At 45.0% G+C, this 144,179-nt stretch overlaps 3 protein-coding genes across 6 annotated transcripts in view; 1 reads left to right on the plus strand and 2 right to left on the minus strand.

The window, feature by feature from the left end:
- Window positions 1-24,365, plus strand: part of LOC122548516 (mechanosensitive cation channel TMEM63B-like) — a 223,309-nt gene extending 198,944 nt beyond the window's left edge. For 2 of the 3 annotated variants that reach the window (XM_087984150.1, XM_043687273.2), the window contains 8 exons: window positions 3,323-3,388; window positions 6,914-7,076; window positions 11,656-11,761; window positions 14,339-14,506; window positions 16,115-16,230; window positions 17,911-17,970; window positions 20,809-20,886; window positions 22,120-24,365. In XM_087984150.1, coding sequence (XP_087840276.1) covers window positions 3,323-3,388; window positions 6,914-7,076; window positions 11,656-11,761; window positions 14,339-14,506; window positions 16,115-16,230; window positions 17,911-17,970; window positions 20,809-20,886; window positions 22,120-22,272 — 910 coding nt within the window. In that variant the 3' untranslated portion in view covers window positions 22,273-24,365. The remainder of the gene's footprint in view (window positions 1-3,322; window positions 3,389-6,913; window positions 7,077-11,655; window positions 11,762-14,338; window positions 14,507-16,114; window positions 16,231-17,910; window positions 17,971-20,808; window positions 20,887-22,119) is intronic. The other variant, XM_087984143.1, reaches the window with a different exon arrangement.
- Window positions 24,366-35,778: 11,413 nt separating this feature from the next.
- On the minus strand, window positions 35,779-104,403 carry LOC122548519 (mechanosensitive cation channel TMEM63B-like). Of its 2 annotated transcripts, none has more exons than XM_087984157.1 (23): window positions 104,281-104,403; window positions 94,675-94,858; window positions 86,023-86,102; window positions 81,882-81,951; window positions 80,953-80,990; window positions 78,411-78,553; window positions 76,962-77,013; window positions 73,780-73,888; window positions 71,371-71,441; window positions 67,503-67,583; window positions 64,865-64,988; window positions 63,714-63,847; window positions 61,092-61,229; window positions 58,647-58,800; window positions 55,314-55,420; window positions 50,874-50,960; window positions 48,327-48,392; window positions 46,269-46,431; window positions 43,574-43,679; window positions 42,265-42,432; window positions 41,640-41,752; window positions 40,492-40,554; window positions 35,779-36,050 (listed from the first exon to the last, which is right to left on the minus strand). In XM_087984157.1, the coding sequence occupies exons 2-23, from the start codon at window positions 94,810-94,812 to the stop codon at window positions 35,865-35,867; spliced, it is 2,391 nt and encodes a 796-aa protein (XP_087840283.1). In that variant the 5' UTR covers window positions 94,813-94,858; window positions 104,281-104,403; the 3' UTR covers window positions 35,779-35,864. The 2 variants fall into 2 exon arrangements, with proteins under 2 accessions (XP_087840283.1, XP_087840290.1); XM_087984164.1 differs by lacking the exon at window positions 104,281-104,403 and adding an exon at window positions 90,978-91,567 and having other exon boundaries at window positions 94,675-94,790.
- Window positions 104,404-118,774: 14,371 nt separating this feature from the next.
- Window positions 118,775-127,453, minus strand: LOC122540117 (left-right determination factor 2-like). Its single transcript, XM_043675429.2, has 4 exons — window positions 127,171-127,453; window positions 123,399-123,642; window positions 122,211-122,447; window positions 118,775-119,105 (listed from the first exon to the last, which is right to left on the minus strand). Exons 1-4 carry the CDS (start codon window positions 127,451-127,453, stop codon window positions 118,775-118,777), a joined length of 1,095 nt encoding a protein of 364 aa, XP_043531364.2.
- Window positions 127,454-144,179: the final 16,726 nt, after the last annotated feature.

Below are 144,179 nucleotides of genomic sequence, written 5' to 3' on the forward strand. Positions count from 1 at the left end.
AACACTAGCTCGTTCCATAATAATGATTATTCCCAGGTGCTCACCCAGGTTTCTTTGTCAATTACTGACATATCAGCAGTGTCCTCCACTGTGAAGACCAATACAAAGTACCTGTTCAGTGCCTCGGCGATTTCATCATATCCCATAACTAAACTCCCCTCCTCATCCTCTAAAGGACCAATGTTTACTTTAGCCACTCTTTTTTTCATTTTATATATTTATAGGAACTTTTGCTATCTGTCTTTATGTTCTGTGCTGGTTTTTTCTCATGTTCTATCTTGTCTTTATGGCTCTTTTTGTGGCTTTCTCTTGATCTTTAAAGTTTTCCCAGTCTTCTAGTTTCGTGTTTTTTTTTTGGCCGCTTTGTATGCCTTGTCTTTCAATTTGATAGCCTCCCTTATTTCCTTAGACACCCATGGCAGGTTACCCCTTTTCTTATAGTCCTTCCTTTTCACTAGAATATTATTTTGCTTAGCACTTTTTGAAAAATTACTTTGAAAATCCTCCACTGCTCATCAACTGCCCCACCATAAAATCTTTGTTTCCAGTCTACTTCAGCCAAGTCCTCCCTCATTCTATTGTAGTCCCCCTTGTTCAAGCATAGGACCTGAGTATTGGATTTTATCTTCACACTCTCCATCTGTATTCTAAATGCAACCAAACTGTGATTACTCCTTCCAAGAGGATCCCTAACTATGAGGTAATTAATTAATTCCTGTCTCATTACACAGGACGAGTTTTAGGATAGCTTGCTCCATTACATACTGTTCAAGAAAACAATCACAGATACTTTCAGCGAACAACCCCTCAAGGTTACCTTGACCAAGCCGGTTCGACCAATTGACATGTAGGTTAAAATCCCCATGATAATTGCCATGCCACTTTTATAGGCATTAGTTAGTTTTTTGTTTATTGCCCGCCCCAATGTGATATTATTTGGTGGCCTATTGACTATGCCTATCAGTGACTTTTTCCTCTTAGGATTTCTACTTTCCACCCAAATGGATTCAACCTCATTCTCCATCGAACCTATACCATCTCTCAACAACACCCTGATGTCATCCTTGAATATCAGAACTGCATCACATCCTTTACCTTCCTGCCTGTCCTTCTGAATAGTCTGATACCCCTGGATGTTTACCTCCCAGTCATGACTGTCCTGTAACTGTGTCCGTAATAGTTACCAAGTCATATTCATTCACGATGATTTGTGCCGTTAAGTCATCAACCTTGTTACGAATCCTGCGAACATTCAGTTAAAGTGCCTTTATGCTAGCTTTCTTACCCTCCTGATTTTCAATTAATGACCTATATTTTGCTATGCAGGATGCAATTTCAAAATTTATAGATAGTTAACAATACTTCCAAGTTTTGCACTGTGAGGAGGCTATTTCTCATAAGGCCATAATATATAAGGACAGAATTGGGCCATTTGAGTCTACTGTCATTTGATTTAACATTTCTCAACCCCATTCTTCTGCCTTCTCCTGTTAAGTCTTGATCCTCTCTCTAAACAGGAACCTATCTATTTCTGTCTTAATTACACTCTAACTTTGCTTCCATAGCCTTCTATGGCAATGAGTTCCACAGATTCATCACTCTTTGGCTGAAGAAATTCCTCCTCAGCTCAGTTCTAAAGGATCATTGCTTCACTCGGAGAATTTGTCCTTGGGCATTAGTGTCTCCTACTAGTGGAAGCATAATCTCTGTATTCTGTAAGTTTCAGTCTGATTCTCCCATCACCTTTCTAAACTCCAAGTACAGACCCAGAGTCTTCAACCACTCCTTATATGACAAGCCGTTCATTTCCAGAATCGTTCTTATAAATCTCCTATGGACCGCATCCAACACCAGCACATTCTGCCTTAGATACAGGGCCCAAAACTATTCTCAATATTTCAAATGCTGTCTGACCAGAGCCTATTACAGCCTCAACAGTACGTTCTGCTCTTGTGTTCTCACTCTCTCTAAATGAATGCTAACATTGTGTTTGCCTCCCTAACTGACAACTGAACTTTCACGTTAACCTTGAACCCCCAAGTCCCTTTTTTACTTCAGATTTCTGTAGCCTTTCCCATTTTAGAAAATAATTTACACCTGTTCTTCCCACAAAAGTGCATAACATCTCACTTTCCCACGTTGTATTCCATCTGCCAGTTCTTTGCCCACTCTTCCAAAGTGTCCAATCCCTTCTGCAACTTCCTGCTGCCTCAACACTACCCATCACCCCTCCTGTCCTTGTTTTATCTGCAAGCTTAGCAACAGTCCTTTGTCCAGTTGATTAATGTATAAAGTGAATAATTGTAGTCCCAGCACTGACCCCTATGGAACTCTGTTAGTCACCAGCTACCATCCTGACATCTTGCTTTAAAAGGGCACAAGTTGATGGAATGGTTGGGTAGGTAGCAGGTGAAATTATTCATTTTGGCAGAAAGGGTGCAGAGAAGCAATATGAAATAGAAGGTTAAAATCTAAAGGACAGAAGAACCAAGGTCTGTGGGTGCATAAGTTATTGAAGGTGGCAGAGCAAGTTGAGAGCAGCTGTTTTTAAAAAAAAAAGCATAGAGTATCCTGGATAAGTCTAGAGTACGAAAACAATGCGTAAAATACTAATTGGAGTATCACGTTCAGTTCTGGTCACCTCACCACCTGAAGGTTGTTATGGTGTTAAAGTGGATGCAGATGAGGTTCATGATGTTCTCGGGAATAAAGAACTTCAGTTACAAAGATAAATTGGAGAAATTTGGACTTTCTTTTCTTGAAGAGGAGATTTGAATGAGGCACTCAAAATTACGAGGTCTGCACAGGGTAGATATGGTGATACTTTTTCCATTGGTAGAAGGGTTAAGATCTAGAAGGCACTGATTTTAAAGTAATTCACAAAAGCAATGGCAACATAGTCTTTCATGCAGCGATTAGAATCTGAAATTCAGTGCTTAGAAAATGATGTTTCAAATGAGGTATTCAAGGAGTGAATGGATTATTATCATACTCTCTGAAAGGGAAGAATGTACAGAGCTATTGGGCAAAAGTGTTGAGTGGTTGTAGACAAATTCCATGTTGTGAGGTTAAAATCCTGGAACTCCCCCCTCGATAGCATTTTGGTCTCCCTAACACAAATGGACTGCTGTAGTTCAAGAAGGCAGCTCACCACTGTCTTCTCGGACAACTAGGTAAAGGCACATTCCATGAATGAATTTTAAAAGTGAACTTGAGAGCCAGCACAGACATGACAGATCGAATGGTCGCATTCTATGCTGTAACCATTCTATGATTCTATATTGAAAGCTGTATCACTCAATGGGGCTTATTTCTATTCCAGTCTGGACCTGTTTTTCCGTTGGCTATTTGACAAGAAATTTCTGGAAGAAGCTAAAGTTCGATTTGAGTGAGTACCTAATGAGAGAGCCTTCCAATATTAACAAGTTGATTCACTCCTTCACCCTATCTATTAAAGTGTTCAGTGTTGCATGCACAGATGCTCTTGGAGAATTTGAGAGATAAGTGACTGCAGAATCAGGGGACTCATCTATGATGGAGACAAATCAGAATTAATGTTTCAGGGTCAATGACCCTTCCTTGGAACTGAGGAAGGATCTCCTGACCCGAAACGCTAACTGTGATTTCTGTTCACAGATGCTGCCTGACCTGCTGAGCTTTTTCAGCAATTTGTTTTCATTCGATTTACAGCATCTGCGGTTCTTCCGGTTCTCATGACCTACGCTGGTCAGCATGTGGGTGGAAATCTGAAGAGCCATCATCTCTAGATGTTAAGAGTGGGAACCTTTTATCGAAAATGTGAACTGAAGTATAAATGTTAATTTTTTTAAAAAACAAGTTCACAGCTGTATTTCAATTGACCAAGTGCATTTTGAAATAGATATATGGCAAAAGCCAAGTTCTGTGGATGCGAGAAATCTGAAATAAAACAATGTTGGAAACACTGAACAGGGCTGGCAGCATTTGTTGAGAACAAAACTGAATTAATGTTTCAGATCAATAGCTCTTTATTTAAGAAGGTTGATCCTCTTCCTGTTTCCACAGATCTTTGTTGCATCTATTTCTAGCCTTTTCTTAGATTTATTCCTGAAATTAGATTAGATTAGATTCCCTACAGTGTGGAAACAGGCCCTTCGGCCCAACATGTCCACACCTACCCTCCAAAGAGCAACCCACCCTCCTCTGACTAATGTACCTAACACTATGGGCAATTTAACATGGCCAATTCACCTGATCTGCACATCTTTGATGATGTGGGAGGAAACCGGAGCACCCAGAGGAAACCCACGCAGACGCGGGGAGAATGTGCAAATTCCACACACAGGCTGGAATTGAACCTGGGACCCTGGTGCTGTGAGGCAGCCATGCTAACCACCGAGTCACCGTTCTATTAACTGTTTTCCAAAGGTGTTTTGAGTAGGCTGTCTGTGCCAGTGCAATTGAAATAATTTGTATTTCTTTGGCACCTTGCAACTTTAATGTTTCCAAATCTCTCTATTTCAGGCCATTGAAGATGTTGCTAGAAGGTGCATCATTGGCCCTTTCTCCCTTCCTCCTCTTTTAATTTTTAATGCATTTTGTGTTTCTCTGCCAAGTCTTGCAGCTCTCCCAATGTTTTGAGAAGGAGGTGTGGCATGTTGCCTAAAGCCTAATCTCCACCCCTCGCCCACAGTCCAGTGGCACTGATCACCTGCTCAGCTGCCCATTTGATGGAACAGTGCTTGCAGATTCCAGAATAAGAATATGTTCAAAGGGGTCTTGTGAAATTCTAGGTGCAGCAGTTATAAAGCATAGAACTGCAAACCCTTCCCTGAAGAGATGGATATGTTTGCACATGTTGCATGTTCCAATGAGCTTGAAGTGTCAAAAATTCATACTCTTCTCCATTTCGATTATTAAATAATTTACTTAGTAAAGTAATTGCATTTCTTTAATAAAGCTGATCAAAATGCTATGGCTTCTCTTGGATTTATGGCCTTAGCTGTGTTTTGCAAGTAGTAAGATGCCTGTTTTACAGGTAGTACAGGGACAGGTAGTGTTGAGGAAATGGGGAAGCTACAGAAGTACTTGAACAGGCTAGGAGAGTGCGCAAAGACCTGGCAGATGGAATACAATGTGGGCAAGTGTTTGGTTACAGGAAGAGGCATAGATTATTTTCTAAACAGGGAAAGAATTTGGAAATTTGAACCACAAAGAGACTTGGGAGTCCTAGTTCAGGATTCTGTTAAGGTTAACACGCTGGTTTATTTGGCAGTTTGAAAGGCAAATGCAATGTCAGCATTTATTTCAAGAGGACTAGAATGCAAGAGCAAACCTACACTGCTGAGGCTGTATAAGGTTCTGGTTAGACCACATTTGGAGTATTGAAAGTAGTTTTGGACCTTGTATCGAAGAACAGGTGTGCTGGCATTAGAGAGGTTTTTGAAGAGGTTTACAAGAATAATCTGGGGATAAAAGGCTTGTCCTATGTTGAACCCTGGAGTTCAGAAGGATGGGGAGTATCCGATTGAAACTTGCAGAATACCGAGGCCTGAATAGAATGAACTTTGGAGAAAATGTTTCCATTGGTAGGAGAGACTAGCACCTGAGAGCACAGCCTCGGAACGAAGGGGTGACCCTTTAAAACAGAGATGTGGAGGAATTCCTTCAGGCAGAGGGTGGTGTATATATGGAATTTGTTGCTGCAGAGGGTTGTGGAAGAAAAGTCATTGAGTTTATTTAAGAGCAAGATAGATTCTTGATTGGTAAGAGTTACAGGGGGAAGGCAGGAGAATAGGGTTGAGAAACTTAACAGCCATGATCAAATAATGAAGCAGATTCAACAGGTCAAATGCCCTAATTCTGCTCCAATGTCTAAGATCTTATAAATATCAGAGAGTTAAGAGCTTTGATGGGCTAGTGCAAAAGAGGGTTTGCAGTAGTGACTGGCTTGAGACACTAAATTGGCCTGGTCCTGCTTCTGTTTCTTGTGTTCTTATGAAACTCTGAAGTGCAACAGCATTGATACAATGACTGGCAGGAGTTTACTGCCAGTCATTAAACTTTTTAACATGTCGCTGCTCAATCTACATCGTGCTTTGAGCTGCAGTGTTTAATGAGGCCGGACAGTGGCAGAGAAGGGAACAAAAGGAAGCAAAGCCTGCATTTCAGGTCCCACTACCTTGTAGGTAAGCCTGATTAATATGCCAAAAAAATCTGCAGGTAAGAATCGGCTCATTGAGTCACACTAAGACCTATGGCAGAAACTGTCAATGCAGTGCAGGTATTGTCCTCCAATTGTGACCCAGCCACCCTGTAAACAGCTGACCTAAACCAATAATGTCAGTGACATTATTGATTTAGATCAACTGTTGACAAGAAAAGTATTTTTAAATAACTACCATTTAATGCATCCCTACATTAGTGTGCAAGTTAATAGCCAGCATTTAAGAGTTAGTTGTAAGAGTAAATCACATCTTACAATTGTGTTTCCTTGTTTGATATGCAATTGGCTTTCTGAAAGTTTATTTTGTCAAAGTCGCAGCTAAGAATTTGAATTGACTCTTTGTAAATCAATGCAGATTAATAAAATCCAGAGTTATTTAAGTACCTAAATCTGAGATTAGTGACCATCCATCTTAAATGTTACCCATAAAACTTAGGTCGATACCGGAGTGTTTGACCAAGTGGTTTAAGAACTAATGAATAATTTCTGCCTTTTACATGAACTTTACTCAATTCCTTTAGTCCATTTCCTCTAGTCTACAGGGTTCCAGTTTAAACAGGTTATTTGTCACCGATATACCTGACTAATGTTGTTTTGGGTGTGGAAGTTTATTCTAATATCAAAAGAGCCACTCATCATCATTGTATGTCTATTCATTAGCTCTGTATAATTTTTTTTTCCTCAGTTTGTCCTTGCTTTCTATTTTAGGTGTGTCTTTCTCCCTGATAATGGCGCTTTCTTTGTAAACTATGTGATTGCTTCGGCATTCATTGGGAATGCCATGGATCTACTGCGCATTCCAGGCCTATTAATGTACATGATCCGCCTCTCCTTGGCCAAGTCAGCAGCAGAGAGGAAAAACGTCAAACGTGTAGGTGTCTTTGATCCATCTTTCTCCTTTTTTATTTTGTCATGGGATGTGGGCCTCTGTAATGAGGCCAGTATTTATTGCTCATCACTAACATCCTTTCAACTGAGTGGCTTGTTGGGCTTTTACAGAGAAAAGTTGTGTGGATCTGGAGTCGCATGTAGGCCAGAAGTACGCAAAAATGCAAGATTTCCTTCTCTAAAAGGCATTAGTAAACCAGATGTTTATCCTGGTCACCATTGCTGATTTATTATTTGAACTTAAATTCCATTAGCTGTCATGATGGGATTTTAATTTATGTCCCAAGATTGTAAGCCTGGGCCTCTGCCTGTGCAATAATATTACCACTAAGCCACCATCCCCCTCTGTATCAAGCAAGTTGGTTCCAAGGTTCAAATCTATTTGAAAATAATTTAGAAATTATACCCCTGCTCAAGTTTAAGGCAATTTTCTCTCTTCCATGGTTCCCCACCTACCCTGTGCCACCACCACCACAGGCACATCATACACCCAGTCATCCTGTAGGTGAATACCCGAAGGCTGGAATTCCTTGTATGAGTCTACAGATAACTCTTGCAGAACTGATGGCTCAAGTGAATCCTGACTGGGCAGGCAGCCGGAAGCTTGTTGGTGAGCGGTGTTCTTTTAGCTGATTCACTGACTTCCAGTCAACCCCTGTGCACGTGCTTGGGATTCCTTGTGCTTGGATCTTTCCCAACATGCACCTAAGCTCTGAACTTAGTGACACGTTTCCATTCAAGGGGAATGTGCATGTAGTTTATTTCGGGTAAATGTGATCTTCCCCATATTCTCATCTGTTTGATTTTAAGAAGTATTTTATAATAACGCAACTCTGCTAGACAAGGAAAAACTAATAAAACTTTTTGGGGGTGGCTTTTTTCTTTATTCCCCCAAATTATTGCATTTGACTGAAATTATGAAGTCTACTTGGATGAAGTCTTTGAATGCTCATCATGCCATGTTTCTTAATATCTACTCTGCCCAATATTTTGAGATTTGAAGTGACAATTTACTGAAGCTGTTTAGTAGTTTTAACCAATCTGGTAACCAATGTGGAGCTGACACTTCTGAAACAAAGTGTTGCACATCTGAGAGCTATGTGGGCTTTTGTCAGTGCTGAACATACATATATAAAAATCCATTTGCAAGTGCGCTTACACTTTAAAAGTCAACTCTGTACTCCAGTTTAAATTGGGAGTTTTGTAGCTTACATCGTAAGCCCAAGGTATAGCTGAAAACTGCATGTACCAGGGAATTTCTGAAATAAAAGCAAAATGCTGGAGAAACTCCTTCATCTGACTGCATTTTCTGAAAGAGAGCTAACGTTTTAAGTCCATTTTGAGTCTCTTGAAGTTGGTTTGCTTATTCCAGACTGAGTTAACTGATGTTGACTAAGGCAAGATTTGGATTGCTACAGTTTACCTAATTGCCCCTTTGGTAAGTAGAGTTCAGAGTTGATTTGGTTCTTATTCCTAATAACTCTTCTGATGTAAAGGGTGCAAGTACTAATGAGCTTATGAGAATAGGGCTTGCAGGAACAAGTCATTGAGCACGCAAACAAATCCTTCAGTCCCACTAGTTCATGCTGGCCATTATCCCTAACTAAACTAGTCCTGCTTGGCCCATATCCCTCCAAACATTTCTCGTTCAGGTACTTATCCAAATGTTTTTTAACTGTTACCGCATCCACCACTTCCTCTGGATGTTCATTCCGCACGCGAACCACTCTCTAAAAGAGTTGCCCCTCGTGTCTTTTTAAAATCTTTCTCCTCTCACCTTAAAAACATACCCCCAATGTTGAAATTTTCCCCACCCGAGAGAAAAGATATCTATAACCCTAATGATTTTATAAACCTCTATAAGGTCACCTGTCAATCTTCTATGCTCCAGTGAAAAACGTCACAGACTATCCAGCCTCCTCTTCTAACCCAAGCCCTCATTCTGAACTTTCTGGTAAATCTCTTCTGACCCCTCTCCAACTTAAGATCTTTCCTATGACAGGGCAACCAGAACTGCACACAGTATTTCAGAAGAGGCTCACCAATGCTGTGTACAACCTCAACATGACATCCCAACTCCTGTATTCAAAAGGTCTGAGCAAGGAAGGCAAGCATGCGAAACAGTTTCATAGCCACCCTGTCTATATGTGACGCAAACTTCAAAGAATTATGAATCTGAACCCTTCGGTCTCTCTATTCTACAACGGTTGACTCTTGCCTTTGTTTGTTTTACCAAAATGCAATACCTCACCTTTGTCTGAATTAAACTCCACCTGCTGCTCTTCAATGAGTCACTAATTGACACTCCTTGATATCTTTCCCATTCCTTCATGGGTGTGTCAGAGCATGTCTAGTAACTTGAATTTTAAAACAAGAATTGAGAAGACTTTGGAAATAAAGGTATTGTCAAAAGATTTAAGCAGACAAGGAAATGGCTATTCAAATATTTATTAATATAGAGACAGTCTTAAAAATGCTTTTTTATTTGATTAATTGATGTTTACTGCCGCCATTCTCAAATATAAGCTAAATCTGATATTCTGTAGGCTGCCTTCAATAAGCTTCTGACTATTGCTTAGTAGTTTGTGGTTTAAATTTACTCAAACCATTCAGGGACCCCAAAATGCCCTTGCTATTACCTCATTGTGTTCATTGCCTCTAATCCTTAGGGAGTGAGAAAGGAAGGAAATGGAAAGCAAACAAGAAATGCAAGTGAAAGAGAGGCAAAGAAAAAAGTTGAGTAAAAAGAAGGAAAAGTTAAGAACAGGTGAGAGTAAGGGAAAAAGAAGATATTGGGACATATTTTTGAACTCAAAAAAAGTTGGAAGAGGCAGAAACAGGTAAAGTGATGACTGTCCACAGTAATTGGTCATGTTATGCAATTTGCACCAACTCAAATACGCTAACTCTACAAAGTTAGTAATCTTGGTCTAATATTAGAATAACACTCCAGTTTACATTCTTTAACCATGAATAGATGCTGCACAGCTCTTTCTGAAAACTTATTTTTGACGAGCTGTTTAATGAATCTTGTTCCATTTCGATTAGGAATAGAATACTTTTTTTATATATTGGGACCAGGAATGGAGTGTGTTAGATACAATTAAAATTTTCTATTTTCCCCCTCACCACATCAGTGTCTCACTGATTTTCAATTTTGTTCTGTAGTGGACCATCTTAAAATACATAGTGAAGGATAGAAACTGACACCAGAAATTAGATTCACAAAACCCTTGAATTTCCCACTCCCTCCAACTAGCCCTTCTGCATAGTCCATGAATTGCAGTGTGTAAGTCTATACTTTAATCCATTTGTTTTCTCTTATATGATAGCCCTCCCCTGCCACACTGTTAAGCTCTTGATCAGTGCTTTTTTGACTTCCTCTGAAAAATATTCTCCAGGTCCATGCATATCTCTGAAATCTGAAATGGAAGGTCCATTTCAAACACAACCATGTTTTGCAGCTCACATTCACACAATATTTTATTATAATCAACTGCAAGGCAGTGTTTGAAAGAACAGCGATGTTATGTTTCGACTTCAGGCATCCAGCACTAGTATCAATAATGCCAGATGATTTATAGAAGTTTTTATTTTATTGTTATCTTAGCAGTCTGCTTCTGACACACAAATTCCCATACACGTCATTGAGGTATTTTTGTATTTCCATGTCAGGGTTACTTGATGCTGCTGAGCAGTTATAGAATCATAGAGATGTACTGCATGGAAACAGACCCTTCGGTCCAACCCGTCCATGCTGACCAGATATCCCAACCCAATTTAGTCCCACCTGCCAGCACCCGGCCCATATCCCTCCAAACCCTTCCTATTCATATACCCATCTAAATGTCTCTTAAATGTTGCAATTGTATCAGCCACCTCCACTTCCTGTGGCAGCTCATTCCATACACATATCATCCTCTGTGAAAAGGTTGCCCCTTAGGTCTCTTTTATATCTTTCCCCTCTCACCCTAAACCTATGCCCTCTAGTTCTGGACTCCCTGACCCCAGGGAAAAGACTTTGTCTATTTACCCTATCCATGCCCCTCATAATTTTATAAACCTCTATAAGGTCACCCCTCAGCCTCTGATGCTCCAGGGGAAACAGCCCCAGTCTGTTCAGCCTCTCCCTATAGCTCAAATCCTCCAACCCTGGCAACATCCTTGTAAATCCTTTCTGAACCCTTTCAAGTTTGCTCGTTAAGATCCTTTTGAGGTAATCAAGAGCACAAACCCTAGCTCTCTGTAACTGAGCCAAGGTTCTAGATGTGAAAGACCACATATAACTTATTACATTCATCCTGTTCTCTTTCTAGTTTGTTTTTAATGTGAAATAATGTTGACATTGTTCATTTGCTTGGAGCTCAAAGTTGTGAGCTAGCTGAATTCCGATGTATATGTGCAGAAGTGATAAAAATGAAGCCTGCTCTTTATTGATGCCATTGATTTACCAGCCTCTTCCCAGCATTAAACTAATCTCTTCAGTTCGTTATCAGCAATATTCCTGCTAATATTTGTAGTTAGTTTGACTTGTCTCTCTCGGTTGCGTTTTCGTTTTCTAGCATCAAGCATATGAGTTTCAGTTTGGAGCTGCCTATGGGTGGATGATGTGCGTCTTCACTGTTGTCATGACCTACAGCATCACATGTCCCATTATAGTCCCATTTGGTGAGTATTTGACTTGGTCACATGTTAAAGGCGTTGATGTATCCAAGATGCACAACCTCTTCCACTGTGCTGAATTAACCAAGATATAGCAGCGCCATCTCTTCAATGGGTTATCCCATCACTCCCTCTTAGAATGAATTTGCTGCTGTCACCTTTGGATGGTTTATCTCTGATGCAGTGCCTCTCTGCCTTGATTTTAAGGGGTTGATTTATCCAAGATGCTCACTAATAGCTGAGTTCTCAGAAGATGAAAAATATTGTTTGTTTTAATGCAGCTATGAAATAACAAAAGTATAATTGGGAATAGATAGCAATGTATCTTCCCCTTGTGTTTGAGTAATCCTGATTATCATTTTCAGCTAAATACAGCATTTATTTTCAAATAGAGCAACAGTGACCTCTCCTGGAAATTTAAAATCCTAATGCAATAACAGTTTAAGATACAACATAATGGTCCTTAGTGTGTTCCACGGTATTCGTTTTAGATCATGTACAACAATAAATTAAATTACTTTTCAGTTATTAGTTTACAGCTAATCAAAACATCCTTTTAATGGAGTGAAATATGAGCCATAATAAATGTATTGGTTACAGTGCATGAATGCTCTTTTTAATTAAAATCCTTTTTATAATGAGAGCAAAGGATTAAACAGCAATGGTTGCTTAGCAAAGTGTTATCCTTGTATAATTGATTTTTTTTGTGATATGGTGAACATGTGAGCTCCCTTGAAGGCTTAGTGGTTATGTGCACCATCTAGTCTGATACTGAGTCATAAAGATGAGGAAAAGTCCAGGCTTCCCTTCAATTGAAGAAGCCAACCGCAGCCCAGGTGACTTTCAGGATTGGCAAGTATTGTCTGTCAGTTGGCAAGTAACCAGTTTACATTTTCAAGGTTTGAATTTTGATTTGGTTGCAGAAGCTTAATTCCGAAAACTTTCCACTTGTCTTTTTCTGTTTCATACTCTCCTTGTCAATGTTGAGCCTCCATAGTGAAGCTGTATACAACTACAATAGTGTAGACTGTCAGGATCAGTTTTAGTGATGCATAAGCGATAGCTCCTTGAGCCTTTACTCACAATTCTTTCAGAGCAAACTGATCTATACCTCAACAAGTAAAGTCACCATTGTCCTTGAGAGCCATTGGGCTGCTGTCTCACTGGACAGACAACTGGTGGGGAGTTTAACCTGAGGGTCACCATGCCTTAGGCAAGAGATGAGGTTGAAAAGGTAGGAGCTTCATGGTGACCTCAGCAGATACAGGAATTAATCCCTTGGCGTTGCATTAGTTCCATTTCCTTGCAGAATGATATAGGAGACGAAAGAGCTGAGTAAGCACAAGCTTGCATGGTTAACTGGCTCAGTCCTACAATGAAATGGAGACTTTAGACCTTAAAACATACCAGAAGTAGGCTATTCAGCCCATCTAGTCTGGTGTGCCATTCAATGAGATCGTGGCTGATCAGATCATCCTCACTCTTTCCTGCCTTATTCCCACCACCCTTGATTGCCTCATGATTTTAAAAATATATCTTAATATACTTTAATATACTTAATGACCCAGTCAAAACAGTTTTCTGCAGTGTAGAAGTCTACTGATACACTACCCTCTGAGAGAACAAAATCCTCTTCTTTTCTGCCTTAAATGGACGACACCTTTTTTATGCATTTATTTTTATACCACCTCTTCAGAAGGGCCTGATTAGTGTGATTTTACATCATGATGTATTTCACCCACATGGCAACCCTTTTGAAATTCTGCAAAGTGTCAAAAATTACTTTTTATTTGTTCCTCTGTTTTCAAGTCTGGAAAAACTATATATTTTCAGGACAAAAGGGAAGAATAAATTCTGCATGGTTTTCATCAAATCCACTATTCCAGCTGAGTTCAGATGATGGCTTTCTCACCACCTAAGATTGAACTGTGGGATCAAGATGTACATCCTCTCAGCCAACAGAGTAGCTGGGAGATCTAACCACAAATCTCCATTTATATCATCAATTCCATTCAAGATGCTTGAGAGTGGCCTTTACTCCTGTCTCTCGGCAGCAATTGTCTATTTCATCTTTGAACACTCTTGCATGTGATAAGATGATTTTCTCCCCATTTTAATTGACTCCTGACATGGTGTTTTATAAATGACGGACAGGCTTTGGGGAGTCAGGAGATGAATTACTATTGCAGGATTTCCAGCCTCCGACCTGCCCTCTGACGTAGCTAGTCCAGTTCAGTTTCTTGTCAGTGACAACTGTGACTACACTTCAAAAATACCACTTTGGTTATAAAATGCATGTGCTATGCTAAAGTCACGAAAGATTCTATATACAGGCTTTTTTTTTAAACTTTGATTCTGCTCTGATGAACTCTTCTCCTTGCCTCACCATCACCTTCAGCTACCATGGTCCTGCATCCCAGTGCATGCTTTTGAGCAGCAAACTGCCTCTCCAATTTCATGTTGTATCTTTCGCCATCAAAACGCAGCTCAAAACCCAACAAAAAAAACTCAGTTGTTTGTTTTTTTTTTAATTGTCTGCTTTTTTTTTCTTTAGAACTTTTCTAAACAAGGTTCTTTTATTAGGTTTGATGTACATGCTTTTGAAGCATTTGGTGGATCGCTACAATCTGTACTATGCCTACCTGCCTGCCAAACTGGACAAGAAGATCCACTCAGGAGCAGTGAATCAGGTGGTGGCGGCACCAATATTGTGTCTGTTATGTCTGCTTTTCTTCTCTACTGTAAGAACAGGTAAGGTGACAATCCTGTGTGTGTTTCTCTTGTTTTTCTACTGCATCAGCTGTTTCATCCAATCCTTCTGTCAACCTCCGTGGTTCACACACTTGCGTCCAAATCCCAAGGCAGTGCATTGAAGTTTAACCATATGCTCGTTGAATGCTCCATTGTCCGTTTTCAGATGAAGCATCAAGTTGAGGCCCAATCTGCCCTTTCAGGTGGCCTTGCAAGACCCAATTTGAAAGTTCTTGCCGCATCAATACCTCGCCCACCCCTACCTATGACCACCATCTGCCGCAAGTATAGCAGAGCCCCCAGTAGCTGTATCAGTCTGTACAGCCACCTACGGACTCACCCTAAGAGTGAAAATCATCCTTGTCTGCGAGGGACTGCCGATGATGATTTTACAGTCCAATATTTATCCCTCAACCATCATATAAGCAGCTATGCAGGATACTCTGAATCTGTTAGTAAAATCAAACAATAGGCTGGAAATACTCAGGAGTCCTGGTAATATCAGAGGATAACGAAACAACTTCATTAGAATGCTCCATCCCTTCAGAGATCTGAAGTAATAAACAAAGAGCGTGGATTCAAAATCCATCATGGCATGTTGAGGATTTTAATTTTTTTCAAAATATGGAACAATTTTTTGTAAAATTAACATGAATCCTTCAGAACTGTAGTCAAAAACTAAACTATTTCATTGTATTTTTTTTGGAGAATGAAACTTGCCCTCCTTTTGAGTCTTCATGTGACCAATATGAGGAACTTAGCTGTGCAGCACAAGTCACATTCTTGATTGTACATCTGATGTTGTGCTTCCTCACTGACTGCATCTTGCTGCACATCTCCTACTCAGTGCTGCCCTTCTGCTACTGTGACAAAGACTTGTTCAACAATCTTATGCTTGTACAGGTTGTTTGTTTTTAAAAAGAAGTACTGATAATATTGAACAAAGCCACTCTACTGTGACAAAGACTTGTTCAACAATCTTATGCTTGTACAGGTTGTGTTTGTTTTTAAAAAGAAGTACTGATAATATTGAACAAAGCCACTCACCATAAATATAATGTAATTCAGTATAGCAAAGACTCCTAACCCCCACATCATCCACTATTGAGAGACTACAGCATACTTGATCATATCCTTGATGTCTCCTGCCAGAATCCTAAATCACCCCTTACACTACTTATCCATCAATCCTATGTCTAGCTTTCACTTTGGCATTCATGTCATTCTTCTGTTCACACCTCTTCAAGGCTCTAATCCCCTTTCCATCTCCCAGGCTGACAGTTCTCCAAAATTTCTGCATTCCTCTTGGGAATCCTAGATATTCATTGCTATATTATTGCAGCCTTGCCCTCAGCAAATTAGGACTTGAACTCTGAAATTCCCTTGCTAAACCTCTCTGCCTCCCTTCCTCAAAACCTGACCAAGCTTTTGTTTGTCCTGGTATCTATTTATGTAGCTTCGTAACAACTTCTGTCTGAGAACACTCCCATGAAGTGTCTCAGGACATATACTATGTTAAGCACCCTTTTTAAGTGAAAGTTCTTTGTTGAGGATGGAGATTAATTTGTTCATTAACCAGTCTTCAAAGTAAAACTCTTTTATATGCAGGGTTCTTAGCTGCTACGTCCATGTTTACATTTGTTGTGCTGGTGGTCACTATCGTTATCTGCCTGTCTCATGTCTGTTTTGGCCACTTCAAATACCTCAGTGCTCATAACTATAAGGTAAGTCACGTTTTGTTATCTGAACATTGCTGTATGTTTTTTTGGAACCTCGTGGCAGGGTATACGGTTGTGATGTTGTTTGGTTTGTCTTTTTAAGACTACTGCATAAACACTCTCAAATTACAGTTTGCTCTGATATAATGCAATAGTTTCATTTTTGCATTTCTCGCGTTAAAGGGAATCACGCAGCAGCCACGCCATTTAAAGAAATGGGGCCAGAATTGAGTTATAACCAGATAAAAGTAAGGAAAGTTCATGTTCTAGAAATAATGGTCGAAGTTCTTTGATCACATTAACACCGATTTAGGTTAAAGAAACTGGCTTTATAGCAGAGCACACTAAACGTGGCGAGTTGGGTAATTGTAGCTATGAATGAATTTGGATATTGTAACTGTTTATAACATTCTTGGTCTTTATAAGTTTGGATGCAAACATGTGTATTTACTTCCACACTTCATTCGCCAACAGCAGTCCCAAATTGAGCTCCAGATTCACAGGTCACATTCACAACTTTGAATCCTTAAAGGCATAGCAGAATAATACGTGGTGCGTTGCATGTATGGTCTGCTTGTTACTGTAAGGCAGATTTTTTTCAAGTTACTGAACGTACAAAGTAAGGCTTGATGTTTATTGTGGAAAATAGAAAGCTCATGGTGTAGGGTGTGATATTTAAGCATGGATAGAAAATTTGTTGGCCAACCAGAGGCAGATGTAAGAATAAATGGCTAAATAAAAAACAAAAGAACTGTGGATGCTGTAAATCAGAAACAATGACAAAAATTGCTGGAAAAGCTCAGCGAGTTTGGCACCATCTGTGAAGAGAAATCAAAGTTAATGTTTGGGTCCAGTGACCCTTCCTCAGAGCTGGCCGAATGTCAAGAATAATGTTAGTTACCAAGGGAGTGAAAGATTATCCTGGATATGCAGGAATGTAGAGTTGTGGTTAAAGTCCGATCTGCCAAGATCTTATTGAATAGTGGAGCGGGCTCAAAGTGCCAAGTGTCAAGAGTGTGGTGCTGGAAAAGCACAGCAGGTCAGGCAGCTTCCGAGGAGCAGGAGAATCGACGCTGTGGACATAAGCCCTTCATCAGGAATGAGGCCATGTGGCCTATCCATATTCTTTATTCGTGTTTCTTTCCCTCTGCCCCAATCTTCCTTCTGCCAAAAGAGCTATTTCTCACTGGGGTAAAGTTCCGTTTGCTCTGGCAGCCTTCCGGTGTTTCACCCCAGCGACCGTGTATCATGTCTGAACTTGATCAGTACAGCTGCCTGTGCAAACTGTTTGAAAAACAAAGGTATTCCTGTGAAACATCCTGTAATTCCTTATACCAGCAGTGGGTCTCTAAACAGCAATCAAGTACAGGCATACAGCTTTATTTATCTTTTGGTTATACGTTCTTCAAGTCCTGGAGTCTGGTGATTAATTGTGAAGCATTATTAGGTTCCATTAATACCATGGGCTTTAATGGAGGAGAAACTGTCTCCCAGTTCTGATATTGGAAAGATGAATCTTGGCAATTTTCTGGGGTTTATTGTAGAGCCAGTACTGGGATCTGATAACATTATGCATTATAAAAGAGAAGGACTTTAGTCTTCTGGTTTCATTATTAGTAAGGTGATCCTTGCCAGGTTTTTTTTCCGCATGTAGATAATATAACTGTTGAAAATGTTGATTTTCAGCAACCCTCCACTCCAGCAGATGCTATAAGTACAGAGGACGAATCCTGTTACAGGACACTGGTAATTTTCACCATGTGGTTTTTGGGAATTAACTTTGACTAATTTTTACCATTCTTACTTGACGATCATGGTAATCCATAATAATCAAATTGAAAACCTTGATAACTTAATCTGCATGCTGGGATCTTTCTCTTTTTATCATTTCATTTCATGCTTCTCTAGGTGAAGGATATCAATTCGGGCAATGATTTGCTCTCTGTCATTATTAGGATTTGATCTAAATGCATTTAGATGTGTGAGGTATACAGCATTCAATCACTGGTAATATAAATTACAAATGCTAAGCTTATTTTATATTCACTGCTTTGTCATTAAATATTTAGTCCCAGAGATTTGCGGGGGGAAAGCCTCTCTTTAGCAGTTGATACATTGATGGGGACATGCAAAGTTGGAAATTGTGCCTAAATTGTTAATGTGCTTGGCTCAGTAGCACGAGGACAAAAAAAATGGAAATATTCTTAACCCCACGAACAGTCAGACTCCAGCATCATGCTTTAACTCCAGGAGTGTTTCCTCCTGCATTGCTGCAACTTCCTCTCTTCACACCAGCCATTCAGAGCAATGTCATATCCCACAGAATTTTGATGGATTGTTTTTAAGGAGAGGGGACTCGGTGACAGAACCAAGTTAGACAAATGGAAACAAAATACAGGTCACCTGTGATCTCACTATCGATAAACAGACTCGAGCTTGAATGTTTTTGGATCTGGCACACAGGAAAATGATAATTGCAGGCCTGTCACAACAGCCCAGAATAGCATTGTTTTCCTAAGGAGCCCCTGCATTCTCAGCCCAAACTGGTGACCTGATAGTTCCAGGATCAGGAATGGAGTGTTTTGTTCTCTATCATCTGCTCAAGTCAGCAGTGCACTTCTCACCTATGTTGTTAAGGTTATAGCAGCACTCTGAAAGCTCAACCGTAACCAGGATGCAGCAATTCCCTTGATCAGTAACCCTCCATTTCTCAAAGCATCACACCACAGTGGCTGCAATGTATACTGCACAGGGGATAAATTGAAGTACCTCACCAAGACTGCTTTGATAGCATCTTGCATTCACAGTTTTTTTAACCACAACTGGGTCAGAAACTGAATTCCCCACCTAACATTGTTCTGGAAGCGCCACTGTCACCAGAGCATCCAGCTGAATAGGAGTGTCCACCACTATCACCACGTGTTCAGGCCAGCTAATCAATGGGGAATATTGAACCATTAAAGAGGTCCAATGCCAAAGAAATAATAGTGTTTAATGGGGAAAAATTACAAATTTAAGAGTCCCCGTTTCCATTTTCACAGTGATGAAAACAGGCAACACGCTTGTGATACATGGGAAGTTGGAAATGTGCTAGCAAGGAGAGTAGAACATTCATTAAAATGTAATGAAAATATAATGGGTTGGAGATGAACAAGCCTCCAGGACCAGGTGATTCCCAAGGTGTGAAAAAAAACGTGCAAACTACAGATGTATCAGTCCCAATTTTCCAAAAATTCCTATATTTAGATTTTGTGCCTTGGGAACTGAAAAGCTCCAAATGTATTTCTTTCTTATGGTGGGGGGGAGGGAGCAGAGATAAGTCATTAGTCAATGTGACAAATTGTATGGGAATTGTTGGAATCTTATCAGAGACAAAATGACTAAGGTATCAATTAATTAAAAACAATTGGTGTGGCTTGGAATGAGTGAGATGTCCAGCTAAACTAGTTAAATGTACAGAGGAGACCATCACTACCGATGTTATCTATATGGGCTTCCAGCAGAAACTTGGTGAGATTCCGCAAGGAGTTATTGACACCTTTTTTTTAAAATCTTTATTCATGGATGTGGCTGTCAGAGGTTAGTCCAGCATTACCATCATGAATTGCTGCAATACAGATGAAGTAGGTATGCTCAGCACAGTAGGGAGGCAGTGAGAGTGAAGGAACAGTAATACAATTCTAAATCAGGATGTTGTGTGGTAAATGGTGGCATTCATCCGCTGGTGGTAGAAATTGGGAGGTGCAATCAAAGGAGGCTTGGTGAGTTACTGCAGCGTATCTTGTAGAAGGTACACATTGTAGCTACCGTGCTTCATTAGTAGGGGAAGTGGGTGGGATGCCAGAAATATGGACTGCTTTGTTCTGGTTGATGTCGAGCTTCTTGTGTTGTTGAAGTTGTACTCATCTTGCCAAGCCACGTTCTCTTTACATTTCTTTCTTTCTTCTGCAATGACCTCCAAGGTCCCTGTGCAGCTGTGACTTGCGCAAAATGATATCAGTATGTTTTCCTGCCATCAGCATGCATGCAGCTGCATGAGCCAGAGAGAACATTGCTGGCAAGTGCATCACACTCCTGACTTGTGGCTTGCAGATGGTGGACAGACTTTGGGGAGGCAGGAGGTGGGTTATTGCAGAATTCCCAACCTCTACTTGGTCTTGTAGCCACACTTGTAACTGGGAGGTTCAGTTCAGTTTCCAGTCAATGGCAACCCTCACAATGTTCACAGTGAGGCATTCAGCAATGGCAAACCATTGAACAGCAAGGGGCAGTGGTTAGATTCTCTTCTGCGATGTTCACTGCCTGGTACTTGTGTCATGCAAATGTTACTTGGCACCCGTCAGCTCAAGTGTGGATGTTGTCTAGGTCTTGCTGCTTCTCAACAGGGACTGCTTAGTTTGATTCAATTATCTTTGGAGGATCAAGGAACATTCATGAAAACGATTCACAGATCAGTGAGATAAGAGAAAGCTTCTGTGTTTAATTGGCACAGTGACCTTTGTGCTGAGAGATTTCTGGGTTTGGAGTTGCATATGTTAATATGCTGTAATGCACATGTGTAATGAATGTTTATCTGACTTTCAGATTGATCGTAGTGAAGTGGACGGTACTGTTGAAACAAATGGACAAGGGGAAGGTACTTCATCCCCACCAAAGGTTACAGTAAGTTACCCTTTAATCTCTCACTGTACATGGGCAGAAAGTGTAGTTAATTGCTGCTGGTTTATTAATGAATGGCTGAGTGTTTCATCTTGTTCTAGTTCTTCAATTATAAACATGCCAATAACTAAGTTCAGCTCAGGACGAGGAGATTATGGCTTCATTCTCCACATCAAGGCTTGAGCACATACTGTCAGGAACTCCAGTGCTTTGTGAGCCACTAAATATTTTTTGTTTTTTGTTCTACAAGCAAGCTAGTTGACCCTGACAGTGGAACAATATTGTATTCTCTTGGACATTTGATATTACAGCGAGTTAACTGCTTTTGCTACAGTGCTCTAGAAGTTCCAACAAACATTTCAAGGTGTTCCTTTAACTGAGCAGAGTGAGATTTGTGCTTTTTGTTTTCTTTTTGCAGAATTTGTTTGTACCGAGTGTAAATTGTTGTTCCTGTCATTTCAAGGCAAAACTTAAGTTTCAAAGTTTAGGCCTTGACTATTTCCATCCAACTAGCTTTCTTAACAACTTCATAAGTCCTCATTACTGTCAAGCAGTGCCTCTGTTGCTGAAAGTCTTCTGAAGAAGTGGAGTCTCATTCCTTCAGTTTTTAGTTGACTCTTTAATTTTTTTTTTCTATGTTACTTTTTCTTTTGACTAAGTGAGGGAGCAAAGATGACTATCCATTTGCCCCTCTATTTCATTTTCTGAGTCTAATTTAACATTGAATGAAATAATCTAACTTGCACTTCTTGGTTCAGACTTCACTAATTATGGACAACTTTTTAAACTGTTTGAGATGCAGTTATTTGCCATTTTCCCATAGGTCATGTAGAGGATGCCAGGCTGTTTCCGACCCCTTGTATCAACATACATGCAAAATACTGCAGATGCTTAAAATCTGCAATAAAATAAGAAAATGTTGATAATAATACTCAGCTGTTAATGTTTCTCCTCCATAGATCTTCCAAAACTGGAGATTAGCATCTCCAAAACTGTTAATTTCTATTCTCCCATGAAAAGAAATGTCAAACAAAGACCAGTCTAACCATTCCATTGTCAGATGCAGCAAATTCTGTTGTAGTGAATCTTCCAAGAAACTTGAAATCAAGAATGGCCATGAATGCAAAATGTCATTTTTGTACAGTGGTGTGCAAAAGACCTAGACTGCTTCTGTGCTCTCTAACAAACTACTTGGAAAACAATGCAATACTAACCTGTGCTCATTTTCATATACAGAGATACATTGCGCAGGTACTGCAAGATCCTCAGTCAGAACCCACAGGAGATGATGATGAGCCAGCAGCGCAGAAGAGCTCCAGAGATGTGAATAATGAAGGAGAGTTCCAGTCCTGCGAAGACAGTCTTATTGAAAATGAAGTTCACCATTAGTGGAAATTGACAGTTTTTAAAACAAATTAATCAGACTGCACGGTTTAGGACCTGGGAACTATGGCACCACTGGGTCATTGAAACTTCAGACTGTAATTATTAGCCTCTGGTACTGTTTGTACCAGTTCGACGCAATTTGCTAAACCTTTCCTGTCTTTGTTTGCCGATTGAAGGAACACAGCAGAAATGGGATATGATGTGGTGTGCTGGAGTTGTAGAGAAAATAGCTACGCATTTTTACCTGCCCGACTATAAATGCTCAGCCATCATATCCATTGATATTAGTGGTAGGAAATTTGACAGCATAACATCATTCCCAGGAAAGCCTTCTGCTGATCTGCCACCAAAAGTAGGGAACAAATAAGTCAGCCTGATTTTGTAAGCACACATACCCTAACAGGAAGAGAGGGTTTGGTGGATGACAGAGGGGGAAAAGGATTGATATTTAATATACTTTACTGTGTGAGACGAAAGAGCATCAGTGTTACAGAATCCTGGTGAAATTGATCCTTTTCCAATTCAAATCACGTAAGCATCTAAGGATGGTCAAATTGATCCAGCATGTTGGAATATTTATGAGTATACAATTTAATTTAAGAGTTTATAAAGGGATTAGCAGCATTGATCTATCAGGACCAATTTAAATGTGTCCTTGGCGCCAGGTATCATCTGTGTGATGTCAGTTTTGTAGGTGGAAGTGATCTGTAGAAATCCTGCATTTTCAAGTGTTGAGATGTATGCTTTCTGAAGCACCATTCTGCTGGACATTTTCTTATTTATTTTTAAAAGCGCACTTGTACACAACTGCAGTTGAAATATATATTTAAAAGAATGTAAAGTTTTCTGCAGAAAGTAACAGTCCTGGCTGTTGGATCTGTGGCTTACTATGTAGTTCAAACAGTTGCTAATAGGACTGTTAAATTGAGCAATGTGGTGCTCTTGATGATCCCATGTTGAAATTGCAGGTGACCTGATGTTTTTGTACTTCATTTTTCTCTTTCTCCCCCCCCCACCCCCCTTGAAGTTTTCAGATGTACTATGTAAAGAGTAGGTCATTTTCATTATGGACTCATTTCCTGTTCAATAGCTTGGCTCTCATTTGGGGTGTTTGGGACAGGGGTTAGAAGTTGAACTTCTACCTGCAGTCAAAGCATTTAAAATTATTTCTGAATTATACATTTAAGATTTACTGAAGATCATACAGCATTTCTAAGTTGACCATTTAATAGATTTTTTAAATCTAATTTTGGGGGCAGCACGGTCAACAGCTGATCCATTTTTAAAAATCTCAAGCAAGGTTGTAGCGACCGAAAGGGAAGTTGTCCGAAAAGAACCAGGACTGAAGCTCAAGTCTTTTCAATTCTGTTTCTGAAAATTGCTTGACAGAACCTTTTCATATGTTGAAAAGAAACTCTGGACAAAGGTGCCTGACATACTTAAATTTATTGAAACAGAACCAGCATTATCTACCGACTATAACCACTACAGGCTCAGGTGCAACTGTAGCTTGTCTTGGCAAGGATATTCTCGATCAAGGCTGAGCGAATGGCAAGGAGCCACTTGCAAATCAGGTTTTTATTGGCAATGATCAAGCTGCAACTTAAGAACAATGAGGATTGAAGTAAATTATTCCTCTTCCTCTTCCCCCTCTTTGTAGTGTCTGAAATGATTACAGACCTAAATACAGTAGTATTTGACTCCTTCCACCTAGCAGCCTGTAAACGACATCATCCATCTGATTTATATTTGGCTGAATTCTCAGTTTGCTAACATTACTACACCCAGACTCCATTCAATCTTAAAACAGGTTACAGAAAGGTAAAAACAAATTGATACTTAGTCTATCTTGGTGAGAAATGATCCTTTTATAGCAGGAACTGTAACATTCCTTTCTAGCCAGGCCCTAACCCATTCACTAATTTGTATTACTGTTCCTTTCCTTCCTGTCAAAATGTCATTTGCAATTTGATCAGATGGAAGTGCACATTATTGTTGAACAAAGTTTGCATTCTTGAATTTATATAAACTACTGTTTGGCCTAAGGGTCTTTTTAAAGTGAATTGGATGAAAATTAAACCCTATCCTCCATTCAACTCAAGCAAATTTCTATATACTTAGGATCAAGGAGGGTTTGTTGTCTTTACTATCTTCAGAATTAACAGAACAAGCTATATGTGAGTCATTAGGATTTATGTTTGTTCCAGCCTCTCTGTTTTTGCAGTTCACTGAAAGATAGTGGTTCCCGTGATACCTTCCTGCTGAGTGCTTTACATTGAATTTTAGCAAAGTATGATCCAAATTAATTTCAGTACCCGCATTACCAAGACCTGGTACTTTCAGACTTCCACGCATTAAAATGACAAGTTAATTTGTTATCCTTCATGTGTCTTTCCACTCTGTTAAACATTCAACTGGACATTTTTATTTGGAAAACATGAGGGACTCAAAAGTCCATTTTATACAAGCCATCAGATTTAAATATATACCATTGTCCATGAAGGACGTTTAACAGTGCATTTTCTGGATCCAGCACGTAACATTTGGGAAAATATTTTAATGCAATTATGAGTGCTATTATAATGGGAGTAACTGGACATTCATTTATCCAAAGTGACTTCACAGATCTGAGAACTACTGCCTAGGTGGCATGACGTGACAATTACAGACTTTCACAGATGCCTATAATGAGAGTATATCATGGGTTCATTATTACATTTGATTGAAATAATGTTGCGTTGGGGTAGGGTTATATGTACATAGCTAACTGTACTAAAGTTCAAGTATTGTGTATATAATGTAATTAATAGAGATCAGCGAGTTACTTTACATCCGTCCTGTGGTACTGGTGACCTCATCTGCAGTAACATCATATGCTATTAATCGTTCATACCATTGAAGCAGTCTATCAATGTTCTAGATATTCACTTTGAAGTAGAGGCTTCGTGGACACAGCATTCTTTACATACTTAACAGCCAAGGGACTGGAACAGAAATCTAAGCTACTGATTTTTTCCCTTTCCAGAAGGGCCCAGTATAATCACCTGCAATTTGTTTTGTCTGAGATAAAACAAATCCAGCCTGGTAAAATGAGCAGGCAAGGAATATGTGACTCATCCTGAGGTTGATGCTAATACACTAAGGAATTTTCCTTCAATTCCAATTAAAAACTATTCAGAATGAGGTAGACACACCTTTACCTAATTTATACTGTGTGTAACTTGGAAATGCTTAATGATGTGTCTGGATGCAAAAGTTCAATTCTCCACTGACATCTCTTGGCAATATGATTATTCATAATAACAACAAAGGCACAGTGAGTTTACTGCTGTTTGCTAATTGCCATTTCAACTGTTGCACATTATTGTAGATGAATTGTTTTCTTATAAGAAACATAACTTAGTATTGCACTTTATAGAAGGTGTCTGACTTTCATGGTCAAGAAAGAAGTGAGTGATTTCCTGGTTGGCACTGGTCCATTTGTGAATTAAAATGATGTTTCCTATTCCATGAAAAGAATGATGACTCCTTTGTCAAAATCTGATCTTGTTTGACTAGTTCTCAATTCCCATTTAGCTTCTGACATATCCGATTCCAATCTATGAAATGAAACAAATAACCATATTGCAACCTTCAAAATGCCTGAGATATGTTTTTGAGCATTTGTTATGCTTTTAGAAAAGTGTAGGGTTGAATAGGCCAAGTTATGAGCCAGTATATGCACATTTGACATGGTGTCATGTTTGTTCAGAAATGTATCTATTGAAAATACATCTGTACTACTATTGCAGCACAGCATATTTTTATAATAACTGCAAACATTGTTAACAGATTCTGCTGCACTTTGTAATCCATTGCCTCCATGTAATGTGCATTATAGTTTTGGCTAATAGACAGGCCACAAAACCCTATCTCATACCTTATTTGCTGAGTGCACAAATGTTGTGTTACATGGTCCACACTCTCTACAGTTTCAACTCTGATGCATGTGTTACCTCTTGTCTTAAAGCAAAGAGTCAATGATATAAGGCCATTTGTGTAAAATCTAGCTTTTAAATATCATACAGCACAGGACGTAATCATCAGATGCCTGTTTTGCCCAAGTCTTCATTTATTTTGCCTCTCCCATTTCTCCTTTTCCTCCTCTCCACCTCTTTCTATTTAATGGTTCTGATCAAAATGTATAGTGTGGCATTTGTCTGAGACTGCATTTGCAAGTAGCCTGATCCTAGCCAAGAGTTTTGCTCTGAGATCAATGTGATACTCTCCATGCAGTGCACACAGGCATGAGGACACAATCAAATGGAATTCTGCAAATGCCTCTATCCCAAATTGCTCTATTTCAGAAATAGATCAATGAAGCTGGTGCCACATTAGATTAACACAAGTCTTTTCATCTCTGACTGACCAATCACATTTCTAGATTTTGTATTTTTCTCTCACTTATTAACTGACCACCTCTTTACTCTATAAAGATTCCCAATTTAAATAATTTTGGGCAGCTTCATAATCCAGTTCTTAATCATCTCTGGGTGACATTAACTTGGCATTCTATTTAGGGAAGATATAAAAACAAAATTCCAAGAATGGAATGAAATGTTGATTTAACAAAGGGATGTCCTTCATGGGTGCACTGAGACATATTTGTCAGGTTTTCTGTACACCAAGTGCCACTTATTAAAAGTAGCAAATCTGCCCTCACCCTCCCATCACCTTCTGAATCCATCCTGAACCAAACATAGGGCCATATTTTTAACCCCTCCAATAAGGGGAATCAATGGCCTAGTGGTATTTATGCTAAATATTAATCCCGAAACTCTGAATGAGCACCTGGGTTCAAATCCCACCACTGCAATTAGTGGAATTTTGAATTTAAGTTTTTTTTAAAAAAAAGCCTGGAATTAAGAATCTACTGATGACCATTAAACCATTGTAGGAAAAGCCTATCTGGCTCAATGTCCTTTAGGGAAGAAAATCTACCATGCTAACCTGGTTTGGCCTACATGTGATTCCAGACCCAAAGCAATGTTGTTAACTCTCTACTGCACTCTGAAGTCACTCAGTTCAAAGCCAACTCGGGATGGGCAATAAATGCTGGCCAGCCAGCGACGCCCATGTCCCACATGTGACTTGAAGTGCAAAATTGTATAAATGTAAAACTAGGCTTCCTGTATTAGAAAGTTAAAAATATTGTATTATATCACCACTTTTTAAACCTGCCAAATAGAAGACAACCTGACACTGATAGCATTTGCTTTTTGGCCAGTGTTTCGCTCGCCCCCTTAAAAACTTTTTGACTTTGTGTTAATAAGCCAATTTAAGAGGAGGGTGAAAAGTCATAAGGAGGAATGGTGGGGTACAGTGGATCTTTCAGAGAACTTGGTGTGTGACCCATGTGCATCAGACATCTGACCTTGTGAATTTTGACCTATCCCCTCCACCCTCCCCACCGAACTATCACAATTACTTCCCACCCCTACCTTTGCTCCCAGCCCCACCCCTACTTACCTATTTCTCTCTCCTCCTCGGATGCTGCCTGATCTGTGATTCATACTTTTTGACTCATCTTGAAATTACTGTCAACGTATTGGCTACTAGAGGTTAATGTGGCTAAAAATCCGAAAGATAGATTCAGAAGTGTATTGAACTTCTTTAATGTGTAAACCTATATATTAAATTCCATTGCATTTTTGTATTGCCTCACTTGTTTCCTCGTGCTCTAGTGTACAACAATTGAAAGCTGCATTTGGTGATTGTACACTCCTGATCTGAATGAGTCTTTTGACTGTCAATAACATGTTAGTTCATATACCTCCTTCACCTTAGATTTTCCAAACCTTCTATAAGACTATTTTGACCAGTTAAAATGCATGCTTTGCTGATGGTAAGAAGAGTAAAAAAGGGGGCAAAACAAAGTGATTTAAAATATCAGTACCACAGTACAGCAGCATGAATGCAAACTTAAATTCACCCAAACTGACTTAAGTTGATGTTTGTGTAGGAGTCCATCTCTTCTGTTTCTCTCTCTGTCCTTTTGGTTAAAGGTTCAAATGTTAACCAAAGGTTATCCTTTCTAAAAACTGAAATTATATTAAATCTGGGTATTCAGGCTCATAAAAGCCTGTAATTTTGTCTATCTAGCCTTAACTACTTAATTCACTACTCTGTGCACATAACTTCATAAATGAGTCAGTGTGGGCAAATTTTGTTTGTCTTTTTTTTGAGCAGCTCATTATGAAGTCCTCGTCGTTCTCCAGATCAGTCTACTTGAAATTAGAAGCCTTGCCAACTTGAGTGGAGAGAGAAAATTAAATGAGATATAGGAGCAACAGGTTCTAAAATGTAGAAGGTAAAAATAACTGGGGCTAAATTATTATTTTTAAAATGCACCATGCAATTTTGCATGTTTGTCAAAAATAATGCATCTTTTGTGAATCCTTCCCATCTCCTGAAGCTCTGTTATGTGCAATATGATAGAAGATTTTGTCAGCTTCAAAGAAAACCAGCATCTCCTGTCAGTCTCTATAGAACTTAATGTATAAAATATTTGCTGATGGTGTAAAAGCATGCAAATTGATAACAAGTGAAAATTGCAGACTTCTATCTCTGTCCTGTGCCCATTATATGGAAGACCAAACGTAAATAATAGCTGTTCCCAGAGTAGTGTTATTTGTGTATATATGGACGTGCATAAGTCTAATTTGTGGTGAGCTGTGGTGTGTGCTGTCCATTTATTTTGTAGTGTGTTCTTGAGAGAATTATCATTTTAGGCCAGCAAACTGGTTGGGGTTCCTAATGAAATAACTTTAATACAAGAGACAAAAATTTAGTTTGCTTTGAATGCAATATATGTCTTGACTCTGGATTAGAATGTAATTATAAAAACAAATATTGCAGTTATAGAAGTTGTGCTTGCATCTTTTGGTACAGTAGATCTGGTTCAGTGTACTTAAAACAGCTCAAGTATTGGAACTGAATGAACCTTGTATTATGATTTCCAATCAATCTGGGAAACTAGTTCTTGAGAGTGGAGTTGCCTTATTCCAATATACAACAATGTCAACTTCTAGTCAAAGTTCATCACTATCTTGTAAGTTTTCAAATTGGTAGGTTGTGGTGTGTGCCTTGCACAGTACCTGGATTATGTTAGCATAACTTTAGATCAATAGGGAGACAGACTGCTTACACCACCAATCTACACTCAAGAAACCATTCCGAGAACTACTATGGTTCATTCGTGAAGCATTATTTTTGAAATCACAGGTTGGACTACTTTCCATAGCACCTTGATAATCAAGTAGGTGCAGGAATGGTGGATGCACGTGCCATTAATCTCCTTGGACTTTTCAATGAACTGCGATTAAGAAAATGCTGAGGACTTTCCCTGGGTTGAGAAGGATCATTCATCTCTAATGGTGGACCAGATCTTTGTCAATTGCAAATGTCCTCAGAAAGTGATCTTTGCGGAGGTGTTATGTGATGTTTCTCTTTGCTTACCGTCTTCAGATGCACATCTTGGTATCCTTATTCAATACCTAGTGTACAGTAAGATTTGTGCTTGCTTGGCTTACCTATAGCGCAGTGCCTCCTGCATACAAATCAAATCTGGATTTCTTGAAAGGTCTTTTTAGAACTGAGCTCAAACCCCACATTTAAATCATAACTTTAAAAGGATGGGACAGATTCAATCTTGGCATTATAATGGACAATCTCTTTTTTTGGTTGACAGATATTGTCACCCATTAACTTATAGAGTCAGATGTACAGCAGACCATTCCGTCCAACTCGTCCATGCTGACTAGACACCCTAATCTCGTCCCATTTGGCCCGTATCCCTTTAAACCCTTCTTATTCATATACCTATTTAGATACCTTTTAAAAGCTGTAATTGTACCAGCCTCCTCCACTTCCTCTGGCAGCTCATTCCATGCATGCACCATCCTCTGGGTGAAAACATTGCCCTTTAGGTCCCTTTTTAAATCTTTCCCCTCTTGCCATAAACCTATGCCCTCTCGTTTGTTTTTCTTGTTTTTTATTCCAGCTCACTTCCTTTGCAAGAGTTACAACTGAACAGCAGGACTGTCCATTAGCAGAAAACTGACCTGACTGCATTTATAAACTCAACAGTCCTGTTCAGAGGGACTGCAAAGTACACCAAGTGAAAGTAATGTTGGAAATTCTTTGCTTGAGGGGCTTTGAGGTAATATAAAGGGAACACTATTTGTTCTCAAAACAGCCAGAGATTCAAATGCTTCCACCTTTTTGCCAAGTGAGCTGTTGAATCACAGAATCTAAGCAAGGAGTTTAGCAAATTCTCTAGATTCATTTATATTTAGCGTTGGGCTGGGAAAAAAAAACTGAAACAACCCCAGGCTAAAACTTGATTTTTGGCTCTGTCATGACAAATGGGACAGATTTTCTTTTGCAGTTACAGTCTACACAGACTGGCAAGAGTGTGGTAAGTCAGAACATTTTGTTGGAGTTGTATCTCCAGTGCTGGATAGCAGACTTCCAATGACACGTGACACTCAGAACTATTTGAACAATCCATAGCCGTAAATATTCTGATTGTATAAATCTTTATATGGAACACACTATGCTTGTATGTGTGTATTGGTTAATGTTAATGGTTAATGTGTGTAAATTTGCTTTCATTTACCATTGCTTTTCCCAATTCTTTTCTATAAGCTTCTAGAAGTAGAAGGTCTCCTGTGGAGCTGCTTATGAGAAGTCTTTGCTGTGGCTACTAATTGTCCATTTGAGCCTACAGCTAATAATAACCAAACCAAATTTGTAGTTTAAAATACCTGAGATCAAAGCGCACTGCTTGTAAACTTCAGGCTCAACAGTTGTGAAAATCTATATATTTTCATATAAAAGACTTTTACACATCTTCCAATTTGGTACGTGATAAATATGTGCTGGCCAGGAGACTGTTTAATGTACTGGAAAAACTTGCCAGAATATGCAAAACCTTTTTGATCAACTTTCCAAGACATTTAGGGAAATTGCAAAAGATGCTTCTGTCACCACTGTCAGGTTTCTTGTTTTGGCACAGATGCAGTATTGTTTTGCCATCTTAGAGAATTTACAAAGCGTTTAACAAGGTTCAATAAATAACAAAAGTTATCAAAACCTGGGCAAAACTTTGTGCAGAAACCACCAATATCACTGGATGTTTGTGCTACCTAACAAGATTGAATTCAAATTTCTCCAAGTTATTATTCTTAATCTTTATCTGTGCACCTACGATTTCAATAAGTGATTGCAATCACCTTTAGACATGAAAAATCAGATTTTGACCTGGTGGGTTGGATAGGTGGGAGTTGAGAGACTTGGCACCATGAGCTCAAGCCTCACCCACACAAACCCTGGTTTCTCGCTAAAAGGCCAAGATGCAGCAAATTACCACCTTTTGAGGACTTAATTTACAGATCCTGGCACTACACTGAGTCTCATGGGTAATTCTTTCCCTACAGTCAGGGTGTAGGGAATGATTGCTACCTAAGCTTTCCTGTGAGAATCCAAAGTTTTCCTTGGCTGGGGGAAATGCTACCAGTTCAAATAACAGACATCAGAACCTATCTGCATATGCACCAATCCAGTAGGAAAGTGGTGAGGCAATGGCATAGTGGTATTATCGCTAGACTGTTAATCCAGTGACCCAGGTAATGTTGTGAGGATCTGGATGTGAATCCCGCCATGGTAGATGCTGGATTTTGAATTCAATTAAATATCTGGAATTAAGCATCTAAAGATCCTGTATCCATTGTAGATTGTCAGGAAAACCCTATCTGGTTCACTAATGTCCCTTAGAGAAGGAAACTGCCATCCTTACCCAGTCTGGTCTACATGTGACTCCAGACCCACAATGTGGTTGACTCTTAACTGCTCTCTGGGCAATGAGAGATGGGCAATAAATACTGCCTAGCTAACGATGCCCTCATGAATGAGAAAAGAAAAATTAGAGTAATTTCTTCATCTAGGGTTGTTAAAATCTGGATCATATTAAGATTCCAAAGAATCTCAAGGCAGTTGGAGTGGATGAAGTTGCAGAGTTAATTTCTGTACTCAAAAAGGAAGGAGACAAAGCATGAAGCTACAGACTTTCTCTTGACCTCTGCCATAGAGAAGATGTTGAAAGTTATTATTAAAGATGTAACAGGGCATTTATGTTTCAAGGTAATCAGGCAACACCAGCATAGTATTGTGAAAGGAAAATAATGCATAACCATCTTAGTTTGGTTCTCCTTTATTCACAGCATTTTATTCAATGAATGTACCACACTTACATTTCCAAAATGCATTTCAAAGAGTGCCACATGTTAGGTTATTGTGTGAAAATAACTGTTCATGATGTAGTTGGTAACACCATGACATGGATAAACGATTTGCTAGTTAATAGGAAAGTGTAGGTACATGGGTTATTTTCTTGTGAACATGTATTGAATGATGTGTCACAGTATTACAATTTATATAAATAATTTGGATGAAGGGTTAAAAGGTGGTGTTGCTAAATTTGCTGTTGACACAAAATAAGTTGTAAAGTAAGTTTGTGAAGACTGAAGGAATCTATAAAATGATATAGATAGGACAAGTGAATCAGTAAAACAGTGGAAAATAGTATCGTTTGGGAAAATTTGAACCTGTCTATGTTGGCATGAGAATTTTTTTAAAAAGTTATCTAAATGGTGAGAAATTGCAGAGGGATCTGGGTGTCCTAATGCAGGGATTACAAAAGTTTGTATGCTGGTTCAGCAAGCAATTAGGAAAGCTAATTACAATCTCTATATTGTCATGGAAATTGAATGCAAAAATTGCACTTCAACCAAAAAGGCATTTGTGAGACCACATCTGGAATAGGTCTGTATCTGTATCTTGAAAGATGTAGTTTCGAGAAGGTTTATTAGTCTAATCCTGAGTGTTGGCAGCTTGTCTTGTTTGGGGAGGTTGGACAGGCTAGTCATATATCCACCAGACTTTAAAAAGCGTATGTAGTGAATTGATTGAAGCATACAAAATTCTGAGAAGTTTTGACAAGATGGATGTGGAAAGGATGTGCTCTGTTTTGAGAATCTAGAATGAGGAGTGGCTGCTTTAACAACAAAGTATTACCCATTTAAAACAGAAATGAGGCAATAAAAAGTATTGACAGGACCAAGTGTCCTTGGAATACCTCTTGAAAAGGTGTTGGAAGGAGAGCCCTTCAGTGTTTTTAAGGATAAGTAGTTTCTTGTTAAGCAACAGGATGATAGGTTATCATGGGTAGGCAGCACTGCAGGTAATTGTTTTGTTCACTCAAATGTGGATATCGCTGGCTGGGCCTGCATTTAGTGCCTGTCCCTAGTTGCCCTTGAGAAGTTGGTGGTGAGCTGCCGACTTGTACCGCTGCAACCCACTAAGCTGAAGGTTAAACCCCACTGATGTTGAGGAGTTAATTCCAGGATTTTGATACATGATAGTGAAGGAACAGCAATATATTTCTCAGTCAGAGTGGTGAGTGGCTTGGAGGGAAATTTGAAGGTGGTGGTGTTCCCATGTATCTGCTGCCTTTGTCCTTCCAGGTGGAAGTGGTCATAATTTTGGTAAGTGCTGTCTAAGAATCTTTGGTGAATTTCTATAGTGCATCTTGTTAGTATCAGAGAATTCCCTACAGTATGGAAGCAGGCCATTTGGCCCATTGAATTCGCACTGACCCTCTAAACAGCATCCCACCCAGAACCCCCCCACCCCCCTCCCCAATTCCTGTAACCCTGTATTTCCCATCACTAATCCACCTGGCCTGCACATCCCTGAAAACCATGGGTAATTTACCACTGACAATCCACCTAACCTACACATCTTCGGAATAGGAAAGGAAATAGAGCACCCGGAGGAAACCCACACAGACGCTGGCAAAATGTGTAAACTCCATACAGTCACCAGAGGCTGGAATAGAACCCAGGTCCCTGGTGCTGTGAGGCAGCACTGCTAACCACTAAGCCACCGTGCTGTCCACCTGGCAGTGTACACTGTTGCTACTGAGTGTCAGTGGTGGAGGGGTGGATGTTTGTGGATATGGTGTCATTCAACCTCCAACCATAACCCACTTCCTATGTGCCAGGTATGACTCGAACCACTGGAGAGGTTGTGCCCTGATAGCCACTAACTCCAGTTTTGCCCAGGTTCCTTGATGCCACACTGTCGAGTGCAATCTTAAGGTGAGAATGACAGCTCTTGACATTACCTGTCATCGTATCAGCCACTATCTTATTGAATGACAGAGCAGGCTCAAGGGGCTGAATGGCCTACTCCTCTTGCTCTGAATTTGCATGTTATAATGGGTAAAGGTAGATTGTGAGACTAAACTTACCAGCTCAAGCATGATTGAATGGCAGTCCTCCTGTGATATAGGGCTTATGCCTGAAATATCGATTCTCCTGCTCCTTGGATGCTGCCTGACTTTGTGCTTTTCCAGCACCCCACACTCTACTCTGATCTCCAGTCCTCACTTCCTCCTATACTATTATACCCATATAGTGGGTGTTGATGGATTTTGGTGTCTCAGCTGATTAAGCTGCTGCTTGGAGGACAGGGCTGAAATCACCACAAAGGTATTCAAATTGTAAAGCAACATCTTTTGCTTTGAAACATCGCCTTTGTTTCTATCTTGCTTCTTGTGCTGATGCCACTGCAATAGCCTTAGTCTGTTTTACCATTGGCAATATCCATATAATTTTTCAGTCTTGGCCTCACCTCAGCACATAATAATGTGCTATTCATGATTTTAGCACCGAGGAGCTTTAAAAATGTCAGTATGCCATTTTCTCCTCTTGCTGTGTCTTGTAACCACTTTTCCATTTTATGTACGTCAGTGACAGCCTTTATGTTGAGCTGACAACAGCTTCATAGTTTTTCAAAGAAGAGTAGCCTGTGAGGTAATGTTCCATTCCTTTCCTCAGCCCAAGTAAAAGTAGGTTACCTGCAGGAGAGGTGGAGAAACCTGTTCTAATGCATAGCACGTGTCATTACCTACCAGAGTATAGAATGAAAAGGCAAGGTGCTCAATAAACTTTTGAGCTTCATTTGAGTGTATAGAAAGTGTAAATTCAACTAGTAAAATTCTTTTTCAAGTACAATTTTAGAATAAAAATCTAGACTCAAAGGCTGTTAGTTCGAAGCTTGAGTCTTAAGTTAAACTAGACCACATCATGATTGTGGCAATTATCTGTCAAACACCCTTTCGTGCAGAAGGCGGTGGTTACTGTACTGTAAAGCTCAAGTGCCTCAAAGCTCAACAAGAAAGGTGTTCTAAAACCACAATCAAAGTGCAGACTGAGAACTGAAAAGAAATTGCTGGAGAAAGAGTTAACAGCTCCGATCGAGATCAGTCGTCAAGACAATCCATTCCTATGTTGCCACATGAAGATCTGATGTAACCAAACATCTCTTCCAAAAAAAACACTCAAATTAGCAAAATCAAAATTCCCTATTCAGAAGGGCTATTAAGAGGTCGAATGCAAGTAAATGAGCTGTTAAACAATATTCATTCCTCTTGTGCTCCCATAGAACTGTAACAGTACCACATGGTGACTAGTTCAAAATCATCTAGATTTCTAGATCTCAGTAGCTCCTGTATCCACTAAATATACTTGATCATTATCTTGACCGTTGTCTGGAAGAGGAGATCTGTCCTCTTTTAGCTGATTGCTATCTTCCAAGGCACCATAGGATGGCTGGTCGTGGTACTCCAGCTGGCTGTTTTCAGACCTGGGTTCATGTAGGACTCTTGGGAGATAAGCCTGTAATGATTCAAATTGATGTCAAAGATCAGAAGATTGTTGGAAGTCACAGTCATAGAGATATACAGCAGAGAAACAGACCCATTGGTCCAACTCATCCATGCCAATCAGAGATCCTAACCTAAACTAGTCCTAATTGCCAGCATTTCCCCCCCCCCCCCCCCAACCCTTCCTATTCATAAACCCATCCAGATGCCTTTTAAATGATGTAATTATACCAGCTTATTCCATAAACACATCACCCTCTGTGGGAAAATCACCCTCTAGTTCTGGACTCCCCCACCACTACTCAGCCTCTCCCTACAGCTCAAATCCTCCAACCCTGGCAATATCCTAGTAAATCTTTTCTGAACCCTTTGAAGTTTCACAACATCCTTCCAATAGGATGTTGTGAAACACAACAATATTCCAAAAGTGGCCTAACCAGTATCCTGTACTGACTGGCCATTCTCCATTTGGTATCCCAGACTGCAAATGATTGTGAGTTAAGTGTTCCTGAGACACTCTACAAACTAATCCAATTCTATCCTTGATGGGCAGTTCCAGAGGCAAAGCTTACCAGCATGAGTTACTACATTGAGTATTTTCTGTTACTATCCCTATCTGAGTTCTGGACAGTCTGAGCTTTACTGGTACCGTTCCAACTGAGATCAGCACAGCTGTAAGTGAGCCTTTAACTTTCTGAGCTGACTTCTCCAGTGAACAGAAGGAAAAAAGATGAATGTTATCACTACCGTTTTATTGAAGGCTGATGTGTTTTCAGCTTATTCCTCTGCTAAAGACACCTGTGCTTCCACTGGACAGCTTTATAAAGCTATTTCCAATTTCTGGTTGCTCCGTTAATCATCACCACCTGCAGGATAGTTTGTACTGAAAGGACAAGAGTTATAGCTGATATCCTTTCCTACATTAACTGTGCTTTCCAGCAAAGGAGAATGAGGGTTTCAATTACTAGGAGATCTCCACGTAATAATGTGTCTGAGCCTAACAAGTAGAGGCATTTGTGTTGGCAGGCCAATGAAATATGGGGAAATCTCAAGGCAATTGCAGGAAAGTCTGCACTTTCCAGCAAAACTCATTTTAAAGAGCAAGTGGAGGACAGAACATGAAAATGCCTGAACACTCAGATGTGAGAGATCCACCATGTGCTAAGTTATATTTGCAGGAGTGAACCCTTCATCAGTGCAATTAAATGGTCCACATTGGAACACTGACTTGTCCATTCCAGAAAATAGAACATTACAGTGCAGTACAGGCCCGCCAACCTGTGAAACCAATCTGAAGCCCATCTAACCTACGCTATTTGGGCCAATCAAATCTAAATCTATTCCATTCTGATCCAGTAGTTGGTGAGTCTACTACTGTTGCCCCTATTACTGAGTAAAGAAACCACCTCTGACGCGTCCTATATCTATCACCCCTAAATTTAAAGCTATGTCCCCTCGTGCGAGCCATCACCATCTGAGGAAAAAGGCTCTCACTGTCCAATCTCTCACCCTCTGATTATCTTGTTTCAAATAAATCACCTCTCGACCTTCTCTCTAATGAAAGTAGCCTCCAGTCCCTCAGCCTTTCCTCGTAAGGCCTTCCATCTATACCAGACAACATCCTAGTAAATCTCCTCTGAACCCTTTCCAAAGCTTCCACATCCCTTCTGGTGTACACAATACTCCATGTGGCCGCATTAGGTTTGTACAGCTACAGCATGAAAGTGGAGTTCTCTCCATTTAATTTTGAGTTCTAGCAACTGCATTTTTTTAATGTCATGTCTGTTGTGTTTGTGAAGGAGCAATTCACCCAGAGTCACTGCCTTGCCTTCTCTCTGCATTCAGACAAGTTTCCACTGAATGCCTTAATTGAACCTGCCTCCACCAACATCTCAGCTAACCCTACGACAGTCTACGTCCTAACCATGCATCGTGTGGAAACGCTTATCCTCCTGTCACCAGTGCTGTTTTTACCAATGATCTTAAATCTGTGCCCTGTGGTTCTCGATCCTTCTACCAACGGGGGAAAATGTTTCTCCCATACTATTGTGTAGAGTCGTGATTTTGAACCCTTCGATCAAATTGCCTCTTCACTTTAATCAAGGAGAGCAGTCCCAACTTCTCCAACTTATGCATGTATTTAGATCAATGGAAGAGGCCTGACAGATAAGGTGGATGAACTCTAGGAACTTGAGACTGGGACGTCACAGCTATTACAGAAACATGACTGAGGGAGGGACAGGACTGGCAGCTTAATATTTTTAGATGCTATTGAAAGGATAGAAAGGGAGGCAAGAGAGGAGAAGCAGTGGCATTTTTTGATCAGGGAAAACCTTACTTCTGTACCTGGGATATTCCTGGGAGACTGTCCTGTGAAGCTGTAAGGGTAGAACCCAGAAATGAAAGGATGATCACCTTGATGGGATTGTACTATTGGCCCCTCACTCAGTCAGCAGGATACTATGGGGCTCATTTTTTAGGGTGGTCTCCGTTATGTGCAAGAGTGATAAGGCTGTAATAGTAGGGGATTTTAACTTTCCAAACAAAGACTGGGATTGCCATAGTGTTAAGGGATGCGATGGGGAGGAATTTGTAAAATGTGTTCAAGAAAATTTTCTTAATATGTAGATGTACCTATTAGAGAGGGTGCAAAACTTCATCTTCTTTTAGGGCAAGTGACATCATGTCGTGTTGAGGTTGTACAGGATATTGGTGAGGCCTCTTCTGGATCACTGTGCAATTCTGCTCACCCTGCTATAGGAAAGTTATTAAATTGGAGAGTGTTCAGAAAAGATTTACCACGATGTTGCCAGGAACGGATGGTTTGATATATAAAAATACACTGGGACTTTTCCCTGGAGTGCAGAAGGTTGAGGGGTGACCTCAGAGGTTTATAAAATCATGAAGGGTGTAGACAAGCTGAATAGCAAAGTTCTCTTCCGGAGGGGAGGGGGCGGAAGAGGTTCAAAAACTACGGGGGACATATTTTTAAGGTGACAGGAGAAACCTTTAAAAGGGATCTGAGGGCAATCTATTCATACAGAGAGTGGTTCATATGTGGAATGAACTGCTAGAGGAAATGGTAGATGCTGGTACAGTTACGTTTAAATGACATTTGGACAGGTATAGGAAATGTTTAGAGGGATATGAGATAACTCAGGCAAATGGGAATGGTTTAGTTTGGGAAACTGTCAGCATAGACAATTTGTTTGTAGGGTCTGTTCCTGCGCTACACTGTGAATTAAGTTCCCCATCACCAGGACTGTTTACATGAAACAGCTCTCTCAAACTGTCCTGACACCTTCAATGATTTCAAATATTCTTTCGCACTCACACCCCCTACAGATCCATACACGCATGCAGACCCTCTCTCATACATAAGCTCTCTTCCATGCTCACACCTACACGCCCACACACACACACACACACACACACACACACCCCCTCTCGCAGACCTATACCCCTTCACACTTACACCCCCACACACAAGTTTGTGAAGTGAATTTGTAGAATATTTTATCTTGCTCAAAAATAGCATGAATCCATGTAAGATTCTGTGAATCCCTTTTCTAGAAATAGAATCAGTCTGAACATTGTGGTACAGAGAGCCTCACACAGGGCACCTTCAGTGCATTATCTGAGACGACATGGCACCTGTTGTTAAAGTTCACTTGAGAATGTAATTTTTTAAAAAAAAAGTTCTGGGATTTACATACGAAACATGATAATTCTAAAAGATCAGACTTAACAAATAATATGGGTTTTTTCGATATATAATTTCAGTTGCATCATACTATAAACATTTGCTATAAATTCTCTGTCTTCTGACCTTATACTTCACACCCACCTGATGAAGAAGCAGCACTCCAAAAGCTAATGCTTCTACATAGACCAGCAGATTTATAACCAGGTGTGTGTGATTTTGAACTTTATTCATATAGCTCGAGTTCCCAGGACTCCTGCATCACATCGAGTTGTGGTTTTTACTTTATCTTGTCTCTGCATATTCCTTCAAAAGGGGTCACTTCATTCTTCTCTACATTAAATATTGTCCATACATTCCAATAGCCTACTTCCTTGTGAAGTTCTCTAACATCCTCCTATTACAGTTTGCAAGTTTTAAATCATCCACAAATTTTGAAGTTGTGCACTGTACTGAGGTCAATAGAATGTATATTTTGTAAGCACAGGACTCCAGTGGGGAAGCTCGCCTATAAATCTTTGGAGGGCCAGTGTGGACTTGATGAGCTGAATGGCCTGCTTTCCCACTGTATAGATTCTATGAATTTCCTGCATTTGCCCCATAATCCCCCTAAACCTTTCATAACCATGGCTATGCCTAAATATCCTGTGTAGACAATGCCTGTTTCATGACTTACATAAATAGTCCTTTGACTGTTGGAAGATATAGCTATTCCTGTTTGTCTGTTAAAACCCACCATTGTGTTACTTACCTCCGATCGCCAGGCAGGGGCTGCAGTTTCTGCTTCTGTTTTCTCAGTTGCCAATTTCTTACCCTGGGGTAGCAAAACATGGTCACACTCCAATCAGTCATACTTCTCCAGCAACAGCTCTCCCATCAGTGCCGCGTTCTACTTGCAGTTATGGTCTTGTTAAACAAGTGTGACTACTTGCTGCCTGAGCCAAGCCAACACTCAAATTAGCAAGTGCCTACTCTGTCCACAGCTTATTGTCCCTCTTCCATCTTCCTATCCTAAAGTACACCACACTTGCCTCTTATGGCTGTAAGGATCCTGCAGAGAGACTGATTGGACTCATTATGATACCTCCATCCTGGCATCTTATTCCTAGAGATGGGCAGCAAATGCCCAATCCTAATTGCCCTTGAACTGAGTGACCACTTGAGAGGGCAGTTGGGAGTCAACCTCATTGTTGCAGTTGGGTCATATGTAGGCCAGACCAGGTAAGGTCAGCAGATTTCCTCCCCTAAAGGGCTTTAGTAAACTAGATAGGTTTTTACAACAATTGTGGTTAAATAGACAGTGTTTACTTTGAGATTATTTTGGTTGTCAAATTCAAATATCACTATCTGCCATGGTGAGATTTGAACCCACATTGCCACAACATTAGCCTGGGTTTTTTTTTATTACTAGACCAATGGCACAGTGGTCTAGTAATAAAAAAAAAAACCCAGGCTAATGAATACTCTTAAGGCATGCTATAAATCCCTCTCCACTCCCCTCATGCTGTTAGGGTTTTGCAGTCTGCATTACACAAAGCAGGAGCACAGACCAGTGACCGGTCTCATTTCCTCACCCTCCCCTGTTTAAATGCATTTGGTCAATTCTGGTATTCACCCTCTGTTCATTCCAGCAAGGATAATCACACTCTCTGGAGATTTGAATTTTACCGTCGCTTGTGACCCTGGCAACCAGACAGGGATTTCCAGGAAATCAGTCCACCTCCTGACCCTAGCCTGAGCCACTGACAGGAGCAACTTTCATCAGAGTCCAGTCTAGCTATTGCCAGAATCTGATACACAGTCCAACATTGTGGGAATGTCCCGGCAGCCCTTCAAATCCCTCCCTCTCCTATGCTGCCCGAACAATATATTGTGAATCAGTGTAAGGTGCAAACTCACCATCATGTTGACAGTGAAGTACTTGAAGTAGCCAAAGCAACTGGAAATAATGCAGACAGCAATGGTGGTCAGCACCACAGTCAGGGTGAAGATCGATGTTGCTGCAGATAATCCTACACAACAGGGAGACAGGAGATGCACAATAACTGGGGAGGATCATAACTAATGAGAAAGTAGAGTGAAGAGAGTTCCGTTTACGTTCAGCTAACCATCTTCTGCTTCATCAACGTAAGGTCAGAAGTGGGGATATTCACTGATGATTGTTCAATGTTCAGCACCATTTGCAATTCCTCAGATACTGAAACAATGCATTTCCAAATGTAATAAGACCTGGACAATATCCAGTGCAAGTTACGTCCACGCTGTACAAGAACCAGGCAGAGGCCATCTAATGGTCATCCTTTGATGTTCAATGGCGTCACCATCGCTATTAACATCCTGTGGTTCACCATTGACCAGAAACTGAATTGGACTAGCCATATAAATAGTGAAAACTAAAGCAGGACAGAGGCTAGGAATACTGCAGCAAGCAACTCATTTCCTGACTCCTCAAAGCATTTCCACCATCATCGAGGAGTGGGATGAGATTACCAGATGAATGGTTAATGGAAGCAAACGGACTTACCTCCTCGCAGTACAGAGAAGAACAGCAGCCAGAACAAGCAGATGATGGGGGCTGCCAGAGTTTGATTGACAGCAGCAGCATGGATCCTCCGGTTGAGTTTGGCAGGTAGGTAGGCATAGTACAAGTTGTACCTGTCCACAAAGTGCTTCAGTAGGATGTAGATCAAACCTGTGGTTCAAAAGGAAAAACCAATGACAAAAGGCACAAGATGCTGAGTGGGACAGACTTCAGCCACAGCCTGCTGAGCCACAGGTTGGAACTCATTTGGGAACGTAATGTGTTGCTCTGGCTCCTTGCTCCTTCCAGCTTGGGCTGTGCGAGTCAGCATCCCAGCTCTCCACCCATTCAACAATATGCTGAGAACAGCAACCAGCAGCCTCCTAACCACCTGCATTCGTCTAGTGGGCTGTCTGAATGCTACCTACCCTGTTCTGAGTCAGTGAAGGTTAACTATAGCTGTCCAGCTAAGATTAAGGTTTGATCTGGGATCTTTCTAGTTTGTACAGGTGAGCACCACAATGCGTTTTGCATTAACTGTGTAGTTTTTAGGCAGAAGCCTGACTTCCATAAGATGATGAACTTTCGTGAAAGGCAGTCGAGGTGAGTGACTGAGTGCGAAACCTGGCCGCACCGGGAACTTTCCAAATAAAAACCAGAAGAACTATGGATGCTATAAATCAGAAACCGAGAACAGAAATCACTGTTAAAGCTCAGCAGATCAGGCAGCATCTGTGGAGAGAAATCAGAGTTAACTTTTCAGGTCCACTGACCCGTCCTCAGTTTTTTACAAAAACAGGAAACTTTCTGCCTCGGCGATGAAAGGTTGTGGGTTTAAGCACCCCACGCCACAGGTGTGACCACATAATCTGTGGCAACACTACACTGCAGTACCAAGGGAGTGCTGCACTAGCAGAGCTGCTGTCCTTCAAAAGAAATGTTACACAGAATTCCTGCCTGTCTACAGGTGACCGTAAAAGGTCTTGTGGCACTATTTCAGAGAGGAACAGGAGAGTTTTGTCCACGGTCCTGAATGACATTTTATCTCCCTCCCAACTTTAATGGAATCGAATACCCAGTCATACTATCTCTGTGACTGGGAGCAGGCGGTCTTGTAAATTGATTGCTGTGTCTCCCTGTATTACAGTGGGGGGCCTGCACTTCAAAAATTACTTCAGTTGCTGTGACAGGCTTTCAGAGATTGTAAAAGACAGAGAAATGCACGTTTTCTTGTTGCTTTCCTTCGGTCAAAAGCCAACCGCGGTAGCCGACTGTTCTGTGAAACGGATTCACCAAGGCAGCAAGTCCTTACCAAAGGGAACGATCGTGGGACAGGTGATGCTGTAAGCTACCACCACCGTGAAGACACACAGCATCCAAGCGTAATTCACTCCAAACTCAAACTCATATGCTTGATTCTGGAAGACAATGAAATGTACATCAATAATGTTTGTAAAGAGCCACTGTCTAAAGCAGTTGGTTAGGTTGAAGGTAAGAGCAGAGCAACAGGCCATTCAGCCCAACTGGTCTACACCACCACTTCCTTTTGAAGTAGAACACAGCACAGACACCACATGTAAAACTTCTTTGGAAATCTCAGTGCACTGCGGCATGGATTTCACCACACTCAGCCCTACAACTAGTTCAGCATACGTTGGCAACTTCAATCGAGGATCCAGAGTAACTGGCAGAGAATGCATATCTGGGGGTCAGCGAGGGGCCAAATAAAAGGAGTAAACAAAAAAGGTCCACATTCACATCCGTTTGTTCCAGTGAAGGCTTGGTTTTGTTGGCAGGAATACAAACTGAAGCACACTCAGCAAGATTTGAAAAATGTGATGCTGGAAAAACACAGCAGGCCAGGTAGCATCCGAGGAGCAGGCGAATCAACGTTTTGGGCATAAGCCCTTCTTCAGGAATGAGGCTGGTGTGCCAAGCGGGCTGAGATAAAAGGTGGGGGGGGGAGAGAGAGAGGGTATTTGGGGGAGGGGTGCTGGGAATACAATAGGTGGAAGGAGGTGAGGGTGATAGGCCAGAGAGGGGGTGGGAGCGGAGAGGTTGGGAAGAAGATTGCAGGTCAAGAGGGCGGTGCTGAGTCCGAAGGTTGGGACTGAGATAAGGTGGGGGGAGGGGAAATGAGGAAGCTGGAGAAATCTACATTCATCCTGTGTGATTGGAGGGTTCCTAGGTGGAAGATGAGGCACTCTTCCTCCAGGCGTTGTGTGGTCCGGGTCTGGTGATGGAGGAGGCCAAGGACGTGCATGTCCTTGGCGGAGTGGGAGGGGGAGTTAAAGTGTTCAGCCACGGGCCGGTTGGGTTGGTTGGTCCGGGTGTCCCAGAGATGTTCCCTGAAACGTTCCGCAAGTAGGCGGCCTGTCTCCCCAATGTAGAGGAGACCACATTGTGTGCAGTAAATGTGTGTGGAGGTGTAGGTGAATTTGCGACTGATATGGAAGAATCCATTGGGGCCTTGGAGGGAGGTGTGGGCGCAAGTTTTGCATTTCTTGCAGTTGCAGGGGAAGGTGCCGGGAGTGGAGGTTGGGTTGGTGGGGGGTGTGGACCTGACGAGGGAGTCGCGGAGGCAGTGGTCTCTCTGGAACGCTGATAGGGGTGGGGAGGGGAATATATCCTTGGTGGTGGGGTCTGTTTGGAGGTGGCAGAAATGACGGAGTATGATAAGATGTATCCGGAGGTTGGTGGGGTGGAAGGTGAGGACCAGTGGGGTTCAGTCCTGGTGGCGATTGGAGGGGCGGGACTCAAGGGCAGAGGAGGGGGAAGTGGAGGAGATGAGGTGGAGAACATCGTCGACCACGTCTGGGGGAAAATTGCGGTCTTTGAAGAAGGAGGCCATCTGGGTTGTTCGGTATTGGAATTGGTCCTCCTGGGAGCAGATGCGGTGGAGGCGAAGGAATTGGGAATATGGGATGGCGTTTTTACAGGGGGCAGGGTGGGAGGAGGTGTAATCTAGGTAGCTGTGGGAGTCGGTCAGTTTGTAGTAAATGTCTGTGTTGAGTCGGTTGCCCGACATAAAAATGGAGAGGTCTAGGAAGGGGAGGGAGGAGTCTGAGACAGTCCAGGTAAATTTGAGGTCTGGGTGGAAGGTGTTAGTAAAGTGGATGAACTGTTCAACCTCCTCGTGGGAGCACGAGGTAGCGCCAATACAATCATTGATGTAGCGGAGGAAAAGGTGGGGGGTTGGTGCCAGTGTAGCTGCAGAAGATGGACTGTTCCACATATCCAATGAAGAGGTAGGCATAGCTGGAGCCCATGTGGGTGCCCACTCAGCAAGATTGATGGGTACAGGATGAGGGATGCTGCAAAAACACAGCACCTCTGAATAAGACTCAATGCAGGGAGCATGGCAATACTGGGAGCAATGCCCAATACAACTTCCACCAAGGCAACCAAAACTAGATTAAATCATTTATCTCATCGCTGTCTGTCTTGAAGCTTGCTCTGCAGTAACTGGTTGCTGCACTCACCTGCATAAGTCAATGCACATCAAAGTAATTCATTATACAAAAGGATATATTCTCCAGGACTGGAAATAAAATTTTTTGCCCACAATGTTGCCCACAAATGTTCAATCACGGCATGGAGCTTTGAGATTTTGGCGATGATGACACTGCAATAGCAACTGATGGTTTTCAGACTGAGTGACGTTGCACTGTGCAGCCATGGGTTTAGCTGTAGGTTTGAACAAATGAGGACATGTGTTTGGGAAACAGCATTTGAAAGGAGTGAGGCCAAATGAGAGGGAATGCCAGAGAAAGCAAATGACAAATTCTGAAAGCTTTGACAATGTTAGAAGTTGTCTCAAGCCAGGTACAGAGGCTGAAGAGTCCAAAGAATTAGATGCCCAGGACCCATCCTGTTTGGTGGAATAGAAGTGGAGCAGGGTTCAAGGCTCAGGGACAGGAGCCTGAATGGTTTCCTTTTGCTCCACATAAAACCTGCTGGAGTGAAGCTAGGACCCTGGCGGATCCGCAGAGAGGACCAGGACCCACCTGCTTGACTACTTTCCTCTCTGCTGCAGATCTGGCCACCAGCATCCGCAGGGAATACAGCAGCAGGCTGGGGAGGCGTAATAGAGCCATGGAGTTCCCCACAAAGGCTGATGCGATAACGTAGTTCACAAAGAAGGCACCTTGGTCAGGAAGGAACACACACCTGCACACAAAAACAAAATGGCAGCATCTAGCAGGGAGCTACAGTCAAACAGTCAATGAGACAGACTTTAAATAGGTCAATCAGTTCAAGACTGGGCATCTGTGAGGTGCTGTGGGCCATCAACAGCAGGAGAACTGTACTCCAGCACAACCTGCAGCCTCATGGCCTGGCATATCCCCCACTCAGCCATGACCATCAAGCCAGGGGATCAACCCTGGCTCATTGGAGAGTGTGGGAGAGCATGCCAGGAGCAGCACCAGACATACCTGAAGACGAGCTGTCAACCTGGTGAAGCCACCAAACAGCATAAACAGCAAGTGATAGATAGAGCTAAAGGATCCTGCAAGTAATGATCAGATCTACATTCTGCAGTCCTGCCACATCCAGCTGTGACTGGTGGTGGACAATTAAACATCTCATTGGAGGAGGAGGCTCCACAAATATCCCCATCCTCAATGATGGGAGATCCCAGCACATCAGAGCAAAAGATAAGGCTGATGCATTTGTAGCAATCTTCAGCCAGAATTGCTGAGTGGATGATCCATCTCAGCCTCCTCTAGTGCTTCAAAGCATCACAGATACCAGGCTCCAGCCAATTCGATTCACTCCACACATGATATCAAGAAGTGGTTGGAGACACTGGATGCTGCAAAGGTTATGGACCCTGATAAACATTCCGGCAATAGTACTGAAGACTTATGTTCCAGAACTTGCCGCTCCCCGAGCCAAGCTGTTCCAGTCCAGTTACAACACTGGCATCTACCTGACAATGAGGAAAATTGCCCAGGTATGTCCTTTACATGAAAAGCAGGACACATCTAACCCAATCAATTACCATCCCATCAGTCTACTCTTGATCATCAGTAAAGTGATGGAAGGTGTGTCATTAACAGTGCTATCAAGCAGCACCTGCTCAGCAATAACAATAAATAGTGATCCTCCACACCACACAGCTGGTACTCAGCCCATAACTATACTCCTGATGAAGGGCTTTTGCCCGAAACATCGATTTTCCTGCTCCTCGGATGCTGCCTGACCTGCTGTGCTTTTCCAGCACCACTCTGATCTAAACTCTGGTTTCCAGCATCTGCAGTCCTCACTTTCCCCATACTCCTTATACACTCACAACTGTGTAGCTAAATTTAGCTCTAACTCCATTTATAAATCTGCTGCTAACACCACCGTAGTGGTGGTGTCAAGCAACGATGAGACAGAGTACAGGAAAGAGCTTGTTTCGTGACATCGTGTAAAGAATAACAATCTTTCCCTCAATGTTAGCAAAGTAGCCACCATCTTGATGCCAAGGGCTGTCACTCTCACCTCACCTCTGGAATTCAGCTCCTTTGTCCAAGTTTGAACCAAAGCTGGAATGAGGTGGAGCCCAAACTGGGCATCACTTAAGCAGTGATCTAATCTAGTGCCAACCTCCAGCCATCCCCCACCCCCCCATCGCCCCCCAATGTCCCTGCACACTATGACTTATCCAGCCCCTTCATTTATTAACATCACATCACAGCGATCCCTTACATATCCATCCATAAAGCCCTGCGAGTACACCTTCCTGCCCCGTTCACCTATTCTTCAAACTCACAAACCCACTTAAACCCAACCCAACGCCCAAATCTTCATATATTTATTATCCATCCATCCTATAGACAGAGTGTCCATAAACAGACACCCATCAGCCTGTGTGTCACCTATCCCATATATTTATAAGATACAACTCTATCCCTTATAGATTTACACCCATAAACGCTTTTCGTAAACGTGTAATACACAAATATTCATTGCTGGCATATGCTGATGCATCACTTACAGATACATCTCTGCCATAAATTCATCCCTTTCAAAGTGATAACATATTCCTACACATCGAAGACAGACAGGATACTTACTCAAATCTAATTCTGGCTCGCTCCAGGAAACTCTTGTCAAATAGCCATCGAAAGAAGACATCGAGACTGTAACACAGAGGGGGCACAGAGAGTCAAACCATTCAGACACTGTTTTGATGAGCCATGATACAGGAGGTTCTAAAGGCTTCAGAACAAGAGGACTTCAATTTGTTATAGACTATAAATATGAGATTTAACAAACTTTCTGGAAGTTTATCAAATCAAAATGATTTATGGTTAAACCATATCCCCAAAAAATTCACAGAGACACAATAATACAAGCGAAAGTCCAGCCTTTTAAGGAATTTCAATGTTTGTTCTTTGGAAATCTATTAAACGTAATCCTGGTCTGCACAATCTATCCTCACAGAAATGTCAGCTCATTCCAAGTGTTAATCTAGTAACCATCATTCCATCTAAACTACACTCACACAAACAGTGTTCTTTTATAGGGATTTGCTATCAATCTTAAAATGTTAAAGTCACTATATTCCTACCAGATAATAGGACTGCTCTGTCATTTGAGAGAGGTAACTGGTGGTGAATTTAACCTGAGACTATGCATGTGGCAGTGTGTGACACTGAGTGTGGACCTCATGATACATTATACTTGGTCTCTTCATCTAAACCATTGATACAGTTTATAAATGACTGATACCCTCAATACCCCTGTGCCACTCTCAATATAAACCTCAATATCAAGAGTTCAAATTATATGAAAACTGTTTGTGCTGCATCTAATTGAATAATTTTGAACATTCAGATGTTCTACATCTATTGGTTCCCCTTTATCTACCTAGCTATTTGCAGCCTCAAACAACATTTCTGACCCCGTACTGACTCTGTGCCACCACAAGGTGTCTGTCTGAATGCCCCAACCCTAATAATTGATTTGAGCATTTCCCTGCTCCACACATCAGACTAACTGGCCAATAGTTCCCTCTTCCTCCTTTCCTAAATAATCATTTTTTTTCTACCTTCCCATCCACAAAGACCATTCTGGAACAAGGAGAGACTTAGACAAATACCATCAGTCCATCGGCCACATCTCTAGGCCACAGCTCTTCAAACCCCTGAGATATCAGCCACCACATCCCAAACATCTGTTGGTTTTTGGTCTCATTTATTTTGAAATGTCCAATTTTTTCATGAATACTAAATATCCATAAGTTCTCCATTTACATTTGACCCTCGATTGCCCCATTACTTCTGTAATGTTTCATTATGCCTTCCACCATGAAGACAGATGCACATTTATTTAATGACTGTACCATTTCCTGTTTTCCATTGTAATTCTCTTCACAATTCTCTTTGTTTGCTCTTTTTTTTAAAACCCAAGCTTTTACAATCTCTTCCGATGTATTTTTAAAAATTTGTTTATATATTCCTCAGCACTTTATCATAAGATCCAGGAGCAGGAGTAGACCATTCAGCCCCTCAAGCCTGCTCCACCATTCAATATGATCATGGCAGCTTCATCTCCATGTTCCTGCCCACTCCCCATAACCCTTTAACCCGTTGCAAATTAAAAAATTTGTATCTCCTCCTGAAATTTACTCAATGGCCCAGTATCCACCACACTCTGGGGCGAATGAATTCTACAAATTCATGACCATTTGAGAGAAATGATTTCTCCTCATCTCTGCTCCAAACCTGCCACCGTTTATCCTAAAACTATGATCACTCGTTCCAGATTGTTTCACATGAGGAAACATCTTCTCTATCTCCACTTTATCAATCCCCTTTAGCCTCTCAATTAGATCTTCTCTCATTTTTCTCCACAATACAGGCCTAAACTCCCCAATGTCTCCTCATAAGACAAACTCCTCACATCTGGAATCACTTTCGTGAACCTGCTCTGAGCTACCTCCAAATGTAACTACATCCCTCCTCAAGCAAGGACACCAAAACCTCTATGCAGCACTCCAGCTGTGGTCTCCCTAATACCTTGTACAGTTTCAGCAACATTTCCCTCATTTTATACCCTATTCCTTTACCAATTAATGCCGAACTTCCATTTGCCTACATCTACTCCAATCTTCAAAACCCCAACACATTTCATAAAATAAACTACCATATTACTTTGTGGATGGACTGGGGACATAGGATTAGAGTCTCTGAATGTGAGCTTCGTTTTCTTTGAAAAGTTAACAGTGCAAAATGAGCATAAATCTGTGGTAAAACCATATTTGATTGCATATGTCCTTTTAAGAGTGAAAGCACTCTCTCCTTTACCAGTATTCTCTCTAAACTACAAGCTTTTGTGGTTGAACAGCGATCCAGAACTGGCCTGTGCATACTTAACATTGATGAATAGCTGTGTGCCTAAAAACCAAAAACACAGATAGGATGCTTGTCCTTACCTGGTCACTTTCTACCTGCAACTACCGTCCCACAACTACTCCTTCCCGCCCTCTGGTGGCCAGTGAGCTGTATCGATTCACTCAGGATGGATAGCAAACACCAGACTTACAGCACTGCACATACCCCAAAAGATAATGCTTTAACAATGAGTTGCCTTTGGTTCAGAGTGAATAAATGTCTTACCTAGTGAGACCCAGAGAAGGCAGTATGAGTACCATGATAATGAGGAAGCTGTAGAGTTTGTGCATTGTGACACGGTTTTCTGAAGACCTGTGGAAAACAAGGATTTTGAAACTGAAGTGAAAAGCTGCTTATTCCTGGGCCAGGCCCTCTGCCTTGCCAGGGAGCGGTGAATACTCACAGCCTCGGAAAACAGACTGGAGCACGTTTCTTTCCCAAACGTTTTAAAACCGGCGGTTCAGCGAGCTCCCTGTGCTCTTGTTAGGTTGAAATGAAGTCACATGGTGTCATATGTACATTGAAACTAGGAGCAGGAGCAGGCCATTCAGTCCTTTGACCCCATTTCACTGTCTAATAGGATCGTGGCTGTTCTGATTATAACTTCAAATCTGCCTTCCTGCCTCCCCTCAGCAACCCTTCAACCAATCGCTTAGCAAAAAGTGACCTCGGACTTAAACATACGTTGCTTTCGCCAGGAGTTCCAAAGAGCCTCTCCCCCTCAGAGAGAAGAAATTCACCTCATCTCCAATCCGAACACGTGGGGGGATCCCCCGGATTTTTACATGGTAACCATTCATTCTAAACAATAAGGGCAAACGTTTTCTCCACATCGACCCTGCCGTGACCCCTCAGGATTTTTGTGTTTCAATCAAGTCAGCTCTTGTTGTTCCAATCTCCAGCAGGTGCGAGCTCAGCCTATCCAACCTTTCCCTACAGCGCAACCTGTCCCCTCCCCCCAGCCTGCGTTTCAGGTACTCATCTGGTAAACCCTCTCTGATCTGCTTCCAGTAAATACACACCCTTTTTCACTGTGCACAGTACTCCAGATATGGTCTGATCAATGTCTTGTAAAACTGAGGCATAACCTCCCTACTTTTGATTTTTATTTCCCTAACAATAAATGGAAACATTACTATTTCTATTAGCTTTCCTAATTACTGATTTAAACATGCTAACCTTCTGTGATTCATGTCCTCAGACACCAATAGAATCCCTACACTGTGGAAGCAAGCCATTCAGCCCATTGAGTCCACACTGACCCTCCAAAGTATCCCACTAAGACCCACCCTCCCCTGACCCCCATGCCTGTAACCCTGCATTTCACCATGGCTAACCCACACATCCTTAAACACTATGGGCAATTTCCCATGGCCAATCCACTTGACTTGCACATCTTTGGATTGCGTGAGGAGACCAGAGCACCCAGAGGAAACCCAGCCGACGCAGGGAGAACATGCAAACTCTGCACAGACAATCACCCGAGGCTGGAATCGAACCCAGGTCCCTGGTGCTGTGAGGCAGCAGAACTAACCACTTAGCCACCGCACTGCCCTAATATCTCTCTGTCAAGGGGAGTTTTATGAAATCTAGTACTAATTGGATAAAGTCCTGTTCAAATAGCATTGTTTTCCCTTCGTTGGTGAGGTCTTGTCTGTAATATGATTCCTGACTGCCCCATGTTAAGTCTCTACTTGTTTATTAATGAACTGAAGGGGGTTGCAGGTAGAGCAATAATCACATTGACAGATGAAAAATTGGGTTGTCCAATCAAACTCAGGAGCCCAATCAATAAAATCAATAAAGAGCACTGAGATTATAAGAACAAATATAAGTCATGTTGCAATTCAATGGATGATCTATATCTCAACTTCAAAATCCGGCCTTGGTGTATAGCCCTTTATAACCAGACCACTCAAGACTAATTCAGAAGTCCCTCTTCCTTCCAGTGCTGTGAGGGGACTGTGTGGCTGGCTACAATCCATTAACTTCAGATTGTAAATCATTAATTGAATTACCATGTACTGTGACTCAGTAGGAAAGGGTGGGAGTGCAGCTCAGATTCTGGTGAATCTGCATTTCACTCCTTCCAAAACCAACAATAAATCCTAAGATGCAGCGTGCCTAGTATTGAAAACAGCCCTCAGAGTGTGGTCAAATCAAGACTTTGTGTATCTGTAGGAAAAAACTTCACCCCCTCTATCTTCTGGTTTTTTAAAAAAAAACTCTTTCAAGGTATGTGGGTATCGCTGGCTGGGGCCCATCCCTAATTGCCCTGGAGGGTGCTGATGAGCTGCCTGTCTTTGGGATGTGGGGGCACCCACACAGCGCTGCCAGAATGGGCTGACTCTGAACTAGTCTCGAGTCGTCTAGTTGTAATGGTCAACATTATGCTCGCTTTTGCCAAGCCACAAGTGGACTGTTTAAGGGAGATTTCCACAAGTGCCTGGGGTCTCGCCAAGGGTTCTACGACAGCAGTGCCAGCCTTACAGGTGGATGGCTGGAGAGAAGTGGGTGTAGAGTGCACCCCCCACATCTCCCAGCCTCACCCAGGGACGGGGGGTGGGGGGGGGGGTGCAAAGGTGTAGCACAAAAACCGCCAGCTCTGTAAGAGAAAAACCTGCATTTCCAAACATTGTTCAAACGCTCATTACAGGCAGCACTCCTATATTATACAACACTACCGCATTATTAATCCATCGGTTTGAGGTTGATTCTTCAACCTAACAGCTCGAAGTGAGTGAAGGCTGCCTTTCTCAGCTAAAGGACTGAGATTGATGGTGGGAAACCTCACAGGCCAGTGAGAATCCATTCCTTTCCTGGCCTCACTGATTTTCTGAATGACAACTGCAAAGACGTAGCATAAGGGCGATGACATTGGGGACAGTAACCGGTTCATCTTTACAGAGTGGAATTTTGGAGAAATGCTTTGAATCTGATTAGTTACACATCTGTGTCTCCCTGGTTAGCCTGGAGTCACAGGAACCCATCAAATAAGGAGCACATCTGTACCTGATAGTGTCCAGACTACACTGTAGACTTATGATATGACAAGAAGAGTGGACGGGCATGCAGAATTAGTAATTTTCTCCAGTTAGTAAGGACAAATCAGAGCAGGACTCAATATAGGAGAATCGACATTTCAGGCAAAAGCCCTTCATCAGTCATTCCTGATGAAGGGCTTTTGCCCAAAACCTCGATTCACCCGCTCCTCGGATGCTGTCGGACCTGCTGTGCTTTTCCAGCACCACACTCTTGACTCTAATCTCCAGCATCTGCAGTCCTCACTTTTGCCTTATACACTTAATAGTAAGGTCCTGGGGAGTGTTGCTGAGAGACCTTTGAGTGAAGGTTCAAACCTCCTTGAAAGTGGAGTCGCAGGTAGATAGGATAGTGAAGAAGGTGTTTGGTATGTTATGCTTTATTGGTCAGAGTATTGAGTACAGGAGTTGGGAGGTCATGTTGCGGCTGTACAGGACATCGGTTAGGCCACTGTTGGAATATTGCGTGCAATTCTGGTCTCCTTCCTATCGGAAAGATGTTGCAAAACTTGCAAGGGTTCAGAAAGAATTTGTAAGGATGGTGCCAGGGTTAGAGGATTTGAGCTATAGGGAGAGGCTGAACAGGCTGGGACTGTTTTCCCTGGAGGCTGACCTTATAAGGGTTTATAAAATTATGAGGGGCATGGATAGGGCAAATAGACAAGGTCTTTTCCCTGCGGTGGGGATGTCCATAACTAGAGGGCATAGGTTTAGGGTGAGAGGGGAAAGATATAAAAGAGACCTAAGGGGCAACTTTTTCACACAGAGGGTGGTACGTGTGTGGAATGAGCTGCCAGAGGATGTGGTGGAGGCTGGTACAATTACATTTGTTGTTGTGTTGCTATAGGCTTAGCAGACCATAGGAGCTGCTCTCTTTCAGAGAGAAGAGACTGGTGGTGATTTAACCTGAGGGCCACCAGACCTCAGGTGAGGGAGGAGGTTAGGAAGGAGAGTACGTCATGGTAATCTCAAACCAGTGGTGGGAATTAAACCCATGCTGTTGGCCTCACGCTCCAACAATCCAGCCAACTGAGTTAAACCAATTCCCAATTACAACATTTAAAAGGCATCGGATGGGTATATGAATAGGAAGGGTTTAGAGGGATATGGGCCAAGTGCTGGCAAATGAGACTAGATTAGGTTAGGATATCTGGTCAGCATGGAGGAGTTGGACCAAAAGGTCTGTTTCCATGCTGTACAACTCTATAACTATGAGTATATGACCAGAGGCTCTAGGAGGTCAGGCCGAGGTTAGAGCTCAGAAGGTGGTACTTTTCCGAGGTGAACAGTCAATGTTTTGATGCAGTTCACCAAATTCCTTTAAATGAGCGTTGGACCTGTTTCTGGCTGGTACAGAAGTGATCACAAGGCAAAAGGCAGGCACCATTCACAGCCAGCCTAGTCTGCTGGGCTCGATCCCCCCCATTGCCTGAAGGGACTCGACAGGGTCTCCCCAGATTTCTCCCAAACTCCCGAGGTTTGTTAAACAGCTCCTGTTTCGAAAGCCAAAGGGTACCATTTCTTTCTAAGACCAAGTGTACCATGACCTGTCATGAAGCCTACACAAAGCACACAGCCCTACAATATTCTTACAAATATTCATGTATGAGCACATCATTCCTACCTTGTCCAGTGGCCCTCAAATATGGTTGAGTAGTAGACGATGGTTGGGAGGAGAGCACTGAAGGCCCACAGCAGGAGTGTGGGGAAGAATTGGCTGATGACAGGATCCTGTATCAACAATGAGAAGGTTAATTGTCGCTTGATGGGATCTAACAGGAAGTCCTGTAGGCTGTGTCTCAGAGATAGAAATTCTGGAATGTTACTTCCACTGAAGGCGTGGTCATAAACTGGAAATCTTTCCAGAACACCAACCAAGTGGGTAAGAGCTGGAGAGTCTGGGTCAGCCATGCTTCGCAGAATTCCGCTCCTAGAGGGCTAAAGTTTACACTGACACGCTACCAATCTGACCCAGGAAAAGCTAACCGCCCAAGACAGGCATGTGCTCTGTCTGTCTCATGTCTCACTATACACAGTAAGCTTCCAAGTTTTAAGTCGGGAGGGGACAGGGACATGAAGTGGATGCCACATTCAGATCAGCCATGACAACAGAGTGTATGTAAGGGGCTGAATGGCCTCCTCCTGTGTGACTGCTCTTGTGATTTCAAACAGGTTAGACGCAGCCCAGTTGCAATAACTCCACAGGGGCTGGTATCCCATCACCAAGTACCCCTTTATTTACACTTGGAGAATCCTTGACACTGGTGCAGCTCCCTCAGAGCCAGCTCTCAGAGTAAACAGAACCTCGGACACACCTGTTTACACCTGTCAGCCAGGACTCCCTGACTGGACCAGATTAACAGCCTCAATCAGGGAACTCATATTCTATCAGATCCACTTGGCTGACCTCATTACAATCACACACCAGTGTCACAAGTAGGTGAGCATTTATCCCATACCATAATGTAGGCTGTTCAAATTCCAAACTCATTTGGTTCAGTTTGGGTGGGTTTTTTTCCATCTTTTCATGGGATATGGACATCGCTGGCTGGGCCAGCATTTATTGCCCATCCCTAGTTGCCCCTCGAAGAGTTGGGGGTGAGCTGCCTTCTTGAACCGCTGCAGTCCACCTGCTGTGGGTTGACCCACAATGCCCTTAGGATGGAAATTCCAGGATTTTGACCCAGCGACAGTGAGGAAATAGTGATATATGTTTAAGTCATTTTGGTGAGTGGCTTGGAGGGAAACTAGCAGGGAGTGGGCTTCCCATGTACCTGCTGTTCTTCTCCTTCTAGATGAATGTGGTCATGGGTTTGGAAGGTACTCTGTCCGGATCTTTGGTGAATTTCTGCAGTTCATCTTGTAGATGGTACACACTGCTGGTAATGTGTTATACTGCTGGTAACTCCCAATGGTGGAGGGATTGAATGTGTGTGGATTTGGTGCCAGTTGAGCAGGCTGCTTTGTCCTGAATATTGTCAAGTTTCTTGAGTGTTGTTGGAGTGTATCCATTCAGGCAAGTGGGAGTATTCCATCATACTCCTGACTTGTGCCTTGTAGATGATGGACAGGCTTTGGGAGTCAGGAGATGAGTTATTCACTGCAATATTCCTTGCCTCTGACCTGCTCTTGTAGCCACTGGTTTATATGGTGAGATTAGCTAAGTTTCTGGCCAATAGTAACCCCCAGGGTGTTGATATAGGGGATTCAATTATGGTATTGTCAAGGAATGAAGGTTAGATTCTCTCTTATTGGTGACAGTCATTGCCTGGCATTTGTGTAGCGTGCATGTTACTTGCCATTTGTCAGCCCCAGGCCTGGATATTGTCCAGACCTTGTTGCATTTGAACATGGAGTGCTTCACTATCTGAGGATTTGCAAATGGTGCTGAATATTGCGCAATCATCAGTGAACCTCCCCACTTCAGACCTTATGATGGAGGGAAGGTCATTGATGCAGCAGGTGAAGATGGTTGGGTCTAGGATGCTGCCCTGAGATAGCCTGGAGCTGTGATGACTGACCTCCAACAACAATGACCATCTTTCTTTGTGCCAGGTATGACTCCAACCAGCGAAGATACCCATTGATTCCAGTTTTGCTGAACTGAATGCAGCCTTGATACCAAAGGCTGTCACTCTTACCTCAGCTCTGGAGTTTCATAACAACAAAGGATTGTGTGGGAAGCGAGAGCGTCTGGTTAAAGGAAGTAGTGTGCTCATGCATTTTAGTAAAGCCTTTGACAAGATTCCACATGATAGACTAATTAATAAAGTTAAATCACATGGGATTCGGAGAGAGCTTGCCAAGTGAATACAAAATTGGTTTGGTGAAAGCAGACAGAGGGTGGTGGTAGAGGGTTATTTTTCAGACTGGAAGCCTGTGATCAGTGGAGTGCCACAAGGATCAGTGCTGGATCCACGATGAAGGGCTTATGTCCAAAACGTTGATTCTCCTGCTCCTCGGATGCTGCCTGACCTGCTGTGCTTTTCCAGTACCACACCTCAAAATGTTATGTTGAGGGTGTACAGGACATTGGTGAGGCCAGTCATATAACTGAAGTACTGTGTCCAGTTCTGGTCACCCTGCTATGGGAAGGATATTATTAAATCAGGGAGGATTTAGAAAAGATTTACCAGGATGTTGCCAGGACTAGAGGGTTTGAGTTTTAAGGATAGACTGGAATTTTTTGCTCTGGAGTGTAAGAGGTAGAGGTTTATAAAATCATGAGGGGTATAGGTAAGGTGAATGGCCAAGGTTTATCTCCTTATGGTAGAGAAGTTCAAAACTAGGGAGCATATTTTTAAGGTGAGAAGAGGAAGATTTAGAAAGGTCATGAGGGGCAATCTTTTCACACAAAGGGTGGTTCGTGTGTGGAACAAATTGCCAGAGGAAGTGAGAGAGACAGACACTGTTACATTTAAAAGTCATTTGCATAGGTACATGAATAGGAAAGGTTTAGAGGGATATGGGCCAAACGCAGGCAAGTGGGACTAGCTTAGTTTGGCAAACATGGTTGGCGTGGATGAGTTGGACTGAAGAGTCTGTTTCTGTGTTGTATAACTCCCAGAGTTGAAAATAAAGGAGTGGGAATCTGGTGTTAACAGTTTCAATCTGATTGGTACGAAGGGGAGCTGGTAGCTCCTGCAGATGGCTCACTGTGGCACTGCCCCCTACAGTGCAGGAGGACCCCAGGTTCAATCCTCAGCCTGAGAAGGAATATCTGACCGCCCTCAACAGTGAAACAAAGCTGGAAGGATCTGTCTGTCGAATCGTCAGGTAGGATTTCCACCTTCTGGAAATGAAAGCATATGTGAGGCAAACTGCAGGGGACTCAGCCATGACACCCGTCCTCAGTAGTAACCAGCATCCGCTCTCAAACACACATCAAATCAGCACCTCCTACAGGAGGGAGGACCAAACTGGACGAGGAAGAAACGAGTCAGAAGAACAGACTTACGTTGAGGTAGTAGATGGGTCGAGTGACATTGAACTTGTCAACGGTGGACAGCACGATGGACGGAGTGGTGAGAAAAAACAGCAAAATAAACAGGAGGAAGTTGACTATGATGCAGCGGCTCCACCAGCGAATTCCCTGGATGGAGATGTTTTCCCTGTCAGAGGACAAGAGAAAGGATAACGTTAAAATTGCCAGCCAACATCCCCACCCCTCCAAAATATACACTCCCTCCTGTTTCCTCTCCGTCTGTCTCAGCAATGGCTTCCTCCAAATCAACACAACAAGCTTCTCCCTGCTCACCTCCACCTGTGATCGCCTGCCAACACTTCATGCTCACAATCCCACAAAGCACTGGGGCAGAATCACATCACCAGTCACATGGTTCCCATTATTCACTGCAATGTTTTAAATTCCAGATTCATTCCATTTTAATTGAATGGTAGACTCTCCTCATTAACACGGTGGGATTTTAAACTCCAAATCATTCGTCCTGCCACATAACCCAATGTGGCTGCCACCATTTCCAATGGCTTTTGAATAAACAGAACTTTTCCCAATGCTGAACGGTCAACATCCAAATGTTAAAAGGATTTGGGAAAGAAGCACAAGTGACATGAGGAATTGTATTCATTTTACAGAAATGTATAAGGTTCAGAGGGGAATTCTAAAAGCTAGCAGCAGAAACAAAGAGAGAGTATGACCAAACTCTGGCAGCTAACATAAGAAACAATTCAAAGATCTTCTGTAGGTCTATAAATGGTAAGAGCATGGCAAGAGGAGGAATGGGTCAATTAGGACTATAATAGGGAATTACTCACAGAGACAGAGAACATAGCTAAAGTATTAAGTTAACACTACACTTCTGTTGTACAAAGGAAGCAAATGCTAGTTCGGTGACAGTGAGGACAGATATATTTCCATCACTTGAGGAACTTGGAATTAGGAGGGAGGCATTGGATAGGCTGACTGTACTTACTTAACGTGGACAAGGCACCAGAACTGGGTGAAATCCATTCAAGGATACCAAGAAGAGGTGAGGGTAGAAACAACAGAGGCACTGGTCATAATTTACCAACCTTCCTTAGACTCAGCGGTGGTGTCAGAGGGCTAGAGAATTGCAAACTTTACACCCTTGTTCAAAAAAAAGTGTCAAGATAAGCCCAGCAATTATGGGCTCAATAAACTCAGTTCAGAATTTGAGTCAAAATTATTTTATTTGGGACAGTGCAAGTTAATTAAAAAAAGCTAGCATGGAGGGATATCTGGTCGGCATGGACGGGTTGGACAGAAGGGTCTGTTTCCATGCTGAACATCTCTGTGACTCTATTTGTTGAAATCATTGCTCGCTTTGCTGAATTGAGCTGCATTGTGTTTATTTGAATTGGGTTTAATTAACTTGCTTGAGTATTTTATCGATGAAGAAGCAGAGAGGCTTGATAAATGTTAACCTGTCAACAGAACGTACATTAGACTTCCAGAAGGTGTTCAACAAAGTGCTGCACATGGGCCTGTCCACAAAGTTTTAGCTCATGTAACAATAGGGACAGGAGCTACAGTCCTATGGAGCATCAGTGAGGTCACATCTGCAGACAGCTTTGCTCTGGTTTTCCCAACCTAGCCTCTAAGGGCAGTAGAAGCAGTTGAGAAGAGCTTCACCCAATTACGAGCCAGGCTGCTGAGGAGTTTATCTTATGAGGAAAGGATGAGCAGGTTGTAGCCATTGGGTTTTAGAAAATTAGCAATCTTATTGAGACACATGAAAACCTGTAGGGACTTGACAGGGCAAATGCTGAAAGGATAGAACATAGAACAGTACAACACAAGGACAGGCCCTTCGGCCCAGCTTGTCTGTGCTGACCAAGATGCCATTCTAAACTAATCCCATCTGCCTGCACGTGGTCCATCTCCCTCTATTCGCAGCCTGTTCATGTGTTTGTGTAAATGCCTCTTAAACGTTGCTAAACTTTCTGCTTCTACCACCTCCCTTGGCAGTGCGTTACAGGCACCTTCCACCCTCTGCTTAAAAGATTTTCTCCTTTAAACCTCTTCCCTCTCATCTTAAAGCTTTGTCCCTCAATAATTGACTTTTCTACTCTGGGGATTAAAAAATCAGTCCGACTATCCACCCCATCCGTGCCTCTCATCATTTTATATACATCTACCAGGTCACCTCTCAGCCTCCGAAACTGTAGCAAAAGCAATCCAAATCTTTCCTTATAGCTAATACACTCCAATCCAGGCAACATCCCGGTAAACCTCCTTTGCAAAGCCTCCCCACCTTTCCTATAGTGTGGCAACCGGGGGACCCAGTACAAACCTGGTGGGCCAGATAGCATCCTGCACTGCAGTCTATGAGAATTTCAGGCAGAAATCTTGTTGGGGGGGATTTGGGGAAAAGGTGGGATCGGAGGAAAATCAAAATGTTTGGGAGCTGCTGTACGTTACCAGTAAATATTCTTGGGATCTGGAGCATAGGCCACATTCCACTTGGAAACTCCGAGGTTATGGCTGTAACATGAAGACTGCATTTCTCCTCGACACTTACAGCCCTGGGACCTGAAGGTGTTGAAATCTCTTAGGATACTGAAGAAACAGAACAGGCATTTTTTAATGTTACACAGAATCGCATTAGATTTGCAGCAGAGACCACTCTTCCCCGTTGTCTATACTGGTATTCAGGGCCCATGACATGACACGGCCTGCATCAGGCTCCAAGAACTGGGGCTGAGGAGCTAGAATGGGGACAGTACTGGCTCCAGGGATTCCTATCCCCCTGCTCCTTGCTGGTGTTTACAATCTGGGTGTTTCCAGCTATCTCAGCTCAGCCTTCCAGGAAAGGAAGACTTCAATGCAGATCGAGCCCGTGTCACAATGACCAGACCAGCTCAAAGCTCTTTACAGCCTTACCTTTCATAACGCGGGAAACGTGCAACTAACTTGTGCACAGCAAGATCCCACAAACAGTAATGTCAGAATGACCGGTGTATCTGCCGTATCGCAATGCGGACTGAAATGAATAATTATTACCCAGGGCTCTAGGATAACCCTGCCAATCTTCTTCATCAGGCAGTACCTCAGCTCAACATCTCATGCAGCACCACTACTGACCAACTGGCTGACTCCTTCAGTAGCTACAGGGGAAGCCTACACTGTGCACTCCAGCCCGAGATGTAACTTAGACCCCAGACCTTGTGACAGAGACGCGAGTGCACTCCCAAAGGGGCCCACACTCACTCTGATCTCCGTTTCCCCTTTCCTCTCGCGTAGTCAACTTGTTTTCAAACATGGAGTCACAGGTAGACAGGGCAACGAAGAAGGCTTTTTAGCCTTCATCAGTCAGGGCACTGAGTGTCGAAGTTGGAAAGTTATGTTGCAGTTGTACAGGACTGCACTTGGAGCAGTGTGTTCAGTTTTGGTCACGTTGCAAGAGGAAGGATGTTATTAAATTGGAAAGAGTGCAGAAGAAATTTGCAAGCATGTTGCCAGGACTCAAGGATTTGGGTTATAGGAAGAGGTTGGACAAGCTAGGGTTTTTTTTTCTTTACAGCATAGGAGACTGAGGGGAGATCTTATAGAAGTGTATGAGATCATGAGAGGCATGGAAAGGGTGAATGCACTCAGTCTTTTTCCCAGGGTTGAGGGCATCAGTTTCAGATTAGAGGGGAAAGAATAAAAGGAAACCTGAGGAGCAACTTTTTTTACATAGAGGGTGGTACGCATATGGAATGAGCTGCCAGCAGAATTGGTTGAGGGGGGGTACATTAACAACATTTACAAGTTTTTGAAGAAGTAATAAAGATGATTGATGAGGGCAGAGCGGTAGATGTGATCTATATGGACTTCAGTAAGGCGTTCGACAAGGTTCCCCATGGGAGACTGATTAGCAAGGTTAGATCTCACGAAATACAGGGAGAACTAGCGTTTGGAAATAGAACTGGCTCAAAGGTTGAAGACAGAGGGTGGTGGTGGAGGGTTGTTTTTCAGAGTGGAGGCCTTTGACCAGTGGAGTGCCACAAGGATCGGTGCTGGGTCCTCTACGTTTTGTCATTTACATAAATGATTTGGATGCGAGGTATAGTTAGTAGGTATAGTTAGTAGGTTTGCAGATGACACCAAAATTGGAGGTGTAGTAGACAGCGAAGAGGGTTACCTCAGATTACAACAGGATCTTGATCAGATGGGCCAATGGGCCGCGAAGTGGCAGATGGAGTTTAATTCAGATAAATGCGAGGTGCTGCATTTTGGGAAAGCAAATCTTAGCAGGACCTATACGCTTAATGGTAAGGTCCTAGGAAGTATTGCTGAACAAAAGAGGCCTTGGAGTGCAGGTCTCTGACCTTTATTGGTCAGAGTATTGAGTACAGGAGTTGGGAGGTCATGTTGCGGCTGTACAGGACATTGGTTAAGCCACTGTTTGAATATTGCATGCAATTCTGGTCTCCTTCCTATCGGAAAGATGTTGTGAAACTTGAAAGGGTTCAGAAATGATTTACAAGGATGTTGCCAGGGTTGGAGGATCTGAACAGGCTGGGGCTTTTTTCCCTGGAGCGTCGGAGGCTGAGGGGTGACTTTATAGAGGTTTACAAAATTATGTGGGGGGCATGGATAGTATAAATACACAAAGTCTTTTTCCTGGGGTCAGGGAGTCCAGAACTAGAGGGCATATGCTTAGGCTAAGAGAGGAAAGATATAAAAGAGATCTTAGGGGCAACATTTTTCACCCAGAGGATGGTACGTGTACGGAATTAGTTGCCAGAGGAAGTGGTGCAAGTTTAAGTTTAAAGGCAGTATAGCTGAATTTTGCCAATTCATAATTATCAATGCTTTTCTTCCACTTAAGGTGAAGTGAGATAAACATACAAGGGAGAAAGGGATAGAAAAGATTATTCTGGCCAATAGGCTAACATGAAGAGATGTGGGAGAGGTAAATGTAAATTAGGAATGGTGGAGGCTTTATGTAATTCTATGGAATATAGACGTGAGCACGTCACATTATTGACACACAGTAAATCTCCCGATAAAATTAAATCAACCGCAGGCTTTCTCCCGTTAAAGGTCTAAACTTACAGCATCGCCATGGCTTCGTCCTGCAAGGTAACAAAGGCTAGTCCGAGCGATTTCCTGTCTAAACTCTCCTTCTCCCGAGTGTACTCACTCATCATTTCATCCTCGAGTTTTGTGTAATACTCCACTGCATCCACCTGTCAGAACAGGACGAGAGATGTGTGATACACTAGCAGCTCAGGAGCACTCTCTGACTGACACAAAGGGCTTTAATCCATTCACTGAAACCTGTCAGTTCAGATCATATTACAGGAATCGTTTAGAAATATTTATTGACCCAGTAATCTACTGCTGGGAACAATAATAGTATTGCCTCAGCAACAGTTAAATAATTCCACGTTATCTGCCCGATGATACAGATATCTATATCTCAATATCAGAAATGACAGCACCAGGAAAGACCAGCTATGTCTCTGTCACCTCAATGAATTACACTCATGCTGCCAGATTCAAGTGATAGCTGTACAACCCAATCTATTTGAGAGCTGGGAATAAGGGTCTACTGAGTTGTTCAATCAGTGATGAACACCCTCTCAGCACCTGGACATCACGAGGCCCCAAAGTCCAACAGGAAGAAGGTCGATACCTCTACCGTAGAGCAGCCTGACTGAAGAGAGGAATTCTGAGTGCAGCTCAAGGCTAATCTGGAAAATCTTCACATGTGCTTCTAATTCTGACACATTACTGGGATCAGATAAAGTTGGCTGTGCTCGACTCCTTTATCCAGACCATCGTTTGATAAAACTGTTACTGAAATATGTGACCACCTGGAACAAAACTGAGCAGTTTCCATTCCCTGCTGGGGCAACCTAAGGTTGCAAACCATGAAGACAGCATTCCAGCCCCTCAGCTTCAACACCCGAGGATAAATACAGAGAAGTATGAGATGAGGAGATAAAATATGCTGCCCTCAGTCTAGGTACCTGCCCTCAACCCAGCACATGTCCACCTGCCAGGTGCTTGCCCAGGTGCTTGCCCACTCTCCCGGGTCCCTGCCCACTGTCACTCTCCCCTTTCAGTCTGATTGTGAAGTAATGTGCTATTCTCTGAAAGCCCATCCTCATTTGGCAGCAGTATGAGGTGCCAGACGGGTAGTTCTCAAGCAGGTTCCCCGTTCCTCCCGGGACCTAGAGAGCTGGAGATGACCTCCTCACCTGCTCACATCCTCTGAAGCTGCAGCAGCAGAGGTGACCACAGGGCCGCAGGTTGATGGTGACTCGCTTCCCCTCACTCTGGAGCAGCTTGGTGTAGTATCTCCGCCCACGTTCCGCCTTCCTCCTGCATTGGAATGGCACCGCATGAGAGCTTCCCCCATCAGTTTGGCAAATCTCACACCACCTCCCCCTCCCCACACCCTTCAGCATCCCGTCCCCACTACCCCCTCCCCCAACTCCGCGCTCCAACACCCCACCAACTCGATCCTCTCTCACTCTCATGGTTGCCAACAGAATGATAGAATCCTCAGAGAGTGGAAGCAGGCCATTCAGCCCATCCAGTTCATGCTGTGGAACAGTGCTGAAATAAATCTGCTGGAAACCTCAGAGTGAACCCAGGAGCAAGATCAGAGGGACGTCTTCAAAATAATCACGTACTCTTCATTTTCTTTAGCTAGTTTTGTTTGTTTTGTTGAAGATGGGACAAAAAGGCTGTGTGACTGATAGTCAAGAGCAGGTAACAAGGTGGGTTAGCTCTCCAGTGGGTTTATGGTACCCTCTAGGTACTCTGCCAATTGGATGACAAGAGTGGGCCTGTGGTTTGGCGACACAGCAATCGGGAATGAAACACACTGCGGCAAAACCTCTGGGAAAGCTTCCCCAGATTTCAATCTCCCCATCTGATCCGCGAGGCCAGGAGTCACAACATTTAGTCAGTCTCAATACTTATAATCAGGTCTCATTACCACCCCCTCCTCCTCACACACTACCACATGCCCCATATTGGAGCACAATCTTCCCAGACCAGGGAAGTGGGATCAGGAGGGAATTTGGGAATTAGTGCCTCGGTGTGACTTTACGAGAGACGTCAGTACAGTAGCAAGATGACCGATTTGACCCACTGGAGGGCACATGGCCATGACACCATCCTTTCTATTCCACTTAAACCCAGCTCCTGCTATCTCCCAGCACAGGAGAGGATCCAACAATGGGATCATTTCCACTTTCTACCTGTCCAAGCATTTGCTTACAGATGCTGAGTAGTTGGTAAGTGCTCTCTGTTGGTCTGTTTAAACCAAACCACACTGGGCACCCAGTTAACTGACCTGTCAATCAATCAGGGCTGAACCTGTAGCTCCACCCACCACTCCATCTGGGACACTAGGATGTTAAAGGGACACTCAGACCCCAACGCTCCTGTCAATGTGAATTGATAAATTTCAATTTAGATAGATGTGAGGTGCTGTATTTTGGAAAGGCAATTTTCGGGTAGGACTTATACACTTAATGGTAAGGTCCTGGGGAGTGTTGCTGAACAAAGAGACCTTGGAGTGCAGGTTCATTGAAGGTAGAGTCACAGGTAGACAGGATAGTGGAGAAGGCGTCTGGTACACCTTTATTGATCAGTGCATTGAGTACAGGAGTTGAGGGGTCATACGGTGGCTGTACATGACATGGGTTAGGCCACTTTCAGAATTCCTGGATTTTGCCCGAAACGTCGATTCTCCTGCTCCTTGGATGCTGCCTGACCTGCTGTGCTTTTCCAGCACCGCACTCTCGACTCTACTCTCCAGCATCAGCAGTCCTCACTTTCGCCCTTTCAGAATACTGTATTCAATTCAAGTCTCCCTGCTATAGGAAGGATGTTGTGAAACTAAAGGGTTCAGAAAAGATTTACAAGGATGTTGCCAGGGTTGGAAGGTTTGAGTTATAGGGAGAGGCTGAACAGGCTGGGGCTGTTTTCCCTGGAATGTCAGAGACTGAGGGATGACCTTATAGATGTTTACAAAATCATGAGGGGCATGGATAGGATAAATAGCCAAGGTCTTTTTCCCAGGGTAGGGGAGTCCAACATTAGCTCGTATATACTACACACCGGGCTGACACGAAGACAGTGAGGAAAGAGAACTTCACGCTGGAGTACTGTTGATGTGCAGTCTGACCTTATTGATCTCAACAATCAACAGACAGCTCTAAGGAAAAAAATAAGGCGGTGACCTTATAGAGGTTTACCAAATTATGAGGTTCATGTATAGGGTAAATAGGCAAAGTCTTTTCCCTGGGGGTGGGGAGTCCAGAACTAGAGGGCATAGGTTTAGGGTGAGAGGGGAAAGATACAAAAAAGACCTAAGGGGCAACTTTTTCACGCAGAGGGTGGTGTGTGTATGGAATGAGCTGCCAGAGGATGTGGTAGAGGCTGGTACAATTGCAGCATTTAAGAGGCATTTGGATGGGTATATGAATAGGAAGGGTTTGGAGGGATATGGGCCGGGTGCTGGTAGGTGGGACTAAATTGGGTTGGGATATCTGGTCGGCATGGACGGGTTGGACCGAAGGGTCTGTTTCCATGCTGCACATCTCCATGACTCTATAATTGTGGATGCTAGAAATCCGAAATAAAAACAAGAATTGCTGGAAAACCTTTGCACATCCGAAGAGAAATCAGAGTTAACGTTTCGGGTCCAGTGACCTTTCCTCAAAACAGGCAGCTTTAGTTACTAGTCTTCTTTTAGCATAAAGGGGACAGCAACTAAACAATAGCTGTGGAGCCCATCAGCAGGGCTACAGGAACACCACCAGTGGTTAAAGTCAGCAAAACACTCAGCGTTAACAGTTTCCACTGTGTTAGATTTCTTACCACTCAGCATCCAGTTCTGTTAGTTTAGCCACATTGTAACAGAGTTGAACCTCCAGGACTGTGCATGTAGGGTAGGCTTCACTGAAAACAGGAAACAAAGTAAGGGCAACAAAGGGAAATAAAAACAAGTCCATCTCTGGGTGTGCCCATAGCCCAGTCCCCTCACCATTTATACAAGTTGTAACATATCAAGTGCTGACCCCTATAGCATATTACATCTTGCAAAGCAGCAAGTAACCCATTGATACCTACTCTCTGTTTCCCATTAACCAGCCAATCCTCAATCCACATCAATTAGTTACCCCCTACACCATGACCTTTTATTTTTTATAATAACCTTTGATGTGACCCCTTATTCTGGAAATCTAATTACATCAACAGGTTTACCTTCATCCACAGCACATGTCACTTCCGCAAAACATCTGCAGGACGTTGACTTTGATGATTATGTTGAACTTTTCCAAGTTCCCTGCTATAACATCTTGAATAATGGCTAAATCTTCCTAATGACAGACGGTAAGCTAACTGGTTTGATTTTTTCCCTTTCTGAATAAAGAAGTCACAGTCACTATTTTCTAATGTAATCTTATTCTAATGTAATGATGTAACATTCTCAGAATCTGAAGAGTTTGGGAAAACCAATGTATTTACGATCTCACTAACCAATTCTGTTCAGACCAGATGCTGAAATCTATCAGGACCCAGCTGCAACACTTTGCCCAGTCCCACCTCCCCTGGTGCAGTGAAGATGGATACAATATCACCTGGAGAAAGTGAGGGCTGCAGATGCTGGAGATCAGAGCTGAAAATGTGTTACTGGATGGTCCTGAAGAAGGGCTCATGCCCAAAACGTCGATTCTCCTGCTCCTTGGATGCTGCCTGACCTGCTGCGCTTTTCCAGCAACACATTTTCAGCTACAATATTACCTGCTCAATGCACCTCAATGCCATCTCCTTATTCCCTGTATTAATTTGTGAAACACACTTTTTACAGTGCGTCATTCACTTTAACTCTTTCATTTTATTATTCCATACCTATAGAAACTTTACTTTTTATATTTTTGGTTTGCTTTCTCTCGTTATTAAAATCATTTTCCCTCCTTTTTAATCATTTTATCATATTTTGCTGGTTTTACATTCTGTCCAATTTTATGACCGGATACCCATCTTTATATAATCAAATGCTTTCTTTTTTAAGTTTGATACTAGCTTTAACTTCTTAAGTAGCCATAAATGTTGTATACTCCCCGTGGAATCTTTGCTTCTCATTGGAATGTATTTATCCTGTATTTTCTAAAATACACACAAACATCTGCTTCTGTGTCTCCATTGATCCATCCCTTAATCCAGTTCGGCAGTGTGCTTTAGAACATAACAACATAGGAACTAGGGGCAGGAGTAGGCCATCTGACCCTTCAAGCCTGCTACACCATTCAATAAGATCATGGCTGATCTTCTCATGGACACAGCTCCACTCAGCCACTCTCTCACCATAACCCTGAAATCCTTTACTGTTCAAAAAAACCTTAGCTTTAAAAAACATTTACTGAGGAAGCCTCAACTGCTTCCATGGGCAGGGAATTCCATAGATTCCCAACCTTCTGGATGAAGAAGTTCCTTCTCAGTTCAGTCCTAAATCTGCTCCCTCCAAACTTGATGCTGTGCCCTCTTTTCCTAGCTTCACCTGCCAATGGAAACATCCTCTCTACTTCTAGCTTATCTATTCCCTTCATCATTTTATATGTTTCTATAAAATCCCCACTTATTCTACTAAATTCCAATGAATATAATCCCAGTCTACTCAGTCTCTCCTCATAAGCCAACCCCCTCAACTCCGGAATCAACCTAGTGAACCTGCTCTGCTTCCTCTCCAGTGCCAATACATCCTTTCTCAAGTAAGGAGACCAAAACTATTCGCAGTACTCCAGGTGTGACCGCACCAGCACCCTTTACAACTGCAACATAACCTCCCTGTTTTTAAACTCAGTCCCTTTAACAATGAAGGACAAAATTCCACTTGCCTTCCTAACTGGAATACTGCATCCAGTTCTGGTCGCCCTATTATAAGAAAGATGTGGATGCTTTGGAGCGGGTTCAGAGGAGGTTTACCAGGATGCTGCCTGGACTGGAGGGCTTATCTTATAAGGAGAGGTTGACTGAGCTCGGACTTTTTTCATTGGAGAAAAGGAGGAGGAGAGGGGACCTAATTGAGGTATACAAGGTAATGAGAGGCATAGATAGAGTCGATAGCCAGAGACTATTTCCCAGGGCAGAAATGACTAACACGAGGGGTCATAGTTTTAAGCTGGTTGGAGGAAAGTATAGAGGGGATGTCAGAGGCGGGTTCTTTACACACAGAGTTGTGAGAGCATGGAATGCGTTGCCAGCAGCAGTTGTGGAAGCAGGGTCATTGGGGACATTTAAGAGACTCCTCGACATACATATGGTCACAGAAATTTGAGGGTGCATACATGAGGATCAGTAATCGGCACAACATCGTGGGCTGAAGGGCCTGTTCTGTGCTGTACTGTTCTATGTTCTATGTTCCAATTATCTATTGTACCTGTAGACCAACCTTCTGTGATTCTTGCACAAGGACACCCAGGTCCGATTCCCAATGAAGGGCTTATGACCGAAACATCGATTCTCCTGCTTCTCGGATGCTGCCTGACCTGCTGTGCTTTTCCAACACCACACTCTCGACTCTGATCTCCAGTATTTGCAGTCCTCACTTTCTCCCTCTGCACAGCAACATGCTGGAATTTTTTTACCATTCAAGTAATAGTCCTTTTTACTATTATTCCGACCGAAATGGATGACTTCACGTTTATTTACATTGTACTCCATCTGCCAGACCTTTGCCCACTCACTTAAACTATCTATGTCCCTTTGCAAAGTTTCACAGTCCTCCGCACACTTTGCTCTGCCACTCATCTTAGTATCATCTGCAAACTTTGACACACTACATTTGGCGCCAACTCTAAATCATCTATATAAATTGTGAATAATTGCAGTCCCAACACCAATCCCTGAGGCACATTACCAATCACTGATTGCCAACCAGAAAAGCATTCATTCACCTGCACTCTTTGCTTCCTGTTGGTTAATCAATCCTTTCCCCAGGCTAACACATTGCCCGAAAGGCTGTGCATCTTTATCTTATGCAGCAGCCTTTTGTGTGGCACCTTGTTGAATGCCTTTTGGAAATCTAGATACATCATACCCCCATTGTCCACTGTGCTCATAATGTCTTCATCGAATTCCAGTAGATTAGTTAAGCATGACTTGCCCTCCACGAACCCCTTCATGCCACTGCCCAATGGGACAATTTCTATCTACATATCTTGCTATTCCTTCCTTGATAATAGACTCAAGCATTTTCCCCACTACAGAAGCTAAACTAACCAGTCTATAATTCCCCATCTTTTGTCTACCCCTCTTTTTTAAACAGTGGTGTCACATTTATCTAGCTCCACTTTCAAGCCCTCATCATTGTCCTTATTTAAGTTTGAAATACTAGTCTTGGACCCATTCTTCTCTCCCTCAAACTGAACGTAATCATGTAATGTTATCAAGATCTTGGCTGACTTGATTGTGGCCATAGCTCCATAATCCCAGCGCAGGATAATCCCAAACCCCTGCCCCCCCCCCCGCACCCCCTCCCACATCCCAGGGATCAGTTGTGTAAACCTTCTCTGAACAGCTTCTAAAGTATTACAGCCTTTCTAATACAAGGAGACCACACCGGATGTGGTCTGACCATCGTCCTGTACATCTGTAGCAAAACCTCCCGATTTTTATGACCCACTCCACCGATAAACGACAATGTTCCATTTACAGTAAGACACACACCTTTAGGGCTACCTACCGGAAATGTCCAGCGATGATCTCCTCACTAGCCTCCTCGGGAATTCTGCTTATAAATAAAGTGGACTTCACCTGGAGAGACAGGGCCAGGTTAGAATGGACATCCAGATCAAAACATTCATACTCTTCAAACATCACATACCAGTTCCCTGTAAACAAGGAGTGTATTGTTACAACTGCACCAGGCCTTAGGATCAGCGAAAGTTCAATATTTGGAGCAATTTGTAGAGTCTGAGATTGGTATGCTTCTCACAGTCAACATGGCCAGAGTTGGTAGCAGCAACGTGAGTTAGTGAGGGTCTTCTCTGAACGGTGTGCCTCACCTCAAGGCCAGGACTGGAGAGGAATGCTAAATTGAAAGCTTCTCTCAGCAAACTCCATAATTATCACTGATGGTTGTAAATACCCATCTGGTTCATATTGCAAGTCATGGGCACAGAGGTCTGCAGCACAGATGGGTGTTTCGGCCCATCCAAGTCTATCATTCCTACCCATTCTGACCTACACGTGACTCCAGATCCATAGCCAATGCAGCTATTTCTTAACTGCCCTCCAAAGTGGCCCAGTTAGCCCCTCAGCAGATAGAGATGGGCATAAAATGTTGGCCTCGCCCACATCCCATGAAAGAATAAAAAATATTCTAGATTGTAACAGCTGCTGACATTAAAGAGATAACACATCGTCTACTGGTCTCTTGCAAACTTTTTTTATTCATTCACAGGATGAGGACATCACTTATTGCAGGCCAGCATTTATTGTCCATCCTTAATTGTCAACCACATTGCAGTGTGTCGTTAAGAGTCAACCACATTGCAGTGTGTCTAGAGTCACATGTAGGCCAGACTAGGTAAGGATGGCAGATTTTCTCCCTAAAGGACCAACAATCGACAATGGATTTATGGTTATCATTAAACCTTTAATTCCGGATTATTTGTTTAATTGAATTCAATTTCGACCAGCTGTACTGGCAGGATTTGACCCTGGGTCCTCAGAACATTACCTAGATCAACAGTCTGGCGATAATACCACTAGGCCACTGCATCTCCATCTTCAATCTGTGTTTTCCAAACCAGCCGCTACTGAAACTCTTTCTCCAAGCGGACGACAGCCAGCGGCGAGAGGATTTTGTAAACCTCTGCCAAATATCCTCGGAGGTCGAACAGAATGGGATTTCAACAAATGGATCCCAGAGTATTGCAGCTGTGGGAGGCCAGTTGCCCCATCTTCGCAGAGCTATGGAAAAATGTTGCTGAGGTGTAGCACAAATGATCCAAGCACAAGTACAGGCTTGTATGCCTTGCACAGCCTGCAGACTGAGCCCCACTCTCTGCAACTCTGCAACAGTTTCCTGACCCACAGGCCACAATCAGTGAAGACTGGGGACAATATTTCATCCTCACTAACACTCAACACTGGAGTCCCCCAGGGGTGCGTACTCAGCCCCCTACTGTACTCACTGTATACCCATGACTGCGTCACCAAAATACCTGACTAATGCCATTTACAAGTTCACTGATGACACCACCATAGTCAATCGAATCTCAGATGGCGATGAAACACACTACAGACGGGAGGTGAAAGACTTGGAAAAATGGTGCACTGAGAACAACCTAGCTCTCAATGCTGGCAAAACCAAGGAACTCATTATTGACTTTCGGCAGGATGTTACTCATGCCTCCCTACACATTAACAGCACAGAGGAGGAACGAGTGGAAAGTGTAAAGTTCCTGGGAGTGGTCATGTCAACTCACTGGTTACTAAGGCCCAACAACATCTCTTCTTTGTCAGGCAGCTGAGGAAATGTGGCATGATGGCAATTTTTATAGGTGCATCGAGAGCATTCTGTCTGGTTGTATCACTACCTGGTATGGCAACTGTACCATTCAAGATCAGAGACGGTTACAGAGAGTGATGAACTCAGCCCAGCCAATCACAAAGGCCAACCTCCCATCTATAGAATCCATCTACCAAGCCCACTGTCAAGGAAAGGCCGCCAGCATTCTCAAAGATCCATCCCACCCTGGCAATGTTTTTCTATAACCTCTACCACTGGGGAGAAGGTACAGAAGCCTGAACACGCACCAGCCAGTTTCAAAACAGTTCCTACCCTATTGTTGTTAGAATACTGAATGTACTCACAAACTCTTCACATTTGCCTGTACCTGTTTTTTTTTTGCTGCTGTTTACCTATTATTTACTTATCTATGCTACTTAACTCTGTGATCTGCCTGTATTGCTCGCAAAACAAGGCTTTTCACTGTGCCTCGGTACACGTGACAGTAAATTCAATTCAAATCAATTCAAAGAGACAACCTGATGAGGCTGAGCAACTGGGTAAGATGTCAGAGGTTTAAACATCAGTCCGTAGGGATAACGAGGAAGCAATAAAGAGTTGAGGGCATAAACTTACCACATCATCCTCTCTGTCCTGCAAACTGGAAGTGTGGTGCCTCAGGACTAAAATGGTGAGGAGCAGATAGATCACACCAAAAATGGTGTGAAGCCACAGCAAGTTATTCCTGCAACATCATGTGAAAAGTCAGACCACAGAAATCATTGCATTTCACAGGCAATTCACAGTCACGGTGGCTGTAAAACTGTGGTTTCAATTTTATGTGTTATCAGGCCCAGTGTAATCTGATGTCAGGCCCAGTGTAATCTGATCCACACACGATCGAAGGACTGCCAACTGGGATTAAGCCTATTCCCAGAGGTTCAATCTCATGACTTCTCCCAGGATTCTTGTCCTGTGACATACTGCCTTCATAAACCAATTGGAGAACAATCAACTCACTACCCAGACAACCTCTCCTCCCTTTATCGACACTTATAGATCTGGTAAGGAAACTGTAAAAAAAAAGTAATCTTAATAATTTTTATCCAAGATTGTACACAGCAGTGACTTGGAGACTCGACACCAATCCTAGAGATCATCGTGTCACAGGGCTGATGGGAGGCCTGGGGCCTGCACGGGGCAGGGCTGATGGGAGGCCCAAGGCATGCAGGGGCACTGCTGATGGGAGCCCCAAAGCCTGCATGGGGCAGGGCTGAGGGGAGGTCTGGGGCCTGCATGGGGCAGGGCTGATGGGAGGCCTCGGGCCTGCATGGGGCACGGCTGATGGGAGAACTGGGGTTTGTATAGCACGGAACTGACAGGAAGAAGAGGGTCTGCACAAGCAGTAATGGCAGGAGGCTTCAGGACCATATAGAGCAGCATTGACGGGAGAGCGTAGGCTTTTCAGAAATATCAATTACTACTAGTCCTTAGTTTTGTTGAAAAAAACCAAGTAGCTTATAAATCAGGTTTTTAAAAATCATTTAATTGTTTAAATTCACAGGGATTTTACCACCGGATGGCAATTAGCAGTAGGAGACCAAACTAACTTGAGTCTAATAGTCCTGGACCTCAAAGACCCACAGGAGGGTTCCCAAATGGACATCCATTTCCAGGACATGGCAGCCCTGGAGGAACGTCCTAAGGGGACATTTGAAAAAAATTGTCACTTTCTTTGAACAGTTTTCCTTCATTACGCTTAAAAAATATTGAAGAAAGGTGAAGGGTCAAGGGTCAGTCAGTTGGGTAATGAGACTTTTAGTTTTCCATTGGACATCGGCAAGATTCCATGCGTGGGCTGGAGCTGGGGGTGGGAGGAGCCATGTGACAATGCTAACACAAGAAGAATTAATGACAGTTGGCAATCTGAACCTAGAGGGGAAGAGATCAAATCTCACTCTGGCATATTAGAAAACTTTATTTAGGAAGTATTGGGTAGACCGGAAAATGATAATATTAAAACACAATGGGTTTATGAACATTACCTTGGTCTGGCAATGTGAGACTCCAAAGCTTACTATTAGTTTTTAATGAACTCAGTGCAACTAGAGAAGGGTAATGTGTTTGCCCTTTTCAGTATCATCCACAAACTTGGAACAAAACAGATAAAGCACCAAACTGTCTCTCAATGAGGTTCTCCTGACATGGAAGTTTCTAGAATTGATTCTTGGAAAACGCAGGAAGGTGAAATTGAAGATGAACAGTCCAGCCATGATCTCATTCAATGGTGGGAGTAGACTCGATGGGCTGAATGGCCATCTATTTCTGTTCCAATGTTTTCTGGTCTGTATGCAATTGGTTGATCTCAGAAGATTGCAGGGAGGGGAGGGAGATCGTTTTTTTTAATATCTTCTTATTGTCACAAAATGACAAACTGCCTCATTTCACAAGATGAGAAATTAGCCCATCTTAGTTCATCCATTCTGGATGCCCCTCATAGATCTCTGGTTCTGTTATTCCTTTGGTAATCAGTTCCATGTCTTAATCACACCATGTGTGATGATAAGTTTCCTAACATCAATCCTAAATTTGCCTTTAACTGACTTTAATGTCTCTAATCTACCAGAACTCACTGTCTGCCTACACACTCAATAAAGGTCACACATATTTATAATCTCCCAGGTGAAACATACAGACTTGGAGTAATCACAGAGGCTGGATAGGCTTTTTTCACTAGAGCGTAGGAGGTTGAGAAATGGCTTTATAGGTTTATAAAATCATGCAGGATATAGATAAGGTGAATGGCAGGTATAGAACATAGAACAATACAGCACAGAACAGGCCCTTCGGCCCACGATGTTATGCCGAACATTTGTCCTAGCTTAAGCACCTATCCAATTGCCGCTTAATGGTCACCAATGATTCTGACTCTGCCACTCCCACAGGCAGCGCATTCCATGCCCCCACCACTCTCTGGGTAAAGAACCTACCCCTGACATCCCCCCCATACCTTCCACCCTTCACCTTAAATTTATGTCCCCTTATGTATCTTTTCCCTAGGGTGGTGATTTTAAGACAACAGGGCACACGTTTAAGAGGAAAAAGATTTTAAAAAGACACGAGGGACAATTTTTTTTAACAGAGAGAGCTGTTCATGAAATGAACTTCCAGCAGATGTGGTGGATGCAGGTACAGTTACAAGGTTTTAAAGACATTTGGAAAAGTTCATGAGTAAGAAATGTTTGGTGGGATATGGGCCAAGCACAAGCAGTTGGGACTAGTTTAGTTAGGGATTATGGTTGACATGGATTGGTTGGATGAAAGGGTTTGTTTCCGTGCTATATGACTGTATAAATAAAGACCATTTTACTGAAAAGGGAACTACAAATATTCTCCGCAAACAAAAGGAATATGGCCAGGCTTGCAGTCTTTGTTTAAATTTGGACCGAAGGGTCTGTTTCCATGCTGTACATCTCTATGACTTTAAATCCAATAATTCCCTCACTGCCATCTCCATGGCACCTAGAGTCAATCAGCACCTTTTTGTCCTGCAGTTAAAATTGTTGTCAGTGTTTGAAATTTGGCATTCTTGTGTTTGTCCTGATGTGTGCAAGATGAACAACTTTGACACTATCAGCAATACACAGGCTAGAATGCCACACTACAAGTTGGAATAACCTGTAACACGCACGGATGGAGTTCACTGATAAACCATGGCCAAATCTCTCGAGTCAAATAAGTGATGACAGGTCTAGGTGACATCAGCACCAAAGCCACATCATTCACATTTGGTCATTCAGTCCCAACTCCACACTTACTTGGTCTTCATGTTCCCTATTGTTGTTCTTCCAAAACTTTGGGGATCTTGGTCTGCAAGTTTCAAAAATAAAATAGGAATTGTGTTTTTCCAACATTCTATCCCATGTCAAGCACACAGAGCAATTTGCAATGACAGTCAGTAACTGGAGTTCACACCAATTCGTATCATCACCCTGTACAAACGAACAACAATGAGGAACAACAGAACTTGCATTCATATAGCATTTTTCACAATCTCCGCACGTGCCAAAGCACCTGACAGCTAATTAAGTGTTTTTAATTCATACATAGCGTGTTCATTACTGTGTGCTCTGAGGACTGATTCACTCAGTTAGCTGGACACCTAGTTTGCGATATAGAGTGACATTTGAACAGTAGGTTTTAACACCATCACCAACTGAGGTTACCGTGAACGACTCTCCTTCTCAACTTCGTCCCCCCCCCACCTGAGGCACGGTGACCCGTAGGTTAAACTTCCACTAGTCATCTCCCTCTAATGAGAGAGCTGCCCTATGGTCTGGTAATGCTACAGCATTTCACCTTACCCTTAGCTGTATTACTGGTAAGATTGGTATTTAATGGCCATCCCTAACTGCCCTTTAAAAGGTTAACTGTATCCTTGAATGAGGCCATTTCAGCAGACAGCTAAGCATCGGCCAATACAATGTTAGGAAATGTTAGTGCAATATATTGATTGGTAGATCAGGGCCAATGGACTCCTCCCATTTATTTAGATTCATAGGGTTGTACAGCAACTCCAATCCAACTCATCCATGCCGACTAGATATCCTAAATTAATCTAGTCCCATTTGCCCATATTGGCCTATATTCCTCTAAATTCTTCCTATTCATATACCCATCCAGATGTCTTTTAAAATGTTAACCTCCACCACTTCCTCTGGCAACTCATTCCATACGCCATCTGTGTGAAAAGGTTGCCCATTAGGTCCCTTTTAAAACTTTGTCCTCTTACCCTATGCCCTCTAGTTTTTTACTCCCCTACCCTGGGAAAAAGACTTTGCCTATTTATCCTATCCATACCCCTCATGATTTTATAAACCTCTATAAGGTCACCCCTCAGCCTCCGACGCTCCAGGGAAAATAGCTCCAGCCTATTCAGCCCATCCCCATAGCTCAAATCCTCCAACCCTGGCAACATCCTTGTAAATCTTTTCTAAACCCTTTCAAGTTCAACAACTCATTAGAATGCTCACTATCGCAGGATAAACAAGTTTATTCCCCACTGGAATGAGATCTTATCTTTAATGCTGGTGGTCGTGGTCTGCCTCACACAAAGAGAAACATCTTTTCACTATCCATTTGTGTGTGAGACACCTACCCTATTGAACCCTTTCTGAAATGGGAAGGCCTCTACCAGTTCACTGCTCAGCTTTGTCTTTTCTACAGGAAGGCACCTCAATCAGTTCCATTCATCAAACCCCACCTACCCAGCAAACTGCCAGAGAGGTTCACGGGTAAAATGATGGCCACAGACATGACACTTATTGCTACCAGCAGGACGATGAGGTGACGTTGGAAACTTAAGTAGTGGATGGCATCCTCTCCACATTTCTCCTGCATCTCGTTGTCCCTGCAAGAAACACAAAAAACAGAGGGGGTCAGCATCATCGTGGTAAATCTTTTCTGAACCCTCTCCAGCTTAATAATATCCTTTCAAAACAGGGCAACCAACTGAAGAGGCCTCTCCAAATCCTGTACAGCCTCAACATAACATCTCAACTCCTTCACTCAAAGGTCAAAACTCCAAAGACCTATCTGAGCCTTCCTTTAAAGATTTTGGAATATTGTGTGCAGTTCTGGTCTCCCTCCTATCGGAATGATATTGTGAAACTTGAAAGGGTTCAGAAAAGATTTACAAGGAAGTTGCCAAGGTTGGAGGGTTTGACCTATAGGGAGAGGCTGAACAGGCTGAGGCTGTTTTCCCTGGAGCGTGACCTGATGGAGGTTTATAAAATTATGAGGGGCATGGATAGGATAAATAGACAAAGTCTTTTCCCTGGGGTGGGGGAGTCCAGAACTAGACAGTATAGTTTTTGGGTGAGAGGGGAAAGATATAAAAGAGACCTAAAGGACAACTTTTACACGCAGTTGGTAGTACGTGTATGGAATGCGCTGCCAGAGGAAGTGGTGGAGGCTAGTACAATGACAACATTTAAAAGGCATTTGGATGGGTATATGAATAAGAAGGGTTTGGAGGGATATGGGCCAAGTGCTGGCAAATGGGACTAGCTTAATTTAGGGTATCTGGTCAGTGTGGATGAGTTGGACCGAAGGGTCTGTTTCCATGCTGCGCAGCTCTATGACTGTATGACTGTAACCGCTCAGCCTCCATCGCAGGAATCCAGTGAGCTCTGTCTGAACTGTTTCAAATGCAATCATGTCCTTTCACAAGGAAAAAGAGACCAAGGCTGTACACAATATTCCAGATGTGGCCTCACCAGCTGAAGTAAATCTCTCAGATTTTTTTTACATTCTACCCCCATCACAATAAACACCAACATTTCAACTGCCTTCCTAATCTTTACCTGCACCTGCAGACTAACTTCTTGTGATTCATGTACCAAGACCCCCAGATCCCTCTGCACCAACAAGCTTCATATCAATTGTACTGACAGCGGGTTTGAGAGAAAGGGTCTTACCCTGTGTCACCTTCCACCAACACCTTCAATGGTAGTGACCAATTTCCATGATCCCCCTCCCTCCTTTTAAAGTTCCACACTTGAGATCTGCGATGGTCACATTTCTTGTGGGTGGTGGAACAGCTGATAGACCACGTACATTCCGGTTTGAGGAAATGACTCTTATATTCCCAATTCATTCCACCAAAGTCACATTCCAGCAGTGGAGCTTCCCACTGGCTTTGACTCCTCCTGAGTGACATTCCCTCAGCTGAGCCAGGTGTGTGTGTGTGTGTCAATCTGTATGTGCATCTGTGTGTATGTGTGTCTGTATGTCTGTGTGTGCGTATGTGTCTGTGGGTGCATCTATGTGTGTCTGTGTATAAGTGTGTATGTGTCTGTGCATCTGTGTATGGAGTCCAATGGTTGATGTGCCATTTGACCGGGACAGGAATAGTGTAGGATAGGTGGGCTTCAGATTGGTTCCACAGGTCGGCGCAACATCAACGGCTGAAGGGCCTGTACTGTACTGTAATGTTCTATGTTCTATGAAGCTCAGAGCTGGAATAGGCCATTCAGCCCTGCTCCATCATTCAGTGTGATCTTGGCTGATCCTCCATCTCAATGCCATGTTCCCAATTTCTCCCCATACCTCTTGATGCCGCTAAAATCTAAATATTTATCCAACTGTTCCTTGAGTATATTCAGCGACTTGGCCCCCACAGGTTCACTACCTTTTGAGTGCAGAAATGTTTCCTCATCTCATCCCTAAATGGTCCACCCCATGTCCTGAGTCTGTGACCCCTGCATCTAGACTCCTCAATCGGGGAAACATTCTCCTTGCATCTAGTCTGTCCAACCCTGTAGGAATTTTATATCTCAATAAGAATCACTCTCATTCATCTAAACTCTAGATAATACAGGCCAATCTCTCCTCACAGGACAGAACTTGTGCCAGCCAAGTGAATCTCTGCTTCACCCAAACTAAGGCAAGGACATCCTGCCTTACACAGAGAGTCCAAAACTGGATATGCATTTTCTGCACTCAAATCCTCTTGCAAATGAAGGCTAATATATCATTGGCCTTCCTAATTGCTTGCTGCACTTGTCTACTTTCATTGACTAGTGGACAAGGGCACCCAGATCCCTTTGTATATTTACATTTCCCAATGTGTCACCATTTCAATATGACTCCACCTTTCTGGTATAAACCCGAGTGCATAACTTCACACTGAACAACTTTGTACTGAATATACCGCTTTTCATGTCCTCACCTCTCCCCCACTACCCACCCCCATCACTCCAAAATAAAAAGATGGTCATCATTGGGACAAGAAGGTCAGACACTCACTTCATGGTAAAGGTGTTAGTCAGCCACGAGCAGAAACCCTGCAAGTGAAAACAAAACTCGCTCAAGCATTTATCACACAACGAGATTCAGAACACCCAACAGATCACTGAGAGTGTGAGGGTACAGGCCACAGGGTAAATGTAGCTCATCCCCCACGTGCAGACACGAGCCCAGGAGCAGGTTGGACCCAAGGTCTAACACTCACCTGTCATGGCTCAGTGGCCAGCTTAATCCCCAACACGCCACACCCCACCCCCCCCTCCCCCGATCAGGTTAGGTGGGCACCGGTCCGAATTGAAGTTGACCTCGCTCAGAGGAGGGATTACAACAGGACCTGGTCTTGTTTCCCTCAAGTGGATGTGACAAACACGCCAAAACACCAATGTTGAAGAGAAGCTGTCTGCGATCTCCTGATCCTACACCCAACATCACACAAAACAAAAACACAATGACCTGGCTACACATGGCTGTTTGTGGAAGCTTTCTGTGCGTGCATCGACTGCCTCATTTTCGATGCCACAGCACAGTCTATGTAAGAGTGGGAGTAGGCCATTCAGCCCAACATGAATGCTACATCAGTCAATTAGATCATGGCTGATCATCTCGATTCCCACTCATCCTCACAATATCCCTCAGTGTCATTAGCCTTCCTGAGGGGTATCAATTTCAGTCTTGAACCTGCTCAATTGATTGTGTTTTCAAAGAAAATTCCAAAGATTCACCACCCTCCTCGTTTCAGTCTTAAATCTCCTGAGATGATGCCTCTGGTCCTAGAGTCACCAGACAGGGCACACACCCTATTGCTTACACCCACTCGGTCACTCTGTGAGAATTCTCTCAATTTCATTCTTTGAACCTCTTGAAGTATAAAGAGGGACAGGGGATAATATCCAAAGTGAGGGTAGGACAAGTGACTCCTTACTACTCACAGCATCTTTGATACTTTGTTCCGTGAATGAAGAGTGTCTTTTGTATCTTCTGGGTGAACCCTCGGCCTCACTGTAAAACAGAACGGCTCAAGTTCAGCGACAGCGTGACGTCATGGGGTCAGCCATTATTTATTTAATTACACCAACCCAAAGTGAGTTTCACATTTGCCCTCCCTTACTCATCTTCCAAAAGGCACAAGGTCAGGCCGGGGCTGGGGTTGGGGATAAATGATTTCACAGGGCCTTTCTGACTGGGACATCCATTACAGGAGCCAGGGCTCTTAACGTCAAGAGTAGACGTCAGAGGATGTCGTAGACTGAACACAAACACACACAAACAACCTCTCACACAGACATAGGCACATACATATATACATACATACACAAACACACAATGTCACACAAACAAATACATACATAAGGCATAGATACACATACACAGAATCTCACTTTCTCTCTCTCTCACACACGCACACACACAAACACAATTAAATAAAAGAAAAAAACTGCTGATTATGAGATCTAAAACTGAAACAGAATTTGCTTGTCAGACCTGACAGCAGCTTGGAAAAGGTGCCATTTCAGACGAAGATGGGTTTTTTCAGGGGGTATGGGGGACTGTGATCAGACAGGTGGAGACAGAGCCCAGAGGGAGTGAAATGAAAGGGGTAGACAGACAAGGGGATAGACACAGAATCTCTCTCTGTCTCTCTCTCTCTCTCTCACACACACACACTCACCCAGAGTGACCATTTCCTGGGGAATAAATGATGGTACACTTCGACTTGTAAGGGGTGAGCCTGTGAGAGGAGGTGGATGGGGAAAATGCAGGCAAGACAGAGAACGACCAGGGGTGCTGGTGCGTAAGTGACAGATGCAAGGGAGGGGACAGGTGATGTGAAAGTCTAATGTTGGGGAGTGAGCACTAATAGGAGAGTATAGAGGATCACGAAGTTAGGACAAACTGTCCCCTCTTACCCAGTGACACAAAACCTAAGCCACAGGATTAGCCAGTGCAAACACAGCAGTCCCAGTGAATCAGGCATTGTTCACCCTGATAGACATAGACACATCATGGCCTCTCCCACAGCCACTTCTGCCCCTCACATCATCACCGATGCCACATGCTCAGTGACTTCCGCCACCCCTACTGCCGTGTCTGCCACCACTTCCGCCCCCACCAGCGCCACTCACCTGCATTCTGCTGACACGCCCCCCACAGACCCCACTGTCACTATCCCCACCCCCCCAGAACCCCGAGGGGAGCACTACCCCTGCTGATGACTCCACCCCCATTCCCCCCACCATCACACCCACTCCAGGTACCGGCTCCGACCCCACTCCCAGCTCTACACCCACACCAGCTCCCAGGTCCCAGCCCTGCCGAGTTTTCACCATCCCCCCCAGACCTCCCCCTCACTGAGGACGAACGATCAGTCCTCAGCAAAGGACTCACCTTCATCCCCCTCCGTCCACGCATCAATGAATTTAATACACGCCGTGACATCGAACACTTCTTCCGTCGCCTCCGCCTCCGAGCTTACTTTCACAATCAGGACTCCCGCCCACCTTCCGAGGACCCCTTCGCCCACCTCCAACACACTGCATCCACTTGGACACCCCGTGCTGGCCTAATACCTGCCTTCGACCTCTTCATTTCCAACTGCCGCCAGGACATTAACCGCCTCAACCTGTCGACCCCCCTCCCCCACTCCAACCTCTCACCCTCACAACGCGCAGCTCTCCAATCCCTCTGCTCCAATCCTGACCTCACCATCAAGCCAGCGGATAAAGGGGGCGCAGTGGTAGTCTGGCGCACTGACCTCTACACCGCTGAAGCCAAACGCCAACTCGAGGACACCTCTTCCTACTGCCCACTCGACCATGACCCCACCCCCATCACCAAACCATCATCTCCCAGACCATACAGAACCTCATCACCTCAGGAGATCTCCCACCCACAGCTTCCAACCTCATAGTCCGGGAACCCCGCACTGCCCGGTTCTACCTCCTTCCCAAGATCCACAAGCCTGACCATCCTGGCTGACCCATTGTCTCAGCATGCTCCTGTCCCACTGAACTCATCTCTACCTACCTCGACACTGTCCTATCCCCCCTAGTCCAGGAACTCCCCACATACGTTCGAGACACCACCCATGCCCTCCACCTCATCCAAGACTTCCGTTTCCCCGGCCCCTAACGCCTCATCTTCACCATGGATATCCAATCCCTCTACACCTCCATCCGCCATGACCAGGGCCTCCAAGCCCTCCATTTTTTCCTCTCCAGACGTTCCCAACAGTACCCCTCCACCGACACTCACATTCGTTTGGCCGAACTGGTCCTCACCCTTAACAATTTCTCCTTTGAATCCTCCCACTTCCTCCAGACCAAAGGGGTAGCCATGGGCACACGTATGGGCCCCAGCTATGCCTGTCTCTTTGTTGGCTACGTAGAACAGTTGATCTTCTGTAATTACACTGGCACCACTCCCCACCTCTTCCTCCGCTACAGTGATGACTGCATTGGCGCCACCTCGTGCTCCCGCGGGGAGGTTGAGCAATTCATCAACTTCACCAACACATTCCACCCTGACCTTAAATTTACCTGGACCATCTCTGACACCTCCCTCCCCTTCCTGGACCTCTCCATCTCCATTAGTGAAGACCAACTTGACATTGACATTTTTTACAAACCCACCGACTCCAACAGCTACCTGGATTACACCTCTTCCCACCCTTTCTCTTGCAAAAATGCCATCCCATATTCCCAATTCCTCCGCCTCCGCCGTATCTGCTCCCAGGAGGACCAGTTCCACCACAGAACACACCAGATTGCCTCCTTCTTTAGAGACCGCAATTTCCCTTCCCACGTGGTTAAAGGTGCCCTCCAACGCATCTCGTCCACATCCCGCACCTCCGCCCTCAGACCGCACCCCTCCAAGGGTGTAACAAGGACAGAACCCCCCTGGTGCTCACCTTCCACCCTACCAAACTTCGCATAAACCAAATCATCCGCCGACATTTCCGCCACCTCCAAACAGACCCCACCACCAGGGATATATTTCCCTCCCCACCCCTTTCCGCCTTCCGCAAAGACCATTCTCTCCGTGACTACCTGGTCAGGTCCACGCCCCCCCTACAACCCACCCTCCCTTCCTGGCACTTTCCCCTGCCACCGCAGGAACTGTAAAACCTGTGCCCACACCTCCTCCCTTACCTCTATCCAAGGCCCTAAAGGAGCCTTCCATATCCATCAAAATTTTACCTGCACATCCACTATCATTTATTGTATCCGTTGCTCCCGATGCGGTCTCCTCTACATTGGGGAGACTGGACGCCTCCTAGCAGAGCGCTTTAGGGAACATCTCCGAGACACCCGCACCAATCAACCAAACCGCCCTGTGGCCCAACATTTCAACTCCCCCTCCCACTCTGCCGAGGACATGGAGGTCCTGGGCCTCCTCCACCGCCGCTCCCTCACCACCAGACGCCTGGAGGAAGAACGCCTCATCTTCTGCCTCGGAACACTTCAACCCCAGGGCATCAATGTGGGCTTCAACAGTTTCCTCATTTCCCCTTCCCCCACCTCATCCTAGTTTCAAACTTCCAGTCCCCTTGACTTGTCCGGACTTGTCCAACCTGCCTAGCTCCTTTTCCACCTATCCACTCTACCCTCTCCTCCCTGACCTATCACCTTCACCCTCTCCCCCACTCACCCATTGTACTCTATGCTACTCTCTCCCCATCCACACCCTCCCCTAGCTTATCTCTCCACGCTTCAGGCTCTCTGCCTTTATTCCTGATGAAGGGCTTTTGCCCGAAACGTCGCTTTTCGTGAAGCTCCTCGATGCTGCCTGAACTGCTGTGCTCTTCCAGCACCACTAATCCAGAAATAGACACACACACACACACACACACATACACAGTTACTGGATAACACTGAAAATAAATCACAGGTGATATCACCCCATCAGCTAATTCCACTGGTACTGAGGCCAGCTCCTCCCCATTCGGTCAACCCAATTCTGCTGAAATGTGAGATGACCCGGTGTGTTTACTGAATGAGCCAGCAGAGGGAGGCGGTGAGTCCATGATGGAAGAGGTAACTTCCCTTCATTGGAGATAAAGAACTGAATCACCTCGAGATGTCAGAGACCAGGGCAAGGCGCCCGTAATCCCACGCCGTCTTCCTCAGTATAGAAAACAACAAGATCAAGACCTGGAAAAGAAAATTATAAAAATCATTCCAAGTGGTGTTAAACACAAACAAAAAAAAATCAATATAGATAAGGATTTGTATTAAAGATTTAAAATTCTTAAAAAAGCACAAAGGCTCAACAGGCTGAGAAAGGTGGAAATCAAGTATTAGACACGCGCAGGAAGACGGACGCGCGCAGGAAGACGGACGCGCGCAGGAAGACGGAGGCGCGCAGGAAGACGGAGGCGCGCAGGAAGACGGAGGCGCGCAGGAAGACGGAGGCACGCTGGAAGACGGACACGCGCAGGATGACGGACACGCGCAGGAAGACGGACGCGCGCAGGGAGACGGACGCGCGCAGGGAGACGGACGCGCGCAGGGAGACGGACACGCTCAGGGAGACGGACACGCGCAGGGAGACGGACACGTGCAGGATGACGGACACGTGCAGGAAGACGGACACGTGCAGGAAGACGGACACGTGCAGGAAGATGGACACGTGCAGGAAGACGGACACGTGCAGGATGACAGACGTGCGCAGGAAGACGGACGTGCGCAGGAAGACGGACACGTGCAGGAAGACGGACACGTGCAGGATGACGGACACGTGCAGGAAGACGGACACGTGCAGGATGACGGACACGTGCAGGAAGACGGACACGTGCAGGATGACGGACACGTGCAGGAAGACGGACACGTGCAGGATGACGGACACGTGCAGGATGACAGACGTGCGCAGGATGACAGACGTGCGCAGGAAGACGGACACGCGCAGGATGACAGACACGTGCAGGATGACGGACACAAAGGTAGAGGATTGGGAAGCCTTAAAAAAACAGCAGAGAGAACAAAAAATACATCAAGGCGGGAGAAAATGAAATAGGAGAGTAAACTAGCTAGTAATACTAAAGAAGATTGCAAGAGTTTTTTTCAGATATATAAAAGGGAAGGGACAGGCAAGAATGGACACTGAGCCCCTGGAAAATGAGGCTGGTGAAGTAGTAGTGAAAAGCAAAGAAATGGCAGAGGAACTTTCCATCAGTTTTCACAGTGGAAGAGACAAGCAGCATACCAGAACTTCAAGACAGTCTGGGGGCAGAGGTGAGTGTAGTGGCCATCACTCTGGAGAAGGTACTGGGGAAGCTGAAAAGGTCTGGAGGTGGATACATTACACAGACCTGATGGATCACTGATGAAGGATCACTGATGATAGAACATAGAACAATACAGCACAGAACAGGCCCTTCGGCCCACCATGTTGTGCCGAACATTTGTCCTAGCTTAAGCACCCATCCATGTACCTATCCAATTGCCGCTTAAAGGTCACCAAAGATTCTGACTCTACCACTCCCACGGGCAGCGCATTCCACGCCCCCACCACTCTCTGGGTAAAGAACTCACCCCTGACATCTCCCCTATACCTTCCACCCTTCACCTTAAATTTATGTCCCCTTGTAACACTCTGTTGTACCCGGGGAAAAAGTTTCTGACTGTCTACTCTATCGATTCCTCTGATCATCTTATAAACCTCTATCAAGTCACCCCTCATCCTTCGCCGTTCCAACGAGAAAAGGCCTAGCATTCTCAACCTATCCTCGTACGACCTATTCTCCATTCCAGGCAACATCCTGGTAAATCTTCTCTGCACCCTCTCCAAAGCTTCCACATCTTTCCTAAAGTGAGGCGACCAGAACTGCACACGTACTCCAAATGTAGCCTAACCAAAGTCCTGAACAGTTGCAACATCACTTCACGACTCTTGAATTCAATCCCTCTGCTAATGAACGCTAATACACCATTGGCCTTCTTACAAGCTCTATCCACCTGAGTGGCAACTTTCAAAGATCTATGAACATAGACCCCAAGATTCCTCTGTTCCTCCACCTCACTAAGAACCCTACCATTAACCCTGTATTCCGCATTCTTATTTGTCTTTTCAAAATGGACAACCTCACACTTGGCAGGGTTGAATTCCATCTGCCACTCCTCAGCCCAGCTCTGCATCATATCGAAGTCACTTTGCAGCCGACAACAGCCCTCCTCACTATCCACAACTCCACCAATCTTCGTATCATCTGCAAATTTACTGACCCACCCTTCGACTCCCTCTTCCAAGTCATTAATAAAAATTACAAACAGCAGAGGACCCAGAACTGATCCCTGCGGAACTCCACTTGTAACTGGGCTCCAGGCTGAATATTTACCATCTACCACCACTCTCTGACTTCGACCGGTTAGCCAGTTTTCTATCCAATTGGCCAAATTTCCCTCTATCCCATGCCTCCTGACTTTCCGCATAAGCCTACCATGGGGAACCTTATCAAATGCCTTACTAAAATCCAAGTATACTACATCCACTGCTCTACCCTCATCCACATGCTTGGTCACCTCCTCAAAGAATTCAATAAGACTTGTAAGGCAAGACCTACCCCTCACAAATCCGTGCTGGCTGTCCCTAATCAAGCAGTGTCTTTCCAGATACTCATAAATCCTGTCCCTCAGTAACCTTTCCATTACTTTGCCTACCACCGATGTAAGATTAACTGGCCTGTAATTCCCGGGGTTATCCCTATTCCCTTTTTTGAACAGGGGCACAACATTCGCCACTCTCCAGTCCCCTGGTACCACCCCCGTTGACAGTGAAGACGAAAAGATCATTGTCAACGGTACTGCAATTTCCTCTCTTGATTCCCACATAATCCTAGGATATATCCCATCAGGCCCGGGGGACTTGTCTATCCTCAAGTTGTTCAAAATGTCCAACACATCTTCCTTCCTAACAAGTATCTCCTCTAGCTTACCAGTCCGTTTCACACTCTCCTCTTCAACAATACAGTCCCTCTCGTTCGGAAATACTGAAGAAAAGTACTCATTCAAGACCTCTCCTATCTCTTCCGACTCAATACACAGTCTCCCACTACTGTCCTTGATCGGACCTACCCTCGTTCTCGTCATTCTCATGTTTCTCACATACGCATAAAATGCCTTGGGGTTATCCTTGATCCTATCCGCCAAAGATTTTTCATGCCCTCTCTTAGCTCTCCTAATCCCTTTCTTCAGGTCCCTTCTGGCTATCCTGTATCCCTCCACTGCTCTGTCTGAACCCTGTTTCCTCAACCTTATGTAAGCCTCCTTCTTCCTCTTTACAAGACATTCAACCTCCCTCATCAACCAAGGTTCCCTCACACGACCATCTCTTTCCTGCCTGACAGGTACATACATATCAAGGACACATCGTATCTGTTCCTTGAAAAAGTTCCACATTTCCACGACATCCTTCCCTGACAGCCTATGCTCCCAATTTATGCTCCTCAGATCCTGTCTTACAGCATCGTAATTACCCTTCCCCCAGTTGTAAAACCTACCCTGTTGCACGCACCTATCTCTCTCCATAACCAAGGTGAAAGTCACAGAATTGTGGTCACCGTCACCAAAATATTCACCCACTAACAAGCCCATTACTTGTCCCGGTTCATTACCAAATCCAATATGGCCTCCCCTCTGGTCGGACAATCTACATACTGAGTTAGAAAAGTTTCCTGGACACACTGCGCAAACACCGCCCCATCCAATCTACTTGATCTAAAGAGCTTCCAATCAATGTTTGGGAAGTTGAAATCGCCCATGACTACTACCCTGTGGCTTCTGCACCTTTCCAAAATCTGTTTCCCAATCTGTTTCTCCACATCTCTGCTGCTATTGGGGGGCCTATAGTAAACACCCAAAGGTGACTGCACCTTTCCTATTTCTGACTTCAGCCCATACTACCTCCAAAGGCAGATCCCCCTCGAACTGCCTTTCTGCAGCCGTTATACCATTTCTAATTAGCAACGCCACCCCCCCTCCTTTTTTACCACCCTCCCTAATCTTACTGAAACATCTGTAACCAGGAACCTCCAACAACCATTCCTGTCCCTCTTCTATCCACGTTTCCGTGATGGCCACAACATCGTAGTCCCAGGTACCGATCCACGCCTTAAGTTCACCGACCTTATTTCTGATACTCCTTGCGTTGAAGTATACACACTTGAACCCATCTCTGTGTCCGCAAGTATTCCCTGTCAGTGCTACCTTCTTCACAGCCTCCCCACATACTTGGACATCCTGACAAACAGCTAGCCTACTTGCTGGACTACAAGTCTGGATCCCATCCCCCTGCCAAATTAGTTTAAACCCCCCCGAAGAGTGCTAGCAAACCTACCCCCCAGGATATTGGTGCCCTTCTGGTTCAGGTGCAACCCGTCCTGCTCCTCGGATGCTGCCTGAACTGCTGTGCTTTTCCAGCACCACTCTACTCCAGAACCTGATGGACCACACCCCAGGGTTCTGAAGGAGATAGCGGAGCAGTTTGTGGAGACATACCTAGTGATCTTCTAGGAATCAAGGAGGGATCCAGAGGACTGGAAATGGCTAATATAACACCGCTGTTGAAGAAGGGAGGAGACAGAAAACTATAGGCCGGGTAGCCTGACCTCAGTCATTGGTAAGATTTCAGAGTCCATTATTAAGGATGAGATTGTGGAGTACTTGGACATGCATGAAAAAAATAGGGCTGAGTCAGCACAACTTCATCAAGGGGAGGTCATACCTGACAAATCTGTTAGATTTCTTTGAGGAGGTAGTGAGCAAGTTAGAAAATGTGGACATGATCTATTTGGATTTGGTTTGTTTTATTAATGTCACATGCACCAACATACACTGGAAGGTGTTGTTTTGCACGCTCTACAGGCAGGTCATACCACACACAGTTCATCAGGGTAGCAGAACAGAGCACAGAATACAGTGTTACAGCTGCAGAGAGGGTGCAGTGAGAGAGAGATCAGAATTAACATTTGAGAAGATGGTTGAAAAATCTGATAACAGCAGGGAAGAAGCTGTTCTTGAATCTGATCGTACGTGTATACAAACTTTCATATCTTCTGCCTGATGGAACAGGATGCAAGAGAGTATAACCAGGATGGGAGCAGTCTTTGATTATGTTGGTTCTTTCCCGAGGCAATGGAAAGTATAGATGGAGTCAATGGATGGAGGGCTGGTTCACGTGATAGACTGGGCTGTGTTCACAACTCTCTATAGTTTTGTGCAGTCTTGGGCACAGCAGTTGCCACACCACGCTGTGATGCAGCCAGATGGGATGCCTTCTATGATTCATGAATAAAACTCGGTAGTATCCCTGTGCACAGGTTAAATTTCCTTCACCTCCTGAGGAGGTAGAGAGGTTGTTGTGCTTTCTTGGTTGTTGTATTGACATGGGAAGACCAGGACAGTGTTAGTGATCATCACTCACAAGAACTTGACGCTCTCGACCATCTCCACCTCAGTACCATTGATATAGCCAGGGGCATGCCCTCCACTCTGCTTCCTGAAGTCAATGACCAGCTCCTTTGTTTTGCTGATGTTGATGGAGAGATTGTTGTCTTTACACCATGCTGTTAAGCACTCAGACTCTTCCCTGTGTTCTGTCCTGTCGTTGTTTGAGATCTCACCTGCAAGGGTGGTGTTGTCAGCAAACATGTAAGCAGAGCTGGGGCGGAATTTGACCACATAGTCGTATATGTGTAAGGAGTACAGTGGCGGGGGGGGGGGGGGTGAGTATGCAGCCTTGCTGGGCACTGGCATTGAGGATCATCATGGAGGTGCTATTGTGGCCTATTCTTACTGATTGTGGTCTGTGGGTCAGGAAGTCAAGGATCAAGTTACAGAGCGGGGTGCCGGGACCTATATCTTGGAGTTTACAGGTTATACAGTCATAGAGATGGACAGCACGGAAACAGACCCTTCGGTCCAACCCGTCCATACCGACCAGATATCCCAACCCAATCTAGTCCCACCTGCCAGCACCCAGCCCATATCCCTCCAAACCCTTCTACTCATATACCCATCCTGATGCCTGTTAAATGTCGCAATTGTACCAGCCTCCACCACTTCCTCTGGCACCTCATTCCATACACGTACCACCCTCTGAGTGAAAACGTTGCCCTGTAGGTCTCTCTTATATCTTACCCCTCTCACCCTAAACCTATGCCCTCTATTTCGCGACTCACCCACCCAGGGAAAAGACTTTGTCTATTTACCCTATCCATGCCCCTCATGATTTTATAAACCTGTATAAGGTCACCCCTCAGCCTCCGACGCTCCAGGGAAAACAGCCCCAGCCTGTTCAGCCTCTCCCTATAGTTCAAACCCTCCAACCCTGGCAACATCCTTGTCAATCTTTTCTGAACCCTTTCAAGTTTCACAACATCCTTCCAATAGGAAGGAGACCAGAATTGCACGCAATATTCCAACAGTGGCCTAACCAATGTCCTGTACAGCCGCAACATTACCTCCCAACTCCTGTACTCAATACTCTGACCAATAAAGGAAAGCACACCAAATGCCTTCTTCACTATCCTATCTACCTGCGACTCCACTTTCAAGGAGTTATGAACTTGCACTCCAAGGTCTCTTTGTTCAGCAACAGTCCCTAGGACCTTACCATTAAGTGTATAAGTCCTACTAAGATTTGCTTTCCCAAAATGCACCACCTCGCATTTATCTGAATTAAACTCCATCTGCCACTTCTTAGCCCATTGGCCCATCTGATCAAGATCCTGTTGTAATCTGAGGTAACCTTCTTCGCTGTCCACTACACCTCCAGTTTTGGTGTCATCAGCAAACTTACTAACTATGTCTCTTATGCTCACAACCAAATCATTTATATAAATGACAAAAAGGAGAGGACCCAGCACCGATCCTTGTTGCACGCCACTGGTCACAGGCCTCCAATCTGAAAAACAACCCTCCACCACCATCACCCTCTGTCTTCTACCTTTGAGCCCGTTCTGTGTCCAAATGGCTAGATCTCCCTGTATTCCATGAGATCTAACCTTGCTAACCAGTCTCCCATGGGGAACCTTGTCGACGCCTTACTGAAGTCCATATAGATCACACCTACTGCTCTGCCCTCATCAATCCTCTTTGTTACTTCTTCAAAAAACTCAATCAAGTTTGTGAGACATGAGTTCCAATGCACAAAACCATGTTGACTATCCCTAATTTTCCAAAATGTCACCATCTATTTCCCTACATTCTATATCTTCCATATCCTTTTCCACAGTAAATACTGATGCAAAATACTCGTTCAGTATCTGCCCCATCTCATGTGGCTCCACATAAAGGTCGCCTTGCTGATCTTTGAGGGGCCCTATTCTCTCCCTAGTTACCCTTTTGTCCTTAAATTAGTTTTTCTGGTCCCTGCAGGATCTGAGTGCATGACTGGAGACTCCATCCAGACCAGTCACTTTCTGTGGGTTCACTCTCAAAGGCTGACCTGATGTCGGGGCCGGTGACCATGGGTACAGGTGCACCAGAGGATGCTGGGATAGGTGACACCATTATGGAAAGGATGAGGTTGCAGGAGTGATTGATGGAATTACGGCCAGAGATGAGAAGCTTTAAACAGGAGGAGAGAATAAAAACGAAGAGCTCCCGTTCTCTGAAGAGGTGAATGACAGCGTGATCAAGCTTTTTGACGTTAATAGAGTTTCGGAAACCGAACACAAGGAATAACTTGCTGACCATGATGACTCCATTACCAGAAAAAAGAGAAAGATAAGCAGAATTGGAAAACACAGAGGGTTGCGAGGATGTGAAATCACTCTCTGTCAGAAACCCTGAACACAGCAGCCTGAAATGAAGGGGAGAGCTCTCCCATGAATTAACATGCACTCAAGTAACAGATGGAGACTGCTGTGCCTACCTGTGTACATGCTTTTAAATTGTTGAAATATTTGAAGAATAAAAGAAGTAGAGAAGAGGTCAGTAGGAACTAGGCGATGGACTGACTGTCCTCATCGGCTTAGCTTCCAGTTTATACATGATTGAATCAAAAAGATTTTTTTTAAATACTGAGGTTGCTAGACATCAAGTACAGCAATTAGAAGTTCCACCCTCTGGCACGTTCCATTCTTACACCGTCAGACATTAACATAAAGTGAGTGACTTTGGTTTCCATTGCAATGCCTGAGTCACAAAGTCACTATGTTTCAACAACAACCTGTGTTTATGTAGCAGTTTTTAACATCATGAAACATATCAAGGCACTTTGCAAGAGCTTTATAAATCATCATAAGTATTGCCTCCAAAGATGCAATTTAAAAAAAAAACAAAAGTTCATCTTTACCTCTGCAGTTGGCATGATGCATTTGATGCCAAAGTGAGATTAGTTTTTATACAATCTGGATTTTTAAACAAATTCATTCTCTGCAGCATTAACAGCTGCAGCGAGGCTGAGCTGACCCCACATCCTTGTTTTCAAATTGCTTTGTTCCCTCACCTCTGTCTGTATTCCTCTGCCTTTAGCTGCCCAGACCCCAATCCCTTTCCTAAACCTTGCCATCTCAGCCTCTCTCCTACTCCTTGGGTAGGCCATCGTTTTGGCCACCATCGGTCCTCAAATGAGGCTCATCGTCGGTCTTTGTTTGATAACTGCATTTGTGAAGCATCTTTAGTGGCTCTGCACTATTAAGCCATCACTCTGTGAGGTGACTCTTGGTCTGTGACACGCGGGAAACAGACCGACTGACCTTCAAAACAGACTGACGCCACTTACCCAGAAACTGACAAAGTAGATAAGCAGGACGGTGGGGATTCCTCCAAAACTGTTACCCTGCAGCACCGTGGATCCTCGCTCGAGGTTGAAGCAGTTGGTGCTATTAAATGCAGCAGTTGTCCTGAGCACTCGGTCCATCACGGTGGGCGGGATCTAGAGAGCAAACAGCTCCCAATACTTTCATCTAGAAGGCGATGCCAAAAGGAGTGATCAACAAAAATAGCGACTTCTTCATTGTCCTTCAATAAACATTATTTACCCACCGACAACAACTCACCCCCAAAAGGATGAAGAGCTTGACTTTTGCGAGAAAAAACAGAACATTTGTCCCCCCCCACAGCATTTATTGACTGAGATATTCCTTCAGGGAAGGAATCTGCCATCCTTACCTGGTCTGGCCTACATGTGACTCCAGACCCACAAAAATATGGTTGACTCTTAACTGCCCTCTGGGCAATTAGGGATGGGCAATAAATGCTGCCCCAGCCAGCAACGCCCTCATCCCATGAATGAATAAAGAGAGATATGCATTCCAAACAGGTTAATTTCACACCAAATAAAAACTGAAAAGACTGCGGATACTGTCAATCAGAAACAAAACCAAAGTTGCTGGAAATCAACTCTCTCACCGAACCCAAAATGGTAACTCTGATTTCTCTGCACAGATGTTGCCAGACCTGCTGAGCTTTTCCAGCAACTTCGGTTTTTGTTTCTAAACTTATACACAGACTTGAAACGTTCACTCAGTTTCTCTCTCCACAGACACTGCCAGACCTACTGAGTTTCTGCAGCGTGCTCCCTTTCAGATTTTCTGCATCTGCAGAATTTTGCTTTTCTTCTACTCCCACTTTCAATTCCTTCTTATATACGACAGCCTAAGCGCATAGGCCAATGGGCTGAGGAGTGGCAGATGGAATTTAATTTAAATCTTAGCAGGACTTGTACACTTAATGGTAAGGTCCTATGGCGTGTTGCTGAACAAAGAGACCTTGGAGTGCAGGTTCATAGTTCCTTGAAATTGGAGTAGCAGATAGATATGTTAGTGAAGAAGGTATTTGGTATGCTTTCCTTTATTGGTCAGAGCAATGTGTATTGGAGTTGGGGGGGTCATGTTGTGGCTGTACAGGACATTAGTTCGGCTACTTTTGGAATACTGCATTCAGTTTTGGTCTCCCTCCTATAGGAAAGATGTTGTTAAGTTTGAAAGGTCCATAAAAGATTTACAAGGATGTTGCCAGGGTTGGAAGGTTTGAACTATAGGGAGAGGCTGAACAGGCTGTTTACTCTGGAGCGTTGGAGGCTGAGGGGTGACCTCATAGAGGGTTATAAAATCATAAGGAGAATGGAGGGGGGGGGTAAATAGACAAGGTTTTTTTCCCCAGGGTAGAAGAGTCCAAAGATAGAGGGCATAGATTAGATTCCCTACAGTATGGAAACAGGCCCTTCAGCCCAAAGAGTAACCTACCCAGACCCCTGCATTTACCCCTGACTAATGCACCTAACACCATGGGCAATTTAGCATGGCCAATTCACTTGACCTGCACATCTTTGGACTGTGGGAGAAAACCGGAGCACCCGGAGGAAACCCACGCGGATACGGAGAGAATGTGCAAACTCCACACAGACAGTCACCCGAGGCTGGAATCAAACCCGGGTTCCCTGGCGACTGTGAGACAGCAGTGCTAACCACTAAGCCATCGTGATTTAAGGTGAGAGGTGAAAGATTTAATAGGGAATTGAGGGTCAACTTTTTCCCCCAGAGGGTGGTGTGTGTATGGAATGAGCTACCACAGGAAGTGGTGGAGGCTGGTACAATTACAACATTTGGAGGTTGCCACTGATGAAGTTACCTGGATATCAAACCTACAGCTCAGCGAGCAAACCTACACCCTAAACAATTACAACTTTTAAAAGGCATTTGGATGGGTATATGAACCAGAAGGGTTTAGAGGGATATGGGCCAAATGCTGGCAAATGAGACTAGATTAAATTAGGATGTCTGGTCAGCATGGACAAGTTGGACCAAAGGGTCTATTTCCATGCTGTACAATTCTACGACTCTAAGCAGGAAAATTAAAAAGCAGACTTAATCGAGGTTTTTAAAAATCACAAAGGAGTTTTAATAAGTCAGAACAGTTCCTGGGACAGAAGGAGCATTAATCACAGGATCCAAGATTTAAAGGAACAAAAAGAAGATGAGGAGATTTTCTTTCCAAACACAGTGGGTTAGTTATGTTCTGCAGTCCATTGCCTGTAAGAACGGAATAGCAGATTCATGTGGAAAAGGTAATAATTGGAGATTTATGAGGAAGAGCTTGTCCTGTGATCCAGGACAAACAGAGTGCACCAAGTGGGCTGCTTCTGCTCTACAATTCTTCACTTGGTTCAGGGTGTATATTTGAAATAACTCCATCCATTTTTTTTTCTGGAGTTCTGCTGCCGAAATGACCCTGGACAATGACTGCCATCACTCGTTGGTGGAGCCACGCTCAGCGCATTTGAATGGAGCCGAGCCAATCCGTGATAACTGTCCTTAAAAGAAAAAGGAAGTGGAGAGAGTGGTGCTGGAAAAGCACAGCAGGTCAGGCAGCAGCCGAGGAGCAGAATCGCTGTTTCGGGCATAAGTTCTTCATCAGGAATGAGGCTTGATGAAGGGCTTATGCCCGAAATGTTGACTCTCCTACTCCTCGGATGCTGCCTGACCGGCTGTGCTTTTCCAGCACCACACTCTTTGACTCTGATCTCCAGCATCTGCAGTCCTCACTTTCTACCCATAGATCAGAACAGCACAGGAACAGGCCCCTCGGCCCACCATGATTTTCCTGACCATGATGCCATTCTAAACTAATCCCATCAGCCTGCATATGGTCCAGATCCTTCCATTCCCTGCCTGTTCATGTGTCTGTCTAAATGCCTTCTAAACATTGCTGTCATATCTATTCCTACCACTTCCCCTGGCAGCCTGTTCCAGGCACCTACAACTTCCTGTGTAAAACAACTTGCCTCACACATCTTTAAACTTTCCCCCCTCTCACTTTGAACCAATGCCCCTTAATAGCTGACACTTCCACCTTGGGGATAAGACTCCACCTTATCCATGCCACTCATAATTTTATAGACTTCAATCTCTGACGCTCTCACAAAAACCATCCAAGTTTGTCCAATCTCTCCTCTTCGCTAATACACTCCAATCCAAGCAACATTCTGGTAAACCTCTATCACACCCTCTCCAAAGTCTCGACATTCTTCCTATAGTGTGTACACAGAACTGCACACAATACTTTAAATGGCCTAACTAAAAAAGTTTTATACAGCTGCAACATGACTTGCCAATTTTTAAACTCAATGACCCAACTGAGGAAGGCAAGCATGCCATATGCCTTCTTTACCACCTTATCCACTCACTTTGTCACTTTCAGGGAGCTATGGACTTGCGCCCGAAGATCCCTCTGTATATCAATGTTCCTAAGGGACACTTGCTGTATATTTTCCTCTTGTGTTGACCTCCCAAAATGCACTGCCACACACTTAAACTCCACCTGCCATTCCTCCACCCAACTTTCCGACTGATCTATATCCTGCCACATCCTTTGACAACCTTCCTCACTATCCACAACGCCATCAATTTTTGTGTCATCTGAACACTTACTAAGTTATTAACTTACTGAATAGACCACTGACATTTTGATCCAAATCATTTATATATTTATTAAACAAAGAGGTCCCAGCACTGGTCCTTGTGGAACACCACTGGGCACAACCCTCCAGCCAGAAAAACACCCCTCCACAACTACCCTCTGCCTTCTGTTATCAAGCCAATTTTATATCCAGCTTATCAACTCACCATGGATTCCATATGACTTCACATTCTGGACCAGTCTATCATGAGTGACCTTGTCAAATGCTTTAGAAAAGCTCTTGTGAACAACATCCACTGCCTTACTCTCCTCATTCATCATCACCACTTTCTTGAAAAACTCAAACCGATTTTCAAGATAAGACCTCCCAGCTCAAAGCCATTTTAACGATCCATCATAGGTCCATTATCTTTCCAAATGTGAGTAAATCCTGTCCCTAAAATGCTACTGCAATAATTTGCCCTGCCACTGATGTCAGGCTCACTGGCCTGTAATTTCCTGGATTGCCTGTGTTGCCAAACAAAGGAACATTGGCTATTCTCCAGTCTTCTGGGGCCTTACCTAGGGCCAAGGTGGATACAAAAATCTCTGTCAAGGTCCCCTCTTGCCTCCCTCAGTATCCTGGGATAGATCCCATCAGGCCCTGGGGACTTTTCTACCTTAATGTTTTTCAAGACACCCAACACCACCTCCTTCTTAATATCAGACATACAGTACCCTGGAATATCAATATAACGCTCCCTAATCTTACCAGTTCCTAAACCTTACATATGCTTCCTTTTCCTTTTTGACGAAATTTTCAAAATCTCCTGTCATTCCATGATTCCTGAATCTTGCCGTCCTTATCTTTCATCCTCTCAGGAACATGCTCATCCTGAGCTCTGATCAACTGGCCTTTAAAAGGCTCCCACACACCTTCAAACAGCCGCCCCAATCTAATTTCTCAAGTTCCCACCTCGTCCTGTTGGCATTAGCCTTACCCCCAACTTAGCACTTGCACCCGAGGACCAGTCTTATCCTTATCTACAATTATCTTAAAACTTATAGAATTAATGGTCACTGTTCCCAAAATGTTCCCCCACTGACACTTCAATCACCTGGCCAGGCCCATTCCCCAGTACAAGGTCTAGTATGGCCCTTCCCTTAGTTGGGCAAAAGTGAGGACTGCAGATGCTGGAGATTAGAGTCAAGAGTGTGGTGCTGGAAAAGCACAGCAGGTCAGGCAGCATCTTAGTTGGACTATCTACAAGAAATGTTCCTGGATGCACCTAACAAATTCTGCCTATCTAAGCCCCTGGCACCAAATGAGTCCCAATTACTATTGGGGAAGTTAAAGTCACCCACTCGTTTTTACCCCTTCCATGATCTGCTTACATATATACTCTCTATTACCCACTGGCTATTGGGAGACCTATGGTGTAACCCCATCAATAGTGACTGCACCTTTCCTATTCCTGAGGTCTACCCATAGGCCTCATTGAATGGCCTCTCTCAGTACAGCTGTGACATTCTCCTTAATCAGTAATGCAACTCCCCCGTCCCTTTCATCCAGCCCCATCACACCTGAAACATCTAAACTCTGAGCTGCCCTTCTCTCAACCAGGTTTCTGTAATGGCTACGTCATTGTAGTCCCAGGTACTAATCCAAGCTCGAAGCTCATCTGCTTCATCTGTCATACTCTGCATCAAAATAAATATACTTCAGACCCTGCCTTGTCCTGCCACCTTCATTAACCTGGCCCTGCCTGTTCTTCTTAATGGGCTTACTTGACTTAACCTGTACCTTCACTTCAATCACTGCACACGCTGAGTTACTGCTCTGGTTCCCAACCCCCATGCCACAATAGTTTAAAGCTTCCTGAGTGGCACTAGCGAAAGCTACCCTGCCACAATATTGGTGTCATGTCCCAGCTCGGCGAACTGGACCCCTTTGTTTTACATTGCCTGTCCAAACTCACCACTTCACCCCGTGTGTGTTCAATTTCATTGGCCATGTGCCTGACAATTCTACCTCTGGGACACCCGGACCAACCAACCCAACCACCCTGTAGCTCAACATTTCAATTCCCCCTCCCACTCCACCAAGGATATGCAGGTCTTTGGACTCCTCCATCGTCAGACCACAGCGAAACGACGGTTGGAGGAAGAACGCCTCATCTTCCGGCTAGGAACCCTCCAACCACAAGGGATGAACTCGGATTTCACCAGTTTTCTCATTTCCCCTCCCCCCAGCCTGTCTCAGTCAAATCCATCGAACTCAGCACCGCCTTCCTAACCTGCAATCTTCTTCCCGACCTCTCCGCCCCCACCCCAGTCTGACCTATCACCCTCACCTTGACCTCTTTCCACCTATCACATTTCCGACGCCCCTCCCCCAAGTCCCTCCTCCCTATCTTTTATCTTAGCCTGCTGGACACACTTTCCTCATTCCTGAAGAAGGGCTAATGCCCGAAACGTCGATTCTCCTGTTCCCTAGATGCTGCCTGACCTGCTGCGCTTTTCCAGCAACACATTTCCATCTCTGACAATTCTACCAGCCTGCCTACATCCTCCTGAAGTCTTTACTACCCTCACAGTTCAGGGTAGTGACATTATTTCCAAGTTTTTGTGTCACCTGTAAATTGTACTCTGCACGTCCATTAATATTGGTCATTCGTAGAAAAGCAGTTGACTTTTTACTGGGAAATTCCATAATAAACCTTGGTCCATTTTGAGAGACAAACCAGCCTCACAACTTAAATGGTTTGAGTGATAGGGAGAGGTTGAATAGGCTGGGGCTGTTTTCCCTGAAGTGTCGGAGGCTGAGGGGTGACCTCATAGAGGTTTATAAAATCATAAGGGGCATGGATCGGGTAAATAGACAAGATCTTTTCCCTGGGGTAGGGAACTAGAGTGCACAGGTTTAAGGTGAGAGGGGAAAGATTTAAAAGGGACCCAAGGGCACCTTTTTCACGCAGAGGGTAGTGCATGTATGGAATGAGCTGCCAGAGGAAGTGGTGGAGGCTGGTACAATTACAGCATTTAAAAGGCATCTGGATGGGTATATGTAAAGGGAAGGGTTTAGAGGGATCTGGCAATTGGGACTAGATTAGGTTAGGTATCTGGGCAGCCAGACCGGAGGGTCTGTTTCCGTGCTGTACATCTCTATGACTCCATGACACTAACAAGTAAAAAGGGCTGCGGATGCTGTGGAACAGCGCAGATGCTGCCAGTGCTGCTGAGTTTCTCTGTTGCTAAATTTTTGTTTATAAGTCACCACTACTTCTCTGTCTCCTCTCAATCAGCTGACTTTGCATCTTGCTCCTTTTCTCCCACGTGTTTCTGCCATCGACTGCCAAGTCTGTTTGTGACTGTTCAGCAAACTGCTTTTGAAAATCCATATACAACGTGTCAACATCACCAAGAAAATACCACTTCAACTAAACATGACTCACCTGAAACTAACCTACGCCAGCTTCCTCTCATTAATCTGCACTCATGCAAGCAATTTACTTTTCCAAATTATCAATGCTAAAGCTTTCCCACCAGGCAAGGTTAAACCAACTGGCTCAATATAATCAGATGGTAAACACAACTAAATACAGCAAGGAATCAGGAGAAGATTCTTTACCTTCTGAGAGTCCAACACCAGGGGGCACTGTGTTTTAAAATTAGGATTTGGAGGTGCCGGTGTCGGACTGGGGTATTAAAAATCACACAACACCAGGTTATAGTCCAACAGGTTCACAGCTGCTCCTTCATCAGGTGGCTGTGTGGATGAAGAAGCGGCGCTCCACACGCAGAGCAGAGTGACGTGAGAAGTTCAAATAACTCTTTTCTTCAACCTTCAAATGGTTCCTTAACACTATTTCCATCCTCACTCTAAAAGTACCAGTTGTGGTGGGAAAGTGGAAGTAAACCCATTGAGAATTCTGATGTCCCTCCCTGCAACTCTCTCAGAAATAACTTCCAGGGTAATGCAATAAGGAACAGCAGCTGACGCAGAATGAGTCAGAAACAGTCTCTCTCTCGGTTCAATGCAGAGACAGCACAGACTGTGTGGAACTCATTGCCACATAGGGCTGTGGAGGCCAAGTCCCTGAGTGTACAATAGTCCCCCCATAGCCGCTGGGGATACCTTCCAAGACCCACCCCAGAAGCCTGAAACAGTCTCCTGGTCCCTGGTTCTGAAACCTTCCCTATAATATGTTTGGGCCATGGTAAACCACGGAAACCAGACCCATGGATACAGGGGTCACCCTGTATTTAAGACCAAGACAGACAGGTTCTTCATTAGGAAGGGGATTAAAGGAGCAATGGGAGTTGAGAAGCACATCAGCCATGGTTGAATGGCTGAGCAGACTCAGTGCATCTATTCCTTACAGTGTGGAAGTAGGCCATTCAGCCCATTGGCCCTCCAAAGACCATCCCACCCAGACTCATCCCCCCAACCTTATTCCCTGTAATCCTGCATTTCTCATGGTTAACCCACCTAGCCTGCACAATTTCGCATGGCTAATTCACCTGACCTGCCCATCTTTGGACTGTGAGAGGAAACCGGAGCACCCGGAGGAAACCCGCACAGACACAGGGAGAACGTGCAAACTCCACGCAATCACCCGAGGGTGGATTTGAACCTAGACCCCCTGGTGCTGAGAGGCAGCGGTGCTAACCGCTGAGCCACACCTATACCTTCTGCTCTTATACAGAGGGAGTGCTGCACTGAGGGAGGACAGCACAGCACAGAAGATGCATAACAGCAAGGGAGGGGAGAGCTGAGGGACAGCTGCTTGGTCAGAGCCAAGGGATTTAAACAGAAATCTCAGGCGAAGATGTGGTATGGACCGGCGCTATGTGAGAGAAGTGTAGAGGCACCTCACAGTATCCCATCAATCTTTACCCAGGAACAGATTCATTTTGATGAGATCATTAGCTCATTTCAAGTTACTGTCCTTCAGTACACGTGACAAGATTACAATGGCCTGTGAAGGACCTTACAGTTCACCCAACTAATGACACCAAGTGTGGACAGGGCTGTGAGGGGACTGACCACCGGGTGGGACAGGGCTGTGAGGGGACTGACCACAGGGTGGGACAGGGCTGTGAGGGCACTGACCACAGGGTGGGACCGGGTTGTGAGGGCACTGACCACAGGGTGGGACCGGGCTGTGAGGGCACTGACCACTGGGTGGGACCGGGCTGTGAAGGCACTGACCACCGGGTGGGACCGGGCTGTGAGGGCACTGACCACCGGGTGGGACCGGGCTGTGAGGGCACTGACCACCGGGTGGGACAGGGCTGTGAGGGCACTGACCACAGGGTGGGACAGGGCTGTGAGGGCACTGACCACAGGGTGGGACAGGGCTGTGAGGGCACTGACCACAGGGTGGGACAGGGCTGTGAGGGCACTGACCGCAGGGTGGGACAGGGCTGTGAGGGGATTGACCACAGGGTGGGACAGGGCTGTGAGGGGACTGACCACAGGGTGGGACAGGGCTGTGAGGGGACTGACCACAGGGTGGGACAGGGCTGTGAGGGGATGACCACTGGGTGGGACAGGGCTGTGAGGGGATTGACCACAGGGTGGGACAGGGCTGTGAAGGGATGACCACTGAGTGGGACAGGGCTGTAAGGGGATTGACCACAGGGTGGGACAGGGCTGTGAGGGGATGACCACAGGGTGGGACAGGGCTGTGAGGGGATGACCACTGAGTGGGACAGGGCTGTAAGGGGATTGACCACAGGGTGGGACAGGGCTGTGAGGGGATGACCACAGGGTGGGACAGGGCTGTGAGGGGATGACCACTGAGTGGGACAGGGCTGTGAGGGCACTGACCACAGGGTGGGACAGGGAATGGTAAAGTCGGGAATGGCCAGCTGTCCAGTTCCAGTCCAACATGGCGATAAAGTGCACCAGAAGAAGTGAGGAGAGAGTTTCTCAGAGCTGCCTGAACTGTTGGTCCCTGTAAAGTTGTCAGTAGAAACCCACCTGCAGAGGAATGCTACCTCCCCTGGAGTCGGTCGCTCATCTCCCAGAGAATCCCGATCAGCACCTTCCCTCGGTTCAGCCTCTGGCTCATGAACATTTCCTGTTTGGATTGACCTTTTTTTTAAACAGTCCCCACCCAGTCAAAACAGAACAAACCCGAGAGTTAAAGTGAAAGTAAGCCAGGCCGGGGAGCAGCTGTAAGGCACGAAGCAACACAGCAAACCCCACACCGAGCGAGGCTGCCAGGGTCTGGGGTTCCACCAGACACCCTCACACACACCCACACCCTCACAGAGACACAGACCCACACGCTCACAGAGACACACACCCACACCCTCACAGAGACACACACCCTCACACAGACACCCTCACACACACCCACACCCTCACAGAGACACAGACCCACACGCTCACAGAGACACACACCCACACCCTCACAGAGACACACACCCTCACACAGACACCCTCACACACACCCACACCCTCACAGAGACACAGACCCACACCCTCACAGAGACACACACCCACACCCTCACAGACACACACCCTCACAGAGACACACACCCACACCCTCACAGAGACACAGACACACACCCTCACAGAGACACACACCCTCACACACACCCACACCCTCACAGAGACACACACCCTCACACAGACACACACCCACACAGAGACACACACTCACAGAGACACACACCCTCACACAGACACACACCCTCACAGAGACACACAACCCCCTCACACAGACACACACCCACACCCTCACACACACCCACAACCCCCTCACACACACACACTCACACAGACACACACCCTCACACACACACAACTCCCTCACACACACACACACACCCTCACACACACACACTCACACAGACACACACCCTCACACACACACACAACCCCCTCACACACACCCTCACACACACACTCACACACCCTCACAGAGACACACACCCTCACACACACACACAACCCCCTCACACACACACTCACACAGACACACACCCTCACACAGACACACACCCTCACAGAGACACACACCCCCCTCACACAGACACACAACCCCCTCACACACACCCACACCCTCACACAAACACACGACCCCCTCACAGAGACACACAGCCTCACACACACCCACACCCTCACACAGACACACAACCCCCTCACAGAGACACACACCCTCACAGAGACACACAACTCCCTCATACAGACACACACCCTCATAGAGACACACAACCACCTCACACACACCCTCACAGAGACACACAACTCCACACACACACACACACCCTCCCACAGACACACAAGCCCCCACACACGCCCCCACACAGACACACAACCCCACACACACTCTCACATGGACACACAACCCACCCCTACACACACACATGCATACACTCTCACGTACACACACATTCACACAGACACACAAACGGATCACACACCCTCCCACAGACACACAACCCCACACACACACACAAACCCTCAACCCCCCACACACCCCCTCAACCCCCCCACACACACACCCTCACACAGTCACACAAACCCCCACACAGACACTCACACAGACACACACACATTCACGCGGATACAGAATCCCTCACACACAATCATTCACACAGACACACAACCCTACACACACACTCACACAGACACACAACATCCCACACATGTCCTCACACAGACACAGCCCCTCACACAGACACACAACCACCCACACATCCCCCTCACACTGACACACAACCCCCACACACACACACCCTCGCACTGACACACTACCCCCCCCACACACACAGACACATACAACCCAAACAGGCACACCCTCCCACAGACACACAACCCCACACACACACTCTCACACAGACACACTGGTGCTGGTGTGGTCTAGAGTCAAGATCTACTGTGGACTGGAGGCGAGGTGCTGGTGTGGACTGGTTTATAGCCTCAGAAAGTTGCCTGGCAGAGGAACGGAATTGGTGTAAACATGAAAACTAACACTGCTGTTTCTTGATGACGCTGTGTAGGGGACAGTTTGGAAATGAGATATTGAAAGGAATCTATTTCTCCACCAGACAGGCACCTGCCCTAACCTTGCTGGAGAAATCCTCACTGAGCAAACTAATGGGATACAAATAGAAAGTGTTTCAACACAAAAAGGGGGCCACAGAATATTGGAGCATTCTTCCAGATTGATGCTGGACCCTTGCTCCTTTTGAGCCTGGGATTGGTCAATTTCTGTTGAGGGCCATGGGCAAAGGAGGGTCCATGGAATTCAGTGACAGACTATCCATGGACTTACTGAGTGGTGAGACAGGCCCCGAGGAGTTGGGGAATGGTCCGATAGCTGCTTCCCACATTCCGGAGAGGATGTGCTTGCTAAGATGTGATCAGCGTGCTGCGATATGGTACCTCTCCCTGGGCCAACACCGTGTCAGTGAGAACCACCTGATTCCCAGCCTAGTGGGAGAAAGCTGTCTCAGGAGCTTACACAGCACTAACGTTAACAGTGCGGTGAACGGTACCCGCACTAGGAAAGTAAATGCGACATATCTATCGCAACTTTCTCCCTGCCTGGACATCCCAAAGTGCTTTGTGAAATGATTCTGAATTGTCACCGCTATTGCGAGGTGACACCAGTTTGGACACAGCAAGATCCCATAAACAACAATGTGGTAATGACTGGATGCTCTAATTTCAATCACATTGCTTAAGGGATAAATATTGACCAGTGCCTCAGTGAGAACCCTGCCCCTGTTCTTTATCAAAACAGCATCATTGGATTCATGTGATCGATTCACTTGAGAGGGCAGATAATGTTTGATTCAAAAGACAGTGCCTGTGACAGTGCAGCACTTTCTAAGTACTGCATTGGAGTGTCAGGCTAAATTTCTGTGCTCAAGACTCTGTTCGGGGTCTCGCATACGCAAGTTTCCAACTTAAGTGCGAGCTCCATCCAAATTGAACACATTTATTCAGATGTAAAAGCAGAAAATGCTTGAAAAAAGCCCAGTAACTCTGGCAGCATCTGTGAAGAGAGAAATTGAGTCCAAATGACGTTTCTTCAGAATGTCCTGAAAAGGTTCATTCACCCCAAAGCGTTAACTCTGCCTTCTCCTCACAGATGCTGGGTTTGTCCAGCACTTTCTACTTTTATTTCAGATTTCCAGCATCCATGGTATTGTGCTTGTATTTTACACGGGTAACTGAATTGAGAATGTGGACTTGGGGAGCAGTAAACCAGTGAGGGAAAACAGTGAGTGAGGAGAGGTGAGCCATCAAATAATGAATCTCTGCAAAACCAGCCCATCACAAAAATACAGCTTCCCATTCTGGGGTTGTCATGGAGACATAGGAAGTGCTGGACACAGAAAAACCAAAGTCCATTTTGTTCACCATCTAACATCGTGGGAAAATGATCCAACAATGTTTTTGTTGGTCAGATATAGCAATCAAGTATTCACAGATGGGTCTCCAGAAATTTGTCAGTATTTACTGGGGGTCCCGGGGGGGGACGTCTGTCAGTATTTACAAGGGGTCCCGAGGGGAGTGTGTCAGTATTTACAGGGGAATCCCGGGGGGGAGTGTGTCAGTATTTACAGGGGGGTCCCGGGGGGGACGTCTGTCAGTATTTACAGGGGGGTCCAGGGGGGGAGTGCGTCAGTATTTACAGGGGGCCCTTGGAGGAGTGTGTCAGTATTTACAGAGCGCCCCGGGGGGAGTGTGTCAGTATTTACAGGGGGGTCCCGGGGGGGAGTGTGTCAGTATTGACAGAGAGTCCCGTGGGGGGAGTGTGTCATTATTTACAGGGGGGTCCCTGTGGTGGACGGTGTCAGTATTTACAGGGGGTTCCCTGGGTGGAGTGTGTCAGTATTTACAGGGGGGTCCCGGGGGACTTTGTCAGTATTTACAGGAGGGTCCCTGGGGGGGGAGTGTGTCAGTATTTACAGGGGGGTCCCGGGGGGAGTGTGTCAGTATTTACAGGGGGGTCCCTGGGGGGAGTGTGTCAGTATTTACAGGGGGTCCCGGGGGGAGTGTGTCAGTATTTACAGTGGGGTGTCTGGGGACTTTGTCAGTATTTACAGGAAGGTCCCCGGGGAGGGGGGGGGTGTCAGTATTTACAGGGGGGTCCCGGGGGGAGTGTGTCAGTATTTACAGGGGGTCCCTGGGGGGAGTGTGTCAGTATTTGCAGGGGGGTCCCTGAGGGGAGTGTGTCAGTATTTACAGGGGGGTCCCGGGGGGAGTGTGTCAGTATTTATAGGGGGTCCCTGGGGGGAGTGTGTCAGTATTTGCAGGGGGTCCCTGGGGGGAGTGTGTCAGTATTTACAGGGGGGTCCTGGTGGGAGTGTGTCAGTCTTTACAGGAGGGTCCCTGGGGGGAGTGTGTCAGTATTTACAGGGGGTTCCTGGGGCGGAGTGTGTCAGTCTTTACAGGGGGGTCCCTGGGGGGAGTGTGTCAGTATTTACAGGGGGGTCCCTGGGGGGAGTGTGTCAGTATTTACAGGGGGGTCCCCGGGGGGAGTGTGTCAGTATTTACAGGGGGGTCCCTGGGGGGAGTGTGTCAGTATTTACAGGGGGTTCCTGGGGCGGAGTGTGTCAGTCTTTACAGGGGGGTCCCTGGGGGAGTGTGTCAGTATTTACAGGGGGGTCCTGGTGGGAGTGTGTCAGTATTTACAGGGGGGTCCCTGGGGCGGAGTGTGTCAGTATTTACAGGGGGTCCCTGGGGGGAGTGTGTCAGTATTTACAGGGGGGTCCCTGGGGGGAGTGTGTCAGCATTTACAGGGGGTTCCTGGGGCGGAGTGTGTCAGTCTTTACAGGAGGGTCCCTGGGGGGAGTGTGTCAGTATTTACAGGGGGTTCCTGGGGTGTGTGTCAGTATTTACAGGGGCACCCTGGGGACTTTGTCAGTATTTACAGGGGGGTCCCTGGGGCGGAGTGTGTCAGTATTTACAGGGGGGTCCCTGGGGACTTTGTCAGTATTTACAGGGGGGTCCCTGGGGGGGAGTGTGTCAGTATTTACAGGGTGTCCCTGGGGTGTGTGTCAGTATTTACAGGGGGGTCCCCGGGGGGAGTGTGTCAGTATTTACAGGGTGTCCCTGGGGTGTGTGTCAGTATTTACAGGGGGGTCCCCGGGGGGAGTGTGTCAGTATTTACAGGGGGGTCCCTGGGGGGAGTGTGTCAGTATTTACAGGGGGGTCCCTGGGGGGAGTGTGTCCGTATTTACAGGGTGTTCCTGGGGCGGAGTGTGTCAGTATTTACAGGGGGGTCCCGGGGGGAGTGTGTCAGTATTTACAGGGTGTCCCTGGGGTGTGTGTCAGTATTTACAGGGGGGTCCCCGGGGGGAGTGTGTCAGTATTTACAGGGGGGTCCCTGGGGGGAGTGTGTCAGTATTTACAGGGGGGTCCCTGGGGGGAGTGTGTCCGTATTTACAGGGTGTTCCTGGGGCGGAGTGTGTCAGTATTTACAGGGGGGTCCCTGGGGAGTGTGTCAGTATTTACAGGGGGTCCCTGGGGGGAGAGTGTCAGTATTTACAGGGGGTCCCCGGGGGAGTGTGTCAGTATTTACAGGGGGGTCCCTGGGGGGAGTGTGTCAGTATTTACAGGGGGGTCCCTGGGGGGAGTGTGTCAGTATTTACAGGGGGGTCCCTGGGGGGAGTGTGTCAGTATTTACAGGGGGGTCCCCAGGGGGAGTGTGTCAGTATTTACAGGGGGGTCCCTGGGGGGAGTGTGTCAGTATTTACAGGGGGGTCCCCAGGGGGAGTGTGTCAGTATTTACAGGGGGGTCCCCAGGGGGAGTGTGTCAGTATTTACAGGGGGGTCCCTGGGGGGGAGTGTGTCAGTATTTACAGGGTGTCCCCGGGGGGGGTCCGTGTGCCAGTATTTATAGGGTGCCCATGGGCAGAAGATTGTCATTATTTACTGTGAGGTAGCTGGTCCAGATCAGAATATTCTGGGTCCTATAAATGTGGCATTGCTGCTGTTCTAGCTGTTCCCTCTCTCCACTGACCCACCTGAGTAAACCTCACTGTGTCTTTCTGAGCCTATTCCTGCACTGACTGCTCCCCTAATCAGCAGCAAGCAGAATTCTCAGGATCCAGTGGTGCCTTCTCTCTGGGGTACTCGGAGGGGTAAGTTTAACATTCTGTATCGTAACCAATTATGTTTCTTTGATCTTATAATAGGCTCCCAAAGTCTCCGGTTATCCAGGACAGCACAGTCTGAAGAAACTCCTGTGTTTGTTGTCTGGTTGTGTTTTTATATCGTCTAGACTGAACACACAGACTGCCATTTGGACAATGTCTGGCTCCAACACAGACCCTAATCCTTTGGGATAAAACATACAAGTATCTTCCCTTGACACTGTCTGTGCCTGTGGGAGCAAACAGGTCACATCCACCAGTCAACAAACACTTCGCTGCCCTTCCGTGGCCCAGACACCGACTGACAGCTTCTGTGTTAAAGTCACCTGTGACACTCACTCACCTCTGCGTCAGAGTCAGGGTCTCGTTAATTGCTATTATTTGACAGCAGCCCCTAGGCTGTCACTCTCAGTGCAGTACTGAGGGAGTGCAGCGATGTTGGAGCAGTTATCCTGGGGATAAGGGTGACTGCACTGGAAACAAAATGCAAGAGAACTGCTTTTTGAAGCCACTGTGACAGCGAGGATCTCCCTTTCCCTGCAGATGCTGCCCATGTCGCAGAGCAGACTTCCTGAGATCTTCCAGGACTGTCCTGCTGTTGGATCACAACCCTGAGACATGAGGTCCTCTGTCGGCCTCCCCCATCTGTTCAAAGACACCAAAACACAAGACCTGTGGCATTTTTGGTGTTCTATTTGGCTCAAAAGCCTTTTCAATCTTCATGGCTTCAACCTTTGTACTGGCCTTCATCCAGAACCTCACACAGTAAATCTCTCTGAGTCATTGTGTGTGTGTGTGTGTGTGTCAGTATTTACAGGGGGTCCTGGGGGGAGTGTGTCAGTATTTACAGGGGGTCCCGGGGGGAGTGTGTCACAAGTAAGGAGCACTGTTTTAAAATTCAGGCTTGCCCTTTTCAGACAGAGAGTAGATATTATTCCCCCCAGAGGGTTGTGTGTGACTTTGGAACTCTGTTTCAGGAAACATGTCTTTGAATATTTTTAAGGCAGACGTAAGTAGATTCTTATATGCAATGAGGGGTGACCTTATAGAGGTTTACAAAATTGTGAGGTTCATGGATAAGATAAATAGACAAAGTCTTTTCCCTGGGGTCAGGGAGTCCAGAACTAGAGCGAATAGGTTTAGGGTGAGAGGGGAAAGATATAAAAGAGACCTAAGGGGCAACTTTATCACACAGAGGGTGGTACGTGTATGGAATGAGCTGCCAGAGGATGTGGTGGAGGCTGGTACAATTGTAACATTTAAGAGGCATTTGGATGGGTATATGATTAGGAAGGGTTTGGAGGGATATGGGCCGGGTGCTGGCAGGTGGGACTAGATTGGGTTGGGATATCTGGTCGGCATGGACGGGTTGGACCGAAGGGTCTGTTTCCATGTTGTACAACTCTGTGACCCTATGACTCTAAATCAAAGGTTACTGGGTAGATGGGAATGTGGAACTTGAAATAAAAGCAGATCAGCCAATACCTTATTTGAATAGTAGAGGAGCCTTTGGGAGAGCGAATAGTCTAATACTGCCCTTATTGTGTATGTTTGTATATATTTCCAAGTCGGGGTGTTGCAGGGGAACCCGGAAGTGGTGGTTTTCCCATGTATCTGCTGCCTTTGTCCTTTTAGATGGAAGTGGATGTGGGTTTGGAAGGTTCTATCTAAAGGTCTTTGGTGAATTTCTGTAGTGCATCTTGTAGATAGTACACACTGCTGCTACTGAGTGTCATAGAATCCCTACAGAGTAGAAACAGAGCCTCTGGCCAAACAAGTCCACACTGACCCTCCGAAGAGTAACCCACCCAGACCCATTCCACTACCTTATTACTCTACATTACCCCTGACTAATGCACCTAACCTGCACATCCCTGAACACTATGGACAATTTAGTTTGGCCAATTCACTTAACTTGCACATCTTTGGACTGTGGGAGGAAACTTCACACAGACAGTCACCCAAAGCTGGAATCGAACCCAGGTCCCTGGCACTGTGAGGCAGCAGTACTAACCACTGAGCTACCGTGCCACCCAAAAGGTTCTTGTGGATGTGGTGCCAGTCAAGTAGCTGCTTTGCCCTGGATGATGACTTGCTCCTTGAGTGTTATATGTGTAAACTTGTGTAGGTGTGTGAGTGTGCAATGCTGAATTGTGTGAGTGTGTGTGTGTGCATGTGTGCGTGTGAGTGTGTGTCTGTGTGTGTGTAGGAGTGAGTGTGGGTGTTTGTGTGTGTATGAGTGTGAGTGTATGAGTCTAAGTATGTGAGAGTGTGTGTGTAGGAGTGTGTGAGTGAGTGTGGGTGTTTGTGTGTAGGTGTGTGTGTGTGTTGTGTGAGTGTGTGACTGTGTGTGTGTGAGAGAGAGTGTGTGAGTGTTTGTGTGTGTAGGAGCGCGCGTGTGTGTATGTGTGTGAGTGTGTGTGTGTGAGACTGCATTTAAAGTGACGTGCAAAGTGAATGTGAGAAAAAACTTTTTCACATAGCATGTAGTTAGAGTCTGGAAATGTGGTGGGGCAGACTCAACTGAGGCACTCCAGAGGATCATTGGATGATTATTTGGATGGGAATAGTGTGCGAGGGTGTGGGGAATAGATAGGATCTTGGCAGTAGGTAATAATGCTCAACTGAAAAGCCAGTACAGGCACAGTGGGCCGAATGGCCCCCTCCTGTTTCGGAACAACTTTGCGATTGCCCTGCCCATTTCTCAAAAGCACACATTGCACTATCCTCTGCTTGTTACTTGGAGGCTGAGATGTGGAAACATTTGAGCCTATCCCCAGCTGCATGACAAAGTCCACTGGCTATTCAACCCAAGGGTGGTGCATGGAGAGCTGAGCTCCATCTGTCCCCACACCAACGCTCTTTGCCTCCAATGCAAACAGCCAACATGCCTTGTGGGCACTCAGGAGGCTGTGGGTCTTTCAAACTCGGACGCTGTGAGAGATGGACGAGATGTGAGAGGCATTCTGCACACTTGCTTTCATTGATGGGAGTGTTGAGTTATAGGTGTTGGGAGATCTTGCTGCAGCTGTACAAGACGTTGGTGAGGCCACATTTGGAGTACTGTGTGCAGTTCTGGTCACCCTACTGTTGAAAAGATGTTATTAAATTAGAAAGAATGAAGAAAAGATGCATAGGAATACAATCAGAACTGGGAGGTTAGTGTTAGGTTAGGCCGGGACCGTGGAGCATAGCAGACTGAGGGCTGACCATATAGAGGAGAAAGTGAGGTCTGCAGATGCTGGAGATCAGAGCTGAAAATGTGTTGCTGGAACAGCGCAGCAGGTCAGGCAGCATCCAGGGAACAGGAGAATCGATGTTTCGGGCATAAGCCCTACTTCAGGAATGGGCTGACCATATAGAGGCTTATAAAATAATGAGGGGCATGTGTAAGGTAGATAGTCAACAGCTTTTCCTTATGGCAGGGGGGTCTAAAACTGGAGGGCATGGGTTTAAGGTGAGATGGGAGAGACACAAAAGGATTTAGAGGGGCAATCTTTTCACACAGAGAGTGATGAGTGTCTGGACCAGATTGCCCAGAGGTAGTGGTGGAGGCGACTACAGTTTTATCATTTATGAAATATTTAGGAATGGACGTGGATGGGATAGGTATGGATATGGACCAAACAAAGTCAAATGGGGCTAGTTTAATTGTGAAAACTGGACAGCATGGACAAATTGGGCTGAAGGGCCTGTTTCCCACGCTGGACACCCCTGTGACTGTATGAGATGGCTCAGCAGTTAACAGTGATGTGAAAATACAATTGTGTATTGAGTCGAGACACTGGAAGGGAATCAGCTACAAGTCTCATCTCACTATCTTTCATTTTCCATCGAGGACAGAATGTTGTCTGCCCCTGACTGACTGACCCCTCAGTCCAGCACGGGGACAATGCTTATGCACAGGAATGATTACATTTCCTCCTGCTCAATGCAGTCATGCTAATCAACTGTTAATGTCACCCTGACAAAAGCCTGCTAATGTGCAGACTGCCTCGGGAGTAAGGTTTCAGATCAGATCAAATCTACAGATGGCAGAAGACTCGAGGAATAATGTGGACTCAGCAACTGAAACCCTGGATGAGAATTTCTGCAGCTGTGGGATCTGTGGAGGACACATTTTCAGACAAACCAGAAAATGCTGGAGAAATTCAGCAGGTCTGGCAGCAGAGAAAGAGTTTATGTTTCAAGTTTGGTACAACTCTTCTTTTAGAACTAGACGCAGTTCTCCAGACTCAAAACTTTCAAGTCTGTTTTTCTCTCTCTCTCTCTCCACAGAAGCTGCCTGACCTGCCTCCAGCAGTTTCTCCAGTATTCTCTGTGTTTGACTCAGATTTCCAGCATCCATAATATCCCGTTTTAAATTAGAGGGAACCTTGTTCACCCGAAACTATCCATAACTTTTCAAATTCAGCCAATTACAGACAATGCCAAATGGTGGGGAAGGGGAGCAGGGATGAAGAGGGTCTGTCTTATTCACATGCTGCTATCTTAATGTTCTGCATCAAAGAATTCCTCAATCTCTCACTCTGCTCACACGATGATGTCAAATTTACACCTTCCCCTTTGTTTTAAAGTGGTTGTTTCCATTTCCTTCCCTAGATACTGTCTAATCCATTGACTATTTGGAGTTTTATTTTGTTTCGAATACTCGAATACTCAGGATTAGGTAAATTTTAAAATTCAGAGTCACTACATGCAACATCCCTCCCTATCTCTATAACCCCCTCCAGACCCACTCCCCTCCCTATTTCTGTAAACCCCTCCAGACCCACTCCCCTCCCTATCTCTGTAATCCCCTCCATACCCACTCCCCTCCCTATCTCTGTAATACCCTCCAGACCCACTCCTCTCCCTATCTCTGTAACACCCTCCAGACCCACTCCCCTCCCTATCTCTGTAACCCCCTCAGACCCACTCCCCTCCCTATCTCTGTAATCCCATCCAGACCCACTCCCCTCCCTATCTCTATAGCCCCCTCCAGACCCACTCCCCTCCCTATCTCTATAACCCCCTCCAGACCCACTCCCCTCCCTATCTCTATAACACCCTCCAGACCAACTCCCCTCCCTATCTCGGTAACCCCCTCCAGACCCACTCCCCTCCTTATCTCTGTAATACCCTCCAGACCCACTCCCCTCCCTATCTCTGTAATCCCTTCCAGACCCACACTCCTCCCTATCTCTATAACCCCCTCCAGACCCACACCCCTCCTTATCTCTGTAATACCCTCCAGACCCACTCCCCTCCCTATCTCTGTAATCCCCTCCAGACCCACACTCCTCCCTATCTCTATAACCCCCTCCAGACCCACTCCCCTCCTTATCTCTGTAATACCCTCCAGACCCACTCCCCTCCCTATCTCTGTAATCCCCTCCAGACCCACTCCCCTCCCTATCTCTGTAATCCCCTCCAGACCCACTCCCCTCTCTATCTCTGTAATCCCCTCCAGACCCACTCCCCTCCCTATCTCTGTAACACCTTCCAGACCCACTAACCTCCCTATCTCTGTAACACCCTCCAGACCCACTCCCCTCCCTATCTCTATAACCCCTTCCAGACCCACTCCCCTCCCTATCTCTGTAACACCTTCCAGACCCCTCCCCTCCCTATCTCTGTAACCCCCTTCAGACCCACTCCCCTCCCTATATCCGTAATCCCCTCCAGACCCACTCCCCTCCCTATCTCTCTAACCCCTCCAGACCCACTCCCCTTCCCTATCTCTGTAATCCCCTCCAGACCCACTCCCCTTCCCTATCTCTGTAACCCCCTCCAGACCCACTCCTCTCCCTATCTCTGTAACCCCCTCCAGACCCACTCCCCTTCCCTATCTCTGTAATCCCCTACAGGCCCACACCCTTCCCTATCTCTGTAATCCCCTCCAGACCCACTCCCCTTCCCTATCTCTGTAATCCCCTCCAGACCCACTCCCCTTCCCTATCTCTGTAATCCCCTTCAGGCCCACACCCTTCCCTATCTCTGTAATCCCCTTCAGGCCCACTCCCCTCCCTATCTCTGTAATCCCCTCCAGACCCACTCCCCTTCCCTATCTCTGTAATCCCCTTCAGGCCCACACCCTTCCCTAGCTTGACATTTACCTCCTGAGCATCTTGATTTGAGTTATTCCATCGTTGGTGTCCATGCTTTCAACTGCCTTGACCGTAAATGTTATGATTTGCTCTGGAAAACTCTTCAATCCTGTCATGTTTTCCTCATATTTGCCTTCATTTGTCAGTGCATCGAGATTAGGAGTTGGGACGTCAGTTGTGCAGGACATTGATTGGTGAGGCCATTTTTGGAATGCCTGTGTACAATTCCGGTCACCCTGCTATAGGAAGGATGTTATTAAACTGGAAAGGGCGCAGAAATGATTCATTACACACTGTGTGTAAACAGGCCATTAAGCCCAAGAACCCAGCCAGACCCATTCCCCCGACCCTATTACTCTACATTTGCCTCTGACTAATGCGCTTAACCTACACATACCTGAACACTCTTGGGCAATTTACAAGGATGTTACCAGGACTGGAGGGTTTGAGCAATAAGGTAAAAACAAGCACTGCCCAGATGCTGGAAACCAGAGTCTAGATTAGAGTGGTGCTGGAAAAGCACAGGTCAGGCAGCATCCAAGGAGCAGGAAAAATCGACATTACGGGCAAAAGCCCTTCACCAGGAATAGAGCAATAAGGAGAGGCCGGATGAGCTGGGATTTCTTTCCCTGGAGCATAGAAGGTTGAGGAAGTTCATAAAATCTTGAGGGGAATAGACAAGGTGGATAGCAAAGGTCTTTTCCCTCGGGCAGAGGGATTAAAAACTAGAGGGCATAGGTTTATGGTGACAGGATAAACTTTAAAGAGGAATATTTAAATGTGGAATGAATTGCCAGAGGAAGTGGTAGATGCAGGTACAGTTACAACATTTAAAAGACATTTGGACAGGTAGATGATTAGGAAAGGATTACAGTGATATAGGCCAAGTATGAACAAATAGGATTAGTTTAGTCTGGGAAATCTGGTCATCATGGATTGATTCAGACTGAGAGATCTACTTGCGCGGTATGACTATTTTAAATCTGCAAATCTTAACATCTTCCAGAAATTATCTACTTCACTTTTGAAGTTTATTGTTGGGTCCCCTTTTTGACTCCCTCAGTACTGCATCAGGTGCTGAGGTCTCGAGGATGGGACTTAAATCCATGATTTCTTTGAGGATAAATGTACCAACGAAATGATAAAGAGCAGCGTCACACTCCCCACTGGGATTACCTCAATATATAGTTTTATTTCATTTTTTATTTACAAATATCATACACGTTTTGGAATCTCGACAGAGTCACAATGAACGAGAGGCAGGATTCCGTACACAGGGAATATTTCCCACCACAAAGCAGCAGAATTGTCTCTCTGATAAACATCACCGTGGAATCCTCAGCTTTCATACAGTTTTAACTGACAGGCCACAATTTCTGGGCCCACATTGTCCAATTGTGTGATCCTTCCCCTCAATTGTCCAGGAGCAGAAGAAGGGACATAGGATCCATGATTGTATGATCCTTGTAACCCTCAGAAAGGTCAATGCCTCTCTCCTTTCCCCTCTCAAATCCTTGCCAAGTGACAAAAGATACTTCTTTTAAATGATCCTGATATGATTTAAGTGCTTTTATAATGTTCTGGTTGCTCTCTGATCAAACGGGGCACGTACGTTAGAACTCAGACATATCGTACAGTGCTGTCTTTACTGCCTATCCTGATAACTGGTGCAGGAGCAGGGTCATGAGGCTGGGCTGTGCAGTGGTTCTGCTACTGCGTCCAGGTACCAGGTAAAGGAGAGTCCAGCTCACAATGTGGCAGATTGAGAATTTAAATCTGGGATATGTAAAAAACATAAGGGCGTTATGACTAATTTATGATGGCTTTCAGGAAGACTGACCGTCAAACTGCTCGATTTAAAAACTCAGCGTGTCAGAAAGGATGCTTGCTTATCGGAAAGGTTTGTGCGAGCACGTGACTCCTGGTCTGGGCCTACACATGACTCCAGGTCTGGGCCTACACATGACTCCAGGTCTGGGCCTACAAGTGACTCCACGTCTGGGCCTACACGTGATTCCAAGTCTGCGCCTACACGTGACTCCAGGTCTGGGCCTACATGTGACTCCAGGTCTGGGCCTACATGTGACTCCAGGTCTGGGCCTACACGTGACTCCTGACCTGGGTTTACTCATGACTCGTGGTCTGGGCCTACTCATAACTCCAGACACCGCACCAAGCTGAGCTGCAGCCCTTCATGGAATGGGGGAACCAAAGAAAAGGACACGAGCAAGCTCACAGCGCCCTGTTGGCCCCCAGCGGTCCCTGTTATATCATTGAGATATTATCCATAGAGCAGCTGCATTTCTCAACGATCATGTTGGGGAACTCAGCCACTTCGATCTCTGTGTAGTCTCCTTTCTTCACCAGGTACATCACAGGCAGCGAGGCACTCTCCTCCACTGCACAGCTCCTCTCTCCGTAGTCGAAGGGCCACTGTGGCTGCTTGCAGCCCCCCACACAGTGGAAGGCCTGGTAACCAGGGGGCTCGATGATCCAGTACTGGGTCCAGGTCAGCTCCCTGAAGTTGATGAAGTATTCCTGCCTACAGCAGGATCCACTCCTTCGGGCCCGGCCTCCACCACAGTCCCCAGCAGCTCTACAAAGAAAAGGACAAGAGCAGGTTTGTTAAAAAAACGTCAGTAATTTTACAACAGGGTGACTTAAACAGTGATGTCACGTTTAGTGGCAGTTCATGGAAAGAACATTAGTTGTGTGTGTGTTGACACTTATTTTCATATCGCATCTCATTGAATGGCAGAGTAGACTCAATGGGCTGAATGACCTGATCCCACAACTTATGAATTAATTATGGGATGTGGACATTCCCTGCAAAGCCACTATTTAATGCCCATTTCCAATTGCACTTTAAGATTGCTCGGAGGCCAGATCAAAGCTGACATTTGTTAAGTCTAGACAAGGGGTAAAGGGGGACAAGTTTCCTTTCCTGAAGGTTATTCCCCGAATGGGGTTAGGCCTTATGACCATTCCCATGGATTTGAGCACACCGTTTCTGAATTGCCAGTCACTGATGTCACAATGACACTGCTCCAACACACAAAGGAAAGCAAAATGGTTCTCCCTCCCAGCACAACACACCACACAAATACCTGCACTGACTGCTCCCTGTGAATACTGTCAAGGAAATGATTCCAACCAGTGCTATTCAACATCCTTTCCCCTAAAGTCCCTGACTCCCATCCCTCAGTTTCTGATTCCTCTGCCCCTTATTCTGTGTCTCTTACCCCCTGCCCCTCCATCTAGCCCTCTCACTCTCCACCCCCGCACAGTTGCAGCCAACAGTGTAACGTACTTGACGAGGATGTAACTAGGAGTTCCTGGATTTAGTCTGAGCCAAATCTGCTATGGGAGAAAGCACACAGTGAAATCCAGGTCAGCGTGACATTTTGGGCCCTTTCTGAGCAAAGAGTCTTTCAACTCTATACCTGTCAGACTCCCCTATGCTGCTGTTCTCAACGCATGTGTGAAACACAAATATGCTCAGAGCTTGTACACTATTATCTGCACACTTTATAATCATAGACACCAGCAGTAATCACACACTTATACCTATACATTAATATTAACCTGTACTTTCGCATTAACATTGTTATCCAAACTTGACTTGTTGACTAGTCTCTGTTTACTAGGATTTACACAAACACTCAGAGATTACAAATTTAAAAATCACACAACACCACATTATAGTCCAACGGGTTTATTCGGAAGCACTAGCTTTCGGAGCGCTGCTCCTTCATCAGGTGGTCCTAAAGCTAGTGCTTCCAAATAAACCTGTTGGGACTATCAACGTGGAGTTGTGTGATTTTTAACTTTGTACACCCCAGTCCAACACCAGCACTTCCAAATCATGACTCAGGAACAGTAGTAGGCCATTCAGCCCATCGAGTCTGCTCCACCACTCACTGAGATCATTAAATTATATAATCCCCACTTTGAGACCATACCAACCGCCTGAAGAGCATCCCACCCAGACCCACCCCATGGCAAAGGTGGCAATTCTGAACTCCACTTGGTCCCCATTACCCTGATTCCTTACTGTTTAAAATACTATCTCAGCCTTGAATATCCTCAATGACCCGACCTCTCGAGCCCTCAGCAGTAAAGAATTCCACAGATTCACTGCCCTCCAAGAAAAGAAATTCCTCCTCCTCTCCCTTATTCTGAGATAATTGCCCTCTGGTCCCAGCCTTTTTCACATGGAGAAGCAACCTTTCCATATCCCCCCTGTCAGTTCTTCTAAGAATCTAATTCATTTCAATTAGGCCAACTCTCCCTCTCATACATTCCAATGAATATTCAGCCACAAGACAGTCCCTCCATATCTAACAGCCTTTCTCTGGACTGCCTCAATGCCAGCATTTCATTCATTAGATAAGGACCTTCATGGTATTCCAGCTGTGGTCTGGTATAGATTTAGCAAGACCTCCCTGCTCTTATACTCCATTCCCTTTGAAATCAAGGCCAACATTCCATTTGCCAATCCTCCCGGACTGACCTGGAGCCTGCAGGAATTACAAACTAAGAAGACTCACAGATAGTTACCTGGGGCTTGAATTGAACCCAGGTTCCCAGAGCTGGGGGGCAGCAGTGCTAACCACTGAGCCACCGGGCCACTCATGCTGACAGGAAACAAAGAGTGAAAGTGACCCCACTCGGGAGATGTGAATTGATCGCGTTTCCAATTGGTCGTTGGGGATATGGAGAGGGCGCCAACCCATGGTAGGAGGTCATGTGATGACTCCAAAATTGGTTGCGCAGTGGAGAGTAATGAAGGTTACCTCAGAGTGCAACATTACCTTGATCAGATGGGCCAAGGACTGACAGCTGGAGTTTAATTTAGACAAATGTGAGGAGCTGCATTTTGGAAAGGCAAATCAGGACAAGGTTAAGTGTGAGCTCCTAGGCAGTGCTGCTCGACACAGAGATCTTGTTCTGCGTCAATGTTCCCTCCCTCAAATTGGAGTTGCAAGTAGACAGGTGAAAAAGGTTTGGTACACTTATTGGTCTGTTCATTGAGTACAGGAGTTGGCAGGTCATGTGGTGGCTATATGGGGCATTGGTTAAGCTACTTTTGGAGTACTGTGCTCAATTCTGGTCTCCCTGCTATAGGAAGGATGTTGTGAAACGTGACTGGGTTCAGAAAGGACTTACAAGGTTGTTGCCAGGGTTGGAGGATTTGAGCTATAGGGAGAGGCTGAACAGGCTGGGGCTGTTTTCCCTGGAGCATCAGAGGCTGAGGGGTGACCTTATAGAGGTTTATAAAATCATGAGGGGCCATGGACAGGGTTATTAGAGAAGATTCTTTCTCTGGGATGGGGAGTCCAAAACTAGAGGGCATAGGTTTAGGATTAGAGGTGAAAGATTTTAAAGGGGAAACTTTTTCAAGTAGAGAGCAGCGTGTGTATGAAAATGAGCTGCCAGAGGAAGTGCTGGAGGCTGGTACAATTGCAACATTTAAAAGGCATCTGGATGGGTATATGAATAGGAAGGGTTTGGAGGGATATGGGCCAAGTGTAGGCATATGGGACTAAATTAATTTAGAAGATCTGGTCGGCAGGAAGGAATTGAACGGAGAGTCTGTTTCTGTGCTGTATAACTCCATAAGTCTATAATCCATGCGATAACCCCACAGAGCTTTATGCTGTGATCTTGGATGAGGTGAACTCGGTGGAGGGAGCCTTACCCATACTCGCTGAAGTTGAGGGTGTAGAGGACAAGCTCAGGCTTTCGCAGGTCCTGGTCGGCTGGCCCCTGGGAGGTGAAGGAGACGAACCTGGCCAGCTCAGCCGCATGCCTTCCTGGTCGCTCGGCTTCTATCCAGACCTCTAGGTACATCACCTTCTCCCCAGTGTTCTGCCAGTAGTGTACGGCCTGGGTGACGTCGAACATTTTCCAGCCAGAGTCGAGAATGGGGACCAGCCTGTCACGGGGGTGGGGGAGAGGACAGTGTTACTGCATTACATTCACACTTAGAAGCCAGCACTTCAATCCAACATAAATCTGCAGGAATGGCACTTCCGGGAGCCTTTTGTCCATCTCCAAAATATGGTCTTCATGGAGATATCGGACATGGTTGCATAGAAGTTACAGCCAAAAGTATGCTATTCACTGATTCTTTCAAATGTGAATGAGATAAGATTCCTTCCCAGATTATAATATTTTTTAGGAACCTGTACATATATAATTTGAACATTGAACGTGTATGATGTTTAGAGGGCTTGGGAAGTACTTGTGACCTTGGGCACATTTCTCCTATCTCCTCACTACTGGGAGATTTCCTCACCTCATGTCTGGCTCAGTTCTAGATTACCTGATAAATGAGATTAATCACTGTGTCTCATCAACAATTCCATTATTGTTGGATGGAGTGAATATCAGAGTGATAAAAGGAGATCTGGATGGACTGTGGTCCTTTTTCTGCCTGCTTCTTTCCACAATCCACACCAGCAGAGGGTGGCTCAGTGGTCAGCACCGCTGCCTCATAGGGACAGGGACCTGGGTTCAATTCCACCCTCAGTCTGTATGGAGTTTGCACATTCTCTCCATGACTGTGTGGATTTCCTCCCATGGTCCAAAGATGTGCAGGTTAGGTGGATTGGCCATGCTAAATTTCCCATAATGCCCAGGGACGTACAGCTAGGTGGATTAGCCATGGGGAATGCAGGGTTGGAGGGGGTAGTGGGTAAGATGCTCTTTGGAGGGTTAGTATGGACTTGATAGGCCAAATGGCCTGGTTCCACATTCTAGGGATTTAGAGGGCACCACTCTCAGTCTGCCCTTCAATGGCTCCTTCGAGGGATAGGAAGTGATATCCAAGTGTGACAGAACAGACAGGTAGGAGGGAAAGACAGGAAATAAGTGTTGTTTTTACCTGGAGTCTACGAGTGAGGTCCTGTTGCTGCCATCCGACAGAATCCTGACCCAGTGCACGCTGACCCTGGCGTTGTTGACCGGCCGACTGTGCCTCCTGGGGGGCAGATCTTCCTTGTGAACGCCTTTCTTGAAGAGCTTGAGCTCTGCCATGGTCACCTCGCTGTTCTCAGGGATCAGCCCCTTCATATCAAAGACCAGGGTCTGCCTGGCAGGGTCTGAATAGAGTATGTCTCCTCTTGTATCTGGACAGGCAAAGAGCATAGCAACATGAAACAAGGCAATATCAAAACAAGCTAGAACAGGTCATTCAGCCCCCTCACGCTCGTTCTGCCATCCCCATCAAATCCCAACACGTGACTGATCTGAATCTTTCGTGAATCATAGAATCCCAATAATGTGGAACCAGGTCCACACTGACCCTCTGAAGAGCATCCCACCCAGACCCACTCCCCTACCTTATATTTCCCATGATTAACCCACATATCCCAGAACATTATAGGGAATTTAGCACAGCCAATCCACCTGACCTGCACATCCTTGGATTGTGGAAGGAAATCAGAGCACTCGGAGGAAACCCACATAGACACAGGGAGAATGTGCAAACTCCACACAGACAGTCACCCGAGGCTGGAATCGAACCCGGGTCCCTGGTGCTGTGAGGCAGCAGTGCTAACCACTGAGCCACCGTGCTAGCCCTTCTCCAGTTTCCACAGCCTTCATCCCTTGTTTATAATGGGGTGGTACAGTTTGAAAAGTGGGTGAGGAACAGAGTGACCTGGGGTTGAGACCATTTTCACTAACCACTGAAGGAGGCAGGACGAGCGGAGTAGGCAGTACAAAGACAAAAGAAGATAGGATTTCGAGTGGCACAGTGGCTCAGCGGTCAGCACTGCTACCTCACAGCGCCAGGGACCTGGGTTCGATTCCACACTCGAGTGTTTGTGTGGAGTTTGCACATTCTCTCTGTGTTTGTGTGGGTTTCCTTCCACAGTCCAAAGATGTACAGGTTAGATGGATTGACCGTGGGAAATATGGGGTTACAAGGACAGGATGGGGAGCTGGGTGCAGTCGGAATGCTCTTCAGAGGGTTGGTGCAGACTTAATGGCCTCTTTCCATACTGTAGGGATTCTGTGATTCATGGTTTTATTAACAGAGGCACAGACTATAAAAGCAACTCAAAGCTGGAGCAGTATATCACAGGTTGATTTACAACTGGAATCCCAACTGGGAAAGATTTACAGAGGGTCCAGAAAGGATTTATAGAATGATAGCATCGAGGGATTTTAGTTGTGTTGAGAAACTGAGTTTGCTCTTCACAAAGCAGTGACGGTTGGATACAGAGACTTATTAAAATACACCAAAGATTCCCAGTCAGTGCCTACTAAACTAACTCAGAACCACTTCCAGGGCAGCAGATAGATGGGGGCACCACCATCTGCAAGTTCCCCTCCAAGGGCACTCACCATCCTAACTTGGGAATATATCGGCATTCCTTCGTGTCACTGAAATCCTGGAATTCCCTCCCTAACAACATGATTTTAAGGTGAGAGGGGGAAGATTTAAGAAGGACCTGAGGGGCAACATCTTCACACAGAGAGTGGTGCATGTATGGAATGGGCTGCCAGAGGAAGTGGCTGAGGCAGCTACAATAGCAACATTTAAGAACATTTGGATAGGTACATGGATGGGGAAGGTTTAGAGGGATATGGACCAAACACAGACAATTGGAACTAGCTGAGTTGTCATGGACAGCATGGACCAGTGTGGGCCAAAGGGCCTGTTTCCACACTGTATTACTCTGTGACTCTATTATGGGTCTACCTACAGCACATGGAGTGGAGCAGTTTAAGAGTACAGCTCACCATCACCTTCTCATAGGGCAATTAGGGATGGGTAATAAACGCTGGCCCAGCCAGTGACACCCACATCTCATGAATGAATTAAAAAAAGAGCATTTTCTTATTCAGCAAATTCGTATGATTGGGATTGCAAGTGGAGGAAGCAAATTGAATGACAACTTTCAATGGTGAATCAGATTGAGGAGTACCAAAGGGGAATGGGACAAATTGGATATTTCTTCTCAAGAGCCTACACAGGCTTTTAATGGGCCCATGGATCTCCTTCTGTTACATGGAGAAAGAGACAGGCAGGCCATAATCTTGTTTCTGGCTTTTATTGTTCCAGCCTCCTGTCCTGAAGACTTCATCATGTTAAAATCTGGGTGTTCACTGTGCATTCCCAGACAGTGCTGAAGCCTTTGTAATGCGGTCAGTCTGTGTGAATCACTAACAATTTGCAGCTATCATTGTAAAGCCTTTTCAGACAAGGTTGAGGCTGGGCGTGTGGGACACGTTTATTAGTAACTGATTAGATTTACACATGGCAACAACAACAACAACTGACAAGAAAATAAACTCTGTGAAGCCTAGACTGAGTGTTCTGAAGTGAGCTGGGGTGGGATAGCAGGAGATTACTACACAGATTCCCAGTCCCACATGAATCAACTCTCTCTTCACCAGAGGACATGATGTGGAGGTACTGGTGTTGGACTGGGATGAACCAGACTTTTAACTTTCACCAGTGGAGGCTTCATTCAGTTGACAAATTTTCTGGGCAATTTGATCAGAATGCAATAAAAATGAAACCTTGTTGTTAGGTACAGCCTAGAATTACCCGAAGCAGCAGAAAGATGGGGCTAAATGCATTTTAACATTCAAGTGTGAACCTGTTACTGCAACTAGGAGAAAGTGAGGACTGCAGATGCTGGAGATCAGTGTTGACAGTGTGTTGCTGGAAAAGCGCAGCGGGTCAAGCAGCATCCGAGGAGCAGGAGAATCAACGTTTCGGGCAAAAGCCCTTACTCCTGATGAAGGGCTCTGGCCCGAAACGTCGATTCTCCTGCTCCTCGGATGCTGCCTGACCTGCTGTGCTTTTCCAGCACCACACTCTCAACACTGTTACTGCAAGTGACAATTTAAATCAACTCAGGACATTGACAACCTGGGGAAAAAATTGCTCTTAAAGGTTACAAGATCAGCTATCTCAGCTGGGGAGCTGTGCTACACTAAAGAACAGGGTGAAATTGAGCACCCTCAGTTCTGTACTGCTCAGCTTCTCAACCTAAGGTTGCAAACTTTCAGCATACACTTCCCTCTCCAAGAGTGCACACATTAACTCTGGTCAGGGATTTCAAATCCCTAAAGGTGCAATACAGACGGAGTGCTACACATATCGGGAGATGCGGTCTTTCAGATGAGCTTTGCCTGATTAGGTGGATGTAGAAAATTCTTAGAAAGACTCTCCTTTGTCTGTCCAACTACTCTTCTCTCTCCCTGGGCTCTTTCCTCACCTATCGTTTTCCCTCACCCTACCTAACTTGACTTTTTCCTCGCTATTATCAACTCTGAGGAAGGGTCACCAGACCCGAAACCTTCACCCTTGACCTCTCTCCACAGATGCTGCCAGACCTGCTGAGCTTTTCCAGCAACTTTTTTTTTGTTTTAAGGCTCTCCCCGGTATTCCTTCGCAATACGTTTAATTTTTGGCATTTCTCCCAGCCCCGAGTCAAATTGCTATTGGCCTGGGATCTTGCTGTGCACAGACCTGCTGCTGCGTTTCTTGCAACTTCTTAAGTGGGGGGGAATATAAATAATCAGGCGTTGTCATTTGCAAAGCTGAGTCAACCCTCCCTTCACCAGTGGGCCCCTACTGGATAAAGGGACGATGGCAGAGGCAGGGTATAGCATACAAGTAATTAGAGACAATTTACCGGAATTTCCTGGCACCCCCCGTAAGATGCCAGCCAAACTGGGCAGGGCTCTGCGCTTCCTCTCCTTGTCCTTGTACAGTTTCAGCATGGAGATGTATTTGTTCCTGACATGGGCCGGCACCACAGTGTTCTCCAGGTCTCTCTTCATGAGGCGTGGAGCCTCGGTCAGTCCCAGTTTCCTGAGCATGGCAGCTTTGACCTCCTCGACATGTTGGTGATGTTGATTCCCATCAGCTAGCACTGGCCACAGGACACAGCCGAGCAACATTCCGAAGGATAACATTGTCCAGCCTTTGACCATCCTATTCAAACTGAGCAGGACTGTCCTTTAAGCACTGTAGAGAGAGAGAGAGAGAGAGAGAGCGGACTTCCCCCCACCTCAGCCTAATCTGGCACAGCTCCTGAGATGCACAGACTCAGTGTTGGATTTGGACACTGACTGACTGAGCGAGAGCAGGGTGCGCTGGCCTTTAAAGGGCGGGTGCTCTCTAGTCTAGACAGCAGTGGATACACAAAAACTGAAAGGAGACTCTGGGACATCAAAGAGCCAGGAGACTTAACATCGCAACACTGCCCACTTAAAACCCAATGATTGACAGTTCTCACCTTCTCTGTGAAGATCCTTCAGTATTAACTTAATCACATGCCTCTGTTCAAATTTTCACTGAAGAAGATTAACCAGGCTGAATTCTCAAACAGATTTATTTTTAAAATGCCCCCCGATGTTTTTTTAAAGCTTTTTCTTTAAAAATAAGCAATCATTCTCCATTAAGGTGACTTTTTTTTTCCCCTTCTCTTATCAAAGAGAGTGTGGAATGAGCTGCCAGAGGAAGTGGTGGAGGCTGGTACAATTACAGCATTTAAAAGGCATCTGGGTGGGTATATGAATAGGAAGGGTTCAGAGGGATATGGGCCAAGTGCTGGACTAGATTAGGTTGGGATATCTGGTCAGCATGGACGAGTTGGACCCAAGGGTCTGTTTCCATGCTGACGTCTCTATGACTCAAAGTGATGCAAGAGTAAAACATTGATGCCATCTGAAAGGAAACTAAAACTCAAGGCTACTGGATGGTCATTAATCTGAATGATTCCATCCATTTCTCCCTCCTCAGATGCTGCCTGACCTGCTGAGTACTGCCAGCTATTTTTCAGATTTTAGCTGTGGGGCAAGGAGGTGGTAAAGGACGCTCTTTACTGACTTGTGGACTCGCCTAGGTTGTGTCGCTGGTAGGCCGTGTGTCAAACCAACAACAATCCACATTAATATAGCATCTCTAACATGGTGAATCATCACTCCCCCAAGGCCCTTAACAAGAGTGTAAATCAGACAAAACAAAATTGCATCACCTAACGATGATGCAATTAGGAGGCAAGCAACCAAAAGCTAAATTTTGAGGTTAGCATCTTACTGGAGGACAGAGGTGTAGAAAGTTGGTGAGCTGTAGGGAGGGAACTCCAGAGGTCAGGGCCTGGACGACTGAAGACCCCCTCAAACTGAAGGGTCAAAATTGGAGGATGCTCAAGAGGCCAGAACTGGAGGAGCACCAATAGTTTGGAGGTTGGAGGTGATGGAGGCAATGTGGGTTTGGGATGGGGATGTGGGCTGGCAGACATTACAAGGATAAGGAGGATTGAGGCGACGAAGGGACTTGAGGACATGAGTCAGAATTTTAAAACGGAGACGTTGCCAGACCAGGAGCTAGAGACACAAAAGTGATGGAAGACCATGGACTTGGCACTCAGTTGGGATTGGGAATTTCAAATACCCCTGAGGCCTGAGTAAAAAGGTCACAAGAATCTCCGCTGACCAGATGGGACTGACTGGAAAGGCAGGAGAATGTGAAGTGGCAGCGCCAACATTGATGGAGCCAGCCCCCACCCAACTAATCCTCAATTTGGGCAGGAGTGGGGTGGCAACACAGTTTGCCCTTGTGACTACAATCCATCTGTCCCCTTCTGGAAGGTGAGTCACCAGGTCAGGTTCACAGTGACAAACCTTGAAATTAGCAACGAACAAGACTCCAATACAATTATTATTCAGGAAGCTCTGTTGCAAATGGAAACAAATCCTAGCTGCAGGGTTACAAGAAAAAGGGCCTCTAGTTTAATTCAAAATTAATCATGTCAGGACCAGCTATACGGCTTCGCATTCGGGAATTCTCAATGGATGCTCAGTCAATAAACAAACATGTGGAGGTGCCGACGTTGGACTGAGGTGGACAAGGTCAAAATCGCACAACTTCAGGTTATAGTCCAACAAGTTTGCTTGGAGGTACAACCTTTCAGAGCACTGCTCCTTTGTCAGGTAGCTAGTGGGGCAGGATCGTAGGACACAGAATTTATAATCAAAGTGTCATAGACAAAGACAAAGAGAAAAAGACACAAGAGGGCAACATGAACAAGGATGGCCAAAGGGCCTGTTTCCATGCTGTAAGCCTCTATGACTCTCATATATGTGTTTTTACTGAAGGAATTAAGGGAGAGGGTGACAGTGTGGATGGGTGCAGTTGAGATGGAAGATCAAGCATTAAGTTACTGAGGGGCCGAATGGTTCAATAATGTTCTTATGCACTTGTTCCTTTTACTCCGAACAAAATTTTTTAAAGAAAGTAACCAAGCACTTGACTTGAATAATACAAAATCTGCAAGAAAATTTGACTTCTTGTGTTCTTGACAGGAATAAGCAGAGTGAGTGCTATCAGCTCACTCTTACCCTGCGGTCAGCTATGTAGTTGGTCGCTATCTAAATCCAGGCAATTCTAATCACTTATAGAATGTAAATTTCACTATTTATGAAGGTCAGACTGTCATGTTGTGCAGTGACGGAAATATATCAGATAATGAATATAGGCAAATTATCTACTGCAGGCAGTGGATAAGAAATGTATGAGTACAAGGCACTGGCACGATTGGAAAAGAGACTTTAGAAACGTACACCTGAGAATGAGGAATAACAACATTGCACACCTAATTTTAATCATTCCGCCAATCACAATGGTGCCTGGCTCCTAATTCCCTCCCCAAACCCATCCATCTCTCAGTCAATATGCTCCTTAAAACTTACCTCTATGACCAATCTTTCTGTCGTATCTCCTTATGTACATCACTATATAGGCTGCCACACCTGTCATTAGGTGCAAATAAATGCTTCTAGTTTAAATTAGTTTATAAATTTAAGCATAAGTTTACAGGGCAGCTAGGTAGAGGATAGATATTTGTCTGCAGTATCAGTTGAGGAATTCCAGTTGCCAGGGACTCAAGTTCGATTCGAGTGTCGGGCGACTGTCTGTGTGGAGTTTGCATATTCTCACGGTGTCTGTGTGGGTTTCCTCTCAGAGTCCAAAGACTTGCAGATTAGGGTGGTTTGGCCATGCTAAATTATTCATAGTGTCCGGGGACTTGCCATTGGGTGGGTTAGCCATGGGGAGTGCAGGGTGGGTCAGGGTGGGATGCTGTTCCGAGGATCAGTGTGAACTCGATGGGCCAAACAGCCTGTTTCCACACTGTAGGGATTCTGAGAGTCTATGAATTGGGAGACCCGCAAATGATGCCACTTGTGGTGGAATAGTGTGACATGTTTACATGGATATTTTCAATTATAATGGGGATGCTAATTGAGGGCTCCAAGTTGGCCAGCAAATCGAGGCAGAGCATTCCTGCTCTCCTTTAATTAATCCTTTGGGAATGCTTGTGTCTACCTCAGGGATTGGTGGAGCCAAGGTGTAGCATTTCATAAATGGGAGCAGCTTATCTGAGAGTCCAGCACTCCCTCAGGACTGAATGGACACTGCTGGCATGTCTCTTTGGTGTGGGACCTAGATCTACGGCCCTCTTACATTTTGGTGATACTCACTGAGACAAGGGTTGATTGAGTCCTGATTCCTCGCTGTTGGGGTACAATTTCACAGACAAAACAGCATGCAAATTTATTCAGCACTTGGCAGCGGGTAAACCAGGTTAAGGAGCTAAATTAGATGGCTTATTCAACTGGTGGATAATCGGTATACAATGTTCAGCTAGGATGTGGGTGAGGAGTAGCCAAAACTGTCTAGGTTTAGTCAGTGGGTTAGCAGCTGAATCTCAGTTAGAATAAACCAAACCAGAAGCAGAATTAGGCCATTCGGCCCCTCGAGCCTGCTCTGCCTTTTAATAAGATCATGCTTGAGCCTTAAATTCCACACTCCTGCTCACTCTCAATAACCCTCAATTCCCTGGCCTGACAAGATAAATGTGAGGTGCTGCATTCTGGGAAAGCAAATCTTAGCAGGACTTATACACTTAATGGTAAGGTCCGAAGGAGTGCTGCTGAACAAAGAGACCTTGGAGTGCAGGTTCATAGCTCCTTGAAAGTGGAGTCACAGGTAGATAGGATAGTGAAGGCAGCGTTTGGTATGCCTTCCTTTATTGGTCAGAGTATTGAGTACAGGAATTGGGAGGTCATGTTGCAACATTGGTTAGATGGTTCCTGAAGAAGGGCTTATGCCCGAAACATCGATTCTCCTGTTCCCTGGATGCTGCCTGACCTGCTGCGCTTTTCCAGTAACACATTTTCAACATTGGTTAGGCCACTGTTGAAATATTGCGTGCAATTCCAGACTCCTTCCTATCGGAAAGACGTTGTGAAACTTGACCGGGTTCAGAAAAGTTTTACAAGGATGTTGCCAGGGTTGGGGGATTTGAGCTATAGGGAGAGATTGAATAAGCTAGGGCTGTTTTTCCTGGACCGTTGGAGGCTGTGGGATGACCTTATAGAGGTTTATAAAATTATGAGGGGAATGGATAGGATAAATACATAAAGTCTCTTCCCTAGAGAACATAGGTTTAGGGTGAGAGGGGAAAGATATAAAAGAAACCTAAGGGGCAACTTTTTCACGCAGAGGGTGGTACGTGTATGGAATGAGTTGCCAGAGGAAGTGGTGGAGGCTGGTACAATTGCAACATATAAAAGGCATTTGGATGGGTATATGAATAGGAAGGGTTTGGAGGGATATGGGCCGGGTGCTGGCAGGTGGGACTAGATTGGGTTGGGGTATCTGGTCGGCATGGACGGGTTGGACCGAAAGGTCTGTTTCTGTGCTGTACATCTCTATGACTCTATGATAATCAACCCCCCCTCTGGCTTTAAGGTGTCCAATAACCCCACCAACCTCCCAGGCAAAGAGCTACAACAAGACTCAGTGGTTAGCACCGCTGTCTCACAGTGCCAGGGCCCCGGGTTCGATTCCAGCCTCGGGTCACCATCTGTGTGGTGTTTGTATGTTCTCCCCGCATCTGCATGTGTTTCCTCAGGGTGTTCTGATTTCCTCCCACAAGCCAAAGATGTGCAGGTTAGGTCAATTGGCCATGCTAAATTGCCGATAGGGGTGTGTAGGTTAGGTGCATTGGTCAGGGGAAAATATATAGGGTAAGGGAATGGGTCTGGATGGGCTACTCCCTGGAGGGTCGGAATGGACTTGTTGGGCCGAAGGGCCTGTTCCCGTACTGTAGGGTTTCTAATTCTAAATGTTGCACAACCATCCGATGGAAAGAATTTCATGTCCTCCTGGTGCTGAAAGGGTGCCCTCTGGTTCAGGACTGACCCACAAGAGGGAACATCCTTTCCACAATCACCTGGTCAGGAACACTCAGGACCTTCTATTAAATCATCCCTCACTCTTCTAAACTCCACAGCAAACAAGTCCACCCTGTCCAAACTCCACAGTGGCTCAATGGTTAGCACTGCTGCCTCACAGCACCAGGGACCCAGGTTCGATTCCAGCCTCGGGTGACTGTGTGGAGTTTTTACTTTCTCCCAGTGTCTGCATCGGTTTCCTCCTCCAATCCAAAGATGTGCGGGTTAAGTGGTTTGGCCAAGCTAAGTTGCCCATAGTGTCCAGAGATGTGCAGGTTAGGTGGATTGGCCATGGGAAATGCAGGGTTTCAGGAATGTGCAGGTTAGGTGGATTGACTATGGGAAAGGCAGGGTTACAGATTGGGTAGGATGCTCTTTGGAGGGTCATACAGTACAGACTTGTCTATGCTGACCAGATATCCTATCTAAATCTTGTCGCATTGGCCCATATCCCTCTAAACCCTTTCTATTCAGATGCCTTTTAAATGTTGTAATTGTCAACAGCTCATCAAACAGTAATTTCTGCTCTTAGAATTCGAGGCGATCAGCTCCAACACTGAAAATACCTCAGAAAAGGAGCAGCTCTTACAACCACAGCTTTTTCCTGTCTTCCATCTTGGATTACCCAGATGGCCTGTTTCCACTTTGTACGGATTCTATGATTCAATCATTCCTCATAAAACTCATTCCAGCTATCAATCCAGTAAGCCTTTTCTGAACAACCGAAAATATGTTGCTGGAAAAGCGCAGCAGGTCAGGCAGCATCCAAGGAGCAGGAGAATCGACGTTTCGGGCATAAGCCCTTCTTCAGGAAGGGCTGAAGAAGGGCTTATGCCCGAAACGTCTACTTTCTCCTTTTCTGAACCACCTCCTTAAATAATGTGTACATTATATGAGATGTATTGGCCTGTATAACTGGGGCACATTATTACGAGAGGAGTTGAATGAATAATGAACGATAACATTTGATCTGCTTTCTTGATTGTGTGATTCCTTGATTAGAAAGAAGTACTTTCAGTTAATAAGCGGAAGGAAATGGGGCGGGGAGGTGAGGGCAGGAAAAGTAAATGACGTTTTTTGTCAGTGGGCACACTTTGATTTCTTAAACCTGAGATCTACTGAGATGAGGCCAACTTGCCTCCCAAAGCCATGTTTATTCATGAATGCATTTGTACTTCTTAAGTCCCCCGTGTGGTGCTCTCTTGATTTGAGAAAGGTGTTGAGGGGGAAGCTGGCTGCTTCTTGGTGGGGAAGGAGTCACACCTGACACCTTCGGCCTTCCAGCGGTGAGGTCAAACCCTCAGCTTCCTCCGTATCTATTAAAGATGCGGAGCGCCCACCCCCTTCAAACAGGCAACCTACAGAGGAAAGTGTTTGTGCAAATCTCACCTTGATCCCTCGAGGTCAAGCCTGCCTACTGTGAGGAGAGAGCGCTTGAAAAGCTACCTCTTCACAATTCACACCGCCCGGAGTTCCCACTGGCCTGATGTGAAGTGGAAATGAAATCCCCTGTCCGCCCAGGAGCTTATCCTCCAACCACTTCTGCAAACACTCCCCACCCCTCCTCAGTCTGGTCACTTCCCCAGAGACAAGGGGGAGCTGGCTCCACAGAATATCGAACTATTTATGATTAACCTGGAGAGGATTCAGATGAGATTAATCAGAATATTGCCGGGAGTGGAGGGTTTGAGTTATAAGGAAAGGCTGGATGGGCTGGGACTTTCTTCACTGGAGGCTGAGAGGTGACATGATAGCAGTTTATAAAATAATGAGAGAGGTATAGACAGAGTTAATGGTAGTTCTCTTTTCCCTAAAATGGGGAAGTTTAAGGGGGGTGTTTTTAAGGAGAGAGAGATGTTAAAAAGACATGAGAGGCAAATATTTTACACAGATGGTGATTTGCGTGTGGAATGAATCTCCTGAGGAAGTGGTGGATGTGGGTACAATTATATTTAAAAGACATTTGGATGGAGACACGAATAGGAAAGGTTTGGAGGGATATGGGCCAGGAGCAGGCAAGTTGGACTAGTTTAGTTTGGAATTATGTTTGGCATGGACTGGTCGGACCAAAGGGTCTGTTTCGGTGCGGTATGACTCAATGACTCTCACTCTATGAGTTATAAAGAGAGGCAGGGCTTTTTCTCAGTGGAGTGTAGGAGGTTGAGGGGTGACCTTATAGACATTTATAAAATCATGCGGGGCATTGATAAGATGAAAGGCAAGTGTCTTTTCCCTGGGGTGGAGGATTTCAAGACTAGGGGCATATTTTTAAGGTGAAAGGACAAAGATGTGAAAGAGGCATGGGGAGCAATTTTGTTTACACAGAGAGTGGTTCGTGTGTGAGTGAACTTCCCGAAAAGTGGTGGATGCGGGTACAGTTCCAGTTAATTTTTATGAAGCCCTGGTGAATTTTCATAGCGCTGTATTGTCCTGTAGTGCTTTTGAGGAGCTGTTTCTATTCAGTTCTGCACACGCGCCTCACTAAAATGATATTGGTCAGAATTTTACCCAGGGTTAAAGGTGTTAAATGAAACAGACGGATGAACAGAGTTGGCTTCCTTTAATGCTTAGAATCTTGAGAGCTATTATGAGGGGGTTTACAGCCTCATAGAGCCCAACCCTAACCCTAATCCAAATCCTAACCCTAACCTTAACCTTTTCCCAAATCCTAACCCTGACCCCAACCTTGATGCTAATCCTAATCCTAACCTTGATCCTAACCCTAACCTAATGCCAAACTTAACCCTAATCCAAATCCTAACCCTAATCCTAATCCTGATACTAATCCTAGCCCCACGCTAATCCTAATCCTAACCTTAATCCAAATCCTAACCCTTACCCTAACCCTAATCCTAATCCTAACCTAACGCCAAGTTTAACACTAATCCAAATCCTAACCCTAACCCTAATCCTAATCCTGATTCTAATCCTAGCCCCAACCCTAATCCTAATCCTAACCTTAATCCAAATCCTAACCCTAACCCTAACCCTAATCTTAATCCTAATCCTAGCCCTAACCCTAATCCTAATCCTAGCCATAACCCTAATCCAAACCGAACCCTAATTCTATCTCAGGGTAAATCGAGATAAACCACTTCTTCAGGTGGGAGAATCCAGAATAGGGAGGGGAGGGGAGTAATCTTTAAGTTTGGCCTAGCCTATTTTTTTGGGGAGTGAAATCAGTAAGTACTTCCTCACCTGAAACATGGTAGAAATCTGGAAATCAGGTCACGTGAAATGTTAAAGATAAACATCAATGTTTTGTTTGATGGCATAGTCAAGGTTGTGAGGCCAACAGCGTAACTACCCCAAGGAGCACAATCCCTGTTCCCAGCCTCCACTGCCTTTCATGGAAGCCAGTCAGTTTCTTGACTAAAATTCTGAGAACGTAGGCCTGGGTTGTTAGAGTCTAATGACTGGCGGGAGTCTATGGATCCACTGGTGGACCGAGACAAGATAAAGCTTCCATCTTAGCAGCAGAGAGCTCGGAACCACAGAGGAAGGAAGCTTCCTCAGGAAAATATGCCCTTTCCTCTGATTCCTGAGGTCAGCCACTTTTACAGGAAGAAGGGGTAATGAAATTACGCTTCTCTAGTAGCTTTCACACCCTCAACACCTTACAGTCAGTTAAATACTTTGTGAAACACAGAGGTAGTTGTAATGAGGAGACACAACAGCCAAATCACGCATACCAAGCTTCCACAGCTGATGGGAGCACCTATTCTACTGATAAAATCATAGAATCCCTAAAGGGCAGATAGAGGCCATTCAGCCCATTGAGTCTGCACTGACCCTTCAAACAGCATCCCACCTTATCCCTGTAAAACCACAATTACTACCTTTAATCCAGCTATCGTATGGGGTAATTCAGCATGGCCAATCCACCTAACCTGCACATCTTTGGAAACCCACACAGACAAGGGGAGAATGTGCAAACTCCACTCAGACAGTCGCTCAAGGATGGAACTGAACCCATGTCACCGACGCTGTGAGGCAGCAATGCTAACCACTGAGCCACAGTTGTTTGGAGATAAACGTAAGAACATTAGAACAAATGAATTAAGGTGGGGGATGCCTTTTAGTCAGAGTGAGGCAGTTGCTTGACCTCAAATTCAATTTCTCACCCAATCATTTTATCCCTTGATTCTCTTAGGGGCCAAATAGCTAATCTACTTGAATGTACTTTGCAACTGAAAGACACAATCCTCTAAAGAAATTTTTTTCATATCAGTCCTGAGTGGCCAAACCCTGAAACTATGACCTCTGCCTCTTGACGCCCCTGCCAGGGGAAGCAGTCTTTTCCCATCGACCCTGTGAAACCCTCTCAGGGTCTGTGGTGGTCCATTAAAATCACCTCACATTTTTCTTCATGCCAATGGATGTCCCAATCTCTCCCCAATTGGACAACTATCTTACCCCAGGAATTAATCCAGTGAGCATTCATTGTATTTCCCTCTTCACCCCATTCCACCCTCAATACGCCCCTCAAACAAGAATATCTTTCCTCAGGTATAGAGACTAAATCTGTGCACACTGTCTTCCAGATGAGTTTACATCAAAGCTTTATGCATTTACAGCAAGGGCTTCCTTACTTTTACTCTCCTTACTTTAAAGGCCAACACTCCACCTGCCTTTCTGATTGCTTGTTGTAGCTTTACTGTAACTTTTTTTGTGTTTCGTGTAGAAGGATTCCCAGGTCTTTCTGAACATCAACATTTCAATAATATTCTGATTCTCTCATCTTCCTACAAAGGTGAAGAGAGACATACTCCATCCTCTTGCAAAACTGTAAATGCATGAACATAGATCAGAAGTAGCCATTCTCTGCGGTGGCCTGCCAGCGATATTAGTTCCGAAACGAGAAGAATATCTCTGTACCTTGATCTTTTACCTCCACCTGGGATGGCAGGTAATGCCTGGGCTTAATGCCCCGTTGAAACTCAGCGCTGAACCTGAGACAATGTTCCCTCAGTGATGGCACTGCACGGTCAGCCGAAAATTTCCCTACCCATGCCCCTCATGATTTTATAAACCTCTGCAAGGTCACCCCTCAGCCTCCAGGGAAAACAGCCTCAGCCTATTCAACCTCTCCCTATAGCTCAAACCTTCTAGCCCAAGCAACATCCCTGTAAGTCTTGTCTGTACCCTCTCAAGTTGAACAACATCTTTCCTATAGCAGGGATATCAGAATTAAATGCAGTATTGCAAAAGTGGCTTAAACAATGCCCTGTACAACTGCAACATGACCTCCCAACTCCTGTACTCAATACTCTGACCAATAAAGGAAAGCATACCAAACGCCTTCTTCACTATCCTATCTACCTGTGACTCCACTTTCAAGGAGCTATGAACCTGCACTGCAAGGTCTCTTTGTTCAACAGCACTCCCTAGGACCTTACCATTAAATGTATAAGTCCTGCTAAGATTTGCTTTTCCAAAATGCAGTACCTCACATTTATCTGAAGTAAACTCCATCTGCCACTCCTCAGCCCATTGGCCCATCTGATCAAGATCCTGTTGTAGTCTGAGGTAACCTTCTTCACTGTCCACTACACCTCCAATTTTGGTGTCATCTGCAAACCTACTAACCATACCTCCTATGTTCACAATCAAACCATTTGTATAAATGACAAAAAGCAGTGGACCCAGCACCAATCCTTTTGGCACACTGCTGGTTACAGACTTCCAGTCTGAAAAGCAACCCTCCACCACCATCCTCTGTCTTCTACCTTCCAGTCAATTTTGAATTGAACTGGCTAGCTCCCCGGAACCCAAGCGGTCTAATCTTTCTAATCAGTCTACCATGTAGAACCTTGTCAAATATTTTGCTGTAGTCCATATGGATAATGTCTACCACTCAGCTGTCTTCCATCTTCCTTGTCACATCTTCAAAAAACTGAATCCAGTTAGTGAGGCATGATTTCCCACACACAAAGCCATGTTGACTATCTCCAATCAGTCCTTGCCTTTCCAGAAGCATGTCAATCCAGTCTCTCAGAATCCCCCCCCTAACAACTTACCCACCACTGATGGGCAGCTCACTGGTCTGTAGTTCCCTGGCTTTTCCTGACAGCCTTTCTTAAATAATGGCACCACATTAGCCACTATCCAATCACCCGCGGCTGTCAAACATCTCAGTAACGGGCCCTGCAATCTCCTCCCTCGCCTCCCACAAAGTTCTGGGAAACTCCGGATCAGATCCCGGGGATTTCGTAGAATCTCTACAGTATGGAAGCAGCTCAATAATTTCATAGTGGCCCTCCAAAGAGCATCCCACCCAGACCCATCGTCCCCACCAACCCTATCCCTGTAATCCTGCATTTTCCATAGCTAATCCACACACCCCTGAACATTGGGGGGGAGCAATTTCCCATTGCCAATCCACCCGGCCTGCACATCTTCAGCTGGCAGAGGAAACCCGAGCACCCGGAGGAAACCCACGTGGATACGGGGAGAACGTGCAAACTCCACACGGACAGTCGCCTGAGGCTGCAATCGAACCTGGGTCGAGGATGCTGTGAGGCATCAGTGCTAACCATTGAGCTGTCCTACCTTCAGATATTTTAAGCCCTCTGGCACCTTGTCTTTGGTAATATGAACTCTTGAATAGCCAAGATCTTTTTCTATGGGTGGGGGGGAATCCAAAACTAGAGGGCCCAGGTTTAAGATGGGAGGGGAAAGATTTAAAAGGGACCTGAGACCAAAAGACCATAAGGCATAGGAGCAGAAATTAGGCCATTTGGCCCATTCAAACATGGCTGAGAGATTTTTCAACCCCATTTTTCCCATTTTCTCTCCGTAACCTTTGATCCCTTTGGCAATTAAGAACTTAACTATCTCTGTTTTGAGTATACTCAATGACCTGGCCTCCACAGCCTTCTGTGGCAATGAATTCCATAGATTCACCACTGTCTGGCTGAAGAAGTTTCTCCTTATTTCCATTCTAAAGGGTCTTTCTTTTATTCTTATGCTGTGCCCCTGGGCCCGAGGAGAAAGTGAGGGCTGCAGACGTTGGAGATCAGAGTCGAAAGGTGTGGTGCTGGAAAAGCACAGCAGGGCAAGGTCAGGCAGCATCTGAGGAGCAAGAGAATCAATGTTTTGGGCGTAAACCCTTCATCAGGAATGAGGCCCCTGTCAATGGAAACATCTTCCCAACGTCCACTCTGTCCAGGCCGTTCAGAAATCTCTAAGTTTCAAACAGATGCCCCCCATTATCCTGAGGGGCAACCTTTTCACACAGAGGGTGGATTGTGTATGGAAAAAGCTGCCAGAGGAAATGGTCTAGGCTGGTACAATTACAACATTTAAAAGACATTAAAGGGATGGGTATATGAATAGGAAGGGTTTAGAGAGATATGAGCCAATTGCTAGCACATGGGACTAGGTCAGATTGAGATGTCTGGTTGGCATGGACGAGTTGGACTGAAGGGCCGGTTTCTGTGCTGTATGACTCTATGACTCTATAATTTGCTCTCAAGTCTGAAAAGTAAGGCCTTAGCCAGATGAGTGAGGTTTAACCACTCAAGCCTCTCGGTGTATAGCCACGAAAGGACAATTGAACACTGTTCCACAGGCCGCAGTAAACATTCAGAGGAACCGTGCCCGGGTGATACGAACGTTGAGCGATTACTGTGCCAATGTTGAAGACATCATGGAGTCATGAAGTCATAGAATCCTGCAGCAGAAACAAGGATATTCGACCCATTGAGATTGCATGACATAACTAAAGTCCTGAAGAAGAAGGGTTACACTCAAAATGTCAACTTCTGAACCTCCTGATGCTGCCTGGCTTCCTGTGTTCTTCCAACCTCCTGCTTGTCTACCTTGGATTCCAGCATCTGCAGTTTTTTTGTCTGCTAATCCCAATTTCCTACACCTGTCCCATATCTTTGAATGTTTTGACAGTTCAAGTGCTCATCCAAACATTGTTTAAAGGTGAGTGATTTTTGAGAAGATTTGTAGCTCAGGTTGATGATAAGTATGTAAGTTAGCTCATTGAGCTGGAAGGATTGTTTTCAGACGTTTTGTCACCATGACCATGTAACATCATCAGTGGGAGTCTCCGGTGAGGCGCTGGTGGTATGTCCCACCTCTCTATTTATAGGTCTTGGTTTGTGGGTGATGTCATTTCCAATTCTTTTTTGCAAGGGAAGGTAGGTTGGTTCTAAATCTATGTGTTTAATTGATGGAGTTCTGGTTAGAATGCAATGCCTCTAAGAATTCTCATGCGTGCCTTTGAATCGCTTGTCCTAGGATGTTACCTAGTATGGTGACGAAACATCTGAAAATAAATCATCAAGCTCAACAAGCTAACTTACATATTTATTGTTTAAAGGTTGTAAGGGTTCTGGCCCCCACCACCTTCCCAGGTAGTGAGATCCTGATTCCTACCACCGTCTCTGAGTGAGAAAGTGGAGGCAGTGGTGGAGGGAAGGGAGTGCGGTCAATAAGAAGGAAAGACGTCTTTGGGGTGAAGTGGGTCCAGTGAATGTGTTGATAGTGAAAGTGTTACTGTGCTCATTGACGCCAGCCTTTCATTCCCACAGGTTGAAAGGTCGCGTTGGCAAGCCTGGGCCTTGATACCTGCTGTTTCACTGGATCCTCATCACGCCCACCTCCCCAGCCCACCTCCCCAGCACACATTCCGGCCACACACCCCCGCCCCAACACTTCTGCATTCAAAATACTGCCCAAACAAACAGGGACGATTCCCAAGAGCAGGAATGCAAATTGCTGACTTCACAGGCCAGTGCTGATCCTCTCCAATTGCAAGGATTTGCCAGTAAACTCTTTATAGTGCAAACAGAGAAGGACAGAGAATGAAGGCAGCTGTGAGGAGCCTATGTGTATTGTGGCCACATTACACACGGGGATGCCAGACTGATTGTAGGCTGGGCACACTGACTTCAGCAAAGCCCAAGACATTTTCTTCAAACATCAAATTGTTTATTTAATGCAGCTTTCCAACCAAACCCCCAGCTCACAACGACTGGCCTGGTCACAATGACTTTAGCATGATAAGATATCCCATGATGCTCACTTCCCAGAATAGTTAGTGGTCAGGGCAGGAACTGTTGGCTGTTTTACTCTCTCACTTCCAGCTTCCTCTCCAGCCCTGCAGTTCCATGTCTAGAATCCCCAAACTAAGGCAAGGTGAGCTGTGAAATCAGCCTGTTGTCCCTACCAGATAACCCTGACCTTACCCAGGGCAACCAGCAGGGGTTATTCATACACATACCTCCCCCCCTCTACCCTGTCAGGGGACATTTCATATCTTTAGCCACTTGGGAGAGGAAGCTTGGTTAAGGAGGTAGATTTGAAGGAATATCCTAAATAGAGAATTAAAAGTAGCAGGAGAGAGGGGCTTAGGAGGGAATTCCAGATCTTAGGAGGTCGGCAACTGAAAACCAACTGTATAAGTCCTATCCTGATTTGCTTTTCCAAAATGCAGCACCTCACATTTATTTAAATTAAACTCCATCTGCCATGCCTCAGCCCAGTGGTCCATCTAATCAAGATCCCATTGTACTCTGAGGTAACCTTCTTCGCTGTCCACTACATCTCCAATTTTGGTGTCATCTGCAAACCTACTAATCATACCTCCTATGTTCACATCCAAATCGTTAATATAAATAATGAAAAGCAGTGGACCCAGCACCGATCCCTGTGGCACTCCACTGATCACAGGCCTCCAGTCTGAAAAGCAACCCTCCACCACCACCCTCTGTCTTCTGCCTTCGAGCCAGTTCTGTATCCAAATGGCTAGTTCTCCCTGTATTCCGTGCGATCTAACCTTGCTAATCAGTCTTGTCGAATGCCTTACTGAAGTCCATATAGATCATGTCTACTGCTCTGCCCTCATCAATCCTCTTTGTTACTTCCTCAAAACACTCAATCAAGTCCCTCAAGACTTTTGTCCAACACTGGCACCTCCAATTCATGACTTTTGTTACAGTTTTTGGTAGAAGAGTTTTTGTATGATCTCATGAGATGCGTGCACAATGGTGATGTAGGAACACTTCAGTACATCATTGCTGCTTTTACACTGATGCCTGTCTTAGTTTGAACTTTGGCATCTATAAAAGCAGGAGAAAGTGAGGACTGCAGATGCTGGAGATTAGAGCTGAAAATGTGTTGCTGGAAAAGCGCAGCAGGTCAGGCAGCATCCAAGGAGCAGGAGAATCGACGTTTCGGGCATGAGCCCTTCTTCAGGAATGAAGGGATCCTGAAGAAGGGCTCATGCCCGAAACGTCGACTCTCCTGCTCCTTGGATGCTGCCTGACCTGCTGCGCTTTTCCAGCAACACATTTTCAGCATCTATAAAAGCAGCCATGTGCACTCACGTCACCAAATCTCAATCCATGCATTCGTAGGATATACTTGCATTGGAAGCTGTTCAGGGAAAGCTAAGTTGATTTTCTGGGTTGAAGGGACAGTTTATGAAGGGTTGAACAGATTGGGCCTGTATCCATTGGAGTTTAGCAAAATAAGAGATGCTTTTATTGAAACAAAGAAGATTCTGAGGGTCCTTGACAAGGTAAGTGCTGAGAGGGTGGGCCTCAGTAGCAGATTCAGAAAAGAGGGGACACTGTCTAAAAATAAGGGCTGTCCCATTTAAGACTGCAATGAAGCAAGTTAAAGGGGACTCACAAGTTTTTGGAATTCCTGATCCCAGAGAGTGAAGCCTGGGTCACTGAATATATTCAAGGCTGATTAAGAGAAATTTTTGATTGACAAAATTGACAAGTTTTTTTTATTCACTCATGGGATATGGGCAGTTGCTAGCTGGGCCAGTTGCCCCTTGAGAAGGTGGGGGTTAGCTGCCTTCTTAAACCGCTGCAGTCCATATGCTGAAAGTAGACCCACAATGCCCTTCGGACAGGAATTCCATTTTGACCCAGCGACAGTGAAGAAACGGCGATACATTTCCAAGTCAGGATGGGGAGTGGCTTGGAGGGGAACTTGCAAGGGGCGGTGTTCCCATGTAGCTGCTGCCCTTGTCCTTCTAAATACTAGTAGCCACGGGTTTAGAAGGTGCTGTCTAAGGATGTTTGGTGAATTTCTCCAGGGCAAAAAGGAGAAAGTGAGGGCTGCAGATGCTGGAGATCAGAGCTTAAAAATGTGTTGCTGGAAATGCACAGCAGGTCAGGCAAAGCATCAAAGGAGCAGGAGAATCGACGTTTCGGGCATTCCTGAAGAAGGGCTTATGCCCGAAACGTCGAATTTCTCCAGGGCACCTTGTAGATAGTACACACTGCTGTTACTGACTGTCAGTGATGGAGCGAGTGGATGTTTGTAGATGTGGTGCCAATCAAACAGGCTGCTTTGTCCTGGATGGTGTCAAACCTCTTGAGTGTTGTTGGGGCTGCAATCCAGGAAGGTGAGGAGTATTCCACCA

This window comes from Chiloscyllium plagiosum, unplaced genomic scaffold, assembly GCF_037043375.1.
Source record: "Chiloscyllium plagiosum isolate Xiang-an unplaced genomic scaffold, Cpla_swu_hap1 HiC_scaffold_3, whole genome shotgun sequence".
Lineage (NCBI taxonomy): Eukaryota > Metazoa > Chordata > Chondrichthyes > Orectolobiformes > Hemiscylliidae > Chiloscyllium > Chiloscyllium plagiosum.

Coding starts and splice junctions, on each gene's coding strand:
- LOC122548519 (XM_087984157.1), bottom strand. CDS start 94,812: ATGGACCGAGTGCTCAGGACAACTGCTGCATTTAATAGCACCAACTGC. Junction 81,952..86,022: donor CTGGTCTCTGACATCTCGAG/GTGATTCAGTTC, acceptor TCTGTTTTACAG/TGAGGCCGAGGGTTCACCCA. Junction 67,584..71,370: donor ATCATCGCTGGACATTTCCG/GTAGGTAGCCCT, acceptor TCCTGTTTTCAG/TGAAGCCTACCCTACATGCA.
- LOC122540117 (XM_043675429.2), bottom strand. CDS start 127,453: ATGTTATCCTTCGGAATGTTGCTCGGCTGTGTCCTGTGGCCAGTGCTA. Junction 123,643..127,170: donor GGGGGTGCCAGGAAATTCCG/GTAAATTGTCTC, acceptor TTGCCTGTCCAG/ATACAAGAGGAGACATACTC. Junction 122,448..123,398: donor ACCTCACTCGTAGACTCCAG/GTAAAAACAACA, acceptor CCCCCGTGACAG/GCTGGTCCCCATTCTCGACT.